This window comes from Mchenga conophoros, linkage group LG11, assembly GCF_057382185.1.
Source record: "Mchenga conophoros isolate Kocher_MC1m ecotype Shallow Benthic linkage group LG11, M_conophoros_male_GT1.1, whole genome shotgun sequence".
NCBI lineage: Eukaryota > Metazoa > Chordata > Actinopteri > Cichliformes > Cichlidae > Mchenga > Mchenga conophoros.
The window spans coordinates 23,297,900-23,417,126 of NC_140536.1; the positions used below are offsets into that span (position 1 = coordinate 23,297,900).

A 119,227-nucleotide genomic window follows, 5' to 3' on the forward strand; every position below is an offset into this window, starting at 1 on the left:
AGCATTGTGCCTGGCTCATCGCCGCCCCGGACACACAAGCTTCCCAGGAGAGACAAAAGAGCCCGCTTGATCGTTTCATCAAATGCGTCCCCGCTTAAGCGCAAGTGCGCGCCGCCGACCTCCCACACGTCCCAGCAGCGGGGATGGGGGGGGGGGGTCGATGCAACATAGTCAATGATCCATAAACAGGAGCCAATAGGCGAGCGGGTAATGAGGGACTTTATATAACAATAAGAAGCTATATTTGGCTAAATATAAATATATAAATATAAAGACTAGTGTCACTGTAGACTCGCAGCTTATAAAACAAACAAAACAGGCGTACGAATGCATAAATAATAATAATAATAATAACAATTTCAGGACATATGCTTTTGCTCTAGCGATGGACAATAAAATGCACACAACACTTTAACTCAAACAGAGAGGAGAAAGAGAGGAGTGATGCACCTTTCACCCCCCCCCCCCTCTCCTCCTCTCCTCCGTCTCCCCTCTATCTCTCGTTTTCGCTCCCCCCCCCCCCCCCCCCTCCCCTCCCCTCCTCCACTCCCCTAACTCCCTCTCTCTTTCTCTCTGGAAAAAAAACGGCAAGGAGGCGCGACTCGCAGGGCCGCACATAGCTGATCAATATTCGATTTAGTTGCTAATTTAGGGCCTTTCTATAGCTGTCATCCCGTGATGTATGAGTCCTAACCCGAGGTCGCCGCGGAAAAGAAGAAGAAGAAAAAAAATAAGAAAAAAATCAAACACCAGTCAACTTTTCACTTAACAATAGAGGGACTTGAATATTATTTATGGGCGAAAGACCCACTTTATGGGTGAATTGCTCCTATCGCTGGTGGGATGATGAAGCGCCTTGTAAGTACATGCCACACAGGCTTTGACACCGGGGTAAACAGACATGCAGGCCGGGGAGAAACATGTAAACACGCGGGGAAGCGCGCCGCTTTTAAAACAGGCGCAAACAGGGAAATATTCATATCAGCAGACGTCAATATTTCAGTCTGGCGGAGTTCACGGCGCAATTTGAACGCACGCATTTGATTAATGGCGTTCGCGTGATAAAGAGATGCCTCCGCCCCGCACTCAGTCACCCGCATGCGTGTGCGCGTGCACGGCGCGTGGTTTCGCACGCGCACGCAGGCAAGTTTAGAATGACACAGAAGATATCCTCTTTGACACGCGGACTAATATTATATATTATGGGCCTAATTGTTTTTGCACATTGCTTTGCGCGCGCACGCAAGGACACCCATCACATCTGAATGCTGCTGCTTTATTTTGCCACTTAATGTCTTCCCGATCGATCACTGTACTAAGGATGTTATCAATAATTTGAAAGCTTGATTAACTTCAACGTTTCCATAACAATCCTACCACGTTTATTCTCTCTCTCGAATTTTTAATTAACGCTTGCTTAATTAGTTCGAGATCGTTTGAGAGTGAGATACTTTGTTTTGGGGGGGAGGGGGAGGAAATTAACATAAAAAATCTCTGCTGATAAATTGATATATTATCAGGAAAGAAATGTTGTAGGAATTTCTAGGCGGAACGAGTCATAAACAGACATCCATCAAAACAAGACAGCTTGAGACAATGTATAATTCTTTGGCAGTATAATTTAATTATTTAATGACTATACCATTCTAATTTCTTCAAATAATGAGGTTGTATGTTCTTTCTGCCTGAATTACTCATAGACAAAGAGAACAATGCAGCATAAACAGGAAACTAACTTCCTCAGGTGACAAATTATTTTTAGGAAAAGCCAGCCAGTGGCTACATTCACGCTTCATGTGGTCCTGGCCTGCTACTCGCTTGAACCAGAATCTTCTCACTTAATTAAATAGTGAATTGCCAAACAAGGGTACAAACAAACAAAAAAATCTGTACAAATGCAGAGCTTTACCAAAAAAAAAACAAAAAAAAAACCACCAGGCAGACAAGCAGACACTGAAATTGTTGACAGAAATTTCTGTATATCTGAGTGGCAATTGATCTTTAAATGCAAGCAGTAGGCTGGCATGTAAACCACTGAATGAATAAAAGGCATTTTAATTAGAGTGATTAGTTAAGGAATCAATGAGCTGGCACTAGCAGAGCTCAGAGGGAGACCTGGGATCAGCTAATGGAGCAGTAGAACTCCAAAGTAAGCTTTTACACCCCTGCTCTGACTACAAACTCCTTTTGTTATTGGCTCGTTTCTGCAAGCGTAACCTCCCGATCCAGAAAGCAAGGGATGTTTTAAAAAGCCACTCAAGTGCCAAATAAAACTTCCAATAAATATTAACAATAATGGATGAAGCTCTGGATGCATTTGGGTTCCCTTCTCCGGTGTGTTTGAGAAACAGAACCAGTGGCTGTTTCTGGCAGAGGAGCCACATATCATTTTTTACATAGTCTATACATAGCAGATCAAGTGTGTTTACCAATCTCTTTGCATATAAACTAGAATATGGAGAGTGGGAGTGTGCTTATTGGCTGTTGCCAGCTGCCATGCAGCCTCCTTGTTGTTTGGTGAAAGTGAGAGTGTGATTTCCCCAGACCCTGCTCCCCAGGGATGCCTGGCTCCCACTGCCATCTCCCCAGAACCCCACCGGTTAAACGGACAGGTCATTGATACACACAGGCGCACACACACCCCCTCTCTGCCTATCTTTCAATCTCCCTTCCCCTAGATAGGCCCCACTCCCACATAAAGGCCACATTTCCCTGGTCATTACTAGTGAGTCAAAGAGAATCTCTCACCTCACTGTATGCACAATAATCAGATCAAACCTGGGATTACCATCATTAGAAATATTGCAGGAGGCGAATCATAAGGAAAAGACTCTGTGAATAATAGCCAACACTGCCAATGAGAGTTGTAATTGTAAATCTGATTCTACCCCTAAACCACACGCTGTAATGAACACCCGGCATTTTTTAAATGACTCAAATTAAATTGATGCCGATTCACCAAGCATGAATGACAGCTCATATGAAGATGTGTGCTGGGAATGAGATATGATGGGGGATCTGAGAATGTGGGTGTGTGGATTTCGGTTGTGTGCGATAGCGCGTGCGGATAGTGGTGGCCCCTGAATGGGGTGTTTAACAGTGGTATTAATAATCTCCATGATCTATGAGCTCGTCTGATGTCAGTCAGCCATTAGAGAGACAGACTCTCTGTGTTCTCCACACCTCGTTTCCTCCCCCTCGCCCGTGTCCCCCCCCCCCCCCCCCCCACCACCCCGAGATAATTGTGTGTTAATGGGGGAGAAGGGTGGGCGTGAGGGGGATTAGAGCCTGGGGAGGGAGGAATAGAAGGATTATCAGGGAGATGGGTCATTGTTAACAGACAAGATGATTAGGTGCAATGAGTGGCCCTTCCTGGTCACAGAAACAGTGGAAGAGTTGTTTGGCAATAATTAGAGGTCAAACTCTGCACCAGAACTGGAAAAAAATGACAAAGGTGAGTACAAGGTATATCTGAGGCTGTGATAATGAGGGAGTGAAAGGTAATAGTTTGCTTGTGTTCCTGTGAAATGGGGAAATCCAAAGCCAGGTGAGGTAGTCTAAAGCCATTTACAGGTCCTAATCTGGGTGGAATGAGCCGTGAGAGGAAGAAGGAACTAAAGTACACCGACTAACAGGTCTCCCCTGACCCTTCTCCAACTCCCGCTCTCCCAACTCTACTTTTCCTCTTCCTCTCTCCTTCCAAGCCTCCTTTCCACCAATAACATCTACAAAACAAAGTTGCCTGGCATTGACGGGACCCGAGAGGCTGTCAGCAGGAAAGAGAGGGACTCACCCCCAGCCAAGAGAAAGGGGTAAGAAAGGAAATGAGTGTGTGTGTGTGAGAGAGAGAGGGGGGAGAGATGGGAAAGGGGGATGAGGAGACTGAAGCGTTTCTAATTTAAATAAACCCTTTGGCAGACTGAAACTGGCAGCGAGCTTCCCCTTTGCTTGCAAGGAAAAGATGGAGAAGAAAGCAAAAAGGGAAAAAAGGGAGGGCAAAAGGAAAGGAGCGATAGATAGATGGATATTGAGATGTCTCTGTGCTGGTTTGCTTATCCGCATGGGATCGTTAGAGGCCAGAGGAGAGGAAAGGAGAGTGGAGGAATATATAGACTGAAGTGGAATAAGATAGGGAGCTAGAAGAAGCAGAGATAGGACACAAATAATGGGGAAAAACACTGACAAGATACACGGGTTAAGGGAGAGGAGAATAGGAAAGAGCGGTGAAAGTTAGGTAATAGAGGTGTGTGTGTGTGTGAATAGATGGAGGTACGATCCATCTGTTGGGAAGAGTTCATCCATCCTCCCCCTATTGAAGAAACAGTGAGAAACAAAGAGAATGAAAGAAAGTAAAACAGGGTTTCTCAGCAGTGGGTCCCATCAGTCTCATCTCATCAAAACTTGGCTGAAGTTTTTTGGATGGCTTCCAGCTCCAATCTACTCAAGGCGCCACACTCTTCTCCGTCACACTGTCTCCCCCTGTCTGTCCCTTTGGCTCGTCACAGCAGTGGCCTGCTTACTGGGCTATACGCTCCTAATCGGCTGCCACAGAGAGAGGAGCTGCAGCAATACAGGCTATAATCTAAAGTCTCACTTCTGAACAGCAGAGGATCCCCGTGTTAGTTTGTCTGCTGTTTGTTGTGTTGGACGAGAAATATGTGGCAATAGGAAAACTGCACAGGCAGTGGATGAGAAGGAGAAATGAAAGATCTGAAAAAACCAAAAAGCAGCAAATCAAGTGTTGGCAACATTTTCTGTTCTGATCTAAGGGGATAAGAAAAACACACTTATCCACAATACAGATTTTTCTTAAATAAAGAAAATGTGGTCGTTTTTTTTCTAATGCCCGACTTACTGTTTATAGTTTACCTTACATCATCTGAAGGTCATCTAGATCCCTTTTTTATTTCCCACCACATCACTTAACATAATGTTTGATTAAGGAGCATGCTCATATGCATATAGACTGGCTATTACAGGTATATTACTTGACATGAATGACTTGACATGAATGTTGACAATATATGACAAGATGCGATTACACAGTCCCTGGATTAAAGATGCAGTGTGTGTGTGTGTGTGTGTGTGTGTGTGTGTGTGTGTGTGTGTGTGTAGGCCCACAGGTAGGGGCAAAGTCTACAGGATAGATGGAAAGGAAGGAGAGAGAAAGAAGGGGAGAAAGACTCCCGACCCCCTCCTTCAAACATACACACCGAGAACTGGCTCCAGCTCCAGCTTCGCTGGAGTGGAGAACCATAAATCTTCATATAGCGGCTGTTTTGATTAATGCAGCCGAGTCGAGCTAGGGGGCTGGACCTATCCCATTACGGCCTAATGGAAGATGGAGCGGCGCTGTCTCCACCACTAGGCCCCTGTCATTTGTTCCACTTTGCAGTCCATTTGGCCGAGAGACTACAAGCCACTCCATCAAAAATATTTTCAGAGTTAATTTCCGCCCGCTTAATTCGCCTTGATTCGGATTGCGTATCGAATGGCAGGATCGATTTTCGCCTGGCGTCTAAATTAAATAAAAGAGAGGGGGGTATACTTTAAGTCTGCATTTTCTTTCTTTTCTCTTTTCCATTCCATTCTTCCACCTCTTTTCCAGCCATCCTTTACCGTCCGCCCGCTCATTCCTTTTTTACGATGCATCTCATTTCCTCTTTTCTCTTAGATTTTGATAGACCTGCGTTTGCGAAGCTGGTGGCGGCGTGGATCTGACTGTAGTTACAGATGAAGGTAGGATGAGTTAGGTTGGATGGATTTACAGGTTTTCCATTCATGGGAAATTCGTTTAAGAAAGAAAGAAAAAGGAACGAACAAAAGAAAGACTCAATGATGTCTCCACAATGTGTAGATCCTGAAGAAGATTAGGAAAACATGAAGTGAAGAAGAATTGGACAGGCCTGCATGAGAAAAGTGGGGTAAATTAGGGGCATCGGGGTATAGAGGGGGTGAAAAATAATAGGGGGGCAAAGTATCAAAAAAGAAATGAAAAGAGGCAAAAAGCACAGTGACAAATTGGTCGAGTGTGTCGTGAATTCCCTTTTAGATTTAAAGCCGCGTGTAGCCTATCGTCATATCTTTCCAGAGTAATTTATTTTCTCATTTCTCTCTCTCTCCCCTCACTACCCTTCTCCCTCTCTGTGTGAATTTATCTGGTAGTCACGTGGCCAGAGGAGGGGGGAAAAAGTCAATAAAAGTCTCTGGCGACAACTGTTTCCCCCCTTGGTCTCTCGTCTCCTTCTTGCATTATCTCTCTTGCTTTGCTTTCTATTTGTTTATTCACTGAAGGTGCTTTGCTCCTCCCTATTTCCTCATCCTTTGCCTGTGTTTCCTGTTTCGGATCTTCTCTCATATCATAGGACTACAAGCCTATACCTATTCCTCTCAAGAGAGGCCTATTGATTTTATTCTTCCACTAACAGCAAGCTCCACACTTTGAAATTACAAAATCAGGAAGCTGTAGAATCCATCTCTCGTATCCACCTCAGAAATATTTCGATAATCATCAGAAAGTTCTCAAAGGCTTACAGGTTGGAGACGAAGGCCGGTGAGTTTTGTCTCAGAGAAATGAATCCACTTTCAGATCCAACTTTAGATCAGCAAAGTAATTAATGTTGAACTAATTTGATTTTATTTTACACTGATAAATTTAGGAGTTCATTTATAGCCCTGAAAGGCAATCTATGGCCAGGCAAAGGGACCACAGTTACCAGTACTTTGATATATCGCAAAATAATTGTCATTCAGCTAAAACATCATCAATCCTTGATTAAAGATCCAAAGTCATGTATAAACAGCATATTCATTCATTTATATTTATAGACAGATTTTTATGGTTTTTAAGTCATTTAAAAACTGTGACACAATTAAACTTCACTCACTTTATATTATCTTTAAAATGTGTTAAAGCTCAACTCTTATTAAAAGGTGTGTTTCTCTTTATAAAAGGTGCACTGGCAGATACATTTGTATGAGAATATTTTAAATTCAAATACCAACTTCAAAAAATCTGCTCCATATCAGTCTTGCTTCATAGTTATTGTGTTAAAATACATTTGATCTTTTGCTCAGACTCTTAATATAATATATTATTGACTATAACTGCCAAATACATGTATTAAAAGTCCAATATGTGGCTATGAAGGGAGTAAATCAGTCTATAACAGAAAATTAAATAATTGTAAAACATGCAGGTTCTATGTTATAATGATACACTGCTACATTAAGTTCAAACTAAAGCATTTATGCATGGAAACTACTGTAGGACAAGCTTAAGGCTCGTGCTACTGATGAGCTGAAAGGCTTGATAAGATGGAAAGGTCTCTGTACTCTGGATATCCTTGGGGGGTTTGCACTTCCACAGCAAACAGGACTGATGGCCGACCCACCCAATATGACTTGCTCACTCAGCCCCTCCAATATCGCTGTCTCTATTTCAGTCGCCACATCTGTTATTGTCTGATTCTTAAGAAAAAAGTGGCTGAGCAGAGGATAATGAAATCAAAGCCCAACACACACAGTCAACAAGCCCCAAGAAACACAATGTGTCAATATTAATCTCCCTGACAGAAAGTCGAAATATGGCATCTGTCACACATCATCTTCCCTCTCTCCTGTCTTTCTTTGGAGTGGAAAAAGATGGAAAGGAGGTGGTGCTGGTGAGAGTGAAGACGGGGAAGTTGTTGGAAATTGCAGACATGGACCGGAAAGGGCAAAGGACTATATGGGGTTTCCAAGAAATATTTTGTTTGAGGCATATAAAGTACTGGGAGTGCTTTATGCATGACTTACTGACAAAAATAAAACCTGGAGCATTGTTAGCCTTAAACTTTAAAAACATGAAATTTAGATATAGACAGCTAGTACATTCTCCTGACTGAGGCCTAACTGGAAATATACTCATAATATGGATGAAAAAAAAATCATTGTTTCCAGTGATGAAATATGACCTAATATCCAAACGCATACACAATGTTTGTCAACCCTTTAATATTTTCTATATTTCTGCAGAGATATGACCTAAAGCATCCTTAAAGTACAACAAACGAGAAAACCAGAATGTCAGTGATGTAGTGGCTCACCCTGCTCATGATCCATCACAATTCACAGGTTTGTAATTTGTGGACTACAGAAAGAAAGTTCTAAGTTTAGTTATCACTAGTTTGCTGAATTGTTCAAAATGATGAGAATTAAAATCCACTGAGAAGTGAAGGAGGCTCACAAACAGTTATTTCTGTAGCAGGAGTAGCAATTCTTGTGAAACTCCAAATGTGACTTTCCCCTTTAAGTGCAGTTTGGGTGAAGACCCAAACTATGTGAGAAGAAGTGAGTCCTGTGAATTGTAGAGATAATGGCAGATGGATACATTGTCATTACATAATCAAAATATCTGTGTGTGTGTGTGGGGGGGGGGGGGGGGGGGATATATTTCAGTACCTTTGTGAAGCAATAAATGCATTTAAATATCTGTCAGTCAGCCCTGGATATAAGACAGCCTTTATGGTTGGTGTGCTCTCATGGACTGCTTATTTCAAATATTTTCAAAAGTCCAAATCTTTCAGCTAGATTACAGGCAGGACTTTGATTTTACATTTCCAAAGCATTATCTTCATTAAAAGCATTAAGGTAAAACACTGTCTTTCTACATGACCAACTTTATTCTTTTTAGTTAAAAGACATTTTCCATTAAAAGGTGCTGGCATATTTCACAATTCATTGCTCCACCATGATACTACAACCACCCCATTTCACAGATGAGCTATTTAAGGTATTTACCTTCCTCCCAACAGAATGTTTCTTATTGGTCTCATTCATTAACATAGTTAAAACAACCTTCCAATTTATTCCTGTGATATTTAGCAAGATGCAGATGGCCAATGATGTTCTTTGCTGCTCAGACTGACTTTATCTTTGAAGCTCATTGTTGTTTAGGGTTCTCCTGATGGGCCACCATAAGCATGATCAAATACTGGCTTATTTCCCACATTAAATAAATCAAGACATTTATTTTTTTTCTCTTTAAAAAAAAGCAAACTAGGTACTCTTAATGTAATGTTAATACTTTTTTGAAAACCTAATAACTTCTTTTTTTGGGGGGGAGGGGGGGGGGTATGTTTATGCAGGAATTAATACACTCACTATGTAGTACAACTACATATTTAAGGTTAAAAAAAAGGCTAAAAACACCAAGTCTGTGTGAGACGCAAGCTTTCTGACTGCAGGGCAGAAAAACTAATATTTCTGTTGTAACAAGATGCTTAAGGGCACCGATCACAACACAAGATCTCTTGATGATGAGATATAAAATGTCCTCCTATATTTCATCAGTTTTCCCATGCTTGAGGTTTCTCCTCCCTTGCACATCCTTTCTTCCATCCTTTATTTATCCTTCAATCATCCAAGGCACTCTCTTCTTTTTCAGCCTGTTATCCCTTTCTCCCACTCACTTCTCCCAGAACACTTTCCTTTCTTTCATTCTCTCTCCATCTGCTTCCTATTCCTCCCACCTCTCCTCTTCCTCCCTCTGTCTTTCTGTCTTTTGGACACTTCTCTTGGTCCTTTCGGTATCCCTCCACCCTGCCTCTACACCCTCTTTTCCCCCTCTTTCCCCTGTGATGAATGAGTCTGTCTGCTGGGTGCAGTTCATATTTACTGAGCAGGGGAGCGCACACTGTCAGTCTCTCTTGCCCTCCACATCTCTATTCCTCCACTAAAGAGACAGAGAGAGCAAGAGGTTACAGTGGGATGAGAGGAGGAGGGAGGCCAATGCAAAGAGATCCACTTCAGCAGTCAGCACGATAGCAGCTGGCCTGGTGGGGACCACGTTAGTATGGACTAGCATAGTTTGTCAATGCTAGCATTTGGCGTCGGAGTGAGAGAGAAATCCCGCGTACCTCTCAACCAAGCTGTCAATGTGGTGATGGTAATAGGGAATAAACAGCGTCTTTCCATCCTTTTATGTGTAACTCAGCAGCCCACTCTCAGTTTTCTCTCCTTCCTTTGTGTGAGCCATGCTTTTAGGCAAAGTGGACTTGAGAGGGAGAGAAGTAAGAGCCGCTACCAGCAGCAGCTTACCAAAGGCCCACAAAATACCTGGTTTCATCTACGCCTACATGCAGCAGTGTGTTGCAGCGAGTCAAACTGTGTGTTTTGACCCGTGTGTTGACCCCTTCATGAATGAGAGGAATGGATGTGGGCCTACCAGAGCCCAAAGGGACAGGCCAAGAGCCGCCGCAAAGCCCTGCAGAGCCACCATCTCTTCCCACACACTGACCTCGGAGGCCAGCCAACACCAAAACCACTGTAGCATGACGACATCAGTGACACGCAGCGCCAACGCGCGCAATGTGTTCCTCTGCCAAATTGACAAAAATATAGACAGTAAATACAAGGAAAATTGGATAGCTCAAATTACATCACAAAAAGAAAATCCTCTCAACTGGACTTTTATAAGATTCAATATGGGGTAATTTAATTCTCAGTCTGCAACCTAAAACACTACCAAGTGTCTGTCAAAGGTGGCTGATTGAAAATGTTTTTGCCATTTGGCTTTCAGACGGGGAAACCTAAATAAATGTAAGGTTTTACGTTGTCAATTTGTTGATGATTTGCAGTAGATTCTTGGCCATTTTAGTGCTTCTATATCTTCCCTGATAAAATGTAATGTCACTGTAAACATTGAAATAATACAGCTGCATGTTCGAATCCAAGAAGGACAGTGAAAGAGAATGAAGGGAAAATAGAAGCAGGGGAGGAAAAGAGCAGAACGCTGAGAGGGGGGGAAGGAAAGCATCCTGCCATAATCATCTGAATATTAGGGAAAATTGGACATAGGAAAGGCGAAAATTGGATATGGGAAAGATTTCTGAAGAGCAGAGGAAAGCCTGAATGCATCAAATGTGAAAACAATGACGGATATCAAAACGGATGGAAACAAATGCGGGCCCCTGTGGATAAATCACTGCTGTAAAATCTCTTTTAGAGATCCTAAAAGCCATCTTCAGCTGACAAATGAGAAGGTCAGAGGTCTTTCACGGGGAGCGCTGTAAGATGAAGCAGCACTGTTTATGATGAGGGAGGAGGTAAAATGTTACTTTACAATGGAACATAAAACATATTTTCTACATACAGTGCCAACCGCACGCTCACTCCATACGGTAGTTCAAACAAATCGCCTAAACTTCTGAGCAGGAGACATTTCCTGAGCTCACTCATTCCCCGAAGCATCCTTTCCACAGCTATCCATTTCCCCCTGGTGTCTCAAGAGAGGAACTACTGCCATTTCAAAAGGTGGTCTCTTTGGGGAGAAATCTTCAGCCAGCTCGCCCGGTCTAAGACTGGTGTAGGCCTCAAACTGTGACGCATCCAGCTGTCACTCAACTGGGGATAAGATACGCATAACACTGTATGGAAAGGGTAAAGAGTAACACCATTATTTATCAGGACCCATTCTCTCCCATCCTGTGTTTGTGTGCTCCATCGCTCCCCCCACCACTTTCTCATCCCTGGATCATATTTGTCCATCTGCCTGCCACGCCGATGGAACATTCCAAAAATGGCTGCTGTGCAATCTATCTCAATTTTCCAAATCTATTAACTTTCTTTGTGTGGACTGCCTCTCCTCGAGCCCGATCTTTAAAAACCGTGGATGTTCAACAATTATGATAACTGCAACAGGGGGAATTAGAGAATCCACCCATTCATCTCTCTGCCCCTCCTCCACACAGACATGACGCGGCTAAATGAAAAATGGACACGCTTTAAGAAGTATTGATTCCAGCTTTAAACAAAGGTACAGTCAATATTATTTACTCCTAAATATATCTTTGTTATCTGTGCTGGAATCGTAGTTACTACTCTGTCCCTGTAATTGCGGACATAAAAATAATAGACCAATTCCCACTGAATTGACCGAGACAGGTTTGGTTGCGGCCCGTGTCCTAGTGATGCATATCCTGGGTGTAAATGAACGTGAACAAGGTTTTCCTCTGATGACTGCCTTACTAGAGGTAGATATACACACATATTTATATATAACAATCCAAATAGGAAATAAAGTGAAAAAGACACAAAGCAATGCATTTTACGCATCTGAAAGATATAAATGGAGCTTTTCTTTTCTATGCATTGTTTCAGAATATGTTTCCCTCTCACAGAGCTTTGTCATTTATTAAGTTTATCATTTATTTTTTTCCTACTAAACATTCCATTAGGCCCACTGGGTTTTTTTTTTCTCATGTTCAAAATATACTTTTGTTTTGGGCTTTTAAATCAGATGTCTTGTGTGCCCTATATTAATCTAGCATTTCTAACTGGCAAAACAGGCCTTTATTATGCTAGTCTGTTAATCTTTTGCAGATATAATCATCATAATCAAATCCTTTGCATTCAGTGACTGTCTGAACTCGAGACCCATGGACAACATCAAGTTCTACATTTCCTACTGTGAGATGCTCAGCTGGGCCTTTAATGCAGTTACACCTTTAGGTCTGTCACCATCCGTGTGCTGTCTTACCACTGTGTCACCTCACACATAGAATAAATCCCACAGCCTGTCATGCACCTTGCAGTGATAAGGCATTTTCTCTGGTATTTTCATGCGAATATACTTTCAACTCCTGCACCTTTCTATCGTTTTTTGTAAACACACTCATGAGGTTTGTGTCACCAGGAACTATAGATATTACCTGTACAATGGGAGCAATGTAGTTACCACTATTCCCAATACCATGCTATACCTGGTGACAGCAACTCCTCAAAACAAACTGGGCATGTGTGATTTCCCAGAAACGACATGAAAACGAGAAACATTCTTCTTCTTGTTTCTTATAGCCTGTTGATCTGTTTTTACATACTGCTCAGCGCCTTTCTGGTTTCCTACACAACAAACATCAAATATCAGTGCTGGCATTTAGTCCTTTGGTATTTGCAAAAATAAAAACCCTCTTTCATTTCAGGAAACTGATTTTTTTCTCTTAGGTGTTTTTATTTTAGATGAAAGTTAAAACCTTGTGATGATGAAGTTATAAAGAACTGCTTGGAGACTGAACATTTTAATAATTCAGCTCTGCTTTTTATTGTAGTGCAACAATAGTGGCAGCATTAGGAGTTTTTTTCTCAATCTGGGTCTGAGAGGCCAGACAAATTACAGCATTCAAATCTTACTGTTCAGAAAATAATAACTTTGTGTTGACCAGCACAATACAACTACTCTGTTTGAAAAGGGATTTAGATGAGGAGTTACATGAGTGTACATGGTTTACTTGTAATGAATGGTTTGAAAAGGTATCAAATGTGATTGTATGAGTTCTCCTGAACTTGATTGACTGTTTGCTACAGCAGGAACTATAACAAAAAATAAGCAGAAATGGCAAAACGAAAGCTGAATCTTGAAAACAACCCTGCTCTGATCTGAACAAATAAAAAAAAGATATTCCAATGAGAGTTCCAATTGTTTAAAGCTTAAAATACCTTATCATACATCTAGCTGAAAGACAAGGATCAGTAAAAGATTATGTATGAAGCAACTTACCAATGTTGCTTTCCACTGCCTCAGCTTGTGGTGTCACCTCATAGAGTCCAGTTAAGCATGCATCAGTATCTTCCTTAACAAATGCCTCCAAGCCTTTAAATTCCCAATACCCAAACTTTGTTAAAAGGTACGTTTCATGCATCTCGGTTTCTGCTGGCACCTCTTTGAATTGTTTACAGTTAACATTATTCCAGCCTGAGCTCTCTTGTTCACTCCTCAGCTCTCCTTTATATTTAGTACAGTGTGATTCTAGCTCATTTTGCAGACTTGACAAAGTTGTTATTAATGGTGTGTACTTCACTGCACTGTAAAGTATTCTTTTCAGTGCAAGATAATGTCTGTCATTCTCCCAAAGTGTGTAATGTTTTTTTAGAACTGCTTGGAGGCAATCCTGGTCAACATACCTCAGTTTTTGTGGGATTGAAAACTGTAGTTTTGGTTTTGGGTCAATAAATTATTTTGGGGAACAGAATCTCGCCAAAGATCCGCCTCATCTCCTGCAGTCGCCGGCTTATAATGGCAGTCTTGTATGTCTTTGAATTCTGCATGGTGTTTGCAATCTGACTGCAGATCTGTCTTAGCAAGCTTGGTCATCTTACCAGCTGCCTTCTCATCAGTGTAGACAAAAATAACTGCAGTGTACAGACATTTAATGTCATATATTAACCTAAAAAGGGATTTTATTATTATGTCATTGTAATGTAAAGTAAATGCTTACATTATTACAAAGAGTAGTACTGAGGTATATCATAAACAGGACCGACTCAAACTGAACTTCTGTGGCTTGTTACTTAATGCCTAAATCCCATGAGGTTTCAGTCTCTGAGGTTTTTGTTTGCTGAGATTATTTTCAGTGTTTCTACATCATCTGTGTAGTTCTGAAAGCAGAACTGTGAACAAAAAACATATCAAATGAAAATATGTCACATCCCCTCGCTTCATTTTAAATACAAAGGGAAAGTTATTGATTATATGACAAACTGAAGAGGCCAATTTAAGCATATGATGCTCAACAGCACAGTCTTGGACATGTCTTGGAGGCAATCCTGGCCGGCATACCTTCTTTTCACAGCTGACAATCTGACATATCATAGCAGGAAAAGCACAGGTGTATTAACAGTGGTGCATGCCACTTAATGGGTAGCCGTGGTTTATGCATACTAGATTAAGGTCATTTTAAGGACCTAACGCAAATGCCTACTTCAAATGCCTGTACTGTGAAAAGGTCTTGAGCCATCCCTGATTTCTAGATAGTCTGCTTTCAAGGAGCCAGACTTTGTGAGTTTTTTAAAAGTGGCCTCGATTTATAGTTTTCCAGGCTTTCTACAGGTCCTTTAATGTTGGTCTTTGGATTTGATTGCTTTTTCACTCATTTTCAGTTGACTCCTTGCACCTGACCATTTTACGAGGCATGTCTTGTTTGTTAAGCCACTTAATGCTGACATATTCAAGCATATAATTGGGGCTCAACAAGGTAACCCTGGATTCTCCCTCTGCACTAGGCCAAGACTGGGGCCTTCCTACCTACCTTTTTCACTCACTATGTGCTTACACATCACTCTGCATGTAATCATTAGTCATTATTAATCTTGGGCTCTCTTCCATAGTGTGTATTTGGGCCTGTCTTTCTCCCCTAGCCCTCAACCAGTCGTGGCAAATGTCTGCCTTTCTCTGAGCCTGGTTCTGCTGAAGGTTTCTTCCTGTTAAAAGTGAGTTTTTCCCTCCCACTGTCACTACGTGCTTGCTCAAAGGGGGTCATTTGATTGTTGGGGTTGCAATATAAAGCCCCTTGATTGCTGTTGTGATTGACACTAAATAAAAAGAAAAAAGGGGGATGAACGAGTATTTTGTCTATGCATAACAGACAACCTAGCAAAGAACCAAAAAATGCCAAAGACAACACAGACTGGAAAAAAGTCGTGTTTTTTACATCAGCATGTTGATTCCCAAAGAGCTATTAGCCAACAACTTTAGGGGCTGGTCTACCTACATCAGATGAACACTTTCTATAAGTCATGCCCTTAATAGGTAAAGCTCCAGCAACACAGGACCTGAGAGATAAATCTGGCTATTCAATTGATCTGTTTTCTTGTCAGAAATGGTCTCAGTGGATGTGTAGCTGTCACAAAGCCATTCTTAAACAAGCATTTTCTCTGCTACACTGAAGAAAATGCTCCAGTATGCCAAATCACACTAGAACTGGACTGAAAATTAGGTGCAATAGGTCTTATGGAGTGGAGTTAATCCAGTTTAGAAAAATTATGGTTTAAATCATCTCAGGTCCAGAGAAAGTTGGGAGAAAAGTACAACAGCCATCTAATGTCTACAGCTATCTGCAATCCACAGTGGAGGCATCTATTACTTTACATGGACGTGTTTTCAGCTAACGTTAGCTTATAAAAGCCAGCTTGTCTATCTACCAATTTTGCAATACATAACACATTTGGTTATGAAAATATTTTTTTCTGGTTAATAATTTTTATATTTTGTTTGTATTTTAAATTAGATTATATGAATAGAAATGTGGATTAAAGGTATTAAATGCTACTTTTCTCAGCAATAAAACTGATAGACTTAACTTCACATAAAACTAAACCCACTTAACTGACCTACTGCGTCATTCACTATATTGCTTATTACTCCGGACTTGGTTTTTTGGTTTTCCTTGAACCTTTAATGATGGGTGCAGTACTTCGTACATACCTAAAATGAACTCGCATCTGGACACGGTATTCTTGAGCCTGGTTATTGAAGCTGGAATATCTCGGAAGGAGCGTCATTTCACTTGTAAGCTACACTGGCTTGTGTTATTGTTTTTTATCCAAACTCTACCTGCCGGAGCTCTCGGCTAAGCGGAAAAGGAAGCGGTCGTTTTAAATTCCCTCCAGCACCGCAGAGGCGTGGCGTTTATGTTGAACACTTGAAGGTTGGTGGAGAAAAGCACAAACTTACTTTAGTTTCACATTATATGAGAAGATTATAGAGATTAATGACAGAAAAAAAAAACCATTATGACGCATAAACTTGCACATGAAAACCCTTAAATATGAATTATTTACTGAGCATTTTACTGATTGCTGTGGATCGGTCTTCCAGGCAGCTACGTTTGTGGTGGACAGATGCTATAAGATAAAAAGACAATATTAACCGAAAATAATATTATGTTATGCAATGTATTCCGGAGAAGTGCGGATTTTAATGCAGGGGTGGATTTGTGGTCTAACATTTATTCACCTGTTTTCACTTTGGTAAATAAAAATAACAAAAGTTCATCTGCACTAAATCCTGCCTCTGCCCCACTTAAAGTGCCTCTATAATGTACTTTAAAAACAGCGAGCACTGACCAAAGTGCTGAACATAAAATAAGAAAAAATATCAAAATAAATATAAATACTAAAAATAAAAATACAGTAAACAAATAGAACACTAACATCAAAAATAAAATCCAAATAAATTTAACATTTCTATACTGGGTTAAAAGACAAACTGAAAAGGTGGATCTTTGATCGCTTGAGGAGGCCTTTCTAATTTGTAATGGCAATGCGTTCCACAATTTGTCTTTTTTAGGGGCATATAAACCTGCGTATCATCTGCATATAAATGGAAAGCAATTTTTTGCCTTCTAAAAAAAAAGGGGAGAAAAGCAGAGGTCCAAGTATTGATCTCTGTGGTACCCCACATGAGACTAGAGCTGGGGAGGATCTAAAATCTGAAAGGCTGACACAAAATGTTCTCTCAGCCAGGTAAGACCTAAATCACTTCAGAGCAGTACCATGAATGCCTACACAGTGTACCAAGAATCATAGTAAAATATTGTGATCCACTGTGTCAAAGGCAACTGTTAAGTCTCGGAGAACCAAGATCACATGATCCCCTATTTGTAGCCAGGAGGACGTCGTTAACAACTGTAAGCAATGCAGATTTGGTGCTATGCAGAGATTTAAAACCAGACTGAAAAATCTCAAGGACATTATTTTCATTTAAAAAGGTTTTCAGCTGATTATATGTAATTTTCTCCAGAATTTTAGAGAAAAAGGAAGCTTGGAAATAGGCCTAAAATTTGATAAAACAGAGGGACCCAGGCTAGTTTTCTAAAGCAGAGGCTGAACTATAGCATGCTTCAAAATTTTAGGAAAAATACCAGATGAGAAACTGGTAATAACAATAACAAGAATGAATAGCCCAAGAGTAGAAACGACCTCTTTAAATAATTGAAGTAGAACAACATCAGTAGGGGAACCTGAGGGCTTCAGATGACTAACAACCTCATAGAATAAAGAGAAAGTTACAGGCTTAAACTGGTAGAAAACAGCACAGCAAGAAACAGGGACTGAAGGGTCAAGAGCAGGTGGTGTTTTCTGAGCCCTGGTGTTATTCACCTTTTCCACAAAGAAATTCAGAAATTTCTTACATACCTCAGAGGAAGCTTCAATACAGTCAGACTGAGGAACATTCAACTAAAACCAAAAAAAATGTCTTAAAAAACATTAGCACAACAAATTATTCTCAAAATTCGTTTAATTTTATTAAGATTGGTGGGACAAGTGGCTGCCCACACAACATTGCAGTATAAGGATAAAAGAAACTGTATTAAGGCATTAAAATGCAAGACTGATTTAATAATAATCCAACTGTACAGGAAGAATATCCAGAATTTTTGTATGTGTCCTACATGCACAATAAGTTTTCAAGAATATAATCATCTCCCAAAATAATTACACAATTCTGGCCAATTAATTAGCCAGCTACACACCAATCATAAGCTAATTCTGCATTTGTAAGATGATCTGTTCTGCATGTGTTAGGTTGATGCTAGATCTCACACGTGACTCAGTGTTAATGCATTCGTCACATAAACTGACTCAACTTCACTTTATTTACACACAAACATTCAGACAAACATGCAGCTTAAAGCGCTTCACACAGCAAAACCAAAACGACACAGAATGACATTAAAACCATTCACAACATTAATTATATAAATTATAGACAATAAAATATAATACTAAAAATAAATATATAAAAGCAATAAATACAGGGATACACCTTGCACTTCAAACTTTCATTGATGTATTACAGATAATTTAGTAATCAACAAGTGGAAGAACAAAAACAATCCATTAGCAGAATTTCATATGATTTGTTCAAGCTATCTTTATAGTGTTTTGCAAAAACAGATTATTGTTGCGACAGTGCCGTTAAAAGAAAAACTACTGGCAACCACCAGTTCTACCCAGCAGCCTCCTTGTAGATGGACCTATGCTATACATTTGAAAATACTAGATGATTTTCAGAAATGCTGACCTCTGACCTTTACATCGAGCTCACTGAGATTTGAACTTAGGTTTTTACACAAACTTGGTTCCCCACGCCGCTCCAGCAGCGTGACAACAGCCTTTTACTTTTGATGGGTAAAAAATGTCATGCATTACATTTACAGGTAAGAGTTTGCTTTAACACATTCATTTAAAAAAACCAAACAAAAACAGACTGGGTAGTGTACTTTTACTTGCAACTTAAAGTCAGCACTGTCCTATTTACAATCTTCTCTTTAAAGCTTAGCGGCATTTGGCAACGTGACCGGAAAGATGGTGAGAGCGGGCAAACCTGCGGAGGCATTTAGGGCAAGAATACGGCTTCTCGCCCGTGTGAGTTAACATGTGAGTTTTCAAATGGCCCGACAGGCGAAAGCTTTTCCCACATTCTTGACATGTGTAGGGGCGCAGGTTAGTGTGACTCCTCCTGTGCTTCCCCAGATCACCAGATGAAGTGTAACAGCGGTGGCACTCGGGACATTCAAAGGGCTTTTCCCCAGAGTGTATCCGTTTGTGTTTCACCAAGTCACCGGACTGTGTGAAACTCTTATCGCATTCAGTACATTTGTAGGGTCTCTCACCAGTGTGGGTGCGTTGGTGATTTCTTAAATGGGCAAGGCGAATGAACCTACTGCCGCAGACAGTGCAGTGGTAAGGCCTTTCACCAGTGTGTGTTCGTAAGTGTATTTTTAAAGCGCCAAGATCTCCGATCTTCAACCCGCAGTCTCCGCACTGATGAGCTTTCTCGTTGGTATGAAGTTTAGTGTGAACCCTCAGGTTTCTCTGAGTGTTAAAATTTTTCCCGCACACATTGCAGTGGAAGGGTCTTTCACTTGAATGTGTCCTCAGGTGTAGATCCAGGCTAGACTTCAATCCAAACTCCTTTCCACATTCCGAGCAGGAATATTCCTTCTTGCCAGAGTGTGTGGTTAAATGGCACTTAAGATGGTGGGACCTTAAAAAGGCTTTCTCACAAACCTGACATTTATAGGGCTTCTCCCCTGTGTGTATTTTCATGTGTTGTCGCCAGCCGCTGCGCTCTACAAACCTCCTGCCGCAATCCTTGCAGACAAACGGCCGGTCGCCTGTGTGGGTGCGCATGTGGTCTTCCAGGCTTTGAGGTGTGCGCACTTTCTTACCACATTCTGGACACTCCACACCAGTGTCCAGACAGATTGGTTTATCTTCAGGCTCCGTGCTATCTAGTTCATGACACAAATGAGGTCCTTGACCCCAGGTAGTTTTGAAACTCTTCCCACAATCAGCACAACTGAGATATCCTCCTCTAGTAACCACAGACATGTTGTGCCAGCGCTGACAGTGATTTTTTAGGTTCTTCAGGTACTGGAAGCTGCGAGCACAGGTTGGGCAAGGGTGAAGCCTGCGGGGAGGGGCAGAAGGGTGGACTTCACGTACGTGGACCCTGAGGTGTACTTTAGAGTTAAAGGTACTGCTGCATGCACCGCAGCTGTATTTGGGGATGAGATTTAGTGTGCGGCTTGAGAAGCACGTGTTGAGTTTCGCAAGGTACTGTTTCTGATGGACCCACTTAACATGCTTCTCCAGGAAGTCCAAGTCAGTAAAGGAGACAGTGCAGTGCGGACATGGAAAAAACTCAGATGACGACTCTACATAGGAGTGACAAAAAAAATAGACAGGAGTCACATCAAGCAAAGGTAAGAATGTATGATTAGACTTTTCCTGTTACAGTAATAGGAAACTCTCTTGATTTATAATAAAGACATTTAAGCTGTGTCACCCAATTTGCACCCAATTTTTGTTTTTAAAGTTATTAAAGATGTATGCTGTAAGATAATTCCACTCTTGAAAAAGAGCAGTTCAAATAAATAATTTAAAGCCCTAAATTCATGGCCATGATGAGACTATGTAAACTTCTGACTATAACTACAGTGGGGCAAAAAAGTATTTAGTCAGCCACCGATTGTGCAAGTTCCCCCACCTAAAATGATGACAGAGGTCAGTAATTTGCACCAGAGGTACACTTCAACTGTGAGAGACAGAATGTGAAAAAAAAATCCATGAATCCACATGGTAGGATTTGTAAAGAATTTATTTGTAAATCAGGGTGGAAAATAAGTATTTGGTCAATAACAAAAATACAACTCAATACTTTGTAACATAACCTTTGTTGGCAATAACAGAGGTCAAACGTTTACTATAGGTCTTTACCAGGTTTGCACACACAGTAGCTGGTATTTTGGCCCATTCCTCCATGCAGATCTTCTCAAGAGCAGTGATGTTTTGGGGCTGTCGCCGAGCAACACAGACTTTCGACTCCCGCCACAGATTTTCTATGGGGTTGAGGTCTGGAGACTGGCTAGGCCACTCCAGGACTTTCAAATGCTTCTTACGGAGCCACTCCTTTGTTGCCCGGGTGGTGTGTTTTGGATCATTGTCATGTTGGAAGACCCAGCCTCGTTTCATCTTCAAAGTTCTCACTGATGGAAGGAGGTTTTGGCTCAAAATCTCACGATACATGGCCCCATTCATTCTGTCCTTAACACGGATCAGTCGTCCTGTCCCCTTGGCAGAAAAACAGCCCCATAGCATGATGTTTCCACCCCCATGCTTCACAGTAGGTATGGTGTTCTTGGGATGCAACTCAGTATTCTTCTTCCTCCAAACACGACGAGTTGAGTTTATACCAAAAAGTTCTACTTTGGTTTCATCTGACCACATGACATTCTCCCAATCCTCTGCTGTATCATCCATGTGCTCTCTGGCAAACTTCAGACGGGCCTGGACATGCACTGGCTTCAGCAGCGGAACACGTCTGGCACTGCGGGATTTGATTCCCTGCCGTTGTAGTGTGTTACTGATGGTGACCTTTGTTACTTTGGTCCCAGCTCTCTGCAGGTCATTCACCAGGTCCCCCCGTGTGGTTCTGGGATCTTTGCTCACCGTTCTCATGATCATTTTGACCCCACGGGATGAGATCTTGCGTGGAGCCCCAGATCGAGGGAGATTATCAGTGGTCTTGTATAGGGATGGGTATCGAAAACCGGTTCTTGTTGAGAACCGGTTCCCACTGTTTCAATTCCTTGGAATTGTTTGCCATTTTTGCAAACGATTCCCTTATCGATTCCAGTCGCCCCGAATGACGTCACCACATTGTGGAGCGTCATTTACCTGGCAGGAAACACGGCGCGTAAGCGGCTCAAACGCTCAAAAGTTTACGAGAACGGATGACAACAGGGAAACTTGCAATACTTGCAAAGTAGATACTTCATTTAAGGGAGGAAACACTACGAATATGCAAAAGCATTTGCTCACAAAACACGCGATGACCTTAAATGAATGTCATGTTTTTAATTCCGCTCCGGACTCGTGAATCTCAACCCAGCAGCAGCGGTAACGTTTGCACGTCCTCTCCCGTTAATGCGGCAGGTAAATAATCAACTAACAGTGCATATTATGTTAGCGCGATCTGCCTTATTACAAAACCTGCTATTACTGTGCATTTAGGTGACCATGATGAGACAGACAGACAGAGTCTGGCTCAGATGCTGGCAGTTCTCGCTGCAGTCTACCGGTAGCGTCTCCTTTCAGGCCAGGATAGACGAATGTCACCGAGCAGTGACTAAGTTTGTGGTAAAAGGCTTGAACCAGCGTTGCCAACTCCTCAGTAAGGAAAATCGCTATTGGCTGTCCTAAAAGTCGCTAGAAGTCGCTAAATGATGTCATCGCCTGATTTGCATAATTGGTCATGCTAATCTAATTGTAACCTATGTTGTTGGAGAGAGAAATAACATCGTGGAAGAGACATTAAGTGAGTAAAAAACTTCCTAAATGCATTTAGAGTTTATTTAGAACTACAAATTAAATTTATTTTAGCAATTATTGTTTTTTTTAATGTCACAATTCCAACCCTGCTCCTTTACCCGGGCTTGGACCGGCAAAAGTGACCTGAAATAGGCACTCTGGTGGAGTTACTTTGTGTGTGTGTTTATAAGTAGTTTTAAACCTTGTGATCCACAAAACAGCATACGAGTAAAAGAAGAACTGACTGCGTTACAGCACCCACTGCTTGTTGAGAGTAAAATCGATACGCACTTTCACGTCCTTTTTTTAGCGACCTTTTTTCTAAAAAAAAGTCGCTAAGGGGTCTGAAAACTCGCTAAATATAGCGACAAAGTCGCTAAGTTGGAAACACTGGCTTGAACCCATTTGCCACAGCAGATGCCCCCAATTTTAGGTAAGTGAATGTGTTTAATTGTAGGCAGGGACATTACTGGATATTCTTGTGTAATTGCTACTGAATAATTTATGTTATGCTTTGTTATTGCTACAGAAGAATATTTATTTTATTATTTTACATTTACAATTTTTTTTCCTGGGGACCCTGTGACACCCATTGAAGAGCCGTAGGCTGGATCTCTTAAGATCTCACTGTTGGGTTTGTAAGGCCATGTTACTCCTAAATTTCTATCTTGTTCAAAGAGAAGATATAAAAAAAAGTTCTAAGCTAATCGAACTTAGTGTTCTCCTTTTTTAAAAAGAATCGATAAGAGAATCGATAAAGAATCGAATCGTTAAACAGAATCGAAAATGGAATCGGAATCGTGAAAATCTTATCAATACCCATCCCTAGTCTTGTATGTCTTCCATTTTCTGATGATTGCTCCCACAGTTGATTTTTTTCACACCAAGCTGCTTGCCTATTGTAGATTCACTCTTCCCAGTCTGGTGCAGGTCTACAATACTTTTCCTGGTGTCCTTCGAAAGCTCTTTGGTCTTGGCCATGGTGGAGTTTGGAGTCTGACTGTTTGAGGCTGTGGACAGGTGTCTTTTATACAGATGATGAGTTCAAACAGGTGCCATTCATACAGGTAACGAGTGGGGGACAGAAAAGCTTCTTACAGAAGATGTTACAGGTCTGTGAGAGCCAGAGATTTTCCTTGTTTGAGGTGACCAAATACTTATTTTCCACCCTAATTTACGAATAAATTCTTTACAAATCCTACCATGTGAATTCATGGATTTTTTTTTCACATTCTGTCTCTCACAGTTGAAGTGTACCTCTGGTGCAAATTACTGACCTCTGTCATCATTTTAAGTGGGGGAACTTGCACAATCGGTGGCTGACTAAATACTTTTTTGCCCCACTGTATATATTCAGTGGCTGGATCTGGATTTTTTAATGTAATGTAGTTTTTGGTCAGAATCTTTCCATTTTCTTGTCTTGCTATTCCCTTCAATGAGGGTGTCTAGCTTAAGGATCACTAACAGTGCTCCTGTTATTTCTTAACTTTTTTTAAAACATATGTATTTAACCCTCAGCTGATTAAAAAAATGTAAATGCAGATACACCTCTAGAGCTTGCATTAATGTGTTTCTTATACATACTTTTCAAGCTAAAACTGGCTATTTGTAAAATTTGGAAAAGGTGAATAACAACTAAAAGCAAAAAGACCCAGACTTAAGGCCGGTCTCTACCTCTGCAAGCCTCCTCCTCTCCCTCTTCAAACCCCTCTCGGGCGCTGCTTGCATCCTCCACCTCTTCTTCACTCTCTCTCTCTTCTTTGACCCACGACTCCGGCTCCTCCTTGACAGCAGCTTCAGTGAATTCATAATGTGGTGGATGGTAGGAGTCAAACTCCTCCTTTATGTGTCCTTGTGAAATATAAGCATCTGTAATAGTGTCAGGCTTAGTGTCTTCTGTGCCTTCACTGTGCTCCTCGCTGATCTCCTGCGAATGTGGCTCCTCCTTTATCTGGATATTGAGGCCGTGCCCATTAGTGTATACTTCACTGAAGCCTTCCTCGCCATCACTCCCCTGCTCTAATTTATGCTCAGCTTTAATAGTGACCGCATCGCTTTGTGTCTCTTCTGTCTTTGCCTCCCCTTTTGTGGATTTCATCTTCACGTAATCACCATTAGGGTTTCGTCGTGGCGTGCTGTGGAGCAGAGGAAAACACCGTTATGTCGAATATCTCGATGGACACTTAGATTTAAAAAGGCAGTCCGAAAAACACAGGGAACAGAAGCAAGCGTCATCTAAATATTCCCTGACTCTGGTTATCTGATCTTTGTTAGCTCACATTAGCTAAGAAGCATTAGCCTAGCAATAGGCTAACGCCGTTTACTTTCCTACAGCTGTGCAACTGTCACCGTTTCGCTTATATTCCGCCACAAAGAAGAGACTCACAGTGTTAAATCGGGCGCTTAAGCCGCAGCAGCTTCTTCACATTTAAGCGACCATTTACTGGCAGCCTGCATCAGTTATAAATGGATAAAAACACAGGAAGAGCACCGCACACTTCCTCTGGTGCTGGCCAACCAGAGCACACCAGCCTTGTTTACCTTGAACCCGCTTTTAAAGTGACAGCTACAAAAAACAAGCGTCACAACAAATCACGCCATCCTGCATCATAACTTATCTGTCATGCTATACGTGATGTAGATGGGTTAAGAAAGATAAAAAAGAAAAAGAAAAACTACAAAAAGAAAAATATCCTCAGTTTTAACAAATTCTCACTGGTCAATTCGTTAAGTTCACCTTGATAATACTGCGTTACAACCTCCTTTGTCCTAATTATTCATGGTATAGAATCAACAAAGTTTTGGGAACATTACATATTGACATGAGAGCATTACACAGTTGCTGTAGATTTGTCAGATACATATCCTTGATGGCAAGTGGTTATTTGATTTGCTGTTGCCTTGAATGCCAAAGCAGGGCCAGGGGAGGTAAAGATGCAGAGGCTTTGCAGACCAGTCTCTGCAGGCACTAAAGTGTCTGGGCACTAGAGGACTCCAAAACCATAGAGCAATCAAGAACGACACAGATGCAGCAGAAAAGGTGCCAAGCAGCCTATGGATCAAGCGGACCAATCCATGGATGACAATTGCTACTTGGACAGTCAGTGCCTGGGTTGCACGGGTGAGGGTGTATGACGTTGAACGACCCGAAACACTCACTGAAACCAGATTGCATCACTGTTGATGTGTTGCATCAGAAAATGTATGCAAGAACTTGAAATACTTAGGCTTCTCAATTAGAAGCACATTAGTCTGTACCAGGTATAAATATGTTGTAGGGTTTTCCAGCTCTCCTCCAAAATATCATATTGGGCCAGGGGGGTAATTTCCGGGGGGGGGGGGGGTGTTATGACCCCCCATAAAAAGACCCAACCAATATAACCCCCTAATAAAATTATGAATTATCTTGCATAAATAGGCTGTTTTCTTTACTCCTTTCAGGTTTTAACAGCAAATTAGTTGCATGTTTAATCATCTAGGAATTTACCCAGATTTATTTATTTAGACAGATCTTGACCCCCCAATGTTCAGCACAAAGTTACACCGATGTATTAGGCAGTACCTTCTGGGCAAGTCATTTGCAGTTTTGAACTCTTAACTGTCAGATTTAAAAATTTAAAATCACTGTAAATTACTTTTACCTCAACATTAAAATGTTACCATTACAGCACGCTTATTTTTACTAAAACTTCAGTTGTAAGCCATTGCTAGGTTTCTTGTGGTCAACGTGACAAGATTAATGTCTGAGCCACAAACACCAGAATTTTACAGCTTTTAAATATTAAAGTATTTTTACTTGTAACAGAAAAAAAAAGCGCATAATCAGGTTCCACAGACTTTATTTCAGCTGATTCAAGACAGACTCCTCACACAATCCTCTGTACAACACTGTTCCCTTCTTTGAAAACGAAAATACAAACACAATAAAAGTTATGTACAAAAATAAAGCATGTTAAAAAAAATTACAGAGATACAAGACACAACAATTTTAATGCTCATTTGGGCATGGCTGCTATAAATAGTGACAGTATTCATATGAGCTTTATTTTGCTGAACTACCCAAAAAAAATGGAAAAAAAAGAAAAGAAAAACAAAACGCCAGTAGCACCATTCTGAGTTCGTCCACGACAATGTTTGCCATCCGAGCATGGATGACACCCCGCTCTTGTGTTTCACATGAATTTTAAAGCCCCATGGCTCTGTGCAGTGCAAAAAAGTAAATCAAAATACTCCCGTTAACACAAACCAGTGAACATGTAATTCAATTAAAATAATGCTGCAAAACCTTTACAAACCTCTCACCAGGAGAACTTTCTAATGTAACACTTTCCACTGTTAATGAAATGTAACTGTTCATACTGTATTTATTTATTTTTAGTTAGACCATAGTTTGATTGGTGCATACAATCACCTAAGAAGGCAAGCTGCCATAAAAAAGGCAGCTTAATGAACCATCTCAACACCGACACACATTTAATGTGAACAAAAAATAATCATAAAAAAGGACAATTTCTTCATTTTAATGGACGAGTTCTGTTAAGTTAGTGTAGTGTCGTGAGTGCAAAAACGATACTGAAAACATTATCCTTCACAACTTCTCAATTCAAAACAACTCATGAAAGAAAACTCTAAATGTCACTTTAACATCTTCCAGGAGCTGCACCAAACACATTTCCATTAACACAAGTATTCAGTGTAAGCCATCTGACACACAGACAAGGCAAGAAGTGAAGGCAGACGAGCAAAAAGATGTATAACGTAACAGAGCAGGTGAATGCATATGCGGAAACATACTGAGTCTGTTTAACATAAACGTGTAGCTTAGAAGCCTGCCATATACTTAGCTACAATTAATAAATCATTCATATCGACTATGATATAAAAACCATCTCACAAGTAACTCAGACTTTTTTCCTGCGCTGACAATCAAAATGTTGCACATTATGCCGAAATCAAGTCTTTTGTTCTCAATGGCAATTCTGATTGTCACTTTTTGGGGGAGGGGGGTATAAAGCACATGTTGGTTCAAAGCAAGCACATGGTTTTACACCTCTGTTGGTCAATGAGAATAATTTTAACAAGAGTCCAGCTTCAGTCTTCAGTCGCATAATCTGTCGAGTGCACTCATACCTCTTTAGTGATCACAGACACGATGTGACGCATTTTGCTGATACGTATAGCAGTTGTAGTGTATTCTAGAGACAGCTAGCTTGGTCATGTGAAGCACTGAAATACAGTATAGCAACACATAATAGAATAAAAGACACTTTAAATTCATTATACAGTATATGTACATCTCTTCAAAATGCTCAAGTTGCTCTTACTTCTGGATATTGTCATTGCCTTGTGGCTGTTTCTTTCAAAATTAATTTATTATATACCAAACCCTTTAAAGACTTATTCTATCTCTCATAAAAATGTTACTTGTTTCTCTACATAGCCATAGTGGTCAGGTGCTGATGCCCCAGCAGCCCCTTGCGGCCTGCACCCGCTCCTGGATGCCCGCCTCCATTGCCGTGGCCACAGTATTCCTGCAGGTTCTGTCGCAAAGTAACCAGTGCGGAGCCCAGACAGGCGCGGTTCGGAGCCAAGACACCCCCCGGCAGCTGGAAGAGGACTGTAGCCACTCCAGCCATACCATCATCTGTGGGCTCCAGGGTAATGGGCCCCACCTTGAAGGAGGAATAGGAAAAGCCCATAAGCTGAGAGAGGAAAGGGTCAGGACGGCAAAAGTGCTGGTAAGCGCTGTATGTGGATGGGTGGTGATGATGTGAGGCTGGGTTGCCAGCTGTGGTACTGGCATAATGATGGGTGTTCAAGTAGTGCAGTGGTAAATGCTGGCCGCTGTTGCCTCCTCCACCCAAGGTGAGGTGATGGTGGTGATGGGCTGTGGGTCCGGAGGATGGGTCATGTTTATAGGAGACAGGTCCTGCTCTGCCCCTCTGGCCAACCACCACTCCACTTAACTTGCTTGTGCGGGCATGAGCAAGCGACACAGTGCTGCCCCCTACCCCTCCACCAGATGAAGGCAAGTAGATGAGCTGAGGCTCCTCCGGCTCAAGGTATATAGTGAGCTTAGCAAAAGGCCTTGATGCCATCTTTGTCATCTCCTGAATGTGGCGACGCTGCTCCCGACGGAAGTCCAGGAACTGCTTAACCTTCCACAGGAGGACGCAGACAGACAGGAAGAGGAAAAAGCAGGAGAAGAAGACAGAGAAGAAGACAAAAAGGTCAATGTGGGCTTGGTCCTGTCGCAGAAACAGCAGGCCCTGGGACTCTCCTTGTCTCTCTTCAGTTCCAACACCTCTCAGAGCGATGTAAAAGCGACTAGATTTCAAGGAGTGCACCTCATGGGGGAAGGTGATCACCACACGATCTCGAACACCACGGACAATCAGCACCGTCTGGGGTTTCCACACGGTGATATAGGTGATGAGTCCTTCAGCACGTTCCTCTCTAATTTCCCTTTCCGCTCCTGGAGGTTTTGCTTGCAGGCTTTGGGAAAGCACAGAACCTGCAAAGTTGGATGAGGTGTTGGCAAACACCTTTATAGGGGATGGAGGTGAATCCTTTTCTGTCCCGGCAGTTTTCCCTGGAACTACAGATTCCTCCTCGATCTTGATGGTGTGAATCCCTGTGTATCGATCTACGTCCACAATGAAGGTGTCATGAGAGTTGGACACGTACACCTCCACCTCACCAAAAGTGACATCAATGGTGACCCGAATGTCCACATTGGTGAACTTTGGCTGGGCAGCAAAGAATACAGTGCGCCCCTTGGGCAGGTTGCGAATGGTGGGATCATGAAAGCAGTTGGTCTGCGATGTGGGGTCAAAGCAGCACTCTGTGTCCACATTAAACTGACGGTAGCACTGACGCCCATTCACTGGTGTACCATTGAAAGAATCCTTGCACTTTGCACACTAAATGAAAGAGTAAAACACAGAATTTAAGCATGTTTCATTCACTGACAAAAAAAAAAAGAAAAATGTGGATTTCAACAAGTCAAAACTGTAAAAAGTGGAAACTGTGAACTCCAGCATGCACATACCTGTTGTCTGTAGCAATCTTTGCGATCACTCTGGGGGCTGCTGAGGCAGGAGGAGGTCTCTGTGTTGTTTTGGCAGGGGCAGCCTGTGCCATCGTGTTCATTGCATGTGTCTGCGTGGCCATTACACTGACACCTGTGATGAAGAGGAGAAATTAACATTCACTACAACTGTGCATGCATAAGCATTTCTCTTAATAGTAAAAGACACATCTGCTGATTATAACTGACAGACCAGGTACTGAGTAATCAAAATCACACATTAAAACTTTATATAATAACTTTATATAATAACACTCCAGTGACAGCTCAGCAGCAGATTTTACTCACTTCTCACACTTCCCCTGCAGCAGGAAGTAGCCACTAAGGCAGCTCTCACACCGATCCCCTACGCTGTTGTTCTGACAATTTACACATACAGCATTCTCCTCTGTTGGACCCTCAGACACCCAGGACTGAATCTAATAGGAGGACAAAAAGTGACAGAACTTTAAAACTAAAGTGGTTTGTGTTTGTTTTTTTAATATAAATATATTCACATACACAAACCCTCACGGATTTCAGTTACTTACGCTGTTAGGGTCAAGAGGATATAATTGTAGAGTTTCCTGTGCCTTCTTAAGTTCATCCCGGGATAGACACACAGCGCTGTTTCCCTTGCAAAATTCCCGACATGGATGGCAAGTGCCACCCCCCTTGGCAGAGCCCACAAACAGAGGCTTACACTTCTCACAATGTTTACCCTAGATTTGGGGCATAGAGGAAACAAAGTGGATTACTGAATATGAAAAAAAAAACAAAAAACGTTTAAGGCACGTGAATGTAGATTATTATAAGCACTTACCATGGTGTTATTGTGACACTCCAAACAAACATCTGGTTTGTTAACACCAGCACAGTTGCTGTGTTTGTTGCAGCTGCACTGAGAGGAGCAGTTATCCCCTACAAAGCCAAAGTGACACTGGCAAACTCCAGGGGATGTGCATGTCCCATTCACACAGCCTTGTGCACACACTGGCTCACACTGACCAGAAATACTGCACAGAAGGACGCAAAAAGCGGAGATTTCAGTGAACTTCTTCAGTCACTACACAATAAAGTTCAAACTATCCTCTTATATTACCTGCTAAGTATGTAACCCTGTTTGCAGGTGCAGTGGTATCCTTGTGGCAGATCGTGGCAGTCCTGAGTGCTGTTACAGTTGTGATGACCGTTGGCGCATTCATCCTCCTCTGGACAATGGAGAAAAGACCAGCTGCTGTTTGTCAAAGGGCAGACACCCTCACTCACACCTGTGGAGGGGGGGGGAGAGAGAAAGACACAGAGGTATGCTGATAAATAACAAAACAATCCACTCATAACATGCCAAGATGCTCAGCTTCTTCAAAACCATAAATTTAACATTGTTCTCACCATCAAGTCCTCCCTGTAGGCAGCGTCCAGCTCCATTGCCCCCGCGAGAAGAACACCAACCACACTGAGGCCTAGCAATGCACTGGGAGCACTGAGTGAGCTGGGAGCACTGGGGAGAGCAGGAGTCTCCCCTAGAAAGCAGTCGACCGCACTGGCCTGCCTCACACCGGAGGGGCAGAAAAGATCGGCTCATGCACTACAGGAAGGGGAAAGAGATTTGCTCAGTTAAATTAAAAAGAAAATAAATTAACTTAAAGTCCAACATTCCAATCAGGGGTGGGTGATACGGCCTCAAAGTTATGTCACAATATTTTCAGAAAACATATGTTTTAATGATAACACTACAACATAAAAAATATAGGAACATTTTAATGATGGTTGCGCACAGCAACATTTATAAGTGTAAGTAAATGAACTGCATTTTCTATCCTTCCTTCCAATGAGCTACTATCACTGATGCTAACCTTAGCAATCTACTAAAACAAGGTGCCAGAGGTAGCAGCAACATAGTACAATAGTAGTGACACAGCACCACATCCAGTGAGAGTAAAGTAAAACCTAAGCACAAAAATTTAGCTTAGCTACTGTTAAATAATGCATTATCAGAGCTAATTTCAACTGCTCCCTCACTTACAAGGAGTCGCCACAGTGGCTCATCATGTTTGATCTGGTAGATTTTTTACATTAGACACTCTTCCGGATGCAACCATAAAACTATCCACCCAGAATTGGGATAGAGATCTGCTACTTGTTAGGAGAACATGTAAACCACTACTTTGTTACATGAGAAACTGAAAAATGTTTTCTACCTGGGATATCATTTCTTGAGTAAAGTCTTAACCAGCTGGTCAAAGCCCCTTTCACCACAATCTGTATTGCATCATATCTTTAGCCAAATAAAAGACAACTACATCCACTGTTTGGTCTTTCTGTCATGTACAACCTGCGAGTGAAATTAGCGAGTGCTACGGCGACACTGGGTAGAGCGGGTCTTTCACACATTGACAGCACAACACCGATCGCTAATATTGCCCCCTTCACATCCTGTTTGCACTTGTTAGTGGGTTTTTTGCTTCAACTGGTCGTTTCCACCTTCAGTTGGAACTATTTTCTTGCATATTGAGCTTTGTTAGAGGTTGTTGAAGTAGCTCTTTTTTAAGTTATTCTTTAATTGCATTGCTATAGCTGTGATATTGTGACATGATCATATGATGATGACAATCTTACCCGCTGCAGGGCCATGCTCCACACACAGTGCTGCCAGCCCCCATCAGAGCCATTGGAGCTCAGACAAAGGCTGCAGTTATGAAGACTGTGGCATGGCGGAGGGCACGGCAGAGGAGGGGATGACTCCACCTGCATGGGTGAGACGTTGAGCAGAGCGTAGCTGAAACATGTCCAGTCATAAGTGGGATTCACACTCAAGATGCGCCTCGTTTCGCCTGGAGAAGGGAAAAAAAGAAGAGAAGGGGGTCGACATTTCTTATTGGAAAATATTTATTAATCATAAAATTCATTTTCTGTAACACCAACACATCATCTGAACCTAGGTACCTGTGCGTTTGAACTGGCGAGTCCACATGCATTTTCCAGAAGCTGTACACTTGGGGCAGTCAGAAGCCTCACAGCTAGTCTCAGTGCAGTTGCTGGACAGGAAGATCTCTCTCTGGTTGATTCGACAGTCATGTACAGCTGTGCAGCTGAGAGAGCTGCTGATACAAGCCCCCTCTGGACAATTTGTGCACCACTTACACTGTAAAACAGGCTGGGAATTTATTAAGAACAGACTTTAGTTCACAGTAACGGTCTCTCTTTGAGTGATTAACTGTGTTTGAGAAGGGGCATTACATGTTACCTGGGATTGACTGGAAAATGTTTTAGGGTGTCGTGCAAGGCATTCACTGCATGTCTTGAGTCTGCGACATTGGTCTGGCTCACGAGGGGTTGGAGAACAGGGAGACTGTCCAGTGAAGCATCCCATTCTGATGGAGAACAAGGAACAGAAGTGAATGTCATATGCATTTTATTTCATAGCTGCACATAACTTCAAGCTCAGAATTGCTGTCAAACAACGTGTTACCTCTCAGCAGTGTCAGAAGAAGCACAGCTCCCTCTACACCATATGCAGCTGCCTGTGGTGGTGTTGCAAGCCTCTGGTGTGGGAAGAAGGGCGCAGGGGTCAGAGGGCACAGACAGGGTTAGGAGTCTGCCAAGGGTGACGCCATTGAAGCCTCCTGACAGGAAGAGACGACCACCCCAGCTCGTCATAGCAAGGGACACCGAACCATTAACTGGATCTCCAACAGCTGACACTAAAACAAAAACACGAGAAGAGATTAGCCTATGATGTTTTATGATTTACAAATTAACCTGCAGCTAGAAATGTATAGTTACCTGGTTGTATCCAGGTGTTACAGTTGATCTGGTACAGAGAGACAGAGTTACTGTAGTCTTCTGCTTCTGTCCTGCCGCCCACAATCACCATAGTGTCTTTAATCAGTGCAGCAGCATGGAAGAAACGGGACAGGGGCTACACAGGAGAGAGATGACACAGCAGGAATCCAGAAGTTATCTTTCTAAAGTGGATGGATGGATGTCAACTGCTTGGATTTTCCAACTTCTTACCTTAATACCCTGAGAGGTGGCCAGCAAAGACCAGGTGAGGTTGGGGTAATACAGGCTGTAGAGCTCAGCAGATGGCTCTACACTTTCCACGTGAAAGCGGTAGCCTCCAAAGACATAGATGGCATCAGTCTGTTCATGGTAGACTGCCGTGTGGCCATACAAACCTGATTCAAGAACAAAGCAAGTAAAATAGGTTTATGTGCAATGAAAAGAGTGTTTAGAGCTATATTTGTCTCTTTTTAAAAAGCATTTTCACAATGTGATTCTGTATTGTTATAACAATAAGCGGTGCATCAGTGAGTTATTGACATTATGAAAGGCTTCAAAAACCTGTAGGTGGTGTGCCAGTGTGGGGGGCAATGGTCCAGTTTCCAGACTGAGGGTTGAACTCAAGTAAATGGTGATTGAAACCATTTTCAGGAGAGTAACCGCCAATCAACAGCACAGAGCAGTCTCGCCGTACAGTTAAAGTGTGACCTGCCACTGGAGGAAGCACTGTGCTCTGTCAGCAGAACAAAATTAATTCGTTAAAGAAAAAAAAAAGATTTTTCACATATTCTTTATTTCCATATCAAGTCAGATACCAACCTTGTGCTCTCTCCAGACTAAACTGCTGAGATTGAGAGTCCAGGTATCCATGGAAACGCCATCTTGTGTGACCCCACCTACTACCAACATAAAGTTATGATTGGCTCCAGCGCCAGACTCATGACTCAGCATTGCAGAGGCGTGATGGTAGCGAGGGTTTGGCATCGACCCTTCTTCCACAGAGCTTGTCAACATTTGTGTCCAACGACGTTCCAACACAGAATATCTAAACCAACCAGAAGGAATTATTACACACATACAGAGGCAACACTGCACTACGTGACTGTGAGATTACCTAACCAACTTGTTGCTGGATGCCTACGCCAAGCTATGTGCAAAAGGGTTATGTAAGTTTTATTGTTCCTATGCTACAGTCTCAGAATATTATTATTATTATGCCAATAAAGGTGATTGTGATAGATTAAAATGTTGAAGATTATATTTCAAAATGTTTAAGATGCTGCTGCAAAGAAAGCAATGCATTTCAAGATTCAACATTCGTGTTACCAATTCCATAAAACCAAAATCAAAATGTAACTTATTCGGAGTTACAAGTTGAACAAAGGTTTGTCCCAAATATGAACAAACTCCTTCAAGGAGTTAAACACATGACACTTTCACAGTAATAAGACAGAAGGTTTTCAGTAGTTTTCACAAATGGATGGGCTTGTTGCCTGAAATGGCATTTTTCTACTCTGAGCACTCTAAATGCATTTCTACTACCATACCCATTCACCCATTCAAACACACATGCATTTGAGTGCATATAACCTAGCATTCATACACACTCACTCTGATAGATTCATCAAGTGCAACTTGGGCTTCAGTATTTTACCCAAAGATACTTTGACATGAAGACTAGAGTAGCCAGGTATCAAACCTCTCACCTTCCAATAGACAACCTACTTTAGCTCCTGAGTCACATGTGCCCCAACCTGAAACATGAATACTACTGAAAATTGATTCTTACAAGCTCTTTGTCTAAGCATTTATAGACTGTTGTTGCACTTTCTTACCTATAGACATTTCCCAGAATTCCTTCTGTCAGAGAAAGCCCTCCATACATCCAGAGGTTGCCCTGTGGTCCAGACACCAGAGAGTGTCCCATCCTGTGGAGGAACCTGTGGGCCTGGTTCTGTTGGGGGGAAAGCACAATGTTTATTTGTGTGTGCTGCATTGTGTCAGCCATGCACACTTCAGTATTGTTCTCGTTTGTTTTTCTTTGGTCCTTACCACAGTCATCTGTGTGTCCAGTAAGGTTTCCCACACCAAGCTGTTGAAGTCTCGAGGAATAGAGCAGTCTGACCCAACCCAGCTCTCTGAGCACACGCACACTCCCAGAGACTAAGACAAACAGAGTTATGCTGGTTAATGTTCTGTGTTTTATTTTATAATTTTTTTAAAACTGACTTCCTAAACAAAAAAACCCTCAAAAACCAACCAAACAAACAAACAAAAGAAAGTTAACAAAAAAAACAAAAACACGAAAATTATCAAGTACACAACTAGAAATATGTTTTCATGAGCGTTACAAAGGCACTAAATAAAAAATGTCACAGTATATTTAATTAAGTTTTACTTTTGAAAAAAGAGACACTTGGAAATTTAAGAAAAGCAAACTTAAAAAAAAAAAAAAGTTCACAGCTCTTACTATATTACAAGTTCCTCTTCCTTCTGCTATTCCACAATCCTGTGGGCACACTAGCCGGTCACAATGTGGTCCCCCATATCCCTGAGGGCACTGGCAGAGCCCACCCTGGCACTGGGCTCCACCTGGACATACAGATCCATCTTCATCCTCATCAGAGCTCTGCTGACACCGTCGTACCCAGAAAGATGCATTGAAGCCTTGAGGTCTGTCTGAAGTGACGTTGGCTTCAAAGTAGACTGAGATCACACCTGGAGGTAGAAGAGACGCTTATACGATGCTGAGTGATTGTGTATATGTAAACTGGTTTTGTAGTCTAAACTGTGTATTTATTAATCAATGAGTTAAAGATAAACCTGAAGTGGCCTCCACTGTGATAGGCTGAGTCCTCGTGGTGCCACAAAATGCTCCAATTAGATTGTGATCAGAATGTACGACTCCGTTACCCAGAAAACGAGGCAGGCCATCGAACACATAGACATACGAACTCTGAAAAATAAAGCATCGTGAATGTCATGAACACAATTTCAGGTACAGTGAGCTGTTAAGTAATTTGTGTTTATTTGAACTCACTTTACAATGGGTATGAGAGTCTGGGTGTAGTGTGAGAGCTACTGGGGGACAAAACTGTCTGGGCAGACAGGGTGCCAAGTTTTCAGTCACAGAGAGGACCCACAGGCAATGAGAAAGTCCACCTTTCCCCTCTGTGCCACTCCGCCACCCCAAAGAAGAGGACAGGGGAATGGTGGTGGAGGAAGTGGAGGACAGCAGGACAGAGCGGCCCTGGCACTGGCGGTAACATGTTCCATTGTTCCTAGATGGTACAGGATAGCATAGACAAGTCACGATCACAGAATACACTGAAAATCATTCAAGGAAATTATTCCTACTCAGCAAAATAGTGAAGATCTTTACCTGGGATCTCCATAGTAGCCAGGCAGACAGGACTCGCAGTGTGGTCCCTGAGTGTTGTGGGTGCAGTAACACTGGCCTGTCTGGTTGTGACAGTATCCCTGGAGAGAGTCGCCGTGTCCGTTACACTCACAGGGAACACAGCCGCTGCCACCAGCCAGGGCTGAGCCAAAGCTACCTGGACGGCAGTGCTCACAGTGAGGCCCTGTAGTCCAGTCTGAAAGTGAAGCAAGTGAATGTTAACCAATAAACAACACGACAGCCTTTATCTATCAAACACCAAAATGCCTCCCACAGTTTCAGTTTTATGAATAGTGACTGAAATCAAATCACTATAATCCCTTTATCAAAATCTGACCTTGGCATTCATCACAGATCCCTGGAGCAGTAATACAGGTGGAGTGGAAGTTGCAGCCACAGTCAACATCACATTCTACGCCACTCAGAACCAGAGTAGCGGGATCAGATGTCCAGCCCAGGGCGCATTCACACTCAAACCGTGGGCTGCCGCTACACTGGCCCTCACGACACTCATTGTAACAGCTGTGGGACGAAGGAAGATAACTCAATGAGCAAGACGAATAAAAAGATTTTATTAAGAGATTTAAAGAAGGAATTCGTGGATTACTGTATTTTAATGCACTTACGTTTGGTTGCAGTGCAGTGTGCCATCCCCTGTGAATCCTCTCTCACAATGGCACTCATATGAAGTGGGAGTGTTGATGCAGGTAGCAGAGGGGTGACAGTTGTGGAGGCCCAGCCTGCATTCCTCTACATCAGGACATGTGGGATAGGCCCAGATTGCATCTTGCTCTTCATCACTCAAATGCTCCAACTCCATCTCCATTTCTAAGGGGCGAGGTGGGGCTGAAGTTTGGGGTTCAGGGCTAGAGAAGCAAGAAAGACAAATGTAAACTTGGACTGATATACTACACACACATCTGGCTATCAGTTTGTTCAGGATATATGTACAAGAAACATGATGAGAGATATCTCACTTTGCAGCCCGAGCTTCAGCCACAGCCACACTACAGTTATACACTGATGGATCATCCATTCCTGCCCAGTCTCCCCTCAAGCATCTGAAAAGAAGGGCAGAAAATACGAAATACACACAGAAATCACAATGAGTGTTAACTTATCAGCAACCTGATACTATAAAGATTGCATTTGCCTTATATGCAGTTCTGGGAATCTGTATACTTTTTTGTGTTGTTATGGGTTTGCTGTACTTACTTTCCAATTGTGGGATTATTGTAGTCACCACACCAGCCACACTGAAAAGTCTTCAGGCACTCTGTACATGTGTTTAAAGCTGAACACTGCTTACACTGGGGAACTGAGTGAACACTGACAAGCAAAAAAATAATATTTTATTATTGATTGCCATTAAAGGGTCAATTCAACTGTCTGGCAAAATCTAAATGTGTTGTTTCTTGTGTTTTTGCTCATCTAATGCGAGTATATTGCTGCATGTGAAAGCATTTGGAAAGTTAAGAAAAAAAATTCTCTCTTCAGGGCTGACGCTTCAGTACCTTCCACTTTTAATCAAATACTGGCAACTGCTTTTGATACCAAATCCAAAATCCTTGTTTTAAATTGAGTTTACATGAATACAGCCTCTCCGTGAATCGCTACCTTATCGTGGTGGAGGGGTTTGTGTGTCCCAGGGATCCCAGGGGCTATGTTGACTGGGGGCTTTTGCCCCCTGGTAGGGTCTCCCATGGCAAATTGGTTGTGGGTGAGGGACCAGACAAAGAGCGATTCAGAAGACCCTTATGAAGAGAACATCGAGGGAACAGTTTACCCTGCCCGGGATAGGGTTACCGGGGCCCCGCCCTGGAGCCAGGCCCGGGGAGGGTGCCCGAGGGCGAGCGTCTGGGCCTTAGTCCATGGGGCCCGGCCGGGCACAGCCCGAAGAGGAGACATGGGCCCATCCTCCCGCAGGCGCCATAGGGGTCGGGTGCACTGTGTGCCGGATGGCGGCCAGGAGCGGAGGCCCTGGCGGACTGATCCCCAGCTACCAAGACTGGTAATAGGGACATGGAATGTCACCTCTCTGGTGGGGAAGGAGCCTGAGTTAGTGCGTGAGGTTGAGAGGTACCGGCTAGATATAGTCGGGCTCACCTCTTGGGCTCTGGAACCAGTCTCCTGGAGATGGGCTGGACTCTGTCTCAGTCTGGAGTTGCCCCTGGTGAGACGCGGCGGGGTGCTGGAAGGTGCTCCACCTGGAGTCTCTGTTGTCCTGCTGGGAGACTTCAATGCTCACGTGGGTAACGACAGCGAGACCTGGAGGGGTGTGATTGGGAGGAACGGCCTCCCTGATCTGAACCTGAGCGGTGTTTTGTTATTGGACTTCTGTGCAAATCACAGTTTGGCCATAACGAACACCTTGTTCGAACATAAGAGTGTCCATAAGTGCACGTGGCACCAGGACGCTCTAGGCCGTAGGCCGTTGTAATCGTATCACCAGACCTGCGACCATATGTTTTGGACACTCGGGTAAAGAGAGGGGCTGAGCTGTCAACTGATCACCACCTGGTGGTGAGTTGGATCATGTGGCGGGGGAGGATGCTGGACAGACCCGGTGCACCTAAACGCGTAGTGAGGGTGTGCTGGGAACGTCTAGCAGAGGCCCCAGTCCGCGAGATCTTCAACGCACACCTCCGGCAGAGCTTCAACAGCATTCCGAGGGAGACTGGGGACATTGAGTCCGAATGGACCATGTTCAGCGTCTCCATTGCTGAAACTGCTGCACTGAGCTGCGGCCGCAAGGTGGTTGGTGCCTGCCGTGGTGGTAATCCCCGAACCAAATGGTGGACACCAGAGGTGAAGGGAGCCACCAGGCTGAAGAAGGAGTCCTATCGGGCTTGGTTAGCCTGTGGGACTCCGGAGGCAGCCGACAGCTATTGACAAGCCAAGCGGAATGTGGCTCGGGCAGTGGCTGAAGCAAAAACTTGGGTGTGGGAGGAGCTCGGAGAGGCCATGGAAAAAGACTTTCGGACTGCCTCGAAGAGATTCTGGCAAACTGTCAGGCGTCTCAGGAGGGGAAAGCAGTGCTCTACCTGCACTGTGTATAGTGCTGGCGGAGCGCTGCTGATGTCGACTGAGAAAATTGTCAGGCGGTGGAAGGAATACTTCGAGGACCTCTTTAATCCCACTGACACGTCTTCCGAGGAGGAAGCAGAGTCTGGGGATGAGGGGAATGACCTGCCAATTTCCAGGGGCGAGGTCAGTGAGGCAGTTAAACAACTCCTTGGTGGCAGAGCCCCTGGTGTTGATGAGGTCCTCCCCGAGTTCCTGAAGGCTCTGGACGTTGTAGGGCTGTCCTGGTTGACACGCCTCTACAATGTTGCGTGGAGATCAGGGCCGTACCCCTGGACTGGCAGACCGGGGTGGTGGTCCCCATCTTTAAGAAGGGAGACCGGAGGGTGTGTTCCAACTACAGGGGGATCACACTCCTCAGCCTCCCTGGGAAAGTCTATGCCAGGGTGCTGGAAAGGAGAGTTCGTCCGCTAGTCGAACCTCGGATACAGGAGGAACAATGCGGTTTTCGTCCTGGTCGCGGAACACAGGACCAGCTCTTTATCCTCTCAAGGATACTTGAGGGTGCATGGGAGTTTGCCAAACCAGTCTACATGCGTTTTGTGGACTTGGAGAAGGCATTCGACCGTGTTCCCCTGGGTGTCCTGTGGGAGGTGTTGCGGGAGTATGGGGTGTCTGGCCCATTGCTAAGGGCCATTCGATCCCTATACAACTGTTGCAAGAGCTTGGTTTGCATTGCCGGCAATAAGTCGGACTCGTTCCCGGTGGGTGATGGGCTCTGCCGGGGCTGCCCTTTGTCACCGGTTCTGTTCATAATTTTTATGGACAGGATTTCTAGGCGCAGCCAAGTGGCGGAGGGCTTTCACTTTGGTGGCCTCAGAATCTCATCTCTGCTTTTTGCGGATGATGTGGTTCTGTTGACTTCATCGGGTGAGGGCCTCCAGCTCGCACTGGAACGGTTCGCAGCCGAGTGTGAAGCAGCGGGAATGAGGATCAGCACCTCCAAATCTGAGGCCATGGTTCTCAGCCGGAAAAGGGTGGAGTGCCCACTCCGGGTCGGGGATGAGTTCCTGCCCCAAGTGGATGAGTTCAAATATCTCGGGGTCTTGTTCGCGAGTGATGGGAGAAGGGAACCGGAGATCGACAGACAGATTGGGGCTGCGGCTGCAGTGATGCGGACGCTGCACCGGTCCGTCGTGGTGAAGAGGGAGCTGAGTGTAAAAGCGAAGCTCTCAATTTGCCGGTCGATCTACGTCCCTACCCTATGGCCATGAGCTGTGGGTAGTGACCGAAAGAACGAGATTGCGGATACAAGCGGCAGAAATGAGCTTCCTCCGAAGGGTGGCTGGCCTCTCCCTTAGAGATAGGGTGAGAAGTTCGGCCATCCGGGAGGGGCTCAGAGTAGAGCCGCTGTTGCTCCACATCGAAAGGAGCCAGCTGAGGTGGTTCAGGCATCTGACAAGGATACCTCCTGGGCGCCTCCTGCGTGAGGTGTTCCGGGCATGTCCCACCGGGAGGAGGCCCCGGGGCAGACCCAGGACACGCTGGAGAGATTATATCTCTCGGCTGGCCTGGGAAAGCCTTGGTGTTCCCTCGGATAAGCTGGAGGAGGTAGCTGGGGAGAGGGAGGTCTGGGCCTCTTTGCTTAGGCTGCTGCCCCCGCGACCCAGCCTCGGATAAAGCGGATGAAGATGGATGGATGGATGGATGGATGGATGGATGAATACAGTGACCAAATGAAAGGGTGCTTGCTGCTATTAGCAGAAATTACACTCACAGCTGATTATGAGGTGAAAGTTGCAATTTAAATTGAAGTGGAGTTGTTAGTCTGTGTTGACCTGGCCATGCAAGGGAAATACTACTACTACTACTAGTAGTACTACAAATCATAATAATAAGGCTCAGAAAAAGCAATATGAACTTATTTTCCATTAGACATAGTAAGAAGTAAATTATAAATAAAACAGGTACAAGCAGGAGCCCTGGCCAGCAGTAGTCTTAGGTAGGGCTGGGCCATATTATACCGTTCACGGCAATACCGGTATAATGTTAGGCAACGATAGGAAAATGAAATATCGCGATAGAATGAGTAAAACGCGAATGCGCAGTTTCTTTGTTTTCATACGCACATGGCCGATTGTTGAGTGAAACAGATGAACCAGAATTGGCTTGTAAAAATGGTGCAACTTCAGTGATGTGGAACTGCTTTGGTGTTTGTCCCTCAGATACACGACAAAGCACATTTTTTTGCAGAACATGCAAGCGGCTGTCGTTATTGTCGTATTTGTCGGACTAAGATGCTCTTAAATCTGGGAGTAATCTGGGTCCTAAACCCCCCTCTTCAGGTCAAACGAACACTGCAGCATCACTGAGAGTTAAAAACTGTCTAAATTCTTTCATCTTTAATAAAACGATCAGCATTGCTGCTTTACCAGGTGTAACTATGAAGTTTAACTTCCAGGCATCCATGAAAACAAAAGTTATTACATTTAACGGAGTTAGAAGTTAGCAGGAAGCTAGCGGAATTTAGCTCGCTAGTTTCGCTAGTTACCTAAGCATGATATAGCATGTTCTGACTGAGAGATTTCTGAAAAAAAATCAAACGTACAGCTCTGCTATCACTTCCAACATAAATGAAGACAGGAAACTAAACAGCAGTGACGTTTGTAGGGTTACTGAAGTTGGGCTAGCTGGTATATAATGATGTGCTACGTGATCGCTAGCATAACATAAACAGTGAAGCTGGAGGACGAACACTAACACTTTTCCACTTATAAAAGTTAACGTGAAGGTTCCTCATGGTTAGAGACAAATGCAATCGCATGGCAGGATGCTGTAAACGGCCCAAACTTCAGTCAGGAGAACAACTGAGATAATCCATCCACAATACGAGGTTAGCCATTAATATACTGCAACAACATGGGAATAGAGCAGCTGCCAGAGAATTCAACATTAATGAATCAATGGTACAGAAGTGGAGGAAGCAAGAAGAATGAGTTTAATAAAGTTTGATTTCCTGACTGCTTTGTTTCGCTTAATGTGCCTTATAATCCTGTGCACCTTATGGTCCGAAAAATACGTACTGCACACTGCAGTTTAATGTTGCAAAGCACCTCTTTTTAACTTCAGTGGATATTATACATGGTTATGCTCAGGATATGTCAGCCCATTTCTACTGGAAATGCCTTTTGGTTAAACTTTCAGCAAGGAATTTGCATTTGCACTGTTAAATTTTTATAAAGCTTTAACCCTTTAAGACCTACCATAGAACCAAGTCCGCCAGAGCTTATATTATATTTTTACATGCTGTGGAGCCATTTTTGGGAGCATTTCAAGTTGCTATACATCAATACAACCATTATAGCCCAAACTTTAATAATATGTCTGCATTAGGTGCATAGTAATTACATAAATTGCAAAAAAGTGCAATAAACTACAAAAAATTGAAAATCGTTTTTGTTTTTTTAACATATATTTCTAGTTAGAGAAATTTAAGAGGCTCATCCCTCAAAACTGTAAATACAAAAAAGTTGCACAAACTAGTTTCCCACCACAGGAAATTTATTTTGAGTGTCTTCATAGTTTTATTTTTGAAATACACCAATTTTTATACACTGCAGGAAAAACGAAAATAAATATTATAGTGCAAATTTGCAAAATAACAGCATATGCATCAAAATAAACTATTTCCAGCAGTGCAATATGAGTCCTAAGCATCCCAGAAACGACACAGAAAGTCATAAACTCAAACATAACTTTTTAAAACACAAGTATAGGCTCATAAGGCCCCGATCGTAAAAAAACTACATTTCCGCAAAATGACGTCACTTCCGGTTTCGGGCAGGTCATGCGGTCATGTGATAGTTCGCGCTGATGGACGTAGGAAGTGTTACAAACAGCTGATCGGATCGGCGAAGCGTGTTTCTGGAATATCATGTTTTTGTTGCTGCAAGTGATTTTTATGCAGTTTTTGCAAAGCTATATGTGGAAGGAAACTGTGACCTAGGACAAGCTGATGGCATAAGATGTAAGTACAACTCCTCCGGTTTCATATGCAAAAAAAATTATTGCGCTAGCTTACGTGGTTGCAGAGCTACCGGGATTTAAAAATAGTTACGCAAAATGGAGCGTGCCCGCTCCGATCGGCTGTAAAGGGTTAATGTACATAAAAACCAGCTTCTTGTTTAAGTGAAAATAAATGGAAGGTTGTCTTTTTGCGCTAGTAATGTTGTGGAGTTGTATTTTGTCTCGCATCAATTATATCGTCAGTTATATCGTTATCGCAAATTTTCAAATATATATCGTGATAAATATTTTTGGCCATATCGCCCTGCTCTAGTCTTAGGGATGAGCAGAAGAACAAAACTTGAATTTTTAGAGGCAGTCAAACACATTTCATCATTTCACAGGATAAAAATACAGTTGGAACAGTCTTGAAATGTCAGAGCCAATTATGTAATGTCAGTCCAACTGTACAGTTGCTAACACCCAGAAAAAGGCAAGGAAACCTTTGGACAAATAAAGAGATGAGAGCGCGTAACCAGGGAAACCGCTTAAATGCTGATGACTATGGGTTTTTAATTTTTGCTATATAACTTTGCACTGTCCACTTTCTGCTGGGACTAATAACGGTTATCTTATCTTACAAAATATTTAATATGATGACTTTACTGACTTACTTACTCTTAGGTATTCATGAGTCATTTGATTATGTTAAGCATGACTTTACATTTAAAATGTAAAAAAGAAAATGATTATAGTCATTACAGCATTATAGACATGATGACTATATTATTATAGTATTTATAATGATGATAAATAAAACAAAAGGAAAAAACAAAAATATCTTAACAATGTTCTCATCTTACCTGTCATACCAATCCCTACACTCTCCATAGGGGTACTTTGTGAGGTAGGCAGCAAAATAGAAGCAGGCTTGAGCAGATTCACACCACGCACACTGGCTGGAGTTGGAAAGGCATTCACCACATGTCTTTCTCCTGTAAAAGAAAGTGAAAGTAGAGTAGAAAAGATGAGCTGGAGATGTTTGTATGACCGAAAATAATATGTAAAATGAATATTATTTTTCAACTCACTGGTTGCACACTTTAGGACACCCCCTTGGATCACGTATGGATCCATCTACTCTTCCTCGCCGACTGCACTGGTAGTCGCCTTTCTTGCTGGAGTTTATCTGCCACTCACAATAAGGGTCCTACAATCAAAGTTAGCACAGCATGAGTCAAGAATACAGTTATGGTATACAAGTCAGAATAATGACAGATAATGTCAGTTTTTATGTGCATCTGTGTTATACCTGAGTACAAGCAGAGCAGTCTCTGTATTCTTCACACATGGTGCAGTGCTGGGGTGCTAACAGCAGATGGAGCTGACCTTCCATCTTCCCTTCACTGTTCAGCCCCTCAGGGCAGGGTTCGAGGTCTGGGCTGTCACGCAGCAGACAGCGGGACAAAGACGGGCACCAGCCACAAGACTGGTCTGACAGGCAGGCCAGACAGGACATGTACCCTGAGCAGGAACCTGAGCGGTACGGCTCCGAGAATAGGAAGGAGATCTCCTAGAAGGAGATATCACAAGATATAAAGGAAAGGGTATTAAAACTATGCTTTTGTTTCATGATCTAAGAAAAATCACAAAGGAATTTTGCATAAGTTAGTTTTGCTGTTGAAGTTAAACTCACACTTCCTCCAGGCAACGTTCTGTTCCAGATCAAGGCCATCTCACTTGTTTGTCCTGAGCCCGAGTTGTTCAGGTAGCCCTCCGCCTGAACAAGGTAATGGTTTCCCCGAGTGAGGTTAGAGAAAAGTCGACTCCCATCTGGTCGAGTCAGGAGCTTCAGCTCCTTTTCCTGCTGAGCTGCCCAGTGACCCACCACCTCCTGATCAGCAAATGGGTTCACAATGCACAAAATATGGACATGAAGAAAATATGGATAAAACAATAGTGTTTCATAACAATATTGAGCCCTGGGGACAAGGATATTGGCTTTCGCCGACAATTCTTAAGCATTCCAACAGTTCCAATGTTTGGCCATATGAAATTGAAATTATTTTAATTTATTATCAAATCTACTACAAATAATCCTCTAAAGAATTATGCTGTAAAGAAAGAGACAAAGAAATTCCAGCTGACATGCACTTCTCCTCACCATCTGGCTGGAGTTGGGTCCTGTTGCCATTCGAGCCTCAAAGTGAAGCCTCTGGATGCGAGCCCACATGGAGACCGTCTCTGTAGGAGGGGGTGCAGGTGGAGGCCCGCCCCACAATGGGTGGACAAACCCCCTAAACTGTAAGGCTACGTCCATTTCTGTGGTGGGGCCAAGCATGATGGTGGCGCTGCGGAGGATGGTTACCTAATGTGAGGGGTGAGGAGGATGGAGGACAGTGGAGGATGATGGAAGTGGAAACACATCAACAGAGGCACTATTCTCTACTAACTGCTCCACAAAGTTTCACAAACGACTTGAACAAAAATATCCTTTCTACCCAAAGCAAACAGAGAAAAAGAAAAAGAGACATGACGAGGTTAAAAAGCATAAAGCACAAAGAAAAACTAACAAAAATAGAATCATTATATCCAAGCTCGAATGCAATATTGGTGGCAGGAAGGAGGAGTAAGTATAAGCAGAGAGGGAAGTAGTTACAGGCTCAACTGGTAAAGTCAAAACATTTGGACTCCGTACCTGGTCAGGCTGGGAGTCGTTGCGGGGGTGCTGGAAGGTGAGCAGGTGCAGTCCCGGGACATAGTTCTCGGTGCGACAGGAGTGGAGGGAGGTTAGGAAAAGGGTACGCTCCCCCCACCAGCCGTACGCCCCTGAGATCTGGTCCACACGGCACGCACTTCGCTCTGTGAGACCGAGAGGGAAAGGTCAGCACATGCACAAAAAAAAAACCCTAAAATACCCCCACACATCGGGCCTCTTAAATCTCATATTACAGCAGCTTTCTACTGTGCACTACTGTACTGAAATGAATGTAATTGGTGAGTCTTGTTTGACGTGTGTTCTGAAGGAGTAAAATGACCTCACTGCACCAGAAGTATGTGACTAGACAGGCGAGTCAAACTGTGGTTTGAGGAACCTGTCCAGTCTCAGCTGGGTATAGCCAAGTCACTGTACTTCACCTCTGAAACACACCAAACACGAGTCAATTACGTCCCTCCCATGTCAACTCCCAACATCATTTTCCAGTCTTGACCCTTTTCGTCTGCCCTCATTCCTCCCTCCCTGGGACTCACCTGACACTGGTAGGCAGGACTCATTCTGAACACACCAGCCAAATTCACCAGGGGCACGGGCCAGAGAAGCTGGAGTGCCACTGAACACCAGACAGGACTGGCAGTCAGACAGGAAGCGAGCAAGGCCCAAGCAACCAGTACTTCCACACTGCGACCAGAAAACAGAATTTGCACTTTAGCTATACCTAAACAAACAGTCTGAAAAGGAAAGGATTAGATTTCTGAAAACGTAGAAATGGATCCCCCCCCCCAAAAAAAACAAAAAAAACAGGCATTGTTACAATTTAACACAAAGTCTGAGAGAAGCGTTACCGGGTTAGTGGGCTGGTACTCTCGACAGCGGCCTTCACACCAGCTGCACTCTGGGTTCTTCAGGCACATATTTTCATCTACTGCCTCAGCACAAACAGCATCCTGATGATGAAACAAACAAACACAACAATTTCATTACCATTAGATGCTCTTAGTCAACATAATTTTCAACCACTGAGATTCTTCCAGCCACAGACAGTCTTCCAAATACTATTGGTTTACAGCGCTTTCACTCACCCTGTCACCTTGGTCGCTACTGACAAAAAGGGGAACTTTGTAAGCCACAAGGTCTCCACGCGCAATGCCACTGTAACCTCCAGCAACCAGCAACACTCGTCCCTCCATCACTGCAGCAACATGTGAGTAACGCCCCCTCACAGCATCACCACCTTGGAAAAATATGACAGCTCTGTGACCACTTCACATGCAGAGGTAACAATCACTAAGATGGATGGTGTTTAAAATGGACCTTAAATAAAAAAACAAATGTAAAACAACAAGAAAAAACTGCATGTGCCTTTGCATTTCAGAGTTCTGGCATAAGGCTACCCACTCAGGAAAAAACTGAAGATGGTGAAAATAAAAAAAGTTGAAGTAAAAAGGAGAAGTAAAAATAAACTTGTGCATTTGTGCAACCTGCTCAGATCTCAAACAGATTTTAGCCCCAAATCTTCTGATTGTCCCTTAGGTTTGTACAAATATACTCATAGTGGAGCATAAAGACATTTAGTGCTTATTTCATCTACATATACAAAGTGGACTTTATTTGGCTGTCTAATCACAACCATTTCAAGACCAAATAAAATATAATGTGCTAGAAAAATAAATCAAACACGTAAGGTGCAATCTAGAAGTCGGCTGTTTTGTTCACTTTCATACTCACTGAGTTTCTCCTTTGCCGAGACCCACTGGTGACAACCCAGATGGTAGAAAAAGATTTCCTCATCATAGCACTTTTCCTCATGGAAATGAATGTGCACATTTCCTCCTGCAAGACAAACAAACAGAGATAAATATAAACATGGCTGGACTGATTATGAAAAAAACTCTGCTAATTATCTCAGGACTCACCGTAGACAACCATGTAGTTTCCAATGACAGTGGCTGAATGGAAAGCTCGCTCTCTTGGGCCAGTTGCTGCGAAACGCGAACGGAAGGATGTCCAAAATCGTCGATCCACATGGAACACGTCTGTTTTGTTCACCCTGACACTAAACCTAAGAAACATATACAGTATGTATATTTCTATTGTCTATAAAGATGCCGTTTTTTAAAAGTCCCCACTTCCTGGAGTTTTCTGAAGCACTTAACTAACTTTGTGTAGCAAGTTATCACAAAAGAATTAAATTGATAAAATAACATAGACTAAACTAATAGTATAATTAATAAACTTAGGAAATCAATGTTTAAGTGAGTGTGATGTGGTCTTATACATAAAAGACAGATTCCCACTCTCCTCTCAACCTCTACCTTCTAATGTATGAGAAGGTACACACCTGGCAGTGGTAGGCCTGTGCCCTCCATAGACAAGTAATGTCCTGGAAGGGCCGTGGAAGACCATGGAGTGCCCAGCAGTGGCAGGTGGCTTCCCACCTGTGGGCTGAACCGTCTCCCACCGTCCAGAGCCATGTAGGCCGAACCGATACAGAGTCGAGGAAAACATATCCTCCTCAGTACGACCTGGGAAACAAATTTGGGTTTGTTTGTTTCTTAGTGGATTAAAAATGCTGATATAAAAAAAAGACAAAGTGCAACGTGACAGTATACATGCGAACCCACCTCCAAACACATAGAGATAACTGTCTACTATAGCCGCAGCGTGATTAGCCAGTTTAGGAGCACCACGTGAAGTGGAAAAGCCAAGCTGTTGCCAGTCATCATTGAGAGGCCGGTACATCCACACATCATTGGCCAGGGAGCCGTTGGCTAGCTCTCCTCCAAAGACAACCATTTTACCCATATACTCTACTGCTGTGTGGGAATGACGAGCCACCTGACAGAGTAGGAGAGCCAAAGAGAGCACGAAGGAAAGGAATACGATTGAGATGTTAAACCAAAAAATGAGAATGCTAGAATTCCCATCGACTATGTTTACATGTGCAAACAAATAGGATATATTAAAAAAAAGTGAGTGAGCAGAGTATACACTGCAATAAACTGATTTCTATAAAAACTACAAATGCACATTTGTCATAAACAGGTTCGATAAATTAAAAAATAAATTCTTAAACAGTTACAACATTATTTACAGAAAAATAAGCAAATATTCTTGACTTTATCGATTTACCTTGTTTTTAACAAGCAATCAGTAGAATGTAATACTCTATCACCACAAAGTGGCATTAAATAAATACGGTCAATCAGCACTGAACAACAAAAATAAATAAATAAATAAATACATAAATAAATAAATAAATAAATAAATGAAAGCAAGAAAGGCATGTTAAAAGTTTTGATATCCACAAGTATGCTAGGATCTACTTAAATTCAAGTGATGGAAATTTTAACACTAGATGGTGACCTTAAGGATCTGTGCAGATGTCTGCATGTCTGCCAGTCTTTTGCCACTGGATGACTGCATCACAGAGCACTAGCTACCATGTGCCCTTCAGCCACACTTCAAATAAGTGTAAGAGGTGCTAACTGTCAGAAACTGGTTAAACAGCTGTGCCATGTTGAGATTAGGTCGTACGTTTGGACAGTAACCAGAGAGAAGCATAAAATAAAATGTTTAAAAAGTGTGAATAATGGACTGCATTAACTGAGTTGTTGGAGTGAAAAAATTGAGCATTTGTATTAAAATTTTACAAATGATATTAAACAGCTGTAGAGACCAACTTTGTGAGACTGGTATAGTCCTGCATTAGCTAGTAATATGTTTCTGTTTTTTAAGATTTTGCATTTAGGCTATTGCAATAAATGGCCATAAGTAAATGGTTAAACTAGTATAAGTTATAAGTAATAGTAATAGGTTTTGGCTTTAATCCTTCTCTATAGTTTTAATATTGTCTTTTAAAGTTATTTTAAAAAGAAATCCTGATTCCAGAGTTGTTCCTGAGTTCCTGGTTGTCAGAGGATAAGTTGGGGCCTGACAAGTCATTGAGAGAAAATCTTGGAATGGATATCTTTGAATCCATTCTCCTGATTAAGGAAACTACATTTCTTGCCTACATGACATTTTGAGGATCAATTTATTGTAAAGTGCTGACAGTAACTTGGACACTTGTTTGCATAGAGAATGACAAAGCAAATGCAATAGCAGAAGGAAAGAAAAACAGCACATGTTTGAGTGTATGTTCACTTACAGGTGAATGACCATAAGACCTGCTTTCCCATTGGTTGGATGTAAAATTGTATTTGATCAAGTCACCAAGAGCTCTGTTCAGATCAAATCCTGCAAAGAAGATAAGCAAAATATAATTCAAACAAGCCAATAATGAGATATGAGACTGATGACTCAGACATTGGCATTCAGCTCTAACAAAGACATCAACATCACTGATGGTTAATATGTAACACAGCAACAAATTGTGTTGAGTTATGATTATTAACATATACCAAAGAATCAAAGTCAAAAACCTTGCCGTTGTCTTGTGTGTTAAAAATGTTTTTCTAAGCAGAAAAATTGTATCAGTGGAATTTAACTGTGTGTTGCTCTTACCGCCAAACAGGTACATGGCTCCTGTGGAGGAGAGGTACACGCCTGCAGAACCTGTCCTGGGAGGTGTGTAGGGGTTTTCTTCACTCACACGCCACCACTTCCCTGCACCGCTGTCATTATAGAGACCAAGCTGGCAGTTTTGACCCACAAAGCCTGGCTTACACAGACAACGCTCTCCTTTCTGAAAAATGAATGAAAGCAAATATGAAAAGTTTCATCACGGCACACAAATGAATAACCTAATCAGGTTGAGAAACGCGTTACTGTGCGACTATAGTATATATTTTTTATGTGTGTTCATTTAATCGTCCCTATCCCTACTCTTACCTTGTCACACTGGCCGTTCACAGAACAAGCTTGAGTGCACAGAGGGGTTGTACATGAGGGCCCACCCCAACCCTGATGACAATGGCACTTTGATGTAGAGGAATCACAACGACCATGACCGCCACACGCTCCAGGGCACAAAGAGAAGGTGTAAGTTGCATTGAAACCCAGGAGGTTGTAATTAGCGTCACTGAAGAGGTGAAGCAGCATCTGGAACACAGTTTAAGAGTGAACACAAATTAAGTTAGAATTCAATGCTAATGAAGTTTCAAGAATCATCCTGGCCTTTCAGCTGTGGTATCTTTTCTTGGTTACCTTGCCAGACTTTGCTTCAACGGGCTGGGGCAACGTGTGGCCACTCAGACTGGCTAGCAGGGGGCTTTGGTAGGAGTCCCCATCATACACAAAAAGGTAGTCATAAGTGCACTCTGTGTTCATGAAGGTGAAATTCAAGACAATGCGGTGACTGTTGTTGGGAGCTGGAAAATATGAAGAATTCGATAAATATCACTTTGAATAATCACAGAAAACAACAAAAAATAATGACAAAAACCATTTTCTCCACCTTTGATGAGCCACTCGCAATTCCCATTGACAGAGTAGTTTCCTGCTCCATCTGTCACATAGCCAGGTGGTCCCCTCAAAACCTGCCTGTGGCCCTTGCAGTCCCCTGCCTGGCACAAAGGCGACTTGGCCAACAGGAGAACCACCAGTATGAAGGAGACAGGGAGGGGGGAGGCCATCACTGGCACTGCCTGAAAGATGGAAAGGGAAAGAGCAAGGTGGGAATCGGTTGGTGTTGGTGTCCTAATAACAAACCTTGAACATTTTCAGCACATATGAAGACCAATCTCTTAAGGTTCGTTTATCGACTACATATAACAACTGAACGATCCGATCTGGATACAAGGGAACGCCTTATGGACATCAAAGTCCCCCTAGTTGTTCTCAGGTCTCGCTGTTCAGTCTTATGCCACTGAAAGGGTCCAATTTAAAGCGCTATGAGTCATATGTCAACTGCAATGCCATTAACCCTGCAGCAACAACCAATCAGGCTTAATGATCAGATTACAAGGATTACTACAAATTGCCAGACTCAAGAAAAGCTATTGCAAAAATTCTTATGCTGATGTTGCTAACGTGTACAGGGAAGTAGCTCGTAAACATTACGACTCCAGAAATCATACCACACAAACGTCAAGGTGAAACGACGATAATCCACATCTGCAGTGTTACATTAGAATAGCACACAACACAGTTTAACTTTTATTATCTGGGTTTCTTACAAAAACTAGCCAAAGGATGAACCTACGACAATTAGCAGCAAGGGTCTCTGCAGGCTATCACAACAAAGCTAACGAAAGGGTAGCTAAGCTAAGGTAGCAAACGGAATACAGTTAATCTGAGCTCATCAGTTGGTCTGGATACAAAATAACACTTACCATTTCCCGTCTCTTTGTTCGCATGGTGGTTTACATTTTCGGCAGGCCTTTAAACGTCAGTTACTGCACGAGCTAACTAGTGAGGGCTGCAAACTGACAGCTGGCTATCCAGTCGATACTAAATTGGATTCACTGCAGAGGAGAGCGCTACAGCATTCTGCTCTGCTAGCCTGTCCGCTAGCTAGTGGTAGCGGCTCGGCCAAATCCAGATGCGCAATCGTTGGTTGCTGCAGACCCTAAAAGAATCAGTCATTCTTGAGAGTAATTCTTCATTATGTAATAACAAAATGATGGTACACCTCGGGGAACTGCTTGCAGCTATCAGCGACACGTTTTAAAAGCATCGACGCTACTCCTGCGGACCATGTTGTGGTGAGAAGCCAGTGTTTTGGTGCTTTTTGGCAGGCGAGCAATAACCAACGGTGACCAACACAAAGACCCATCCCACTACTGCCACCCAGCGGAGACAATCAAGATTTACACTTGGATCTTGTGTAAGCCATAAACGGAGGGTTGTTTATGAAATATTTTGTTCATTATTTATATCACTTATTTGTGGATAAAGTGAATGCCTTTAGAGGTTCAGCAGCGGATCATCTATTTGCATTCTTATGTTCTTGCTTTTTGTTTGTTTGGGTATCTGTAAGCACTTATTGATTTTCTGCAAATTAACAAGTTAAAGTATTATTTTCACCACTGCTGAACTCATCTGCTCCCTGCCGAATAAAGTTCCCCATACTGTTTGCAAACGTTATAAAAAAAGCACTCAACACACATTTAATTTGAAACAGTTTTTAATTGAAGACCGACACACAAGTGTTAATGTTTAGAGGTTACACACACTGTAGTAGCATATTTTATATCACAAAGTGTTGCTAAGCATGAACTTAGTATAGTGAATGACAGCCAGCATAGCAGTCTAACTATCCCAACAATCAGCAGTTTCATTTTGCATTTTAATCCAAAACATCAGCATTACCAAAAACATTTGAAGCGCATTTAAGTGTATATTTCAAGAAATATTCCTATTACTCACAGAAATCAAATGAATCAAAGGCTAACAACAACTACAATATCATCCCCTAAAACCCAGAAGCAAGTGACTTTATAACAGTGAAGTTTCAAACTTAATCACCATCATCGCCTTTATTTCATTGAAGGGTTAAAAAAAATAAAGCTCTCAGTCCAATCCTTTGTTTTCGTCATGTGTTTTGTTTCTGTTTGGCCACATTAACTACGCTCAAAACACGAGGGTAGGGAGGTGCAGAGGGCCAGACAACTGTTGTGCAAAACAAACAGTGAAGGCAGTGAAGTAAAGGCAACTCCATGAACTCATAAACAAATCAATACGGCCTGAAATCTTCCATCAATGCAATGCAAGGTGAAAACAAAGAAAAAAGAAAGAAACAACAAAATACACCTATGAGTAGAGACGAGACAGAAAGCGTGAGTGTCTGTGTGTGGACCACAGGCTGATATTTCATCGCTCTGATATAAATAACCACATCCTTACTGTGGTTGTAAATCACAGCCTGAACGGCAGCCCGCATTAAGCTGTAATATCACCACCTATGTTGGTGGTGTCATATGTCACAGTCACTGTTAATTATTTATGAGACTATCATATCAGTAATATTAACACAGCAAGAACCTTTCGATCATGGCGATCATCTTCGATACAACATAGCGTGACATCCCAAATTCAGTTTACTTTTTCCTCCTTTGGTCGGTCACTAGCAAGGTGCCAAAAGATCAGTGGATTCGGTTTCCCTCAGCAAAGGCACTACGGCACAAAGTGTCATCCTTTGATCACTTCTTGGTTTCTGTCTTCTGCACGCCGTCAACACGTTTCATCTTGACTGTCTTTTGCAGGCTGGTTTGCATGTTTTAAAGTTTAGGCATTTCACTCTAAATTGTGTTTCTGACATTGTGTTTTATCACACGCTTCGAACATTATGTCAGTGTCATTATTTTCATCTTTATACTTAAACTGATGTTTCATCTACTGGCAGATTTAATCTTTTAAACTTTTATTTGATGTTCTCGTTGCCCCTGATCGACTGATAAAGGCTTGTCGAGTTGCTCTTGCTTTAAAAGTTTTTCATCATTGATTTTCAATCTTGCATCTTCACGTCAACCTTATCTTGGGTTGTTGACATGTGTATAGCTATTTTTCCTGGAACCAGAGCCATGGGCGAGCTATGGAGGCCGGGACCAAAAATAGGAAATATCGCACCTGAAAAATTGTGTGTAAGTGTGACCAGGTGCTTCCCTAACCCTCCATCCCAAAATGACACCTCTCCCTTTTCTATATTAAGCTTGACTCGAATCTTTTCAGGTCGCTGCTGAAGCTGCAGCTCTTCACGCTTAGTCGTCATTACATTATACACCCCTTTGCTCAGTCCTAAGGCCCACACACCGCGGTTTGTTGCAACTGTAAACTTCTTTTTACGCTGCAATGACTCTCTGCACACTCCCACTATCCACTTGGGGTTGTCACCTACAAAGACATCCCATTTGTGTTTCCCGGAGGTGTAAGCTTCAGCACCTAGGACAAAGACGCAGGGATCAAAGCGCTGTGGGTTATCGGGGACGGTCAGCCGCTCTGAGCTTTCCTTCACACTGACCAGGTCTGAACTCAAAGACAGCCAAGGCGAGGCTGTGTTCGGGTTCAACAGCACTGGATCTGCACACACAGGGTGAGAAAAGCCACAATGGGGGTCAAATTTCTTGTGAAGAGATATGCTAAATGTACTAAATGTAGGAAAGTCATGTACAATCTCCATGTACTGTTCTAGAGCTCAAGACTACAAACATCCACTATTAAGTGCTGGCAGGAAAAGACTAACTAGTATTAAAATGTACTGATTCCAAGGTTCAGTGGCATTTTTTTCTGTCTGAAATAAATAAACAGACTAGTTAGTTTTGTATTCGGTCCTGAAATACTGTAGTATAGCCATCCTCAAGCTCAAGCTTAGTTTTCATGGAGGATCTGGATCACTGTCAAATGATAACAAATACATGATGAACAGCTCAGTCCATACAACACTGGTTTTCAGGCAATGACTGAAGTGCAATACTGATCTACATTCACAATTCTTATAATAAAGTTTAGCCTATCAGATGCACTCTAGTGCACGTGTGTCTTCTAAAATTTGTGTATATTTCAGGCAATAAAGGCAGTTCCACTGTTCCAAAATCCCACCGTGTAACGTACTCACAATATTTCACATGAGACTGCATTTTCTTCCATACGTTGAAGCCCAGACCACCAACGTGTTTGGCCACGTTCAAAAGGGATCCGTAGGGAATGCGAGGCTCTGAACGAGACCAGTGAGCTCTAGACAAGAGACGGCAATGTGGAAAGTTAATGAGAGACAGTTGTAACTTAGCAAAAGACAGCAGAGAGCTAAATAAAAGAAAAAACTGTAATGTGACGATTGTGCAAATATTTATCAAAAACATCATTGTAATGAATTTTTTAGATGTATTTAATCTATAACAGAGATTGTTTTTGCAAAGATTATTTCTGATTACAGCGAGTTTTGCAGGGACTTACTGTCTTTTTAAATTCTGGAAATTCTGAAACAAAAAAAGTGACCGAAATCAGTTTGATTCAAGTCATGTAAAACGCTCGTGAGACACAAAACGACATTGTGATAACAGACTTTTTTTTTTTGTTTTTTTTACCCGGAGGAGTGGTAGATCCTCATTGCCCATCTCCTTCTTAATTGTATCAATGAGCTCCTTCATAGCGACAACATCCTTTTCTGTGCTTTCAATCTGTTTCTGTATGCCAGCGATCTTCTCCCCCTCCTCATCAGACAGAGCTTTAAGACGCATCGCTTCTTCTGCGGTGAGCACGTCGTGAAGCCTCTGAAACTCTGCTTTGATCTGCTTTTCTGCTTCTTCAGCCTGATACTGTATTAAGACAGAGCAGATTTGTACTGTACATTTGTGCTGTATGCCAGAAAAATATTAACGTGAAGCAGTGAAATTAATACCCCATAACCTATGGACAGAAATATGCTTTAAAAGCGTTGCAAATATGAACGATATGATCCACAAGCGTACAATTGTGTACAGTGATTTGTGTGTAACTTTTGTTTCATGTCACAGACTGAAATGGAGACATCTGGGCTTTCTCTCTGTATTTGTCTTTTTTTAATGTATTACCTTTTTTTTTTTAATGAAAAAGTCTTTTCTTGTTCTCAATAGACAGAACCGTGCACGTGTGGTCAAATTGCTTTGTATTAGTGCGTGGATTGAAGCATGTATTTGTGAGTCCACAGAAGTTACACATGAATCACTGTACACAATTGTGTATCTTACTTTTTGCCTGTGGATAACATTGTACGTATTTGCGATGTTTCTGAGTCATATTCCTCTCTAATTTATTTAATCTGCACCGGATCAGTTTAACATAAGGGGGCAAAGTACTTTACAGATCACCCCAGGAAGCCACGCTTTAGAAACTGAAGATGTCTGAATTCAAAATAACAGTCCTGCTGCTATTAATAACCAGCTTAATCACTATTCATGTAATAAGAACACCGTGAGACATGTCAGTCACCTTACCTTGATATAGGTCACTGCGTTTTTGAGATTGCGAGATGTTTTCTTGTACGAGTCCACTTTCTTTTCAAAAATGTGGACTCTCTCGCTCAGCTCCTTCTGCAAAAAAGCACAAAATGTTTTAGGCCAGTGACAAGGGTTACACACACAACACAAATATACACATGTTAGACAGATGACAGGATATCAAATTGTAAATGGTCTGGTACTTATAGGAGATACTTATATAGTGCCTTCTATTTAATATGAGCATTCAAAGTTCTTCCTACTATGTCTATCCATCTATCAGTATCTTGCTCAAGGATACTTCAACAGACTGTAGGATCTGGGGATTGACCCTTTCTGCTACCAGAGCCACTGCTGCCCAAAAGATTGTGCTTTAAAACAATTGTTGTAGGGGGATAGAGTTACCAGAGAGCTGTTACCAAAAAAGGGTGACAACGTTTATTGCAGGCCAAGATATTCACAAGCATTCACTGTGGTGCTTCAGGTGGTTGTACAGACTGCAATAACAATCCTGTGAACAATTTTCTGTCTTTGATGGCAGATAACGGGCATCTGATATACTTCTTGATTATCTCCTTTTACAGAAGATCCAAAATTGCCACCGTTGCTGCTGATGACATTATATCAGAGCCTACATAGCTGATAGAAAGGACATTAACGCTAACTAAAAACGCATTTGTAATTTGAATCCACATTCAGTTTTTCTTTTTTAGTCTGGCACTGGCCTTAAACCACGTTTGGTAAACTTACTGTTAACACCTTTACATAACATATTACTAAATGAGCAGCTGCAACTACAGTTTGTCAGCTTTTAAGAAATCTCAAACAAACCAGTTCCTGCTGGTGGAAACAGGATTGCATAGCACTTTTTTTCTTTCTCAAGAAGAATCTGACAAACTGGTTAGGGGAACTCTTACCTTGCACATGGGCGCCCCATCGCTCAGTGTGTACAGCCTGTGGGTGCTGTGCAGAGTGACGCATTCCACGCACACCGGCTCCTCGTCCTTCTCGCAGTACAGCTCCAGGGGTTTCAGGTGCAGGTTGCAGACTGCGTCACTGGGCTGAATGGTTTTCGGTCGTTTGTTCGTCTGTTTAAGGAAGGACTCGCAGGTGCTATTGAGCGCACGATTGGCGATGGCCTTGTCTTTCTCACACTCCTCCCTGCAGACGGGACACTTTTTGCTGTACTTAAAATTTTCCTCCAGACACTGCCGACAGAAGCTGTGGGTGCAGGGCAGCAGCATCGGGTCCCGGAATATGCCCTGGCATACAGGGCAGGTCAGCTCCTGCTGGAGAGGTAAAGGCTCATCCTCTTCCATGTTGTCAGACATGGCTTCACAGGCCCGCTTCAATTTGCTTTCGCTTTCAAAAACAGCGAAAATCGACAAATAAAGGCAGACAGACACGTATCCACCCGCCTCCGTGGGTTAGGCGAAATCAACTGGCGAAATGTTGGTTAGATTAGAACAGAAAGCAAAAAATAACGAAGATTTACTATCATTGCGTTGACAAAGTTCAACAACTTCTTCCCGCAACTCCTTTTCCGTGTTTGTGATACAGGAAGCAGATCTACTCACTGTTTTTTGAAGCACTGCCCTCTAGTGGTCCTGGAGGGAACAATAAATATCTGGTGGGGAGCAGGATGAGCTGATCCCAACAAACCCAATATAGGACAAAGAGTTTGTTTGTGGGAAAATGAGGGACACGCTTCTAGTGCTGAAAAGGATGTGAAGAAATTTATTTTTTCTGAAATTTGACATTCAAAAATTCCATAATAGAATAGAATAGAATAGAATGTGTTTATTGTCACTATACAGTTGTACAATGAGATATAGAGCATCTCCTACTCAGTCTAAACATGCTGGGGGGGGATACAGTTCTGCAGCATTATGTACATATGGACAGTATTAACATAGGGAAAAAACCATATATATATATATATAATGTACAATATACAGGTAATATGTAAGTAATATGTAATAAATAGCGTTATGTATATACAGTTGAGTATTGCACATGGAATTGGTATAAATAGTATAAATAGTGTTTTGTATATACAGTTGAGTTGTTGCACGTAGAATTGGTATTGCACAGTGGTGGTCCATATAGAGGAAGTGGGAAGTGGGGGGCTGTGTTATCTGTGCATGTGTGAGTTCAGGGTGGTTATCGCTTTGGGGAAGAAACTGTTTTTGAGTTTGTGGGTTTTTGTGTTGATGCACCTGTAGCGCTTCCCTGAGGGAAGCAGGCTGAACATGTTGAAGCCAGGGTGGGAGCTGTCCTTGATAATGTTTGCTGCTTTGGTGAGGCAGCGGGAGGAATAAATGTCCATCAGGGAGGGGAGAGGGCAGCCGATGATCGTTTGTGCTGTCTTGACCACACTCTGAAGCCTCACTCTATCTGCTTTGGTGCAGCTGCCGTAACATACCGTGATGCAGTAGGTTAGCAGGCTCTCATTGAATGAGCGGTAGAAGGTCAGCAGCAGGTTGGAGTTCAGCTTGTACTTCCTGAGGACTCTCAGGAAGTGCAGCCGCTGTTGAGCCTTCTTGATGACCACTGAGATGTTTCCTGTCCAGGAGATGTCAGCAGAGATGAGGACACCAAGGAACCGGAAAGTGTGGACCCTCTCCACACACTCCCCGTTGATGTAGAGGGGGGCCAAGTCAGTGCTGTGTCTCCTGAAGTCAACAATGAGCTCTTTGGTTTTCTTAGTGTTCAGTGCCAGGTTGTTTTCTGAACACCATGCTGCCAGCTTCAGGACTTCCTCTCTGTACTCTGCCTTGTCTCCCTTCGAGATGAGTCCGACTACCGTGGTGTCATCAGCAAACTTGATGATGAGAGTGTTGTTGTGGGTCGAACTGCAGTCATGGGTGTAGAGAGAACACAAGAGGGGGCTCAGCACACAGCCCTGTGGGGAGCCGGTGCTCAGTGTGCGAGTGGAGGAGAGATGAGGGCCGAGTCTTACAGTCTGGGGCCGGTTTGTGAGGAAATCCTTTATCCAGGCACATGTGAGAGGAGGGAGGCCAAGAGTGACCAGTTTGGTGATGAGGATGTCCGGGATGATCGTATTAAAGGCTGAGCTGTAGTCCACAAAGAGCATTCGGACGTAGCATTGCCGCTGCTCTACTGTAGGTGACTCAGCACAGCGTGGAGGGCTGTGGCGATGGCGTCTTCTGTGGATCTGTTTGCACGGTATGCAAACTGGTGGGGGTCGAATTCTGGGGGGAGGTAATCCTTGATGTGCTGAAGGACTAGTCTCTCAAAGCATTTCATGATTACCGGTGTGAGGGCCACAGGGCGGTAATCATTCAGGCTGGAGATGGGAGACTTCTTCGGCACTGGGATGATTGTGGCTGATTTTAGACAGGATGGGATGGCTGCCTGATCCAGTGAGAGGTTGAAGAGTCTGGTGAAGATGAGGGTGAGCTGGTGTGCGCATGCTCTTAGTACCTTGCTAGGTACTCCATCTGCACCGGCCGCCTTCCTGGGGTTCACTTTTAGGAGCACACGTCTGACATCGTGCTCCGTTACAGTGAGTGGAGCGGTGCAGGAACCAGGTGAGGATGAGGATGGGAGCAGGGCTGAAGCAGATGAGTGTTGCTGTTGTGGTGTTTCAAAGCGGGCGAAGAAGCTGTTTATTTCCTCTGCCAGCTGCCCATTCGGGTTTTCTGTTTTCGCAGTGCTGCCTCTGTGGTTGATGATGTCTTGCATTCCCTGCCACACCTCTCGTGTGTTGTTGCTGGACAGGTGGGACTCGATGTTCCTTTTGTGGTCTGAAACAGACCAGCGATTAAAGGAACATGAGGCTTCTTCTTTTCCTTCGATCATAGTTTTACTTTCATGCATTCTCCATTTTGTCCCAGTAACATTTATATGAGCTCCTTACTGTTATTTCAGTTCAGGTTTCAGAGATGGTGCCATCCATCCATCTGCTAGCACATTTCTTTCAGAGCGACAGCTTTCTCATGACACTGACAGATAGGTGTCACCACAGGGGAAAACCCTGTGCCAGGTACTGTCAGCAAGTTTCACCCACTGGATGTTTGCAATTCTTGTGGCTGTCTTTCTTTCTCTTTGTGGTTATTTTTTTTTAAAGCCTATTCCAAAGAAATCTGCACAACCTTTGAAATCTGCAGTGACAAACATTTTTCCACTTTGCTGCAGCGTGGAAACTAAATAACACTTTAGCCTGCAGGAGACCCACACTGAAACGTTTTGGTGTTTTTGCAGGCAGATTTTAGAAAACTATCTTCCCTTACGGTGGGTGTTGATTTTCAAAAATTAAAGGTAATCAAAATGTAGAACATTTTTTCAGTATGGGGAGAGCAAAGGACAAAAATGTGTTGCGGTTCCATATAAAACAGAAGGTGTTTTCACCCCAGTGAAAGGAGAAATGAAACCTATGAACTACGGCATAGATTTATAAAAAGGCATGCCCACTATGCATTTCCCAAATGAATGACAGTTTTTGTACATTTAGGCCGCTTGAGGCTGTCACAATGAATAAATATTATTTGAGATGGTTTTATTACTTTTTGTGTTTCCTTTACTTTTGCCTCATATTTTGATGTACATCATGGAGTACCAACACGTCTCCCTGGAAGCTCAGATAACACAGCAGCTGTCATTGTGCAGTAGAAATAACTTAAGGTGACTTAACCAATTCTTAAACCAGGCAAGCATAATCTATGAAGATACATAACTGCAGCACACAAGCACATTGTTTTTGTATATTTTCTCTTTATTTTTACTTGCCAGTGAAGAATCTAAAACATTTTCCTGTTTGCTGCTTAGAGTTTATAAAAGAGCTGGAGCAGGATTTTGCACTTAATCTGGTTTCCTCTGTTTATCTTAGTTTATTAAACAGTCTTTGCGTTATTTGGAACATCAATCCTTTAGTCACTGATGCAATCATACAGTAGATTTGTTTTACAAAACACTGTTCTGAGAGATGATAGCGGGGTATCCAACAGATGGCACTGCAGCACTACTGCGTGACGTACTCTGAGTGGTGATTGTTAAAGAGTGGTTCCCCAAAGGTGTGCCCCTTGAAATGTGGCTTCAACCATAAATTGTCGTTGCAACTGACCATAAACCTTTCTTTCTTCAGCTGGTCCCCTTAGGGGTTGCTACATCCATGAATCTTCTCTGTGGTCTTCCTCTTTTCCTCCTGCCTGGCAGCTCCATATTTAAGATAATTTTCCCAATATATCCACTATTCCTCCTCTGCACAAGTTCAAATCATCTCAGTCTTGCTTTTCTTACTTTGTCTCCAAAATGCTTAAAAGGAGTTGTCAACTCCAGCTCTGCCTCCTTTCTGTTTTATGTGTGCCATCATCTCCAAACCATCACCAACATCTTGTAAACTTTCCCTTTAACTGCAGTTGCATTTACCATTAGTGCACATCAAAGGCCCTCACTGGTGTCGATGAGGAAAACAAAAATCTGCGAGGGTGGTGGTGGTGGTGGTGGGGGACTGCTTTTGTTTTAAAGCAAAACACAAGCAGCCAACACAATCTACTAACTACAGAGTTTTTAGCTTGGCCATAGTTTCAGCCTAAATGCCTCCACTGTGGGGAGAAGTTGGCTGACATGGTGCCAAGCAAGCTGAAAAGGAAACCTAACCCATCCTTTCTGAGAGAAACTTGGCTTCTCAAAGGAAAGGCTTGAGCTGAACAAAAGCTTTCACTTTATCTGATTTTTACTACACTTCCATCATGGTGAAATGAATATTCCTGCATTATCCACTGGAAATTTGAATAAAAATAACAAGGAGAGTTTTTCCAATGAAAACATCTTTGACTTTTATTAATGTGTGTTTTCTCTCTTTGTCAGTAAATGAATTAAACTCAGCCTTTAACATCTGTTTGCGACAAAGAGACCGTTACCAGAAATGTAGAAAATTTGATGATGGAGTGATGATGATGGTGTTGCTTTAAGAAAAGTGTTTACAGTTAAGAGAAGAACTGATGACACTGTTCTTCTGTGGGTAAGATATGTTTTTTTGTTTTTGGCAGGTGTGAATAATCCAGTTTAACCTTTAGTGTGTTTTTGCCTCAAAATACTTGAAAACCACTGAGCACGGTAAAGTTACCAAACTCAGAGACACTGTGAATTCTGCAACAACAAGTAAAAGAAAACAAATAAAAGAGAAAAATTCCTTTTAGAAGGACAGTGACAGCGTGTGGAAAATGTGTGGTTTGGTTTGTATGTGTGTCTTTTGAACAATCTTGGTAACGTTTTAAAAAGGAACCAAAACAGTGAAGCTCCCAGTAGCAACAATGCAGTGCAAGTTTGGTATTTTGGACAACAAACTGTAAAGAGGCTTCAGAAAGTCCTCATTTAACCAACCAACAAACAAACATGCATTTGCTGTGAAACTAATGCTCTTTTTCTGACAACCTCAACATTAAAAAATACTTTTTACTGTTAATAAAGCTGTGAACAGATGGCAGAACCCGAATGCAGTGGAAAATTACATTATTTTACAAAAGCATAACCAAATCACTGTGTCTGGACTGGACTCCATCTAGAGTTGACCATTTGGCTAAAATGGGAAATAAAGCAAGAAGGGCCTGAGTCAGGGAGGTGATCAAGAGCCCAACGCATCGCTGTAATAGAGGTTCAGTATTTCTCTGCTTCCTCTGGCAATCAGCTACTTGGAGACCGTGGTGAGGGTTTGACTTAAATGTAAAGTGAGCGCATAAGGAAAAAATACCCTGGACTAGCACCATCCTCGAGCCTTAGCACTGTAGTATGGCAGCGCTTCTCGGCAGAGGCACAGGGAGGCTGCCCAGAACTAAAGAAAAGATGAATGTAGTCCCACACAGAGGTACTCAAAGAAAACCTTTCCCACAGTGCATGTGATCTGAGAATAGGGCAATGGTTTAGCTTTCAGCATTTTAATGACCCAAAGCAAAAGATATTACTGAAGTAACCTCAGGAACTTGGTTCAGATAAGGTTTCCACCCCCCAGAGTATCTGTGAAGAGTCCAGTTCACACATTTCTGACAGGGCTCGAGAGCATGCACCACACTGAGTGGGGATAAACTGCACAAATCTACGTGTGCATTTCTGAGATATGCGAATTTAAAGGTCTTAAGTTTTTATTAAGTGAGCAATTTCATATTTTGACTTTTAATCAATTCTATAAAAAACACAAAAAATATTCTCATTGTTATTTATGGTTCATGAATTTTAGGCCATTTATGCAAGTCATTTGAGACATTTAGAAACTGTAAGACAAGTTATGCAGAAAGTGAAAGAGTCCGAGCACTTTCTGATGCAACTTCAGAAAGTGTTTTGTTTGCTGTATGTTATATTAAGCCACTGTAACCAGGGGCTACTGGGCTTAGTCATACAGACTTTATTAATACCCCAATGCATACTGTGATGGAAAATTTTACGATTCTCTTTTTCCCTGTGTAAAGCTGAACCTACTCAGTGAGAAGCTCCCTACAGTCTTATTCTTTCTCAGCGTGATCTTTCAGATATACCACATGTTGAGCTGTAAAGTATCTTTTGCACACTGACTTTATACTGTGATCATGGCAGATAGACACATAATCTAGACTTACGATACCTCTTTGTATAGCATGCATAATCCTGTCATGTATGCATGACAGGATTGTGCATGCTGTGCTGTTGGCTGATCCCTTTGCAAAGTAAATTCAAACTCAAACTGACTGTTTGAGGTTTATTTCAGATTTCCATAACAAGCTTCAGCATTGACGCCTTGGTTGATTGAATGAGGGGTGTGAGATGGACAGAGACAGATCATACTGGAATAATCTATTTTTTTTAGCTTTACCTTCCATAGTTGAGACATAAAAAGGCCAAACAGTGTAGACCCTAGATGTATTCCCATTGTGTATCCAGAAATGTTGTTCTCAGAGGTCAGATATGTGAAATAAATTGTGATAATTCTTTGGGGAAAAGACAACAAACAAACAAAACCCCCGCACAAAAACTGATTGCCCGCTTTTGGTCTAGAGATTTGTCATCACAAGGCTGAGTAAATTCAGTGCTCAGGGAACAAAGAGTACTTTCTCAATGGGAAAGTAAATTGAGGACAAGGGTTTTCCGAACGTTTAAGTCTGTTGTGACTGTTTTGCCTGGTTGTAGCGAAAGACAGTTTGGATTTGAGGTGACATTGATAGAAATTAATGTGCCAGATAGATACAATTAAGCATTTGTGAGCATGGGGATAGGTCTGGTAAAGAAAATCCCACTGAAGACTGAAGAGGTGGATGCTGTTTATATGAGGGGAAAATATGGTGATGGTGCTATAAGTGTTACGTATGTTTGGGTAAAAAACTTTGGGGCTCCACAGAGAGGAACACTCAGCATGAGCTAATTTATTTGGAAGGAAAAAAATAGATCATAGAATAAAGAAGAAAAGAAACTGAAAAGACATTACATCTGTGGAAATATGAAGCAGAATACTGGAACAGAGGGAAAGGAGAAGCTCAAGAGAAAAGTCTTGACTCATCACTTGCAAAAGGTCCTAGCAAATTTCCTACATAAACATCAAGATTGTGATTGAGGCGATGATGAGATCGGGGCAGGGCATTGAGAGAGGGCATACAGGGAGGCCATAGCAGCCATGTAATGCAAGACACCATCTCGTTCACACTGAGAATACCATCAGAACCCAGCAGAAGAAGAAAAAAGGAGAAAATGGACAAAGTGCTCCACCTGATGATCCAAACCCTGTACCGATCAGTTCAAGCTACAGCCTCTTTGCCAGAACTCCAGAGGATGAGGATGATATGACCTGTTTCAAGTGCTATCAGAAGGAATGCCTCAACCGGGACAGCATTGCCACAAGAAATGACAACGAGAGACGTGCAACTATTCTGACTCATCTGATACCTGAAGTTGACGGTACCACGCCTTTGGCACATGCACATGATAGTATACCAGCCTGAGCTCACACTTGAGTAACTCCTTCACAAGTTAGTGGCAACTAAGTTCACTCTATCAGTGTGTGGGAGTAAGTTGAGAGAGAACATTTTACTTTATCACTTGATGAACTGGAGAAAATCTAACTTTTAAACAGGCAATTTTACTGTCTGTCTGTTTTTAAACAACTTTTTTAGACTGTTATCTAAAGTGTTGTTTGTCATTTTTGAAAGCCCTCAGAGTAGTTAAACCTGAAGGGTTTGCGCCTAAATCTCACAGTGTCAGTCCTGATTGGCTGGTATTAATAAAAACTCTCATAATTTGAAAAGACCAAAAGTAGTTTCCAACTTTTAGCGCTGACTGAATATGTGGTGAAATAATAGGAACTGGGAATGCACACTATATAGACAGCAAGGTTTTTAACATGAATTAAAACTAGATGTGAAATATTTAGTTTTTTCAGTCAATTAAGGAAAAAACATGAAAAATAGATTCTGAGGGGAAAAATTATAACTCCTGAAATGATTTTGTTTGTTTGGAAAACTAAAATAAACCAAAAAATAAAGAGAAAAACTTCTTACTTTTAGCACTCCCCAGTTTGGTAATATTTGATATCACATTCTGCCTCATGAGGCTTTGATGCACATGCTTATTGAGACTTTAGAAATCTGTTGTGGCCGTGAAGCAGCCACACAGCTTAATGCACCAAATCTGATCCTTATGTGCTGCTCTCAAAGCACGGCAGTGACAGATGAGAGGATTTTGGCCCTTTTGGTCAAATATAGAACAAACATCACTGCAAACACTGCAATTTTATAAAATCCTGCCAATCTGCTGCCTGCTGCTCGGGAAGAGGAAAACAGCTCAACCTGACCTTTCAGCGCCTTGTATTTCCTGCCTGGGATGCCCCAGAGCTGAGCGTGCAGCTTGCACATAGAACACCTCCTCCCACTATTCACTGTGAAAATGATACTTTGAGACATTGCAAAACTTTGTCTTCCGTGTAATCCCAAGTTCACAGACAGGTGAAGGATGCCTTCCTCAATTAGGCTGAAGCCTGACTATCAGTAAGAGCAGACAGCAAGAGTAATGTGCTGTGCTCTACCAAACACCAGGTTATGGAGGAGTTCCTCAACTTAGCTTTGTTACTCTGCTCACAATAGAGTAGTAAAGTGTGATGGACTGATTTTCCCGTGTGCACCATGGAAGAACTAAGTGATTAATGCTCAGAAGAGGCTTATCTGTCACACCAAACCAGTTTTAACTGTTTGGTCATTACAACTCTTTTTGTCTGTTGTCTAGTACCGTGTCTTAGACTGATGGTACTAAGGTTTAATGATTGTTCCCTGACAGCCAGCCCAGATGGTTCATATGATCATGGACAATCACGTAGGGTGTATGGCACTGATTTGATGGTAACTGTAATGTTGGGCGTTTTTAAGGGTGCAGCTTTAAAACCACACATTTAGCAATGAGATTCATTAATAATTCACTTCTGAATACATCATGACTGTGACAGGGTGGTGGATTTTGCACGCTTCCATCTGCAAAATAAACTGTACATATTTGTTGTGACATCAGCACTGTTGTTGAGCTCTGTTTTACTTAACTACAGCTGAAAGGGTGAATATATTTTTTGAGACTGAATGTCACACAGGAAATCCACAGAGGTGCTGTGAGTTCCTTCTGTTTACAAGTTGAACCTGCACAAGTGACATTTTTTTGTTGTTGTTGCTGTTTGTTTTGCCATCACTCAGGGATTTAAAATCAAGTACTGTTTTAATAGTTTATTCTGGGTGCATTATATAATGGTAGCAGTTTCGCAAAAACAAAACAAAGTAGCATTCACACCTATGACGAATTATATCCGAGGAAGTCTTTTCATCGTTAAATGTAAGTTGTATAGAGTGCGAGTGTGTACCTAAGCCTGTCCCCTTACCAATGAAGTGTCGAAACAAGCACGCTATCAAATAGATTTCCCAATATGAACTATGTCTTTCCTTCCCGACCCTTCTGTCAATCATAGATAGTCATGCATTACAACGGAAACCTTTTTCAGCAAGTGGCACAGGTTAGTGGCACACTAACCTACAATGTGGTCAAATTAACCGCCTAAGCAAAAGGAAGAGGTGGTTCAAGTTGAAGCCATTCTGCAAATGTTCAAACAGTTGCTAAAGAAAAATCTTGCCAAGAGGCTTATTCATCTTCTGTGAATCTTATCTTACATCCAATCACACCATCAACATCACACGAAGCCGATGGTATTACATCAGTGAGCAGATGTGATTGAACCTGTAAACTGGAACTGTGATTCCTATGTGCTATAGGAAATGATTCACTACTGCTAAAACTTAGCAATGCAAAAACGATTTTAGGAATTAAAACTGCCAGTTTTCTTCTCTCAGTTCCTCAAACTGCCCAAAACAACATCTCAATGGTTTCACTGTAGCTTAAAAAAAACAAACCTCAGTTTAGAAGCACAGATTTTATGGTGAACAAACAAGTTTTAATTAGTTTCTTAGAGACAAAAAAGTAGTATTCGTGTGTTTATATTATATATTTTTGTTTGTATCAGAATGTTGTCATGTTATGTTAGATTTGAATGACTTGTGTTTAAATCCCACTGTTTCCAGCGTGCTGCATCCCACTGCAGAATGAACCAAACAGCCAGACATGCATGCTGCTTTGTAAAATGTATAATCTGGGTCACAACAGAACTGTTTTCTAGCTGTGCTTTTCTCTCTTTCTCTGACAGGTACCTACATTTCCATTTGCCTCTAAGATGAATTGCATAAGAGCTGCACAACCAGCCGAGGAAAGGTGTGAAAAACAACAGGAACACGATCTGAAGCTTTTGTAAATGGTAAGGGGAAACAGACATTTGAAACCAAGTTCTGTCACAGGTGTCATCTTTGCATGTTTGGTGGCTGCGTACAAAGCATGAGCAATACAGTGAAAAAAAAAAGGTGTGAGAAATATCTTGAGGTTTTGGGGGAAGGTAACTAAATCTTTGAAATGCTGATCTTGAAAATGATATAAAGTGAGATTTAACACTGATATGAGTGTCATAAAACGCTATCTTTTTTTTTGGTTTGTTAAGACATGCCAGGAGCTTATCTATCAACATGTAGCTGTTCATTCATAATTTCAGTTTGTTTTTTTCATTCATTTTGACGAGACTGTGTAGTCCAGGAGCTTTATATGAATGGTGTGAATTGCTGCTGTGTCTCTGGGCATACATTCTGCACCAATATTCTTCACTACTACTGTTCTAATAAAACCAGAGTGTGATTTGTTTGTGTAAACAGACATGTAAGACAAAAAGATGCACAGCATGACTACACTATTATTTCACTGCACGTTCAGTCAGTTTTATGTTCTCTGCATAGAGTCTGCTTTTGAAAAATATGATAGTAACATAAATTAGACCTATAAAAGGGTGCTGTAGGGCAGTGGTTAGCACTGTCACCTCACTGCACGAAGGTTTCTGGTTTGAACATCAGTGGTCTCCAAAGGCATTTCTATGTGTGCATATCTTCCGTTGCCACTTTAGAGAACTTTTTCTTTTCTAAATTAGAAATAAGTGTGAATGTGTCGCCCTGACATGAGTAACAAGAAGAGTGCATTTACAACAATATTTGTGTTGTAATTTCTTGCTGTGAAAACTGTTTTAAAATTTGGATTTCATGTATGTTGTTTATTTTATATGCATTTCTTGTCCTTATTGCAGTTTTTCTTGATTGCTTGAGCACATTTTAGAATTGTTTTTAAGTTTTCAGGCCTGAAGCAAACAAATGCAACAAAACACTGGTGCACAATTCAGTTAAAGCAATACAGAAACGTATATTTGATCAACTTTTATGACACTGTCTTTCAATTTTGTGGCAAAACTAAATGGATGTATGCAAAGTCCATTACTTGTGTGCTATGACATTGTCATCTAATCTAAATTTGCAGTTTATAAATTTAACATATTCCAGAGAGCGTTTTACAGCTTTCAACTGATGTGTGAGGACATGTGCACATGCATGAATAATACATAACAAGTTAAACACTGCAAAATATACAAATAAGACAATCAGACACTACTCACTGAAATAAATCTGGTCAAACTGCATGATGATGGTTGATCTTTGGTGGTGACAGAGAGCTTAAGCTCATGTCTACCCCCCCAAAAAAAGCTTAAAAAAAAGAACCCCATCAACATTTGTGATCAGTGGCCAGAAACAATGTGCCCGAGCTTGTCCAGGATCAGAGCATATTTGCATGTAATATATGTCAAATACATATGACAAATTCAGCACTCAACACAATGCATTTCTTTTAAATCGTGTGTTTCTCTTAAATGGCAACAAATTCTGAAACACAACTTCCAAACCAAATGAAACTGATGAGTGTTTTCATTTTTAGTCTCTGATTTCACAGAAACGTTCACGGAAAGTGCGACTACGTTACTCACACAGTGACCCCGAAAGTGTTTTTACGTATTCATATCTCCACATTGGTGTAAAGGCCCTTTACTACTACTTTAACATAAACAGAAGGGCGACAAGGAGAAAGAAAATTTTACAATTTTTTTGAGAATTTATAAATATGTTAAGTTGTTTCTATTGTAGGCTTGTTTCAGACATCTGAAACACATAGTTTAACATTTTAAGTTTGTTAATTGTTTTTTTTTAAATTAAAGGATAAAACTTTATTCTTAGCGTCTCGGAAAAAAGAGGAAATAAAAAATAAAACTTTTTAAAAGTAAGACGTTTCTTAAAACTGTCTTAGCAATTATTTCATTAAATTTCTGTAAATCATCAGACTTCTTATTTACAGCTTATGAGAGTTTTCATACTGTCATAACGTACCCTGTGAGGTGGAGGAGGGTTTTTTTTTTGGTTTGTGTGCCTGAGCCTTTGTCTTATGTCAGCTTCCTTTGTAGTAGCTTTAGATGCTTTTATCGGGACTGCTAGAGGTAGAGCTCTTTTTCGCAGGGCAGATTTATGTGATCTACAATATCAGAGACTCCTAGTTTGGTATGTTTTTTATTTTATGCTGTTTTCAATCAGGCTATACTAGTTAAATTTCATGCATTTGTCATTCCTTGTTGTAAAATTTCAGTTGTGCTTACATAAGAGTACACACATTACATTGAACATTTAAACTGCACTCTCCCCTCTCTGCACAAATGCATGCAGTTAAGTATGTAATTAAGAAATAATTAAGATCGGTTTGTATTGAAAACAATGGAAACGATGAATTCTGCATAAAAATTCAATTTGCGTATAATTGAATTTTGATGTTTGCATTGCTTTCATTGTGCTCATTTGTTTTTCTGTTTGTACGCACACCTTTAGCTCACAGTGACAGACCACAGCATATTAAACTCTGATGTGGTGTGAAGTGTTATAGTTTGCTATTATATTTTTGTCACTGAGTAAGTTTCCAGGTTTTGTAAAGATGAGATGTGATAGAGCTCTTTTGAATCCTTTACTTTTATGTTTATTGATATAATAAATTCCATTTATTAAAAAAAATATCACAAAACTTGTATATATGTATGTATGTTCATGTGGTGTTACTCTGTCCTTACAGTTATGACATTATTTACAAAACACGGTGTTTTTTACCTGCTTATAATGTGATCATCAAGAATATCTAAATGACCAAACTAAATGCTAGATAGATAGATAGATAGATAGATAGATAGATAGATAGATAGATAGATAGATAGATAGATAGATAGATAGATAGATAGATAGATAGATAGATAGATGATAGATAGCACCACCATGTGGTAGAAAACATTTGTGCTGAAACCAAATTAACGGCCTTTTCTCTGTCTGTCCACAGATGATGGAAGATGAAAAGATTACAGTGACAGGGGAGGACCTTGACTGGTCTGATTTCTATGAAAACTATAACTATTCAGACTCGAATGGCTCTTATGAAGGGGGTGATATTTGCGACCTGACTGAGAATGTGAATTTTGAAGCTGTGTTCATACCAGTTCTGTACTCTGTGGTGTTTGTTGTTGGTCTACTTGGGAACGGATTGCTGTTGGGAATACTGGCTCGGAGTAGGAAGACCTGGAGCGTAACAGATACCTTCATCCTCCATCTGGGAGTGGCAGATATCCTGATGCTGGTGACGCTGCCCATCTGGGCAGTACAGTATGCCCAAAGTGATGGATGGACTTTTGGTACTCCCCTGTGCAAGATCGCTGGAAGTGTTTTTACAGTAAGTATTGTGCTGAAGTAAAGATGCAGTGAAAAAATCTGTACTTTCAATTAATTTAGCAGAGGTTTCAAAATATGTCTTGCTCATCTCTCATTGATTTCTTTAGATTAATTTCTACAGTGGGATCCTTCTCCTGGCCTGCATCAGTCTGGACCGCTACCTGTCCATCGTCCATGCTACACAGATGTACTCAAGGAAGAAGCCTTGGGTTGTTCAGGCCAGCTGCCTGATGGTGTGGTGCTTTTCCCTGCTTCTCTCTATCATTGACTGGATCTTTTTAGAAGATGTGTTTGATGATAGACGAGGCAGAAGAGAGTGTGTTCCCAATTATTACAAATTTGGTGAGGAGGCTGTATATAATTGGAGGTTGGCATCACGCATGATTTATCTCATAGTGGGCTTTGTACTTCCTTCTGGTGTAATGATTTTCTGCTACTCCCGCATCCTGGATCAGCTGAGGTATGGAGCCCAGAGCCATCAAAAGCAGAGAGCTTTTAAAGTTATTGTGGCTGTGGTGGTGGTTTTCTTTATCTGCTGGACCCCGTACAACTTCACACTCTTAGTGGAAACTATTCATTTTGATAACAAAACAGAAACTTGTTCAGGCACAACATCTCTGGAGAAAATTAAGACAGTGACCACCTGTGTGGGTTTCATCCACTGCTGCCTCAATCCCATCCTGTATGCTTTTGTGGGTGTGAAGTTCCGCCGTCAGCTCATGAGCATCCTCAGGTCTCTGGGCTGCAAAGTGGCAAGTGCAAAAATCCAGTCTTTTGTCAGCAACAGGAGAAGCTCCATGTGGTCCGAGTCTGCTGAAACTTCCCACTCCCTTGCTATCTGAGAAAGACAAAAACAACAAATCTGACTGACCTAAACAAACATGGAGACAAATACATGAACATCAGTGCATACAACTTGTGTTTGTATATTTTTTGTGTTACATTACCTGAAATCAGCACTGGTTGTTTGCTACAGTTCTCAGTGCACCAGTAGTTGAATGTGACAGGACAGAAATAACTCACACCTGCATTTGTTGGCAGTGTATGAGATTTCCTTTCTCTGTTTTCTGGGCAGTATTGTAATAGAAATAAGTTATGACAGCACGAGAATTATTAATGTAAAGAGCTACTATTTTATCTTAAAATGTTTTAAACATGTATTTTATGCTACATTTATTTTGCATATTGATTTATATTTTATGTGTAAAATGTTCAAATGTACAATAAATCTTTATTATCATAATAAAGTCTGTTTTTAAGATTATACCTACAGGACCAACAGACCTATTAAAGGAATCTTTGATGCTTATTCATTGAAATAAATACTTATTCTTACAGCTTTGGAAGGAGTTTTGGGAACATATATCAAAATTACAAGACAGTTCATCAGACAGTGTGTACAGTCCTTTGATGAGGTGTACTGGTCTCCAAGTTCCAGTTTCTATTTGAGGCCTGGTGACTAATTTGATGAATCTTTCTTTATCTGACAGAGAAATTGCATGAAAGTTAATTTTCTTTTATCTTTGTACTTAAAACAACAACCTAAAATATGAATAAAAAAGGACACACATTATTCACATACAGATATGTAGTTTGACACATGTCAACTAAAATCAAAACCTGTTTTAAATGTCAAAAGAATCTGAAACAAAACTTAAAACCAAATGAAACTGATGTGCGTTTTCAGGTTTAGTCTCTGATTTGACAGAAACATTTGCAGAAAGTGTAACCACCTTACTTACAGACTTACCCCGTAAACGTTCTTATCATATGCAAATCTTCATGTTGGTGAAAAGGTCTAACATAAACAGAGGGGCAACAATTACAGATTGAGATTATTTTATAGATATGTAAAAATATATGTGACATTTTAAATAAGGGATCAAATTTATTCTCACTGTCTTGAAAAAAGAAGAAAGAGGAAATAGAATAAAAATGAATAGTGAGATTATCTTCACCAAAATGTTTTATCAGGTCACCTTTGGTGATGGTGTCTCTAAGATTGTGTAAAACTATCAAAAGTCCTGATGCAATTTTACGAATGTTTTTACGTGTAATGTGCTCTGCAAGGTGGGGGAGGGTTTTTTTTTTTTGGCTTTTGTCTTAGTCTGTCTTATGTCAGCTTCCTCTTCAGTGGTAATACATGCTTTTATCGGTGCTGCTGGAGGTAGAGGTGTTTTTCACTGAGCATATTTCTCTGATCTAAAATATCAACAACTTCTACTTTGGTATGTTTTCATTTCACGCCTATCTTTTAAAAAAATTATTTACTGTTTTATCATTGTATATTAGTTAGTTCTGATTCCTCGTGCAGTTCAATATTATAGCATGTTTGTCCTCCTTTCTTTACACACATCACATTATGGATTAAATTGCACTTTCTCATCTCTGGACAAATAAATGTGATTAACTATTTACAAAACGATCACAAATTGACTTTTGAGGATGAACACTTGCTTTACTCTGTATTATTTGCTTCTTTTTTTCCCAGTTTGTAGGCACACCTTTAGTTCACAGTAATAGACCACGGCGTGTTAAAATGCGCGGTGGTTCGAAGCCTGATAGTTTGCGAGAATATATATATATATACCTTTTTATCATTCAAGAGGTTGTTGAGATTTTCTCAAAGATGAGGGTGTAATGGATGTGATATGACTCTTTGGATCCTTTATTTTAACAAAAGTACGATTAATTCATGATATAGCATTAAGTCACAGAGAATTAAAATTCAGATTAATGTTTAGAGCCTTGTGGCTCTTAATTTCTCGCAAACTGAATTTACGCGTGCTACCTCTTGGATGTGCACATTAATTTCTCTTCCCCAAATTTTGCGACTAAATAAAAAAGAAAAAGAAAAAAAAGAATGTAAAACAAATTAAAGAGACAAAAAAACAAACAATGTTGACGGAAAAGTTAAAAGTGTGTGTTCATAATTTCTTTTTGGTTTTGAGATGGGATTTATGTTTAGGCTTATCTGCACACTTAGTTCCTTGCTTTAAGTTGATTCTTGGCGATTTCACTACATTATTGCAGGGTCTTTACCTTACAACGTAAAGTGCCTTAAGGGAACTGTTGTTGTGAATTTGGTGCTATATAAATAAAAATGCACTGAAAATTTATTGGAATTGATTAAACTAAATACAGAAAATTACAAAAATTATTTTTACTTTTAGTTTGTGTAACCAAAAATAAAACAAACAAAAACACTGGTAGTTGGATGGCACCCCCATCTGGTAGAAAAAAATATGACAAGTCAAACGATGAAACAAAATTTCCTCTGTCTGTCCACAGATGATGGAAGGTGGAAAGATTTCACTGTCAGCGGAGTACTGGCAGGATTTGTGTGACAACACCTCAGTCTGTAACAGCTCTTATGATGGCATTTATGAGGATGAAATTAATGACCTGACTGAGACTGTGAATTTTGAAGCTGTGTTCATACCAGTTCTGTAGATAGATAGATAGATAGATAGATAGATAGATAGATAGATAGATAGATAGATAGATAGATAGATAGATAGATAGATAGATAGATAGATAGATAGATAGATAGATAGATAGATAGATAGCACCACCACCATGTGGTAGAAAACATTTGTGCTGAAACCAAATTAACGGCCTTTTCTCTGTCTGTCCACAGATGATGGAAGATGAAAAGATTACAGTGACAGGGGAGGACCTTGACTGGTCTGATTTCTATGAAAACTATAACTATTCAGACTCGAATGGCTCTTATGAAGGGGGTGATATTTGCGACCTGACTGAGAATGTGAATTTTGAAGCTGTGTTCATACCAGTTCTGTACTCTGTGGTGTTTGTTGTTGGCCTACTTGGGAATGGATTGTTGTTGGGAATACTGGCTCAGAGTAGGAAGACCTGGAGTGTGACAGATATATTCATCCTTCATCTGGGAGTGGCAGATATTCTGATGCTGGTGACGCTGCCCATCTGGGCAGTACAGTATGCCCAAAGTGATGGATGGACATTTGGTACTCCCTTGTGCATGATCAGTCGAAGTGTCTTTATGGTAAGTATTGTGCTGAAGTAAAGATGCATTGAAAATATCTGTACTTTCAATTATTTAGCAGAGGTGTCTTGTCCCTCATTGATTTCTTTAGATTAACTTCTACTGTGGGATCCTTCTCCTGGCCTGCATCAGTCTGGACCGCTACCTGTCCATCGTCCATGCTACACAGATGTACTCAAGGAAGAAGCCTTGGGTTGCCCAGGCCAGCTGCCTGATGATGTGGTTCTTTTCACTGCTTCTCTCCATTATTGACTGGATTTTTTTAGAAGAAATGTTTGATGATAGACGAGGCAGAAGAGAGTGTGTTCATAACTATCGTAAATTTGATGCAAACGCAGAAGACTCTTGGAGGTTGGCATCACGCATGATTTATCTCATAGTGGGCTTTGTGCTTCCTTCCGGTGTCATGATTTTCTGCTACTCCCGCATCCTGGATCAGCTGAGGTGTGGTGCCCAGAGCCTTCAAAAGCAGAGAGCTTTTAAAGTTATTGTGGCTGTGGTGGTGGTTTTCTTTATCTGCTGGGCACCGTACAACTTCACACTCTTAGTGGAAACAATTCATTTTGACAACAACACAGAAACTTATTCAGGCAAAACATCTCTGGAGAAAGCAAAGACAGTGACCACCTGTATGGGTATCATTCACTGCTGCCTCAATCCCATCCTGTATGCTTTTGTGGGTGTGAAGTTCCGCCGTCAGCTCATGAGCATCCTCAGGTCTCTGGGCTGCAAAGTGGCAAGTGCAAAAATCCAGTCTTTTGTCAGCAACAGGAGAAGCTCCATGTGGTCCGAGTCTGCCGACACTTCCCACTCCCTTGCTATCTGAGAAAGACAAAACCAGGGAAATACATAAACATCAGAATGTACAGTGTGCTTTTGTATATTGTTGTGTTAGATAACATGTAGGCAGTGTTTTTGTTGTTGTTGTTGTTGTTGTTGTTGTTGTTATTATTATTTTCCATAGCTGAACATGAATTAATAATATTAATAATAATATTTCTTTTTTCTAATTGCCGGGCAGTATTGTAATAGAAATAAGTAATGAGAACATGAGAATTAATAGAGTAAAGAGATTAATACCTATTCAGCAGCTTGTATTTTATACTTTTTTCTTTGTATCTTGATTTATGTTCTGTACAAAATGACGATTATATATTTTTTAAGTATGATAAAGTCTCTTTCCAATATAACAATTCCCACAGGACCTGCAGGAATATTAATGGAATTTGGGTGATTATTCAGTGAAATGTAATTAATTGATGTTAAAACTATGCAGGAAACTTTGGAAATGTGTCAAAAACCGTTCATCAAGCAGTTGGGACCTTCCTTTGATTAGTCTGGTCTCATCTGGAATCTGGCATAAAAATGAGTTTTCTTTTGACTTTGTGCTGAAAACTACAAAAACCTAAAATATGAATAGAACGGGTTATTACAAATATTATTGACATACAGATAACACAGACTAAAAACAAAAAAAACAAAACCTGTTAAAGTCAAAGTCAAATTTATTCATATAGCATCTTTCATACAACCTCACCAGGTTTGGTTCTAGATCTGAGACCTAGGAGCCCCACAGACTTCAAGTAGATCAGCAATATATTTAGGTCCAAGACCCTCAATGCTTTATAAACCGTTAACAGTATTTTACAATCAATCCCTTTACACACAGGAAGCCAGTACAATGATTTTAAAATTAGTTGTAATATGATCAGTTTTTCCTGGTGTTGGTCAGAAATGTAGCAACAGCATTTTGGATGTACATTAAATTAAAACCAATAAAAACAACAATTACAATAATTTAGCTTACTAAAAATAAATGCATGAATAAGCATTTATTATCTTTTTTTGCCACAAGACTCTTAATTCTAATTCTAATATTTTAAGATGGAAGAGGATTGCATAATGGTGTTTATATGACTATTCAAATTCAAATCAGCATTCATAACTATGCTAAACAATTTTAAATCGTTCTGTTGTATTGAATTTTGTTGACTTTCATTTTTGGGACCAAAAGTGATTACCTCTGTTTTTCAGCATTAAGCTGAAGAAAATTATGGCTCATCCATTCATTTATTTGGTGAACACATTTACCCAGTAACTGCAATGTATTAGAATTATAAAGATAGCACTAAAATATACTAATTTTTAAACTAATGTTTATGCAAAAACGAAATAATAATTCTGAAGGACAACTTACCACTAAATTAAACTGATGATTGTTTTCAGGTTTAGTTTCTGATTTCAGAGAAAAGTTCACAGAAAGTAAACCTTACCTAAGTAAGGTAAACCTTACACTTATTCAGTAAAGGTTTTTATCATATCCATTCTTTTTTTTTTTTTTGCCTGTCCCGTTTGGTTCTTTTGCCATCAGAATTATTGTCTAAAGGCAAAGAAAGATGTCCAACGGATTTACTTTACCAAATGGACCATCCCAGCCTTGGCGTATTGGTCTTTTTGATTGACCTTTTATTGTTTATTTTATTTTCACTTCCTAAATACAGAACAGACTTGACAGGGGAGAAAAAAAGGGAGAAAGAAAGAGGGAAAGAAAAACAGCAGAGAAGAGGAATGTGACAAAGGGCAAAAAACAAAAACCAACAAAACAAATAGACAAAAAATACATACCGGTATATCAATCACCTGGATCACCTGTTGAGAAAGAAAAAAGAGAAAACAAGCAAAAAAAAAGAGAGCAATATTATAAACAACATTATCGGAAGGATCTATGTGAATATAACAGTAAATACTAAATATTAAATATTATTGTGCAGCACGTAGGATCGACAGCGCACAGTGTGCTTTGAGGTAGGAGCCAAAAAGGGTGTAGTTTGTGTGTGTGAGCACCCGTGTGTACACCTGTGAGCATGAGCGCGCTTGTATTTAAAAGATTCCTTCATGTAATGATCTGCTAGAGGGTGTGGGGAGCCACAGCCCCGTCCTCCAGGGCATGAAGCAGGTATGGAGGAGATCCAGGCTCCAGACATCCAGAGGCCCCTTGAACACAAGCGACCAAGGAAGACCAACAGAGGGGCAGCGGCGCCACTATCCCGGAAAGAGCTGAGGGGAGCCCCAGATGAGGGGTCACTCAGCAGCCGCGGAGCAGAAGCCGGGGGGCTGCTGTGACGTGCCCATGTGCCAGAGTGACCGAGCCCCAGGCCGAGGGCACCCCACCCCTGAAGGGGCCCGAGTGAGCCCCATGCTCCAGGCAAGCAGCCACCAGGAGTGAGCCGGTGCGTACCTGGACACCCATCCCCGGACACAAAGAACCACCAATGTCTGAGGGCGTCTGCCACTGGCAGGGGAAGTAGTGGGGGGAGATAGGCCTCCATACCATGGAGGGCCTGAGATGTCCCTAGAGAGGTGGTGTCTGATACCTGACCTGACATATAGACACAAACAAACAGGCACCCACAGATACAAACATCCATTCCCACCCTCATGCTCTCATATGCAATTACTCATATACATATTTTCACACTAGTGTAAATACATTCCATGAAGCTTTCTTGAGCTAATCTGAAGGCCACATGAAGTTTGTAGGTCTATATTGATTGACTCTGCAGAAGGTTCACGAACCCATACCCAAGCGCAGAGCCCGCTTTGTGATTTTAGGTGGGTTACCTCTTTGTGTTGCAGCGGCTGCTGTTCTCAATCACTTCCACTTTGTTATAATACCACTGACAACTGACTGTGGAATATTTAATAGTGAGGAAATTTCACAACTTGACTTGTTGCACAGGTGGCATCCTATCACAATACCACACTGATGTCCACTGACCTCCTGAGAGCGAGCCATTCTTTCACAAATACTTGTAGAAGCAGTCTGCAGGCCTAGCTGCCTGATTTATACACCTATGGCCGTGGAAGCTACCAGACAGCTGAATTCAATAAATTAGATGGGTGAGAGAATACTTTTGGCAATATAGTGTCTCTGAAAAAGACAATAAAACAAATCCTGACTGAGCTTACAAACTAACGTAGATGAACATGAAGGCAACCCCCCCATACAACATGCTTTATTATTGTAGAGAGCTACTATTTCTCCTTAAAAAGGTTTGTTTTATAATATATTTTTTTGCACATTGATTTATGTTTTATATGTGTTCAAATACAGAATCATTATTCCAAATAACACAAACAAGTCAGTTTTTATAGTTTTTTATACAGTACACCCACAGGATCAAAAGGCCAGTTAAAGAAATCTTACTGACTTAATGATCGTTAAAGTCATACAAGGGCAGCTATCAAAACCAAAAGAGAGTTTAGAAAAACCCCCCCCATCAAACGGTTGCTAAATTCTTTTGATTGGGACAACTAGTTTCTAGGTTTCAGTTTCAATTTGACACCAGTTGACTAATTTGTTTAATTTTCTTTATTTGACAGAGAAAAAGCAAAAAAGAAAAGCAAAAAAAGGGGAAAAAAAATCTAAATAAAATAATTTATTCAAATGTTAATAACATATTGATAACACTTATAGACTAAAACTCTAAGTCTTTTAATTCCTAAAAAAGTCTGAAACATAACTTCAAAATGAATCTGATGAGTGTTTTTAGGTTTTGTGCCTGATTTCACAGAAATGTGTACATAGACAGTGGAACCACCACTTACACACTGATCCTATAAGATTTTATATCATATATTCACATTAATAACAAAAATGTAAAGGCAACAATGAGGAAATCTTACAGCTTTACAGCAAATTTGTAAATGGGTTCAGTTATGTCTGCTGTAGTTAGTTCCAGACATCTTAAAAGCACAATTTAAATATATGAAGTGCAGTTGTAAGCTACATTTTCAGCATCTTAAAAAAAAGAATAAATACAAAATAAAACATACAAATAAAATTTAAAAGTATTGTTATTATTTTTTACAAAAATACTTTTTTCAAAACAAAGTTAATAATTTTATATAAAAACATCAAATGCTAGCTCATAATGTGCCTAGTAAGGTGGAGGAGTTTGTTTTGGTTTTGTTTTTGTGTGAGCTTCCTCTTTAACCGATTTAGATGCTTTTATCGGCACTGCTGGAAGTAGAGCTCTGGACACATTTTTATTATCTACGATATTAGAGACTTCTACTTTGGTATGTTTTTATTTTATGCCTTTATTATTGAATTATTGAATTATTTATCATTCTATACTGGCTATTTCTAATTTTTCACGAGTATGTCATTATTCTTAAATTTTGGTCAACATCCTATTATGCATTTTAACTACATTGACCACTCTCTGTTTACATTAATTAATTATGCGTTTAAGAATTTACTAAATGATCACAAATTGAATTGATTTGATGCAGAGGGGTGTATGTTTTTCTTTACAGGATTGTTTTTCTGTTTGTATACACACCTTCAGTTCTCAGTGACAAACTACAGCATATTAAACTGTGATGTGACGTGACGAGTGATATTTTCCTTATATTTTGTTTTAAACATTCAGTACGTTTATGACATTATGTTTACGACTAATGTCTAGAGCCACCTGACTCTTAATTTCTTGCAAAATGTGAATTTACATGCTTCCTCTTGGTTGGTGTATATCAGTTTCTCTTCCCTAAATTGTACCAGCATAAATAAAAGAAGAAGAAGATACAAAACAGTTAAAAGAAATTAAGAAATTAAAAAATAAACCAATAGTATGACTAAAATGGTTGACACTGTCTTTTGTTGATTGGTACAAGTAATTCAGTTAATAAAAATAAATAAATAAATAAACCGTACAAAGCAAAGCTTTATGTATCCAGTTTCTGTGTTTGTTTTTTTTTACCCTGTCCTCACTGTTAAAATATTATCTATTTAAAAAAAACCCAATGTGTTCTTTACCTGGATAATATTAGTAGTGTTTCCAACTACTTTAACAGGAAGGCACGGAATATCTAATGCAGCAGCTTTTTTAAAGGCATGCATTAAAAAAACAAACAAACAAACAAAAAACTAAATACAGAAAACAAAAAATACAGAAAACATGATCGACCATGTGGTTGAAAATCACATCATAAGTCAGAGTCTAAGTGAAAATTTGCATCCTTTTCTCTGTCTGTCCACAGATGATGGAAGATGAAAAGATTACAGTGACAGGGGAGGACCTTGACTGGTCTGATTTCTACGAGAACTATAACTATTCAGACTCGAATGGCTCTTATGAAGAGGGTGATATTTGCAGCCTGACTGAGACTGTGAATTTTGAAGCTGTGTTCATACCAGTTCTGTACTCTGTGGTGTTCGTTGTTGGTCTGCTTGGGAACGGATTGCTTTTGAGGATACTGGCTCGGAGTAGGAAGACCTGGAGTGCGACAGATATATTCATCTTCCATCTGGGAGTGGCAGATATCCTGATGCTGGTGACGCTGCCCATCTGGGCAGTACAGTATGCCAAAAGTGATGGATGGACATTTGGTACTCCCCTGTGCAAGATCAGTGGAAGTGTTTTTACAGTAAGTATTGTGCTGAAGTAAAGATGCAGTGAAAATGTCTGTACTTTCACTTAATTTAGCAGAAGTGTCTTTCATTGATTTCTTTAGATTAATTTCTACAGTGGGATCCTTCTCCTGGCCTGCATCAGTCTGGACCGCTACCTGTCCATCGTCCATGCTACACAGATGTACTCAAGGAAGAAGCCTTGGGTTGTTCAGGCCAGCTGCCTGATGGTGTGGTGCTTTTCCCTGCTTCTCTCTATCACTGACTGGATCTTTTTAGAAGATGTGTTTGATGATAGACGAGGCAGAAGAGAGTGTGTTCCCAATTATTACAAATTTCGTGAGGAGGCTGTATATAATTGGAGGTTGGCATCACGCATGATTTACCTCATAGTTGGCTTTGCACTTCCTTCAGCCATCATGATGTTCTGCTACTCCTGCATTTTGCATCAGCTGAGGTGTGGTGCCCAGAGCCATCAAAAGCAGAGAGCTTTTAAAGTTATTGTGGCTGTGGTGGTGGTTTTCTTTATCTGCTGGACCCCGTACAACATCACGCTCTTAGTGGAAACGTTTAATTTTGATATCAGTAATGAAACTTGTTCAGACACAACATCCCTGGAGAAAATTAAGACAGTGACCACCTGTGTGGGTTTCATTCACTGCTGCCTCAATCCCATCCTGTATGCTTTTGTGAGTGAGAAGTTCCGGCGTCGGCTCCTGAGCAGGGAAACAGTGTTCATGTCAGACTTAAATGTTTCATCAAATCATCAAACAAATCATAGGTGAATTGTTCCCCCTGACTGTGCTTCCTCTAAAGAACAGTCAGCCAGATTAAGGAGCTCCTCTAAGTATTTCTTCCACAGTCTGGCTATGTCCTCAGTTGAAGGCAGCAGCACCCCACCTTCATTAAATACAGTGTAAGTAGAGCACCGCTTTCCCCTACACCTTTTCTCATGGTCATGCTCACCCCATGATAATAGATGGAGCTCCAAAATGAGGGCCACTGATTGATTCCTTCTTTCTTTCTTTAGGAGCCAGAACTCTCCCTGTCCAAAATTACTGTCAAGTTCATCCTCATGATGAATTTATATAAGCTTCCAATCACAACTGTAGTCTCTGATACAAAGTGTAAAGTTTTAGTTGATGTTACAGAGAATTCTGACTGACTGAAAGCAGTTCTTTAAATAGGAAGGACCCACTGGTGTTATGCGGGGGCCCAGTCGTTTTAAGCTGGGTTTGTTCCTGTTTATATAGGCTGCTTTTGAAAATATCAGGATTTACACCCAGGAATATATATTCTCTTGGAATACTTCTGGAAAGCACCATTAGATGAGGATTTTACTCTCAGGTTTAAAGGCTAAATTCACTTTTACAGACAAATATTTTTTTTATTTGCGCAAAAAATGTTTAAAGTAATGAAATTTTGTTTTAAAAATTTCACATAGTCGACAAAGCAAAAGTCAACCCAATGAACATTCAGGCACCACATCTTTCAAAATTCAAATTTACTACACACACTTTATTTACATTACTTCAAAATGGCATTTTAAAACCAACCTACAAAATTACTGTAAACAATATGGATATTTACTACATTTTGAAATATATGGAATTAATTAACAAGAAAGCAAATCTGTAGTGGATTTAAAGAGATATATTAGACATGCAGAGAAATTCTTTCCAGTCCACACCGCAAGAAAGATGAGGTGTGAGGCTTAAATTACAGGCATTGACACTGGTACTTTTGCTGACTTGACTCTGTGTGGCTCTCCTATACACGTATAATTAATGTATGCATAGGTCTATAATTACTTCCCAGAATTACTTCAGCTTTTTTTGTGTGTGGGATTGCATAATTTCTGTGGCCTATAATGCATGCAGTTTGGAAATGTTGTCTATCGCTGGTGATTTTAAAACCATAATGAAGGCCACCATTACTCTTACTGTTATACAACGTTCTATTATTTTAATGTTTTTATGTTAAACAAACTGTTTTTCTGAGCTGTATAAAAAAACTTAACAGTTTGGAAAATTCTAAATCTGAGGTGTGTTAGAACATGTTTCTAAAAAGCAATTTTAGACATAAAACACACATTTTTAACAAGACTTCAAAGCAAAAGTAAAATAAAAATGTAAAATGAACACTTAAATGATTGAACATGTTTGTTGGTGAGTTTATAGGTAGTTAAATCAAAAATTCTACTCCTCAGTAAAAGCTTTTGGCTCTTTTTTGAGGAAGTTTATTTCCCAGAGTTTATATTTGTGGTAATAACAATTTTGTTGGTAAATAAATAAAAAGTAAAACCAGAGAAATACCTGTTACAATTGCTGACAAAATAAACGTGTAAAAAACATTTTTTAAAAGAACAAAAAAAATGAGTAAATTATTGTTTTGGTTAGTTTATTGGTTGTCAGTATAGATGCTGCTCTACAATCTTATTGAGCTGAAGGGAACTTTCCTGTTTGCAACATACCATAACTCTACTTATTATAACGACTCCCAATATTTAATGTTTACAGTATAGAGTTCAGTGCAGGAGAGGAGCCTGCAAAGATAAAAAAGCTGCATTATTACATGCATTATTTGCTTATTTCTACCTGCTTTAAACATTATCTAAACAAAAAAAGCAGCTTTCAAATCACGTTATGAAACCACTGTGTGACTTGTTTGTCTTCTGCTCATGAAGTCTTTACTCAGTACATGTCGACTGACGTGACAGAAGACAGCGCAACATTTTGGTCTATTTCTTCCCTCTTTTTTATAATGGCCTGTGTAAACCGAGCAGAAGTTAAGTTCACGACCGATTTTGGCAAACAGATGAAGAATGGATGTAAGAATGATAGAGAAATTTTTAAACTCACATCCAGCAGTTTTTGTAAAAACAGCTTACATGCTTTTAACTGGAAACTGAAACCATAAAAATGAAAGGTAGACGCACTGGCTCGGTGACAGAGATCTTACGTAACAGATGGAAACAATGAGATATAATATGACATGTGACTCACTTCTCCAAAACAAATGACATCCACATGATCGACATTCAGAAAAACATGTGGACAATGACATGACTGCTTTTGTTTTCATAATTACGTGAAAGGCAAATATCTGACAATAGCAGGCTGATGACAGCAGTGCTAAGATCATCCCAACCACAGTCAGGATGTCTACACTATAAACATTTCAGTAAAGCAACAGAGAGTAAGGTGGATTAAAGACACTGTCTGCAAACACAGCCAAACAGGGTCAACTAGCCCTGGATTTGTGTTAATCATTTAGTATTTTTGCTAAATGTGCTTACATTTGATCAAGTTGTATACAAAGACTTTCTCTTTGCTCATACCAGATTTGTTACTCATTAAACAAAAGACCTGATTAGCTGGTTTTCTCTATCTTAGTTGCCAGATAAGCTGAAGCAGGAAATAATGCTTGAGGTGCAGCTGAAAACTGTAAACCACATCTTAAACACGAAGAATGTTTCTGCTGCTTTCGACAGCCACCATTTCTTTTATTGCATCATGCGCTCTTACAGACTCTCTGGAGTCACAAAACACTAAACAGAGGAAGGAGTGCGTCGAAACGAGGAAACTGAATATTTTCAAGTGTGAAATTACTGCACAGCGAGTTTTCAGAAGAACACTCAGTACCGAAAGTACATTTATTTCTGAACATAGTTACATTTCTCAAGATTGTTAGGATTTGAAACCAGGCAAGCATGGCAGGTCACGACGTGCTGAGCAGTGTGAAAGCATAAAACCACAGGCTTTTGTGTGTGTGTGCAGCACAACACAGACTATTATCATCACAATAAGTTTTTATCTTCTCTAACGTGCGTTCTTCTCCCACATACTGGTCTGCTGGTTTTCTGTCAGCTGGCTCTGTTCACAAAGCCTCACACAGTTCTTCCTACTAAACACAGACACGTCTTCAGATGACTGTAAATAGAAAGCTACGAAAAGGGTGCAGCACCCCTCCTCCAACGCGCTCTGTCACCTGACTGATGACATCACCACTTTTTTCTTTTCTTCCTGTGTCACATTTGTACATTCCCAGAAACAATGATTTTTTAAGTTAAGTAAACTGGCTTGAGGGGAAATTCCTTAACTGCAAAGCAATCACACGCTGACATGTCATTACGCAATCTCGGGATTTACTGCTTCAAGACAAGTCAAAGAGAGCACAAGAGAGAAAGCTTAAACACCGAATTGTTTTAATGGTGTTAAAGTTATAAACTGTTTGGGACTGTTTAACATACGATGTCAATAACACTGCCAAAGGTAACAACTTGCATTACACTGAATTTCAAAGATTATGATATTAGCTTTACGAAAACTGTGTTGAAAACTGTTAATTGGCAACACAAATGTTTTACTAATCATAAAAAACTAAATACCTTTATTTTAAATAATTCAAAAATAAAATACAGACATCCGTTTTAACCCTTTTGGGTGAGCATATATCACCATGATGCATGTGTGGAATGTGAGAGTCATTTTTATATATAAAAATCTGCTTGTCAGTTACGCAGAAACAAGTCCTCCACCCCATCAACTCATGACATGAAACTGAATTCACTTCGTCTCAGGAGTGTAAAGTTGCTCATCTCACACTTGAGTCGCAAGAGAGTATGTTCATCTTCACTAAGCTAACGGATTCTCTGCATCCGTCATCTGTTCCAGCTCTTGCTGTTGATCCTGACCGTGATCAGGCTGCTGTCTCTGCCCTACACCAAGATCCCAGAGTGAGCCTTTTGGTTCAGTTTTATTACATCTCAGCATGGCCAGTAAGTGTTGCCTGAAGTTTCCACACAGGCCGAGATACAGCAGAGGCCTCAGGCTGGCGTGAAGGCAGCCTAACGCAGAGGTGCCCATAAGAAGTATTTTTAGTGAACCTTCAGAGCTTTTATGTAAATCATCAGGATGTTTCTGAAGTCTGTTCTGGACAGTGTCCAAAACAAGTATGAAGTTGTACGGCATCCAACACACACAGAATACGACCACCAGAGGCAGGATGACGGTGACATTTCTCTGCCTTCGGGCCCCATTAGAGCTGCACTGCCGCCATAGCATATGTGAGAAGATCATCAGCATGAATGCAGGTAGCACCAAGCCAAATATGTGGTGGAACAGGCGTGACCACAACTGCCAGTCAGTTCCAGATTGAGGGTAGATGTGAACACATGTTTTCTCTTCTGTGGAGTCCTTTTTAGTCCCTGGGGAAATCCAGTCAGGTACGGTGAGGATGACAGAGATAAGCCAGACTGACAGGCAGCTGATGTGAACAAAGAAGGGCTTCTCGTGGGAATACAACTGGATGCCATGGATGGCAGAGAGGTAGTTTTGAAGACTGATGCAAACCAGCAGAAAGATTCCACAGTAGTAGTTGAGCTAGAAGAAGACAGGGAGAACTTTTAGCGTAAGACACAAACCTCTAACTTCTATAAAAATTACACTTCATTTCTTCCCTTTCACATCTGTCCTACTCTAAACTGCTGTTCTAAGCTTGTTCTCTTCCTTAAAAATGTTAAATACTCAGTGGATGTCACTGTCATCCTGTTGAGTACAATGACTCTGTTCTGCACGTTCTGCCAAGAAACTAAATTCAGCAGAAAAATGATGGAGTACAGCAAAACAAAAAAAACTTTCTCACAGCTTCACTGAAAATGTCTTGCTTTTATTTTCAGTCTCTATCTGATCCATACAACATCTAGTCCTTACCTTGAAAACGACTCCAAAGATCTGGCTGAAAATGCCCAAGGACCAGTCACAAGGCTGACTTGTCTGTGCAGCCCAGAAGGGCAGCATTAACAGGAGGAGGATGTCCGCGATACTCAGGTGGAGAATAAAGGTGTCCGATATGCTCCACAGTCTCCTCTTTTGAACCAGAACTGTCAGGAGAATAATATTTCCCAGGATTCCAACAACAAACACTATGGAGTACAGAGCAGGGACCCACACTGCCTCACTGCCTCTTTTCACAAAAGACTCATCCCCTGGATACTCATACTCATAGTCCTCCTCAAGAAATGTGTCATTCTCTTTAAATATTCCATCGAGATCCACATCTAGATCACCCATGTTCGTGAACTGTGAAGACAAAAATGTTGAAACACTGAGACCAGACAAAAATGCTGCAGTGCCTCAGAAGCTCTATGTCAGAATAGATTCCTCTCTTTCTTTCTCTCTGGGTAAAAGTCATGTTAGTTCCCTGAAATTTCCCGTTGGTAAACCCAGCTTATAGTAAATGCACAAACATACAACAACTCACATGTTGTGATGTAGCAATTGTGGGGCTGACAAACGGAAAGTACAGTTCTCCTTAGTCACTCACACACACACACACACACACACACACACACACACACACACACACACACACACACACACACATTTTAATCTATAAAACTGCCTCCCAGCTTTGCTTTTTACCGTTGTTAAAATAAAGCTTCTACAAAACCAGAAGAGTCAAGAGTTAAGGATAGGGAACGCTAAGTTTGCGCACACAGTTATTGCAAACAGAAAGTAGACAGAATTATCAGTAACTTCTATGGCTGCCAGTAAAATGTTCATATGTTAAAATACATATTGTAGGAGGGCTGATATATGCAAATAAATGTACGTACTTCACATAAAGAGCTTCGGCTGTAGAGTTTGAGCAGCTTTCTGCGCGCTGTAGGTCGATGTTATTAAAAACAGGACCCGCACATAGCCTACCGCTTCAACCTCGGGTCACTCAGTTTTATAGGGTGACTACCGGTCGGGTGTTTTTGGAGGGAGCACAGACGAACTCCCGCAGCTGTCCGACGCCTGTCAAGTACAACTGAAAAAGACGCGATAGCGTTCTTTACAGCTACCAAACACAGTTAAATTATAGAACCATGAAACTGTAATTACAGAACAATACGCTGAAAGTAGATCCACAAACATAAGCGCTCCGGCGAGCAGACGTAACTTAGAAGGAGACGGTGAAAAAAAAAGCTGAGCTCACCACAGTAGTTCGCTTATCGGAGACACGCCCCGCACACAAACTGCTACCTTTAAACGTGTCACGCACATAAAGGAATTATAAACATTTTAATTTTTACTCCACTGACTTGTTTTGGTTCATCACACGTCACCTCGCTCGCAAATTGCCACTTCAGTCAAATAATACAATACACGAAAATACAATATTTTATTTTTCAAAATAAAATACTGCATAATAATTACACTACAGCGGATACGACTGAAAATCCAAAAGAAAGAGAATTTAAGAAAAAGACTAGGCTCTGTGGTTTTGCGGCGCTCAGACAGACACCTTCCAGTGGCGACACTGGCTAATTCTCTGTGACCTCCGTGTTTAATGTGGAAAAACAGGTGGTTTGTTTTGAAGGTGGCCCCCAACTCACTTCCGTGTCTCGCCTTTAGACGTCTGGCTTGATTCGGACTTCTGAAAAGAAGGAAACAAAACAGACAAAGCGTCGCATAAATAGCTGCTAAACTAGAGGGAGCTGTTGAGATTGTGAGATGGGTTGGCCGGCTGGAGTTACCTAACTCCACTCATAAAGTGATGATGTTGCTATTTAAACAAACCTAAGAGTGTAGCAGATAATTAGAATGAAGTAGAGAGCTAAATATCAAAATGATGCCAATCTAACTTTAATTGTGAAAGAGACACTAATGTAAGTTTCATATTAGTTATTTTAATTAAACTGATTTTTAACATGACCTGCTCAAAAGTCGTTTACCGCAGTCTGTGGCCAAGACGAATGCTCCATTGCAATCAAACGATGCGTGATGATGTGCATGTGGCGTTCCATACATGTAAGTACGTATGTAGTATCATGGTCTTTACAGGATTTATATCTGACTTTGCTATTTTGACACAAAGGTCTGTTTTTTTTCTAAAAGAAAGGTCCTAAACAGGAATCCCAGCTTAACTGTAAATATTAAGTTTAACTCAATGCAGCACTCAGTGTGTTTCATCTCAGTTGTTCAATGTGTGGTCCTTTGTCTTCTTAACTTTATAGTGGCTTCTGAGAATAAATTATGCTCACATTTATTATCCTCTGAAACCCAGAATTTAATTTTTGTCCTCTGTTGGGGACATTTATATGATTTATGAGTCCTGCTGCACTGTCAATGTGATATCTAGGGCTTTCAATTAACAACACATTTGTGGGGGTTGAGCTAACAGACTACATAGACTTTCTTTTCAAAAGGATGGGAATTGCAGCATGCACATTTTATGTCCAGATGGGAAACAGATACCTTGTTTTGCTGATATTATGATTCTATTGCCAAAACTCAAATTGTTTCAATTTGAAACTCTTAGTGGTTATGTGTAGGATTTCAGAAATGTACCACCATTTCCAACCTATATGTCCTCACTTCAGAAAGCAGAGGGCAGGGTGAAGCAGATTTTACTTGAAAGTGTGGAAGGGAAGTCAGACTCACTGCTGTCATGAGGTAGAGGAAGGCAAGACATTAGAACAGGAAGGTGAAAGCTCAGAGGAAGACATATAAGCTTTTAAGGTGCCTTAGCATGAACAATGTGCTGCCACCCATACCATCCATAATAACAAGTATTAATTGTACGGCTCACATGCACGCATACGCAAGCACGTGCGCACACACACACACACGCTTTCTTTATCCTTTTTGATTAATAGGATATATGATAAAAATGCTTTGAATTGTGAGCCTCCCGTCTTTGTCAGTTAACTTTCAACAACACTTAAACCGGATTGACTCCCTGCACAGGTCAGTGCGTATATGCCAGTTGAGAAACCAAATTTCACAACTTCAGAGCCCTAGCTTGTACACCACTTCTTACCCACAATGGACTTTGGAGGCCATCGTGTTCCCTCTTTTCAGGCTCAAAAGCTGGTACGTCCTCGTCTGAGCCTTTACTTTCTTACTGTAATGTTTGACCCTCCTCCACCTCGTTTGTATGACTACACTTTCACCATTCTAAGTAAAAGAGTAAGGAAATCCCCTCAAAAATAATTTGAGGTGTAAGAAAATGACATAATTCTGTAATCAAGCCAGACCTGATGTCAGCTACAAGGTACAGAAGATTTAAAAAAAATAACAACCTCTTCTGAGGTTTCTCTTTCCATCATCATACCCAGAACATCTCAGCTCCAAACTTTGTGTCAGGGAGTTTTTTTTACACTATATATGGTATTTTCCCACACTCTTATTTCCTAAAGGGCCATAACAGCAAGTGTATCTGCGTATTTGATATGGCTGTTTTTTGTTTTTGTTTTTAAACTTGTTTGTTTTGTTTAAATGCCAAATACCCTGATGCACTTGTCCCATCGTGTCTAGGCATGGGACAGTACCAACCTGGGGCTCTTTTGCACGCATGCAATTTTCTAAAATAAAAAATTCACCAAGAAAAACAAAGAGCTTTACTTTGTTTCCTGCTAAAAGAACACAGTTTTATCAGGCTGGTTGTGGACCCTGAAAAGAAATACACATTACACATTGAACATTATGTATCCTTTTCCTTTTATTTCACAATTATTATTATTTGATACATTTTGGTATATAGAAAATAATTAACATCAAAGCATATCTGCAGAAGATATAAGAGATATATTAGAGACACAGAAAGAATCTTGACAGTGCATTCTGAAGGAAATGGTGGCAGGTGTGATGCTAAAAGTAGAGCCACTTTGCAGCGTGCAAACACAGCTACGACAGCTATCTTCCCTGACTTATAGCTTCTCTGAGGTTATCTTAAACAAGAATGTAGGGTTGTAAAACACAAAGCACATAACAGCGTTTCCACTTAGTTTAAGTGACATAATAATAATAATAATAATAATGCATGTAATTTGAAAATGCCATTATTGATCTAAAAGGTGTTTTGGTTGTATGTTAGTGAGTTTCTGAATCTTAATTTGCTGAGCTGTAAAAAACAAAACAAACAAACAAACAAACAAAACCCCAAACAAACAAAAGACTTAACACTTTAAAAAAATATAAAATCTTAGAAATGTGCACTGTAATATGTGCAAAATTAGAAAAAATGTTTTAGACATAAGCACACATTTTGAGCAAAAATCTGCTATGTAAACAAAAGAAAAGTAAACATTTTAAATGCAAACTTATTTTATTGCTAGTCAGGTTAAAGACTATTCCACTATAATTCTTTTTAAAATATTTGTGAATCAGTTTTAAGCATAAGACACATTTAGAGCAGGATTAAAATCTGCCAACAAAAACAAACAACACTACATGCTGTTGTCATCCGGTCTCCTGTCTGGACATTCCCAGTACTCATGCTACAACAGTGAAATGAAGATGTAAAAATACTGGCGACTATCAGTGCTGCCCCTCAGGCTCCATGACAGGAGGACCAACACAAAGACGGACAACAAACAGAAACAATCTGAGGACTTAAATACACCAGATTAGGAGAGGATGGACAACAGGTGGAAAGACATCAGGAACAAATCTGACAAAACAAGGGAAGCCAAACTGAACATAACACACATGAGATAAGGTACTGTCAAAATAAAACAACAAGTGACACTCACATAGAGACCCAGGCAAGAACATGTAAGCAAAGGGAGACGAAACTCAGAGACACGACTAGGGAGACACAGAACGAGGGTGAGAGAGTGAGGGACAGAGAGGGTGAGGGAAACCAGACACACACACAGATGCCCACATGCCTGTGGAAACGGGCAAATAAACAAGACAAGACAGACTCCACTGGGTGGCAAAATGACACAGGAGATACTGAGGAGGACACGCAGAGGCAATACCAAGGCAAACAGGACCCGAAAGGAGAAAAAAAAAAATCAATAGACATCAGGGCTTCAAACTGAACATAAGAATAGCAATAACTCTATAAAGAAAGAACAAGACCAAACACTGCAAAAACACATTCTACAAAATGCGTCATGGACCTAAATAAACTCAAAGCTGTGGGTCAATGAACCAGTACCATGACAGTAACATCATCATGATCACATCTGAGCTTTCTCACGAAAGAGTATGTTTCTCTGTTCATCTTCCCTAAACTGACTGGTTCTCTACACCCATCATCTGTTTCAGCTCGTCGTCTTCATCATACAGATACTTACAGATATCTACTTTTAACCCTTTTGGGTGAGCATATGTCACTATGATGCATGTGTGGAATGTGAGAGTCATTTTTATATATAAACATCTGTTTGTCAGTTACACAGAATAACATCCTCCAGCCCTTGAACTCATGACATGAAACTGAATTCACTTCCTCTCAGGAGTGTAAAGTTGTTCTACTTACATCTGAGTCAAAATCTGTTCATCTTCACTAAGCTAACAGATTCTCTACAGCCATCATCCGTTCCAGCTCTTCCTGTTGATCCTGACCGTGATCAGGCTGCTGTCTCTGGCCTACACCAAGATCCCAGAGTGAGCCTTTTGGTTCAGTTTTACTACATCTCAGCATGGCCAGTAAGTGTTGCCTGAAGTTTCCACACAGGCCGAGATACAGCAGAGGCCTCAGGCTGGCGTGAAGGCAGCCTAACGCAGAGGTGACCGTGAGAAGGGTTTTTAGTGAACTTTCAGAACCTTCCTGTGAATCATTAGGAGGATCCCGAAGTCTGTTCTGGAGAGTGTCCAAAACAAGTATGAAGTTGTACGGCATCCAACACAGACAGAATACGACCACCAGAGACAGGATGACGGTGACATTTCTCGGGATTGGGAGGCCATTACAGCTGCACTGCCGCCGTAGCATATGTGAGCAAAAGATCATCAACATGAGTCCAGGTAGCACCAAGCCAAATATGTGGTGGAGCAGGCGTGACCACAACTGCCAGTCAGTTCCAGATTGAGGGTAGATATTAACACAAGTATTAACTTCTGTGTAATTATTTTTACCCACCAGGAAAATCCAGTCAGGTGCAGTGAGGAGGACAGAGATAAGCCAGACTGACAGGCAGCTGATGTGAACTAACCAGTGCCTCCCGTGGGAATATAACTGGATGCCATGGATGGCAGAGAGGTAGTTTTGAAGACTGATGCAAACCAGCAGAAAGATCCCACAATAGTAGTTGAGCTAGAAGAAGACAGGGAGAACTTTTAGTGTAAGACACAAACCTCTAACATCTATAAAAATTACACTTCATTTCTTCCCTTTCACATCTGTCCTACTCTAAACTGCTGTTCTAAGCTTGTTCTCTTCCATATAAATTTTAAATACTCAGTGGATGTCACTGTCATCCTGTTGAGTACAATGACTCTGTTCAGCTTTCTCACAGCTTCACTGAAAATGTCTTGTTTTCACTTTCAGTCTCTGTTTCACACAACATCTGGTCCTTACCTTGAAAACGACCCCAAAGACCCGGCTGAAAATCCCCCAAAACGAGTCACAAAGCTGAGTTGTCTGTGCAGCCCAGAAGGGCAGCATCAACAGGAGGAGGATGTCCATAAAACTCAGGTGGAGAATAAAGGTGTCCGATAGGCTCCACTGTCTCCTTTTTTGAACCAGAACTCTCAGGAGAATAATATTTCCCAGGATTCCAACAAAAAACACTACAGCATACAGAGCAGGGACCCACACTGCCTCACTGCCTCTTTCCACAGGAACATTATCCACTGTGCTGTTAAACACTGTAAACACTGTAGTGTTATTCACTGTATTCGCTGCATCGTAATCATAATCATAATCACGGGTGTTGTTCCTGCCATATTCCAAATAGTCATCAGACTTTAAGATTCCGTCGGTTTCCACATGCAGCTGTGCCATGTCCATATACTGTGGAGACATAAACAGGACAGAAGAAAATACATCAGTGCCACCCACACTGCCTCACTGCCTCTTTTCACAAAAGGCTCATCTGATAGTGATAGTTAATGTTAGGGTCATAGTCAATTCCACTGTTCACATCCAGACCATCTGTACTCATATTCGTGTTCTGTTGAACCAAAACAAAAAGTCAAAACACAGAGAGAAGATAAAAGCGCTGCAGTGCCTCAAAAGCTGTATGTCAGAATAGATTCCTCTGTCTCTCGTTCTGTGTGATGTACAGTACTCAGTTGTCGCTCCCCCCCTTTCTCTCTCTCTCTGTCACACACACACACACACACACACACACACACACACACACACACACACACACTTAAAATCTACAAGAAAGTCTCGCAGCTTTGTTATTAAGTGATGTTGAAATGGACAGTCAGGAGTTAAAGATTAGGAACGTTAAGCCAGCCAACACAGTTTTTGCAAGCTGATACAAAAAGAAACTGAAAGGGACATGCCTGATAATTATCAGCAGCTTCAATTGCTGCAAGAAAATGTGCGTAACGTTAAAACACTTCACAAAAGTCAAAATATATTCATATTGCATGAGGGCTAATCTATGCAAACAAATGCACTTACGTCACATAAAGAGCTTCAGCTGCAGAGTTTGGGAAGCTTTTTCAGGTGAAGAGATACATTATTTCTCTGAAATCTCTTAAGAAGCTGCGTTTGCGCTCAAAATTTAGGAATCATAAAAGTGTAATACAGAAAACTCGCACGTGCTGAGTACTCAATCTATAAAAAACAAGGGTCATGGTAAACGAGACGATAAGAAAAGCTGAGCTCAGCAAAGAATCTTCACTCACAATCATGCAGACGATGCGGACTCGTACCTTAAAGCCTCTCATGCACAGAAAGGACTTATAAACACCTTAACTTCTATTCCACTGGGATATTGTGGTTCATCACGCCTCACCTCGTTGTTTTTCACAATAAAATATTGCATTATAACAATTTAACTGCAACAGATAGGCCTACGACTAAAAATCTCAAAGAAAGATGCGTTTTCAAAAAGACGAGGCTCTGCGGTTTAGTAGCGCTTATACAGACGCGTTACACTGGCTCAGCCTCTGTGACATCCGGCTTTAATAAGAAAAAACAGGTGGTTTGTTTCGAAAAACCACGTAACGTCACTTCCGTGTTACTAGTTTATATGCCTGGCTTGATCCACTAGATTTCAGCAAACAAAGATAATCGAATAAAGAGCTACTAAACTAGAGGGAGCTGTTGATATTGTGATATTGTGAGATGGGGTGGGCAGTTGGGAGATCTAACTAGACACAAGAAATCATAAATAAGAAAAGTCCTAAGGAAACACTGGCTCAAAGACATCTGTTAATAAAGTAATTATCATAAATCAGTTATCATTTGATTTATTTGGGCACTTATCTTGAAGTATTATTTAAATTCAACCTTAAATAATGGCCATCGACAAAAAAAGCATGTTAGGGACCCCTTAAAAAGTCTGCAGACTTTGTCCTTTGAACTTCTCTTATAGATTTCATTTCAGGAATTATTAGGTAGTCATTATAATGTCTCTGGAACTTTTTGATGTACTTCAAAGTATTTTTATTTAGTTTAAAACACTTTTAAGTCAGATATTTTAGACCTGACAACTGTCATGATATGCGTGAAGTTGTTGTTTAAGGTGCAGTTCATGTGGAAGCCACAGGAGGGTGGTGTTGAGCGCATAATAAAAAGTGATGGCAAAACCTAAAAGACTGTCATGTCTGCTCCCTGAAGCAATATCGTAACAGCAACTACATGCAGATTTTTTTAAAATAAATATTTTCCATACAAATTACGATGTTATTAAACGGAATAAACCAGGTCTTTTTAAACCTTTCTGGATTGTTACTTCTTCTATTAACTGCTCTTTGGAGTTTGAATCATTTCTTTCATGAACTATGTGAGGCAGAAAGACGTTACAGATTCCCCTATTTGCTGATTCATGCATGGTTACCTCCAAGTCTGTGTTTTCACATTTAGCAATCATTGTATTGTTTTTGACGGTTACGATTTTTTTTTTATCTTGACAGTTAATCCTTCGTTTCACTTGACAGGATGCTTCAAGTAAGCGTGCAGCTGTGTTGCAGTGGCTTAGTCATGAGTCACTCTTGACTAAAAGGTTTCTCTTTCCATCATTATACCCACACCGTCTCAGCGCCAAACTGCTCAAAACCAATTAGTTGCCCTAACTTAGTCATCTTAAGTAAGTTTTACTCAAATTTTTTGAGGCAACGAGTTTGCATAGTTTTTTAAGTTCTGGGAACTAATGAAATTTTACAGTGTATGTGTCAGTGAAATTTTCTATAATATAGACGGTACTTTCACACACTGTCTTATTTCCTTAAGGGTCATCACGACAAGTGCATCTGCATATTTGATATGGCAGTTTTGTTTGGTTTATTTATTTTAATAAAATTCTAAATGCCTTTCCTGATGCTCCTGTCCCATACAGGCTGGGGACAGACAAAAAACTGGAAATCTTTTGAATGTCAGGTAAATTGGTAACCACTACAGTATGGCGACACATGCAGTTATCTATAATAAAGAATCCAACAACACCTGGGATTTATTATCACACCTGCAAGTGAGCTCAGTTTTCAGCTTAAACAATGTTTTTTTATTTGCACAGACAGACAGATGTTTTTTTGATCCCACACGGGAATTTGCTGTGTTACAGCAACATGATAAAAAGTAAAAAATAGTACAGTCTACAATTCACAAGAAATAAACAACACAGTTATAGAAAAGTGCCTCTTGGTAACAGGCTTATACTGTGAGATAGAGTAGGAATTAATACATTTACAACGGAGATAAAAACCAAAGAACAGTAAAAATTAAGTTAGTAAAAAACAGTGAAGGTAAGACTGACAGAGTGTAAGAGAGAAGTGCAAATTTCATTAATAAAAAATATTTATACAGTAAATATAAGAAGAACAGCTGAATGAAAGTAAAATATAAAATATGTTTGGGCTTTTGTGCCTGGCAGGTGTGATCACGTGTCACAGAATGAAGAGCTTCATAGAGAACGGTAGGAGTGATTTCCTGTAGAGTTCTTTATGGCAGCGAGGTTGAATCAGTCTGAGGGGGAAGGAGCTCTGCTGCCTCAGAAGTGAGGAGTGGAGCTGTTGTGATGGGCTGTCCATGATGGAGGGCAGTTTGTTCAGTGACCTCGTGTCCCTCACTCCAAACACCTCCAATTTCAGACCAATGATGACTGCGGCCTTGCAGATTAGTTTCTTGATCCTGATGGCATCTCTGTCACCGATGCTGCCCCTCCCCCCAAGTAGACAACAGCAAAATAGATGCCATTCACTAACAACACCTTACTGCTTCTTCCTACATTTTATTAGTGAAATGAATAATTGTGTTTTTCTGTCAATGACATTTTATGGTAAATGACCTTGTCATCTGCATACTGTACTGTGTGAGGGTTTCCTGGAGTAAACTTGCAGGGTAGCAATAGGAAACATGTCATTGGAACAATTTTTACAGTAAGTATTGTGCTGGAGTGAAGATGCTTTGAAAGTGCCTGGATCTGTACCTGTATCATTTAGCAGAGGGCGCGTTTATTTCTTGGTACATTTAGATCAGTTTCTATTATGAGTTTCCTGGTTTGAAACAGTCCTGACTGCTACCTGTCGATCATCCACACTAGATGTATTTCCTTTTTTTATTTTTATTTTTATTTTTTTTTTGGCCTGTCCCGTTTGGCTCTTTTGCCATCAGAATTGTTGTCTAAAGGCAAAGAAAGATGCCCAACGGATTTACTTTACCAAACTGACCATCCCAGCCTTGCCGTAATGGTCCATTTGATTCACCTTTTATTGTTTATTTTATTTTCACTTACTGAATACGGGACAGACTTGACTGGGGGAAAGAAGGGGAGAAAGAAAGAGGGAAAGAGAAACAGCTGAGAAGAGGGACGGGGGAGAAGGGCAAAAGACAAAAACCAACAGAACGGGCAGAGAAAAAAAAATGCATATATCAATCACCTGGATTACCTGCTGAGAAAGAAAAAAGAAAGCAAGCAGAAGAGAACAAGAGTAATAGAATAAACAACATCACAATGATATATGGGAATATGACAGTAAATACTAAATGTTAAACATTATTGTGCAGCACATAAGATCAACAGAACACAGTGTGCTTTGAGGTAGGAGCCAAAAAGGGTGTAGTTTGTGGGTGTGATCACCCGTGTGTACACCTATGAGCATGGACGCGCTTGTTTTTTGTTTTTTAAAAGGTTCCTTCATGTAATAATCTGCTAGAGGGTGTGGGGGGGGCCACAGCCCCGTCCTCCAGGGCGTGAAGCAGGTGTGGAGGAGATCAAAACTCCAGACATCCAGAGGCCCCCAGAACACAAGAGACCAAGGAAGACCAACAGAGGGGCAGCTGCGCCACTGTCCCGGAAAGAGCTGAGGAGAGTCCCAGATGAGGGCTCACTCAGCAGCCGCGGAGCAGAAGCCAGGGGGAGTTGCAGTGACGCGCCCGTGAGCTCCGCCGGCAGCCAGCTGCGCCTGAGTGACCGAGCCCCAGGCCGAGAGGCCGGGGGCACCCCACCTCCGAAGTGGCCCGAGCGAGCCCCAGGCTCCAGGCCCCGATAAGCGGCCGCCAAGGAGTGAGCCGGTGTGTACCTGGACGCCCATCCCCGGACACAAAGAACCACCAACGCACCGATGTCTGAGGGGGTCCGCCACTGGCAGGGGAAGTGGTGGTAGGGGGAGATAGGCCTCCAAACCTTGGAGGGCCTGAGATGTCCCCAGAGAGGTGGCGCCTGACACCCAACCTGACATATAGACACAGACATACAGGCACACACAGATACAAACATCCATTCCCACCCTCATGCTCTCATATGCACTTACTCCACACTCAACCAACGTGGAGACAGACATAAAGAGACGTTGTACACACGATCACACTCCCCAAGCGTACTCTACAAACCGGGTCTAGGTGCCCCCGCCCCTGGAGGGGGGAACTGCACCCAGACCCAGGTGGTGTTTCCCTTTTCCCTGCGGTGGGGAGAGGCAGACCGCCCCGACTCCGCAGCAGCAGGAAGGCTCCACACTCCAGACCGCAGTCGGACGGCCAACTCCTCCTCCTAGTCCTAGCCCCCCTGCTCCAGCAGGTCGCAGAGAATGGGGGTGAGAGAAGACTCCAAACCTCCCTCCACCCGCTCATTGTAATGTTGATGCATGTGTGTTCTAAGGTGCATTTAAAACCCAGGAGGGCTTGGAGCTACCTGCCAGAGAGCAGCAGGTAAGCGCATGGTCCCTCCTGCTAGCCCTCAATGTCTACGTGTATTTAAAATTGAGAGGTGGGCAACGATGCCAGGGGTGAGGTGTACACCCTGATGGTACTTTGGACTCCGTGTATCGTGCCCACCCCCAAGATTCTATATGTATGTGTAATGAGAGTGTGAGTAATGTGAATGTCTAAGTTGTGGGATAAAATTGAGGCAGAGGCAGCCAGAAGGGGACAGAGGGGGGGGGGGGGGGGGGGGGGTAGCCTCCTCTGCACCCTGGTGACATACCCCTACTCCAAGGCCCTGCATGTGTGGGTGGTTGTGGTGGAGCGGGAAGAGGGAGGCAGCTGGAGATGGGGACGGGAGGAAGGGAGGGGCAAGTGTTACACTCCCAGTAGGCACCCCCATACTCCGCGACCCGCCAGGGAAAGGGGGCCCAGGCCCATCCAGACCGGGCCCAGTGCAGCAGCGCCGCCCGGCCCCACAGAGCCCGGGACAGTCCACCCAACCCCACCACAGAGAAAACTGCACCCACCCCACCATCCACTCATCTTCCAGACTACATAAGACAATAAACACCCAGGCTGAGATCTTCCTCCACCTCTCCTGTATCTCCCCCTCCTGCAGAGGGAGCTCCTGAGGAGAGGAAAGCTCCTGCAAGATGTGACAATCTCCCCCACCAGTTGAAGAGCCCCCCAGGTGGCTCGACGCACCGGCGGCACCCTGCTCCAGGGCTGGGCCCCCATGCACCCACCCGCCCACAACCCCGGCAACACACCAACCAGGACCCAAGCCCCCGAGGCCCGGTCCGGGTCCCAGCCCAGAGACTAGATGTATTTCCAAAGAAGCCTTGGGTCATTCAGGCCAGTCGATGCTTCTTCCTTTCTCTGACTGGATTTTTTAGAAGATGTGTTGGATGAAAGACGAGGTAGAGAAGAGTGTGTTCACAGCTATCCCAAGTTTGGCCAACAGGCAGTAGATTCTTGGACGCTTGAATCACATTGATTTATGAAATAGTGGTCTAAATGCTTTCTTCGGCCATCATGATCTTCTGTTACTCCTGCAGCATGGATCAGCTGTGGCGTGGTGCCCAGGGATTTAAAAAGCAGAAAGCTTTTAAGATTATTATGGCAGGCATTGTGGTTTTCTTCCTCTGTTGGAAGCTGTACAATATCACACGCTGAAAACATTTCATTTTGACACAAGCAACAAAGCTTGTTCAGTCACAGCATCTGATTCTGTATGCCTTCGTGGGTGTGGAATTCCGGTATCGGCTCCTGAGCATTCCCAGGTCTCTGTGTTCTGGTCAATCTGACCCCCCATCCCCTTCCTTGATGTCAAACAAATCTTATCAAGTCTACAAAACGGACATGAATGGACACGAAGCCAAAAACATCAGCACATCCATTGTATGTTTGTATATTTTTTGTGTTATATAACCTGAAAGAAGAAGTGGCTACTTTGTTTTCTGTATGTTACACTGCATTTATTAGCAGTGTAACATAAACCTAGCACAATCAAGTCTGTTTGCAGCATTAAAGTACACCCACACAGCCAACAGACTAATTAAAGGAATCTTTGGTGATCATTCTATGAAATTGGACTCACTTGCTGATAAAACCATTGCGTTGGAAACAGCTATCAAAACAGTGCACAACAGTTGAAAAAACACAGAACAGTTGGTAAATTCCTCTGTGTACTCCATGATTCAGGTCCCGTTTGAAGCCTCTAGTTTGTTTGATTTACTTTATTTGGAGGAATGACGGCAGATGAATTAGCTTTCATTCACCTTTTTGTTGAAAACAACCTAAAACTTACAAAAAATAACTTGATAATACACATATATGTAAGACATCGAACCTAAAACTCAAACCTGTAAAAATATGTACAAACAAACATAATTAAAAACATATAACAAAATCCAGAGTAGAAACTGATGAAGAAAAGTACAAATTGGGGTTTGCTGTAATTCTAAGTGACTGAAAGCAATCCTTTGAATGTCTCCAAATAACACAAGTGGAGGTGTACATCTCCACTTGTGTTATTTAGGTGAGTTCAGTTAAGGTCTGTTCATTTTTAGACATCCTTTTAAAAATAACAGGATTTCCAGGGGATGTCGATCCCACCCTGGACTATACCCTTTATAGTCATCAGGTGAGGATTTTACTTACAATACTAAAGGCTAAATTCATTTTCATAGACAAAATGCTTATTTTTCATATAATTAAATTTTGTCTTAAAAAAAACTCTTCATACAGTCAGCATCGTAAAAGTGAAAACATCTTTCAAAATTAAAATTTACTATGCGCAGTTCATTTTAACATGTCTCCATTGTGCTTCAAAAATGCTTTATTTAAAACAAACTACGACAAAATAACTATGGATAAAAAAGCAATATGGATATTTGCTACATTTTGGTATATATGGAAACAACAACAAAACAAATCTGCAGAAGATATATTAGAGGTATATAAGTCATGCAGAGAGATTTTTTTTTACAGTGCATACTGCAAGAAAGTAAATGACGTGTGGTGAAATTATGGCCACTTTTTCCTCTGTCACTAGTTTATACAAATGAAGCTTATGTGCAAGTTCAATAACGAAGATCTGTATTCACTCATCCTGGGTCAAAGTATTCACCAAGTAGCTGAATTCTGTATTTTAACCATGATCCGTTTTTTCTCCTTAGCTCTCAGCGTAGTAAATAAGCACATATGCACAGTTCTATTTTATTAATCTCCCAGAGATTTTTAGGGTTTTTTATGAATATGAAAATTGAAAAACACAGGCTGCAGGGCTGAAAGCTGTAAAAGCTTTTCTATTTAATTTGTGGCATAATAACAAATGCATGTATTCTGGAAATGCTGTGTATTGCTGGTGATAATGAAGACCACCATTAGGGCTGTAGTAATAAAGCTTATGTGTAAATTCAATACAGAAGATCTGTAATCACACACTTGCCTGCTTTCCTGGGTGTGTCTACTGCTTTTCCACACTGCTAATCTCACAAGTGACATCATTATTCTAGTCCAATCATCTTCGCACTCGCCTTCTTTGAGCCAATCAGGCTCTGCTTCGGTTTAAATCTGTCCACTCCATCATTCTCCCTTTCAGACTCTCTTTTATGCAACTCACCTCCTCCCCAGCTACACCTCAGACACCTTAGCCAGAGCTCTACTCAACCCTCAGTTTTCATCTTCACCACCTCCACCAGTGTCTAGACTCTGAGGGGATCCTGTTAAAAACTCAATCACTGGGATTCGGTTCTGCCATGATGAGTCATTGGACTCTAATCACCAAATACATTATTTTCTCCATCTCAATAAATCATGCTTAATCCTTACAAGTGATCTCTCCTTATTGAAAAAGCATTGATGCTGATCTAAAAAGTGTTTATGGTGCATGTTAGTGATTTTTTAATTGTTAAATTCTGATGAGCTGTATTAACAAATTTAGCAGTTTGAAAAAAGTGAAAAACGTTTGTTGACACATCTGTAACATCATAAAAACAATGCAGTTTTAAATATAAAACACACATCTTGTACAAACTTCAGCAAAAACAAAAAAAAAATCTGATAAAAATGTAAAATTAACATTTAAATGAGTAAATATGGTTTTAAATGCTAAGTTTACTTTTAGTTAAAAGGCTGTTCCAAAGTATTTGTGTGTGTTTGGGTGCAAAAAAACAATGTAAATAAATAATGTTGCTGAATAAAAAGTAATTGACATCTTCACCGTTTCAAGCAGAGTCAAAACAGAGCACAGGGATGGGCAACTCCAGGCTTCGAGGGGCTGGTGTCCTGCAGGTTTAAGATGTGTCCTTGATCCAACACAGCTGATTTAAATGGCTAAATTCTCCACAGGCCTGGTAATGAACTAATCATTAATTTCAGGTGTGTTGACCCTGGATGATATCTAAAACCTGCAGGACACCGGCCCTCGACGCCTGGAGTTGCCCACCAATGACATAAAAAGAAACATGAAACTATGTTTATGGCAATAAAGTTACAAAAAGTGTTTATGTGTTGTTTAATGTAAGAAGTCAGTAATACTATCACAGATAACAGTTTGCAGTATATCAACTTTCAATGATTACAGCGTTAGCTTAATGATAAATGTGTTAAAATCAGTTCACTAACAGCACAGATATTTCACTATTGATTAAAAAAAAACTATATATTTTTATTTAAAATAATAAGAAAGAGCTACATTTTGTGCTTTTGGATTAGTATGAGTCACCATGATGGATCTCCAAAACCTTAGCATTATAGTGAAATGTGAAAGTAGTTTTTGTAGATAAATATCTACTTGTCAGTTACACAGAATAAAGTCCTCCATGCGTTGACATGAGATTGAATTCATATCCTCTCAGGAGTGAAACAACATGCTGCTCACATCTGAGTCAGAAGAGAGCATATTTCTCTTTTCATCTTCAATAAGCTAACGGATTCTCTACAACCGTCACCTGTTTCAGCTCTTGCTGTTGATCCTGACTGTGGTCAGGCTGCTGTCTCTGGCCTACACCAAGATCCCAGAGTGAGCCTTTTGGTTCAGTTTTACTACATCTCAGCATGGCCAGTAAGTGTTGCCTGAAGTTTCCACACAGGCCGAGATACAGCAGAGGCCTCAGGCTGGCGTGAAGGCAGCCTAACGCAGAGGTGACCGTGAGAAGGGTTTTTAGTGAACTTTCAGAACTTTCATGTGAATTGTTAGGATGTTTCTGAAGTCTGTTCTGGAGAGTGTCCAAAACAAGTATGAAGTTGTACGGCATCCAACACAGACAGAATACGACCACCAGAGACAGGATGACGGTGACATTTCTCTGGATTCGGGCCCCATTAGAGCTGCACTGCCGCCATAGCATATGTGAGAAGATCATCAGCATGAATGCAGGTAGCACCAAGCCAAATATGTGGTGGAGCAGGCGTGACCACAACTGCCAGTCAGTTCCAGATTGAGGGTAGATATTAACACAAGTATTATCTTCTGTGTAATTATTTTTACCCACCAGGAAAATCCAGTCAGGTGCAGTGAGGAGGACAGAGATAAGCCAGACTAACAGGCAGCTGATGTGAACTAACCAGTGCCTCCCGTGGGAATATAACTGGATTCCACGGATGGATGACAGATAATTTTGAAGACTGATGCAAACCAGCAGAAGGACCCCACAGTAGTAGTTGAGCTAGAAGAAGACAGGGAGAACTTTTAGTGTAAGACACAAACCTCTAACATCTATAAAAATTACACTCGACTCCATCTTGCCTCAATGACTACCGCCCAGTAGCACTCACCCCCATCATCACTAAGTGCTTAGAGCAGCTGGTCCTAGCACACTTCAAATCCTGTCTCCCCCCCACCCTGGACCCCCACCAATTCGCATACCGCCAGAACAGGAGCACAGAGGTTCAGCGTTCAATACAATCCACCCCTCACAACTCATCAGGAAACTGACAGACCTGGGCATCAGTTCCCTCATCTGCAAATGGTTACTGGACTTCCTGACCAACCGCCCCCAACATGTCCGGCTGGATAACCACTGCTCATCTACCATCACAATGAACACCGGTGTACCACAAGGCTGTGTGATGAGCCCTTTCCTCTACTCCCTCTTCACCCACGACTGCAGACCTGCTGATGGTTCCAACACCATCATTAAGTTTGCAGATGACACCACGGTGATTGGTCTCATCAGTGACAACGATGAGGCCGCCTACAGGGAGGAGGTGGATCGTCTGGCTGAGTGGTGCGACACAAACAACCTGCTGCTTAACACTGAGAAGACCAAGGAGCTCATCGTGGACTACAGGAGGAATGCTGACCCACATCCACCCATCCACATTAAGGGGACGGCTGTGGAGCGTGTGAGCAGCTTCAAGTTCCTGGGAGTCCACATCTCCGAGGATCTCACCTGGACGACCAACTGCTCCAAGCTGGTCAAGAAGGCTCACCAGCGCCTCTTCTTCTTGAGGACTCTGAGGAAGAACCACCTGTCCTCAGACATCCTGGTGAACTTCTATCGTTGCACCATCGAGAGCATCCTGACCAACTGTATAACAGTCTGGTACGGGAACTGCTCTGCCTCGGACCGGAAGGCGTTGCAGAGGGTCGTGAAAACTGCCCAGCGCATCGCCGGAGCACCACTTCCTGCCATAAAAGATATCTACAGGAAGCGGTGTCTGAAAAGGGCTGGGAAAATCATCAAAGACCCCAGTCACCCATCACATGGACTCTTCACCCTCCTGCCCTCTGGGAGGCGCCACAGGAGCCTCCGGACTAAGACCACCAGGTACCGGAACAGCTTCTTCCCCACAGCTGTCAGACTCCTGAACTCTGCCTCCTTACATCTGACCCACGTTAAACTCATGGACTGAACATACACACCCCCACAATGGACAACTGTACCCTCAAACACAATAATAATAACATGGAGTGAACCACCACTCACAACCACTAGCACTTTATATAGCCTCTGTAGAAACTATCTACACCCTCACTTATCTTAACTGCACTACTGTATAGCTCTGTGTAAATAATCATTCTGTACATTCAATAATCTTTAATCCTACAACTGTTTACAACTTGCATAGTTCCCATTTCTGTATAGCTGTATATCTCAGATTTCTGTAAAGTTATTTATTTCATATTCTGTATAGTTTTTCATATTTATATCCTGTTCATAGCCTGCACATAGCTTGTACTCACTACAGCCTGTACATACTTAGTTATAGAATATTCACAACATACTTCATACCGTGTACATTATAACATACCATAATAGACCCATTTCTGTAATATACTTACATATCTATATTATTGCTAATATATATTGTAATATATCTATATCACTAAAGCACTTCTGGATGGATGCAAACTGCATTTCGTTGCCCTGTACCTGTGCATGTGCAATGACAATAAAGTTGAATTCTAATTCTAATTCTAATTCTAATTCACTTTCACTTCTGTCCTACTCTAAACCTCTGTATCTAATCTTGTTCTCATCTTAAACATCTTTTAAGTACTCAGAGGATGTCACGTGTCATCCTGTTGAGTATAATGATTCTGTTCTGCATGTTCTGCCAAGAATCTGCAAAAGAGCAGGAAATGACAGAGTGCAGCCAAATATAATCCAAGCCAAAACAACTTTCTCAGAGCTTCACAGAAAATGTATTACTTTCACTTTCAGTCTTTATCTGTTCCACACAACATCTGGTCCTTACCTTGAAAACGACCCCAAAGACCCAGCTGAAAATCCCCCAAAACCAGTCACAAAGCTCAGTTGTCTGTGCAGCCCAGAAGGGCAGCATTAACAGGAGGAGGATGTCCGCGATACTCAGGTGGAGAATAAAGGTGTCCGATATGCTCCACAGTCTCCTCTTTTGAACCAGAACTGTCAGGAGAATAATATTTCCCAGGATTCCAACAACAAACACTATGGAGTACAGAGCAGGGACCCACACTGCCTCACTGCCTCTTTTCACAAAAGACTCATCCCCTGGATAGTCATAGGTGATGTTAGGGTCATAGTCAATTCCACTGTACACATCCAGATCATCTGTACTCATATTCATGTTCTGTTGAACCAAAACAAAAAGTTAAAACACATGTGTTGAAACACAGAGAGAAGACAAAAGTGCTGCAGTGCCTCAGAAGCTCTATGTCAGAATAGATTCCTCTCTCTTTCTTTCTCTCTGGGTAAAAGTGAAGTCAGTTCCCTGACATTTCCCTTTGGGAAGCCCAGATGAGCCTTTATAACACATACACAAACACATCACAACTCATATGGTGTGATGTAGCAATCGTGGAGTGGACATAAAAGGAAAGTACAGTACTCCGTTTCCCTTTGGTAAGCCCAGCTTATAGTGAATGCAAAACATACAACAACTCACATGTTGTGATTTAGCAATTGTGCGGCTGACATAGACAGAAAGTACAGTTCTCCTTAGTCTCTCACACTCTCACACACACTCTCTCTCTCTCGCTCTCTCTCTCTCTCTCTCACACACACACACACACACACACAAACACACACACACATTTTTAATCTATAAAACTGCCTCCCAGCTTTCCTTTTTACCGTTGTTAAAATAAAGCTTCTACAAAACCAGCTAAGCTTGCGCACACAGTTATTGCAAACAGAAAGTAGACAGAATTATCAGTAACTTCTATGGCTGCCAGTAAAATGTTCATAATGTTAAAAGACATATTGTAGGAGGGCTGATATATGCAAACAAATGCACTTACTTCACATAAAGAGCTTCAGCTGCAGAGTTTGAGAAGCTTTCTGCGCGTATGATACTAAAAGCAGGACCTCAGTATGTCCTACCGCTTCAACTCCAAGTAAACCAGTGTTAAAGGATCAGTACTGGTAGGATGTTTCTCGCTTTGCCTGGGTTGACGTAGAATGCAGGGCAAAAAAACCGTCAAAACCGCACATAAAGAGCTTCTAACACTAGAGGGAGCTGTTGACAACATGACTTTGTGAGATGGGATGCAGGGCAAGGGCACAGTCGTTTTAACAGCCACTTGACTTCACCCGTTCCAGGAATTGAATTTTAATCAAGATTGTCAAATTTGGATTAATTGAATTTTAAAAAAAATGCATTCCTTTGAAAAAAGTTTCAAAGACAAACTTTGATCGATACAAAGAGAAATATGTTGCAAAATGCGAGAACTAAGAGATAAGAACATTTCAAAAAACACAATTCTGTTGCTCCCTGGCAGCAAAATATACGAAATGAGATGTGGTTGAAGACTTTTCCACAACACTATATGTCAAAGCTACAGTAAAACAACAAAATACATTACATGATGGATATCCGTTGCGGATTTTCTCCCATATCACGTATCATTTGTCTAGCTGTTTGATGTACCAATATGATAAATATATGTCACAGGTGGCTGTAGATATTCACTGTTGTTTCTCTCTCCAGACCTTCTATGGAATTATATTTATCCCAAAACAAATAAACCAAGCAAATAATTTCATTTCACGGGTGCAATTAAATCCCTTGCGTGTAAATTTAACGTTTAGTACTCAGCAGCCACGTGCAGAAAGAAGCCATTGCGCACGGGAGACTGTCTGATTTGCATGCGCTACGCCAGTTTTATGCTTTCGCATAGCTCTCTGCGAGAAATCCTGCTTTCGCGAAAAAACAACTTTTGACTGTGTGGACGCGAAGCCCAAAGGAGGACGGGGTCCTAATGTGATTGGTCACTTTAATGGCCACTTCAGGGTACTGCGGAAACTGAGTTACACGTGAGGAATTAAATTGCGGCCGAGAACAGAAATAATTTCACTGGCGTAAAAAAAAAAAAAAATCATGACAAATATAATTCCATGGATAATATTCATTTGATTTAGATTTTTTTTAGGCCTTCTCTTGTACACTTTCTTCAGGCTTTTTAGGGACACACCGAGACCAGAGTAATATTTTTAATTATAATCAGAAATTCTGTGTCCAATATTACAATACACCCACAGGACCAAAAGTATTTAATTAAATTACTTTACTTGTTGTTAAAGATGCGCAAAGAGCTTTAGAAACAAGCCATTTAAAACATCTTACAGCCGGTAAATTTCGTTGATGAGGTCTACTGGTCTCCAGGTTTCAGTTGCAACTTGAAGCCTGTCTACTGGTTTGCTCAATGTTCTTCTTTTGACAGAAAAATTAGTCTTTAATTATCTTTGCAGTGAAAAAAATTCTTAGATTTGAAAAAAGAGAGCCTTATTATTACATGCATAAAGATAAAACATAAAGCCTAAAACTCAAACCTGGCAAAGAATGTAAACAAACATAATTAAAAACATCTATACAACAACATCAACAGCACAAACATTTAAGAACAAAAAGTAAAAACAAGGAAAGCAGAACAAATGGTGACTAAGCAGTGGTATAAAAAAGCATTCATATCCCCGTTATGCTGTTACTGCTTAATAAAATCCTTGCCTTCAGGAGTTTTGTAATCAATGAAAAGAGTGTAGGAACTTTAATCTCACTTTAAATACAGGTGTTCTGTGAAGGTCTCAGAGATTTGTTGGTGATCATCAGTGAATAAAAAGCATCATGAAGATTAAGGGATGCACCAGACAGGACGGGGATGAAGTTATGAAAAAGTTTAAAGCAGGGATAGGTTATAGAAACATTTCCCAAACTCTGAACATCTCACAAAGCAATGTTTAATGCCTCATCTGAAAATGGAAAGAGTGTGGCACAACTGCAAACTACCAAGGCATGCTCATCCACCTAAACTGACAGGCTTGACATGCCTACTTGCAAAATGCTGTGTGGTGGAAAACTAACACTGCACCCCATCCCTACCATCAAACATGGTGGTGGCAGCCACATGATGTTCAACCTGTTCAAGGCTGCAAAAGGATTATGACTCAAACAGGGGTCCAGATGTAATTATTATTGTGAATCTCTGGTGAGACTAGAAAATTGCCGTTAACAGAGGCTCTCCATGCAGTCTGACCGAACTGAAGCTATTTTGGAAAAAAGGAATGAGCAAAAAATATAGTCTGTAGAGACATACCTGAAAAGACTTGCAGCTGTAAAGGTGGTTTGATAAAGTATTGATTCAGGGGACTGAATACAAATACATGCCACGTGTTTCAAATTTGTAAAAAATGTTTAACACCATGTATCATTTTACTCCCACTTCATAATTTTGCACCACTTTATGTTGGTCTATTAGATAAAATCTGAATAAAATACATTTTGGTTTGTGATTGTAATGTGAGAAAATGTGGAAAAGTTCAAAGAGTATGAATACTTTTTCAAGACACTGTAACTTTCAGGCTTGATTATTGTTTGGCCAACTGATCAGTATGAGAGTAAGATAAGATAAGATAACCTTTATTAGTCCCACGTGTGGGAAATTTGTTTTGCTACAACAGAAAGTGGACAGTACAAAGTTAGAGTAGAGTACAGAGTAAGTAACAGTTTCCTAGTGACTGGTACAAAATTGAATGTTTTAATGTTGTAATGCTTTCTGTTACACAGAACTGTGACTGAATAAAAGCAGTCCTTTAAATAAGACTGGTATACAACTCCATCTGTTTTATTCGGGGACTCAATTGTATTACACCGAGTTTGTATCCATGCTGCTTTTGGAAATAGCAGGATTTCCAGACGATGTGGATCCCAAAGCACTCTTAAATGAGGATTTTTACTTTCAATTTTAAGAGATAAATACATTTTTGCTAATTAATGAAATAATTAAATTCATTGCAGTTTTTTCCTCACAAAATTTCTTAAAGAGTTTTTTTTTAAAACTATCCACAAAGCACTACATCTTTTAAAATTGAAATTTACAATCTACAGAGATTTACACAGTTCATTTAGCATGTTCAAACACTTCTTAAAATTGCCACATTTAAAACCAACTCTTAAAAAAATTCAACTATATGGATAATTGGTGGAAAATAATGTACATAGTTTGGAAATACTGTATATTGTTGATGAGGGAATAATAAATGGCACTTTTGCTGATGTAAAAGTTTTAGCTGTATAAAGAACATGTGGAACATTATAAAAAATGTTTTAGACATAAACACACATTTTAAGCAAAAATCTTAAAAGCAAAAATAAAATTAAAATAACAAATTAACAATTAAATAAGTCAAAATGTTCCTTTATGGTGATTTTACTTTCAGTCTGAAGGCTACTCCGCAGCACTGACTAAAGGAAAGGAGCTGGAGATGTTCCTATTTTCATTCGAGTGAACAAGACTAGAAATGAGTACATCAGAGGGATGGCCCAGGTTCAACAGTTTGTAGACAAAGTTAGAGAGACATGGCTGACATGCTTTGGACATATGCAGAGGAGAGATTGGAGATATAGTGGACAAAGGATGCTGAATGTGGAGATGCCAATCAGGAGCAATCCACAGAAGAGATTTACGGATATAGTGAAAAAGACGATGAAGAGGGTTGGTGTGACAGTGATGGATGCTGAGGATAGGTGAAAATGAAAGCAGATAATCTGCTCTGGCGACCCAGCTGAAAGGAAAAGTAAAAGAAGATGAAAACATAGATAGGGTGAGTATGTGTTACATCGATTATGTTGATTAGAGGTAACCATTTGGGAGAGGCGTCTATTTAAATTCAGTTTGAATTATTGTTATTCTTGGTCAAAGGAATAAAAAATACAAAGAAAAACAGTTTCAATGGTTTTTCTTGGTGTGGCCATTAAAGTGTTAATTCATTAATTGTCAATCCATAGTCAGGAGTGTAACAATATTTTGCTCACATCTGAGTCACAAGAGGGTATTTATGTCTGTTCATCTTCAACAAGCTAACAGATTCTCTACAGCCATCATCTGTTCCAGCTCTTCCTGTTGATCCTGACCGTGATCAGGCTGCTGTCTCTGGTCTACACCAAGATCCCAGAGTGAGCCTTTTGGTTCAGTTTTACTACATCTCAGCATGGCCAGTAAGTGTTGCCTGAAGTTTCCACACAGGCCGAGATACAGCAGAGGCCTCAGGCTGGTGTGAAGGCAGCCTAACGCAGAGGTGACCATGAGAAAGGTTTTTAATAAACTTTCAGAACCTTCCTGTGAATCGTTAGCAGGATCCCGAAGTCTGTTCTGGAGAGTGTCCAAAACAAGTATGAAGTTGTACGGCATCCAACACAGACAGAATACGACCACCAGAGACAGGATGATGGTGACATTTCTCGGGATTGGGAGGCCATTACAGCTGCACTGCCGCCGTAGCATATGTGAGCAAAAGATCATCAACATGAGTCCAGGTAGCACCAAGCCAAATATGTGGTGGAGCAGGCGTGACCACAACTGCCAGTCAGTTCCAGATTGAGGGTAGATATTAACACAAGTATTAACTTCTGTGTAATTATTTTTACCCACCAGGAAAATCCAGTCAGGTGCAGTGAGGAGGACAGAGATAAGCCAGACTGACAGGCAGCTGATATGAACTAACCAGCGCCTCCCGTGGGAATATAACTGGATGTCACGGATGACAGAGAGGTAGTTTTGAAGACTGATGCAAACCAGCAGAAAGATCCCACAATAGTAGTTGAGCTAGAAGAAGACAGGGAGAACTTTTAGTGTAAGACACAAACCTCTAACATCTATAAAAATTACACTTCATTTCTTCCCTTTCACTTCTGTCCTACTCTAAACTGCTGTTCTAAGCGTGTTCTCTTTGAAAATGTTAAATACTCACTGTCTATTGAGTACAATGACTCTGTTCATACTCAGTGGATGTCACTATCATACTGTTGAATACAATGACTCTGTTCAGCTTTCTCACAGCTTCACTGAAAATGTCTTGTTTTCACTTTCAGTCTCTGTTTCACATAACATCTGGTTTTTACCTTGAAAACAACCCCAAACATATGGCTGAAAGTGCCAAAGAACCAGTCACAAAGCTGAGTTGTCTGTGCAGCCCAGAAGGGCAGCATTAACAGGAGGAGGATGTCCATAAAACTCAGGTGGAGAATAAAGGTGTCCGATAGGCTCCACTGTCTCCTTTTTTGAACCAGAACTCTCAGGAGAATAATATTTCCCAGGATTCCAACAAAAAACACTACAGCATACAGAGCAGGGACCCACACTGCCTCACTGCCTCTTTCCACAGGAACATTATCCACTGTGCTGTTAAACACTGTAAACACTGTAGTGTTATTCACTGTATTTGCTGCATCGTAATCATAATCACGGGTGTTGTTCCTGCCATATTCCAAATAGTCATCCGACTCCTTTAAGATTCCGCCAGTATCCACATGCAGCTGTGCCATGTCCATATACTGTGGAGACAAAAACAGAACAAACAAAAATACATCAGTGCCTCAGAAGCTGTATATGAGAAAGTGAAGCCAGTTTGCTGAAATCTCCCCATAGGAAACCCCTAACACAGACACACCCCATTTGCAGATTGGTAGCTTAAAGCCCCTCAGGCACAGAAAGAGTTATAACCACTTTAACTTCTTCTCAAAATTGCCACTTCATTGCCAATTATTAATATTTGTTATTTGTCATTCATGTAATTCATTATTTTATGTCAGAAATTGCCATAGTGACACAAAATTCTGGAATTTCTAACAAGGTCCAAAACAGAAAGTGAAGCTTTATTTTATTTTAGTTTCAGCTCTCCATTGTGTTATCCTTTGTTTTCTTTATGTAATATGCAGTTGTTTGGCAGCAGGACTAGAGCAGAGCATGGGAGACAGAAGTAAAACCAACCAAGTACTGAGGAAATCCGAGAGCTTAAAAACACATGAAATAAAAAAGGAGAGAGGAATTAGCCTGGGAAAACACAGGAAATCTTAAATAAGACTACTCTTAACTAAGGACAAAGAAAAACAAACTCGAAACACTGGGTCAAAGACCAAGGACCATGGCACTACATCAATGTTTTAGATAAAAATAATGCAGTTATTAAACACAAGATTAACCCGGTGTTTCCAAAACTTTCTGTTCATTATTTCCCAGCTGTGTGTTTTTACATTTTAGCAATCAGTGGTTTTTGGCAATTACTCTTCCATTAAGCTTGACAGGGAGCCTCAAGCAAACATAGAAACTTGCAACTCCCTTGTTATCTGAGGATGGCTGTAATAAATAGCATGTAAATGGACATGAAGAGAAAAACATTAACATCCACACATACAAAGTATGCTTGTATTAGAGATAATCTGCAATAAGCACCGTTTATTTTGTTGTTTTCTGTACTTCCTAGTGCATCAGTAGTTGAACGTGATAGGACAAAAATAATTTTGTCTATTTCGGGCTCACACCTGCATTTGTTGGCAGGTTATAATATTTCTGATTTCTGGAAAGTGTTGTAATAGAGGTAAGATGACATGAGTTGGCAGAAAAATGATTTGTCATCATCTTTGTGGTGAAAATAATGTTAAATTTACCAAGAAAAGAAAACACAAGCATAAAACACAAACCTTTGACAATATCTACAGATGAACATAATGAAAAACATAACTCAAAATCCATAGTAGAAATTGATGAAGTAAAACAAAGGAGGAGGTGGGGGCTGCAGAAGAATTTTTAATGTTCAAGTTAAGTAGTTAACTTGAACAGCAGTTAAAAACTTCATGCTTCAGGTGCTTTTACAGAGAATTCTGACTGACTGAAAGCCGTTCCTTGAGTAGGAATGCTATATTCATCCAGTTATGTGTCGAACCAGGTTAACTAAGTTAAGTTTGTTCCCGTTTAGACATCCAGGCTGTTTTTGAAAACAAAAAACCAAACAAAACCAAAACAGGTTTTCTCCCACACGAGGCTATAGCCTTGATTTTATAATACTTTCAAAAGGACCCCTAGATGAGGATTTTACTTTCAATCTTAAAGACTAAATTAATTTTTATAGATAAAATATTGTGCTATCCCCTCGTCTTCCTATGAGTGTCTTAATGCTCAGAGGATGTTGCTATCGTCCCATTAAATACAATGACCCTGTTCTGCATGTTCAGCCAAGGATCTGGATTCAACCGGAAATACTGGAGCACAGTCAAACTTAATCTTAATCAAACTTAACTTAAAGTCAAAAACAACTTCACTGCTTCACTGAAAAGATCTTGCTGCAACAGCTTCAACTAAAAACACTAAAGATAATCTGAAAAAAGAGAGGGCTCTATACAGGCTCAGTCTCTGAGACCTATGTCTTTATTGTTAACCCACTTCAGTGTTGCTTCTTTCTAACGACCTGTACCTGGCAAACTGAGGGGCACAAAACTGACAAAGCACTACAATAAGAGCCGCTAACACTAGAGGGAGCTGTTGATATTGTAAAATTGTGAGATGGGGAGGCGGGTCAGGACTGACAAACCTAAAACTGAAGCAGAATCCTGACTCCACTCAATCCCTTTTCAAGTGGGGTGCAAGATGCTGTTTAAGTAAACCTAATTACATTAAGTTCACAGTCAAAGACCAATGTAGGAGCTGAAGTAAAGGTAAACAGCGATAAATTGAATCCTGTGCAGACATGTCAATGTAAATACAGCATACAAGGCAAAAACAGAGTTTGTACAATTCTAGTGAGTTTCAAAGTGAGAAACAAACAAACAAGCAAGGAAAACATGGAAAGCAGAAGAAATGGTGAGTAAGCAGCTTCTTAAAAAACTATTTATACCCCCTTTATTCCGATATCCCTTAATAAAATCCAGTGCTACCAATTGCCTTCAGAAGTCATGTAATTAGTAAATAAGAGTCCACTTGTGTGAACTTTAATGTCAGCTTAAGTACAGCTGCTCTTTGAAGCCCTCAGAGGTTTGTTAGAGATCACTGGTGAACAAACAGCATCGTGAAGATCAAGGAAAGCACCAGACAGGACAGAGATGAAGTTGTGGAAAAGTTTAAAACAGAGTTAGGTTATGGAAACATATCCCAAATTTTACTGAGTACTGTTTTATTAATCTGAAGAAGAGTGTGACACATCTCCAAACCTGCCGACACATGGTTGTCAACCTAATTTGGCAGCCAGGAGGGCGAAGAGAACAAGTCAAGAAGCATGGTGACTGTGGAGGAGCTGCAGAGATCCACCTGAGCAGTGGGAGAATCTGTTCACAGGACAATTATTCATGGCGGGAGCACTCTGTTCATGCACTCTACAAATCTGGCTTTTATGGAAGAGTGGCATGAAAAAAGACACTGTAGAAAAGAGCGGAGGTCCACACAAAGATAGATGTCAGTGACATGGAAAGAGGACATGGACCTAACATACTAAAACAAGAAATTAAGAAATATAAATACCAAACTCAGAGTCAGCAGAAAACAACATAGTCAGGAAGTCATTGGTACAGAATTTAATGTTACAGTTACAGAGATTTCTGACTGAAAGTGATCGTTTGAATAGGAATGCTACATGTCTCCATCTGTCTTATGTGGTAACCCAAGTGTATTAAGTTGGATTTGTTAATATGTAAACATCCAGACTGCTTTTGAAAATAACAGGATTTCCTGAGGATGTTGATCCTACCCATGGCTACACCCTTTTTCCTAGAAAACTTCTTAAAAAAAACACCCTTAGATTTTTCTTGCTACAAAATTCTTATAATTAATTTTTTTTAAAAACTCTTCACACACTCAGCATAGGCAAAGTGAACGCAAAGTACAGTAAAGCACACCACCGCTGGACTCTAGAGCAGTGGGGATGTCTTTTCTGGAATCATAAATCACGCTTCTCCACCTGGCAATCCAATGGATGTATTTGGCGGTTGCCAGGACAGTGGTACTTGTCTGATTGTGTTGTGCCAAGTGTAAAGTTAGGTAAAGGGAGGATTATGGTGTGGAGCTGTTTTTCAGGGCTCAGCCACTTAAGTCGAGTGAAAGGAAATCTTAATAATTCAGCATCCAAAGACATTTTGACAATTTCCTGCTCCCAACCTTCTGGGAATAATTTGGAGATGGCCCCTTCCTGTTCCAACATGACTGCACACCAGTGGGCAAACTAAGGTCCACAAAGGGGGAGGACAGTGGATGTATTAGACAAACAATGGTGAATATGGAGCTGTCAGGCAGGAGGAAAAGAGAAATGTGGGGTTCATAGATGTAGTGAGAAGGACATGCAGAGGCCTGGTGTGACGGAGGAGGATGCAGAGGACAGGGTGAGCTGGAGGGAAATGTTCTGCTGTGGTGACTACTAAAGGCAGCATCTGAAAGAGGAATGCTAAAATGCAGATATCCACGGATAACACGTTAACCAGAATTAATTCATATAAGGCGCACCAGATTATAAGGTGCGCTGTCATTTTCGAGAAAATTAAAGGATTTTAAGTGCGCCTTATAATCCAAGAAATACAATAATTGCCTGTAAAATATAAACTTAAAAATGTAACTTCTGCAGTGCCAACAGGGCTCAGCAATTGATTTTCCCCAAGTGTTACATAACTGCTGTGCAAGGCCACACGAATAAACTTATAAAGGATAAACTTAATAATGCGCAGAACAGAGTTCATCTTACTCAAGCAGCTCTTCATAGCAGCCCCATTTTCTCATGTAGCCCCATGGGACATTAATTGCTCATCCCTACAACCATATGCAATTTTTATAATTTTGACATCACATTGTGTGGCCTATGACACAAGTGAGTTCTTGATAAACCCAACAGAATGTGTTGATGATGGCACTGTGAGGCAGGATTAGGTAGAATAT

The 119,227-nt window shown here is 41.1% G+C and overlaps 10 protein-coding genes across 20 annotated transcripts; 3 read left to right on the forward strand and 7 right to left on the reverse strand.

The window, feature by feature from the left end:
• Positions 1 to 18,037: 18,037 nt before the first annotated feature.
• LOC146564091 (uncharacterized) lies at positions 18,038 to 25,379 on the reverse strand. Its single transcript, XM_085291574.1, has 3 exons — positions 25,022 to 25,379; positions 24,310 to 24,770; positions 18,038 to 20,480 (listed from the first exon to the last, which is right to left on the reverse strand). Exons 2-3 carry the CDS (start codon positions 24,731 to 24,733, stop codon positions 19,096 to 19,098), a joined length of 1,809 nt encoding a protein of 602 aa, XP_085147700.1. The 5' UTR covers positions 24,734 to 24,770; positions 25,022 to 25,379; the 3' UTR covers positions 18,038 to 19,095.
• A 1,078-nt stretch (positions 25,380 to 26,457) lies between these two features.
• megf8 (multiple EGF-like-domains 8) lies at positions 26,458 to 53,346 on the reverse strand. The gene is made up of 44 exons (XM_085291575.1): positions 52,914 to 53,346; positions 52,037 to 52,226; positions 51,787 to 51,950; positions 51,472 to 51,681; positions 51,145 to 51,325; positions 50,789 to 50,877; positions 49,263 to 49,476; positions 48,980 to 49,163; positions 48,555 to 48,700; positions 48,367 to 48,471; positions 47,721 to 47,872; positions 47,484 to 47,585; positions 47,172 to 47,319; positions 46,618 to 46,781; positions 46,084 to 46,287; positions 45,616 to 45,813; positions 45,232 to 45,492; positions 45,011 to 45,129; positions 44,783 to 44,914; positions 38,106 to 38,219; positions 37,868 to 37,951; positions 37,517 to 37,756; positions 37,228 to 37,412; positions 36,873 to 37,086; positions 36,531 to 36,771; positions 36,314 to 36,446; positions 35,961 to 36,208; positions 35,543 to 35,653; positions 35,326 to 35,444; positions 34,310 to 34,535; positions 34,052 to 34,223; positions 33,722 to 33,885; positions 33,491 to 33,626; positions 33,177 to 33,408; positions 32,952 to 33,078; positions 32,651 to 32,861; positions 32,324 to 32,538; positions 31,097 to 31,292; positions 30,807 to 30,975; positions 30,528 to 30,720; positions 30,256 to 30,426; positions 30,014 to 30,144; positions 29,687 to 29,819; positions 26,458 to 29,558 (listed from the first exon to the last, which is right to left on the reverse strand). Exons 1-44 carry the CDS (start codon positions 52,935 to 52,937, stop codon positions 28,068 to 28,070), a joined length of 8,643 nt encoding a protein of 2,880 aa, XP_085147701.1. The 5' UTR covers positions 52,938 to 53,346; the 3' UTR covers positions 26,458 to 28,067.
• A 343-nt stretch (positions 53,347 to 53,689) lies between these two features.
• trim35-28 (tripartite motif containing 35-28) lies at positions 53,690 to 59,053 on the reverse strand. The gene is made up of 6 exons (XM_085291576.1): positions 58,412 to 59,053; positions 57,492 to 57,587; positions 56,604 to 56,834; positions 56,473 to 56,495; positions 56,135 to 56,253; positions 53,690 to 55,599 (listed from the first exon to the last, which is right to left on the reverse strand). The coding sequence occupies exons 1-6, from the start codon at positions 58,823 to 58,825 to the stop codon at positions 55,028 to 55,030; spliced, it is 1,455 nt and encodes a 484-aa protein (XP_085147702.1). The 5' UTR covers positions 58,826 to 59,053; the 3' UTR covers positions 53,690 to 55,027.
• A 7,009-nt stretch (positions 59,054 to 66,062) lies between these two features.
• LOC146564094 (C-X-C chemokine receptor type 3-like) lies at positions 66,063 to 73,888 on the forward strand. Of its 4 annotated transcripts, none has more exons than XM_085291577.1 (4): positions 66,063 to 66,448; positions 69,151 to 69,258; positions 72,237 to 72,623; positions 72,730 to 73,888. In XM_085291577.1, the coding sequence occupies exons 2-4, from the start codon at positions 69,256 to 69,258 to the stop codon at positions 73,462 to 73,464; spliced, it is 1,125 nt and encodes a 374-aa protein (XP_085147703.1). In that variant the 5' UTR covers positions 66,063 to 66,448; positions 69,151 to 69,255; the 3' UTR covers positions 73,465 to 73,888. The 4 variants fall into 4 exon arrangements, with proteins under 4 accessions (XP_085147703.1, XP_085147704.1, XP_085147705.1 ...); XM_085291578.1 differs by having other exon boundaries at positions 66,063 to 66,377; XM_085291579.1 differs by lacking the exon at positions 66,063 to 66,448 and adding an exon at positions 66,472 to 66,486.
• An 850-nt stretch (positions 73,889 to 74,738) lies between these two features.
• Positions 74,739 to 77,732, forward strand: LOC146564095 (C-X-C chemokine receptor type 3-like). The gene is made up of 3 exons (XM_085291582.1): positions 74,739 to 74,850; positions 76,263 to 76,649; positions 76,741 to 77,732. Exons 2-3 carry the CDS (start codon positions 76,263 to 76,265, stop codon positions 77,473 to 77,475), a joined length of 1,122 nt encoding a protein of 373 aa, XP_085147708.1. The 5' UTR covers positions 74,739 to 74,850; the 3' UTR covers positions 77,476 to 77,732.
• A 3,868-nt stretch (positions 77,733 to 81,600) lies between these two features.
• Positions 81,601 to 86,279, forward strand: LOC146564096 (C-X-C chemokine receptor type 3-like). Its single transcript, XM_085291587.1, has 3 exons — positions 81,601 to 81,731; positions 82,695 to 83,081; positions 83,169 to 86,279. The coding sequence occupies exons 2-3, from the start codon at positions 82,695 to 82,697 to the stop codon at positions 83,847 to 83,849; spliced, it is 1,068 nt and encodes a 355-aa protein (XP_085147713.1). The 5' UTR covers positions 81,601 to 81,731; the 3' UTR covers positions 83,850 to 86,279.
• LOC146564097 (C-X-C chemokine receptor type 3-like) lies at positions 84,959 to 90,212 on the reverse strand. 4 transcript variants are annotated; one of them, XM_085291584.1, is made up of 4 exons: positions 90,049 to 90,186; positions 89,684 to 89,880; positions 88,779 to 89,147; positions 84,959 to 88,448 (listed from the first exon to the last, which is right to left on the reverse strand). In XM_085291584.1, the coding sequence occupies exons 3-4, from the start codon at positions 89,136 to 89,138 to the stop codon at positions 87,702 to 87,704; spliced, it is 1,107 nt and encodes a 368-aa protein (XP_085147710.1). In that variant the 5' UTR covers positions 89,139 to 89,147; positions 89,684 to 89,880; positions 90,049 to 90,186; the 3' UTR covers positions 84,959 to 87,701. The 4 variants fall into 4 exon arrangements, with proteins under 4 accessions (XP_085147710.1, XP_085147712.1, XP_085147711.1 ...); XM_085291586.1 differs by lacking the exon at positions 89,684 to 89,880 and having other exon boundaries at positions 90,155 to 90,212; XM_085291585.1 differs by lacking the exon at positions 89,684 to 89,880.
• A 2,338-nt stretch (positions 90,213 to 92,550) lies between these two features.
• LOC146564098 (C-X-C chemokine receptor type 3-like) lies at positions 92,551 to 96,899 on the reverse strand. 5 transcript variants are annotated; one of them, XM_085291592.1, is made up of 4 exons: positions 96,681 to 96,899; positions 96,427 to 96,582; positions 95,368 to 95,802; positions 92,551 to 95,103 (listed from the first exon to the last, which is right to left on the reverse strand). In XM_085291592.1, exons 3-4 carry the CDS (start codon positions 95,797 to 95,799, stop codon positions 94,354 to 94,356), a joined length of 1,182 nt encoding a protein of 393 aa, XP_085147718.1. In that variant the 5' UTR covers positions 95,800 to 95,802; positions 96,427 to 96,582; positions 96,681 to 96,899; the 3' UTR covers positions 92,551 to 94,353. The 5 variants fall into 5 exon arrangements, with proteins under 5 accessions (XP_085147718.1, XP_085147715.1, XP_085147714.1 ...); XM_085291589.1 differs by lacking the exon at positions 96,427 to 96,582; XM_085291588.1 differs by lacking the exon at positions 96,427 to 96,582 and having other exon boundaries at positions 96,654 to 96,899.
• Positions 96,900 to 102,432: 5,533 nt separating this feature from the next.
• Positions 102,433 to 109,449, reverse strand: LOC146564099 (C-X-C chemokine receptor type 3-like). Its single transcript, XM_085291594.1, has 3 exons — positions 109,343 to 109,449; positions 108,319 to 108,672; positions 102,433 to 106,283 (listed from the first exon to the last, which is right to left on the reverse strand). Exons 2-3 carry the CDS (start codon positions 108,667 to 108,669, stop codon positions 105,534 to 105,536), a joined length of 1,101 nt encoding a protein of 366 aa, XP_085147720.1. The 5' UTR covers positions 108,670 to 108,672; positions 109,343 to 109,449; the 3' UTR covers positions 102,433 to 105,533.
• Positions 109,450 to 113,389: 3,940 nt separating this feature from the next.
• Positions 113,390 to 114,686, reverse strand: LOC146564100 (C-X-C chemokine receptor type 3-like). The gene is made up of 2 exons (XM_085290356.1): positions 114,439 to 114,686; positions 113,390 to 114,142 (listed from the first exon to the last, which is right to left on the reverse strand). The coding sequence occupies exons 1-2, from the start codon at positions 114,544 to 114,546 to the stop codon at positions 113,390 to 113,392; spliced, it is 861 nt and encodes a 286-aa protein (XP_085146482.1). The 5' UTR covers positions 114,547 to 114,686.
• Between the last annotated feature and the right edge of the window lie 4,541 nt (positions 114,687 to 119,227).

Coding starts and splice junctions, on each gene's coding strand:
- LOC146564095 (XM_085291582.1), top strand. CDS start 76,263: ATGATGGAAGATGAAAAGATTACAGTGACAGGGGAGGACCTTGACTGG. Junction 76,650..76,740: donor TCAGTCGAAGTGTCTTTATG/GTAAGTATTGTG, acceptor TGATTTCTTTAG/ATTAACTTCTACTGTGGGAT.
- LOC146564097 (XM_085291586.1), bottom strand. CDS start 89,138: ATGGGTGATCTAGATGTGGATCTCGATGGAATATTTAAAGAGAATGAC. Junction 88,449..88,778: donor TCTTTGGAGTCGTTTTCAAG/GTAAGGACTAGA, acceptor GTCTTCTTCTAG/CTCAACTACTACTGTGGAAT.
- LOC146564100 (XM_085290356.1), bottom strand. CDS start 114,546: ATGGACATCCTCCTCCTGTTAATGCTGCCCTTCTGGGCTGCACAGACA. Junction 114,143..114,438: donor TGTTTGGGGTTGTTTTCAAG/GTAAAAACCAGA, acceptor GTCTTCTTCTAG/CTCAACTACTATTGTGGGAT.
- LOC146564099 (XM_085291594.1), bottom strand. CDS start 108,669: ATGAATATGAGTACAGATGATCTGGATGTGTACAGTGGAATTGACTAT. Junction 106,284..108,318: donor TCTTTGGGGTCGTTTTCAAG/GTAAGGACCAGA, acceptor GTCTTCTTCTAG/CTCAACTACTACTGTGGGGT.
- megf8 (XM_085291575.1), bottom strand. CDS start 52,937: ATGCGAACAAAGAGACGGGAAATG. Junction 51,682..51,786: donor TTGAAGCAAAGTCTGGCAAG/GTAACCAAGAAA, acceptor ACTGTGTTCCAG/ATGCTGCTTCACCTCTTCAG. Junction 34,224..34,309: donor TAGTCTGGAGAGAGCACAAG/GTTGGTATCTGA, acceptor TTCTGCTGACAG/AGCACAGTGCTTCCTCCAGT.
- LOC146564094 (XM_085291577.1), top strand. Junction 72,624..72,729: donor TCGCTGGAAGTGTTTTTACA/GTAAGTATTGTG, acceptor TGATTTCTTTAG/ATTAATTTCTACAGTGGGAT.
- LOC146564098 (XM_085291588.1), bottom strand. CDS start 96,695: ATGAGAGGCTTTAAGGTACGAGTCCGCATCGTCTGCATGATT. Junction 95,803..96,653: donor TCCGCATCGTCTGCATGATT/GTGAGTGAAGAT, acceptor ATGTCTCCACAG/TATATGGACATGGCACAGCT. Junction 95,104..95,367: donor TCTTTGGGGTCGTTTTCAAG/GTAAGGACCAGA, acceptor GTCTTCTTCTAG/CTCAACTACTATTGTGGGAT.
- LOC146564091 (XM_085291574.1), bottom strand. CDS start 24,733: ATGAAATCCACAAAAGGGGAGGCAAAGACAGAAGAGACACAAAGCGAT. Junction 20,481..24,309: donor AGAGGAGGAGGCTTGCAGAG/GTAGAGACCGGC, acceptor ACTCCTATGTAG/AGTCGTCATCTGAGTTTTTT.
- LOC146564096 (XM_085291587.1), top strand. CDS start 82,695: ATGATGGAAGATGAAAAGATTACAGTGACAGGGGAGGACCTTGACTGG. Junction 83,082..83,168: donor TCAGTGGAAGTGTTTTTACA/GTAAGTATTGTG, acceptor TGATTTCTTTAG/ATTAATTTCTACAGTGGGAT.
- trim35-28 (XM_085291576.1), bottom strand. CDS start 58,825: ATGTCTGACAACATGGAAGAGGATGAGCCTTTACCTCTCCAGCAGGAG. Junction 56,835..57,491: donor ACGCAGTGACCTATATCAAG/GTAAGGTGACTG, acceptor GTCTTAATACAG/TATCAGGCTGAAGAAGCAGA. Junction 56,496..56,603: donor AGGATCTACCACTCCTCCGG/GTAAAAAAAACA, acceptor TTTTTGTTTCAG/AATTTCCAGAATTTAAAAAG.